Raw genomic sequence first — 121,613 nt, 5'->3', positions numbered from 1 at the left:
TGCCACAGGAATAACAGCTGAACAGAGCAATAAAGTTTTCAACACAGCCACTAGACCAGGAGGATACGTTCTCTCACAGCTTACTGTAATACACAGGAATAACCTTCCTCTTTTTATTGTTCAAGGATCTCAAGATTTCAAAATAAATCAGCAGGATCAAAAATCCGACCAGACAGGATGACAACTCCTTCATCTGTGTTCGACACCGAGAGAAACAGACACCAGAGGTACTGAGGCTTCACATCCAGCCCTCGTCCTGTCGTCTGAGTGCAGTAGCCAGGTTTGAACACTCTGAACACACTCAGCACAGGCTCAGCGAACACATCCTGGACATACACGGGTGGATTCTGTACAGGGATGGCACTTTTTCATATATATAGATATATAATTATGGTTCAAATCAAGTATAACAAGTGCAGGTCACCATGTTCGACAGGAACAAGCTGTGACCCGAATGTCACCAAACGTCTCTTTAAAGTTTTATCCTTCAAACACCGTGTAAAACAAACTGTACATCAACAGCAGCAGGACATGAGAGAAGAACGTCTGTTTCCACACAAGGATCAAAAATGCATCAATCAACATTCAATCAGTGCAGAAAACCTCTGTCAGATCAACCACAGCTGTAAAAGTGAATAAATAACACACAGGAACACAGGCTCAGTCGTTCCCAGGTGATGCTGGGTGAGTATAGACAGTTGAGTTACAGTGTTTACTAGTGGTTAGAAGAGAAGTACCATATTTCTACTGTTATGATATTAAGACATGTGTTGTGGTGTTAAGTCACAGAGTTTAAGGATCTTTAAAAGGACATTTTGGCAAATTAGCCCCATTGGCAAAATCCCTATAGTTTTAGGAGTAGGTTTGTTACCTTTAATTGTCGGTGCAAGCTATTTTTAGAACGGCGGAGCAGAGCCGCAAGCTGTTAAGAGCTACGCTACAGAGGCTAATGGGATTTCTTGGTTTCCCTCATCAAACTCATCAAATACACAATCCAACAACTCCAAAACGCTCTGGTGACAAGTTGTGACCTGCACATTCACCACGTTATGAGATAATAACGGAACGTTACGAGACAGAGTTGTTTTCAGGGCAAATGCAGAGACTACTTGCTGACAAACTTCCCCTGACGGGAACGCGCATCAGCGGTTTTGCATGAATTTACCTCGAAAACAACTCATTCTCGTAACGTTCTGTTATAATTTCATAGCGTGGTGAATGTGCAGGTCACAACTTGTCCACCAGAGCGTTTTGGAGTTGTTGGATTGTGTATTTGACGAGTTTGATGAGGGAAACCAAGAAATCCCATTAGCCTCCGTAGCATAGCTCTGAGCAGCTTGCGGCTCTGCTCTGCCGTTCTAAAAATAGCTTTCACCGACAATTAAAGGTAATGAACCTACTGCTAAGACTATAGCGATTATGGCAATGGGCCAATATGCCAAAATGTTGAACTATCCCTTTAAAAATTATAATTTCTATTGGTTTCCATTGATTCTGAGTCTCAGTCAGCAGACCCCCGAAACCTGCTTGTATGGTAGAACTGAGTTACATGACATCTGCAATACTCACATCAAAATAGTCATGACTAAAGTTGACTGATATCTCCACTCATATCTGATCCCAGAACAGTGTTCTGTCCACAGATATGACTATGTTATGTCAGCAACTGTTCACTCCTATGGGAGAAGTGACCCACACAGTCACTGAAACATACTGTATCTACTGATCTATTTCTCACAAGCCACAGATCTCCTGAACGTTCTGACATTGTCAAACAGTCGTGTGCACACCAAAGTGGTCTTCAACAGGTGTGTAGGAGCAGACGGCATCAAAAAAAGGAGGAAAAACACCTGCACACTGTCTATACTTGCAGCATGGACTTTCCTCAGGTAGAGGTGACCCCTCCTCTACCCGAGGACCGTTTTGTTTTTAACATTCTGACATTAAAATGATATTCTTCAGACAGATGAGGAGTACATTAACTTTGAGACCCACAAGATCTGTTCTCTCAGTGGGTTTTGGGTCTGGATTCACCGACTACACAGCGCTGCCTGCATCAGTTTACAACCTCAGGTCTTTAGAGGGACTTCAATATGTCACAAAAAGTTAAAACTCATATAAAAGTTTGTATTTCTTTGCTAGATATAAATCATCAGGTGAAAACAACCAGCAAAATCAGGTCTAAGTTCATTTAGGGATCATCATGGCAACAGCCACTTAGGAGACAGGAGGTGCAAACCATTTCTCTTTGATACTGTTTGTAATAATGCCACATCTTTTAGAGTGAAGTATCTCTGTTCACCCTCTGGTGGACAAACTATGGTAAAGCTCTTAAGGCCCAAAGCGTTATCGTTTCCTTTGGTGACCGTTCTTGTTATTTACTGGCTGATATGCAGGATACATCAGGTTTCAGGAGTCTGCTGGATGGTTCCTCCCCACAGAAACACAATGGAAACCAGTAAAGAAAGATTCAATTCCAGTTGAGTCCAAAACACAGAAGCAGAATCAATCAGTTACATGTGATTTGTAGTAAAAATTAAACAGGTTATTACTTCATCTGTACACAAACAATAATACTGGAGAATCAATGGCCGAGCTGACACTAACTAACTTTGGTCAGGAACAATCTGTGACTGAAGAATAAAAGAATATTAAACCTGTAGAGTTTTAGCACAGAGATTACTGAAGGTCATGAGTTCATTATCGTTTAGCAGTATCTTTTTTTCTTTGCCATGATGTTTGATTTCATCAGTGACTGACAGTTATCATGGTTTACAATGACAGGGAGACATTAGAAATAATATGACATCTATTAGTAAATATTTAACTTCATTTACATTTTTCTTTTTTGAGTTTCACTCTGATAATAATAGTCATTCTGCTTTATTACAGCTTGGATCTTATTTTCAGAGCTTTGACCACAGTGAACATGACATCACTACAGCAGTCAGACAATATCTAAACCTTCTCATTTAGAGGTCTGATGCACCTGAAGCGTGTGCACATCACTTTGTACTGAACAATCCCTACAGTGTCAAACTAGCTCATACAAGGTGTTCTCAGGTCCCAGATCAGTGTTTAGAGGTCCAAACAGCCATAATAAATAAAGAAGTGATCGTGGTGGAGGGATGAAAAAAAGGAGAAGGGAGGTAGAGAGCTAGAGAGAGGTATTCAAATGACAGCAGCTATCGAGTCACATCATTGGTCAGGCAGCTGAGTGTTGGAGTTTCCCCATTGGTTGTTGATCGTTCTAAGTGATTTGGACCAAACAGGTTCAGTTGGAGTGTTTTACAGCTGCAGCGTTGACAACTGAGCTCATTGTCACCAGATTTAGAGACGTGTAAGAACAGAACCACCACTTCCAATACACTGAGCCTCACCTCCATTACAGCAAATAACTGCTTTTATTTCATGTATCTTTATTACTAAAGGAGGCAGAGGAAGAACTGAACATGAGACACTGAGCAGAGACAGAGTCATCAGCAACAAGGCTTCATACTATGTTGTGAAAGTTCATTATGTCTACTGATTTAACTTCCAGTAGTTTTTCACTTCATACTAATGACTAGGACCAACTCTACATATCAAACAGAGGGAGTCAGATATTAATAAGGATGATACGAGTCTGTTATGCTCTGCAGGTGAAATAAATAAAGACTAAACTGTTGTGGATCCTTGTGGGTCACCTGGTGTTAGTCCTTCCAGTCCATCCTGTGGTCCTTTACTGCAGATAATCCACTCTCTCTTTCTATTTCTATGATAGCACATTACTGCACAGTAAATGCAGCTGAAAACAGTGAAAAAGGCCACCGCTCATCCATAGGCAAAATACTTTGAAGAGGTGCTGGAGCTGAACTGTGGAACTTAGAAAACAACAAAATAGCAACCGCACACTCAAAACACTACAGATATCAATTTAAGCTTTCGGTTATTGTGACCTTCTTCAGGCATGAAGGTCACAATGACTGAAGGCTTGTGTTACGGTCACTTTCGTAGTTGAGAAGGGGGGCTGCCATATTGTGTAATGTTTTGATTGGTTGCCTGGCTACCTGTCCGCTTAAGTCTGACGTGAGCGAGGGAGCAAGGGATGCGGGGAAGACGCCAGAGTGAGAACCGCGTGGGGACGCGGCTGCAGCCCCACTGAGTAGTCAAGAGAAATTGACGATGAGAAAGGACACGTATCACCTCAAGATTGAATTATTGTTTAGTTATTGTCTCGTCTAAACAAATGAACTGACCAAGCCACGACCGCGTGACGACGGACGGAGGTCGACGCACGCAGGACGCCGAGCTGGTGCCGGCCCGGTGCCACTGCAGCAGGACGCCGGTCAGCTAAGAGGGATCCGCCGGCCAAGCTACAGGTGATGACCGTGAGGCAATTGGTGAGTCCAAAACATTGCACTGTATGGCAGCGAATCCCATCAGACTCGAGGGTTTCATTAATAGAAATATGTGCACTTGTGTCCGCCCTGAAGCCTAGACTTGTTAGAGCCTTAATTGTGAATTTAACTTGCCAGGGTGGCGCATGGTCGCGACACTTGCAATAAATTGATATTTGCACAGTGTTTTGAGTGTGCGGTTGCTATTTTGTTTTTTGATTGAGACAACATCTCAATTATAAAATCAGCACTGGACCACAGGTGTTCCAGATGTGTACTAGGTGTTGACCTAGTCTTGGTTCAGCAGTTATTTAGACATTAGCTTCTTTCAGGAGAAGTGACACACTTATGATCCATGACCACATGAGAAGCTCTATGTTATAAACCCATGTGGTTTTTATAAAGATCAGCTCTGTGTGTGAAGGAAAGAACTGAAGAGCAGAATCATCTGTTGACCAGAGATGACAGGTAAATATCTTCAGGTGTGGCCGATGGGACACTTGGACAACATGTTGTATGAACTAGTTCTCCTGCAGCGTAACGTGACCCTGATGACTTCATGACCAGTGACCACAGTGGATCCCTTTATCTTCCCCTCAGTATTTCAACTCTATGATCTTTGACTTTGGTTCCCAAATCCTGGCTGTAGCCTGCCACTGATAAGAACCTGGACAAACTCTGAAAATAGAAAACAAGTTCTAATAAAGCAGAATTCCTTTGAATTCAACATCACATTTAGCTTTTAAAGCAGGTTACTGAACAGTACCAATGCTGATGGAGTCTTCCCTTCTCCCAAGGTCCTTGAGGAGGAGGACAGGAGAACTAGGTTTTAGGGTGGCCTCCCACCGACAGTATCTCTGAGGAGCCGCTTCCTTCAGCAGGTGGTCAATTTCCCTTTGTCGGCCAATTGAAAAAAATAAACTCTTTTACAAATAAATACAGTATTTACACGCAGGTCACACACGTTGATTGTTGAAAGCTCGGTACTTCGCTGTAAATTGCTTTAAATTCCGCTGGAGCGGCTGCCTGGGCCTCGGGGGGGGGACGACAGCTGGCTGCTCTCGGGGGTTTATTGATCGCTTTTCACCGCGTCCGCAGCCGTTTCCATGGTGTTTGACTTGTTTCTGTAGAAAATGGTGATTGTTGCTATTTGTAAACCTTTTGCTCTGTAATCAGCAAACACCTTCTACAGGAGAACTACCGGCTGAGGTAGCGGGGAGGAGGGGAAGGGGGGTGAACAGGTGAACTGGTGAACTGGTCCAGGGGGCTGCTTCCTCCATTTACCCACAATTCAACACCAGCTCCTGAAGCCGAAACTCGTGGCTCTGGATAGTTTTTGTACGACTGTAAGCTGTTCGTCACAGGGCTAAACGCGATGAGGAGTCCTCACCGTCCATTCTGATTCATAGTAAAGATAAAACCTTCTAACCGGGTCGTGTTTTCCATACTCCACACTCCTCCTCTGGCAGATCCACGATCAGTGTGTTCCTCAGTGAGATGTTGAGATGCAGAAAAACTAAACCTTTCACCCTTCACAGCGGAACAAATCTTCTTGGTCGTCTTTTCCTCCTCTCCGCGTGGAAACCCCTCGCTCCGTCCGAGGGCAATCTAACACTGGTGTGTGTGCGCTGCAGCTCGACATCCAGCCGGCAACACTGGAGGTCCACATCTGCACACTGATGAGTCGCTCCACCCGGGCAGAAAACCCAACATGGGCCAAAAGAACTATGTGCTTGCTCACATGTTTATAGCAGCGTAACAAATGACAGCGAACGAGGAAGCTTTAGAGAAAGAAACGAGGGGCCGTCTCGGCGGCGGCGGGGGCCTCTCCGGGGGGCAGGGGCCTCTCCGGGGGGTTTGTCACATGGAGTCACGGTGAAGAAGAGCGCAGGTGTGTTGGCAGGTGCAGCAGCTTCTTCACATGCGTCTTTCTTTTTAGATACCAATCAGCTGTAGTCAAGTTTATATGTCCCAAACTATTGGGTTTGGCACAATGATGCCCCCCCCCCTCCTCCCAGATCAAGTCCGCTCTCATTCAAAAGACATGAGGTTTGCTGGTATCTGTTGAAAGAACAGAGCGTTAGAAACAGGGTCTGATGTGCAGGCTGCTCTGGCTCTCTGTTATTTTATTTGTCCACTTGGGGGCAGAGCAATAAGCTGTAGAATCAACACTGATGTATTCTTATCTATTCAAATCTATTTACCAGGGCTGCCCCCAAATAGTCGACCAATCGTTAGTCGACCAAAAAGTCATTAGTCAACCAAAATTTAATTGGTTGATTGGTCGCTGGGAAAAAAAACCCAAAACATTTGGAGCCATGTCTTGTCAAAATTAAGTCAAAATCGATGTGACTGAACTGTATATGAAAGGGTATAGGGCTTTTCATTTGAAGGCCCAGATACAGGAAGTCGTTACACTCACTTGATCACTCCCCTTTTTTCTTTTATTTTTACACAGCAGGTCCCTGTGATATCACGGTTTTGAGCAGTACTTTCTCGCTAAATCTGGTCGATTATTCGACTAATCGCCCTAAATGACGACTCTTGGTCGACCAAGAAAATCTTTGGTCGAGGGCAGCTCTAATATTAACCATGAATGTGGTGACTTGATGAATATTCCCTCTCTTTTAGCTCTGTGTTTGGTCTCCTCCAGCTCCTCAGGGAAACATCTGGCTCTCCAGCTCCAGCTGCTAGCTGCTCTCTGTGTCTGTCTGCTGTTTGATTCTTGGCTGGTTGTGTAAAGATTCAAACTATAAAATCAAAACATTGAGATGAAAGACAATAAAATGCCACAGAGATGGGAGGGAAGTTACCCTGTCGCACTAATAACATTCATCATCTCCAGTGTTAATATGAAAACATTTATGCAGCTTTAAACATCTATCACAAGTTTCTACTGATGAAAGTAAAAGTTAAAGTATTTGATCTTACAGTCAAACAGGGTTTAATTCTGTCTACACTTTGATCTCTTGAGGAAAACCAGTTTAAACTGACCCCATGTTCCACACAGGTCAGTGTGTGTGTTGAACATACCTGAGGTCTGCTGCTCCTACAAGCCTCCTCCAGGTTCTTATGCCAGATGATAGCCGAAAACCTGGATCCAGTCTGGAACTTGTAAACATTGCCTGTGAAGAGAAACAGATTATATGTGATAATATGAAATGAAGAGGAGTGAAAAGAAAACAGCAGCAGCAGCAGCTCTGATGGTGGAGGAGTGAAGCTCACCTTTGTCTGGGTCGTTGAGCTGGAAGATGTTGGGCCTGGCCGGGTCGTCTGGCAGCACCACCATCCATCCAGTCACACACACCTTCTTACACGGGTTGGACTTGTACTGTGGCAGACGGAGGATTACAGAGGGTCACATAGGTGCACAATACGACAAAGGTACATATGGGATTTCTTCTCTTTTTTTTGATACAGCACAAGAACCACTGGATCCATCTTCACTCATCAGTTTATTTGGTGAATATCTAAACAATCTGTATGTTATTGTCAAGGCAGCTCATTCTATTCAGAAAGAATTTCCCTAGAGGAGGAAAAGGAAGCAGAGAATATGATTCCATAATATTTGTTTTGCCCCCCTCTGGCGACCACTGTGAAAGATGCAGGTCTGGTAGTGAGGTTGGTTGTTGGATTCCCAGTAACGGATTAAATGCAAAATTCTGCATCTAAAAAATACCATGATCAAAAACTGTTTATTTTTTCCATGTTTCCATGGAACATCAAAATTTGCCATGTTGCCGAGGCAACTGCCTTCAATGAAAACTCACAGGCTTCACAGTGAAGCTTTGTCTTGATCTCAGGGCTTTCCTGGGCAAATCTGAGCTGGATCTGATCATCAAACAGATGTAGCAGTAGGAGTAGATGTAAAAATGTGAAAAAGCAGTTCCAATACTGTCTTCACAGCTCTGGCCCCAGACATAATAATAATAAAGAGCAGTTTTAATTGTTGTATGATATAGCACTGAGTCTATATGACCATCAGATATAGAACTAATGAGTGACACATCACTGTATGCACAGATAAACCCTGAAACAAACAGGCTCCAGCCCTCGCACCACCATAGAAACACCATCTGATGAAAACTCTCAATCTTCACAATAAAACTCCATCATCTGACCAAAAGCCCTGTCCAAGACCCATATCATATATATCATATACTGTAGCACCACGGTCCTCTGCTGGAACACATCAATCAAAACCTGTTCAGTCTTGATTTGATCATTAAAGAAATACATTCAACATTCAGTGTATTTTATTTTGAAAAGACAAAGACACAGAGGCAATTTATCTGTTTTTATCTCCTCACGCCTCGACAACTGAAACAACCTCAACCAAAAATCTATTAATGGGCTCCAGACTGGTTTACCCTCTTTGCACTCAGGCCCAGTAGCTTTTAGAATTGATTTTAGGATCCTGGCGTTGACTGTTAAAGCCTCTCTTCATGCTTTATATCTGACCTCTTAACAGCTTATCAATCAGCTCCCACCCCGAGACCCTGAGGCAGAGGTGCTTACTGAACGCTATTGACAGCTATTTATCCTAATGGAGCCACTTTTTACTGTTGGGTGTTACTGATGTTCACTGATCTCTCCCCTGCTGCTGACTCTGCCTTGCACTAATACTGGGTCACTGTTTTATTTTGCTGCACTTTTGTAATGTGGTTTTAGAAAAGCTCTGATACTGTTATTGTTACTGCTGATGTAAACACTTTTATTTTGAAATGCCCGGCATCTCAAAAAATGCTAAAGGTAAGTAGCTACAGAGCTGATGTGGATGTGAAGTTTGTTGCCATCAGCAGCAGAAATCCTCTGTTCATATGACACAGCCTGAACAGTCGTATTTATGTTTCAAGCATCAAACTCACATGTTTCCTCTCTGAGGCCCTCAGAGCTTTGGCCCCATAGAAGGTCAGTGTTGAGCCAGACAGACAAATCCAAAACCTGGTCCACGACGCCAACTGCAAGACAGAGAAACATGGACGTGTTGAGAACATCCCCCTCCTTTCAGACAGGACCTCTCTAGCTTTAAAGGTTAGGCCTATAGCTACAACTTTTTCATCAAAATGATTCATTAAAAAAAAAAAAAAAAACATCCACAGAACGTCTAGAGGGGTGCAGAATAAAAGTGTTCATTTTACTTATTTTTTTTAAAAATAGTATATAAATAGTTGTTTTATAAATTTTGACGGGTCCAAAATATATAAATATTTACATCTGGTTACGTTGGCGACGTCAGCATGAAATGATCTCTGCGCCAACAGCATTACTAGTACATTGATGTCACGTGAGACGGAGCTCATGGGGGGGCAGATCCTGATAGCTCTGTGGAGAAATGGCATCATGCTAATGCTAATGCTAATGCTAACTAACAGTCAGTCGGTACCGTAACGTTTCCGGTGCAGGCGTGATGCTGTGGGTTTGTCAGGTTCGTCTGCAGGTGAGTTAGTGTGAAATTATTCAGATGTGTTTCCAGTCCGCTGTCAACACCGGAGCTGCTGCTCGTTAAATATGGTTAGCGTTAGCTTAGCTTTCAAAGACCAGAGGTGGACCCACCTTGGGCTTCCGTCCTTCCTTCAACAAGGTTTTCCTCCTCAGGGGTCCTTCAATGGTCACCCCCCCGGCCTCGCTGCACCCGTAGCAGGAGTTAGCAGCAGAGGAGCTGAGGGTGTCACAGGAACATTATGAGCCAATAAGACAAGTTGTCAGCATTCAGAGCTCACTCAGCACCGAGCTCACTGAGAGGGTCAACATGATGCTGCTACAGACTAGTTCCTGGATAACTCTGGCTAACTCTGACAGAGGAGAAACAACAACTAAACTCTCTGCTGACTGTGGTCTGACCCTCTGCTGCTGATGTCCTACTGATGATGTGACATTTGACTTCATGACTGTCTATAAAGGTTTTGAATATGACCAAAGTGTTTGACAGGGACAGCGTGCAAGACACCAACACTCACACTATGGATCCCAGCTTTGCTTATAGTGAGATGACTGAGACAAGACAAACATGAAGCTCAGCACAGTGACGGTCACAGACTGGAGCGCCTCATCCAACTCCACTGACTGCCACAACGTCAGGTTAATGCTCGTGGCTCTACATTATTCTCTATGTGATGTGTGTGTTTTCCTTGTGACAGATGTTTGACGATGCACGTGGTCCACTGTGAGGACCTGACACTGAGCTGTGCTGATGGAGGATAAACTAATAATGGATGTGTACACTTTCACATCATAACACAATCTTCTGTAAACTTTGTAAAAAAAAATATATATCACTCTAACTCGCTCTGTCTGTTGTTTTCATCAAACGCTTCCTCATGGTGAACTGTATTACTGGAACACTGTATTATATCATATTACATATTATGTATTATACCATAATACAGTGAGGATTTAGCTGTAAATTTTGGGAATAAAATCATCATATCTCAAGAGAAAGTCAGAATGTTAGAAGAAAAAGTTGTAATATTGTGGGAATAAAGAGCACAATCAGTGCGGCCTGTTGCCTCTCCATCAGTAAAACAGACTCAGATTCTTTACAGTCTTCTTTCATGATGATGATGACGATGCTGAAGAATCTCCTTAGTTATAGTTATAGTGTATTTGAACAGGAGGCTCCACGTTCCTCATCTTAAAGCTTCTGATCTTTCCCCTAAACCTAAAATTACTAAACTCTATTCTCATGATGACTTTTCTTCTTGAAATATTATGATTGTATTTTCAAAATTATGACTTTATTCTGTCATAGTTTTTACAATGTTGTAAATAATTTGTCACTAACTTTTCTCTCCAGGATCATTGTCGCTGTAAATTTGGATAATCTGAAGAGATAGTTCAACATTTTGGCAAACTGGCCCATTGCCATAATCCCTATAGTTTTAGCAGTAGGTTCGGTACCTTTAATTGTTGGTGCAAGCTATTTTTAGAACGGCAGAGCAGAGCTGCTCAGAGCTACGCTACGGAGGCAAATGGGATTTCTTGGTTTCCCTCATCAAACTCAATCCAACAACTCCAAAACTCTCTCGTGGACAAGTTGTAGCCTAGACATTCACCACGCTATGAGATAATAATCGAATGTTACGAGACAGAGTTGTTTTCGAGGCAAATTCATGCAAAACCGCTGATGCGCGTTCCCGTCGGGGGCAGTTTTTCGGCAAGCATTTGCCTCGAAAACAACTCTGCCAAAAATGTTGAACTATCCCTTGAACAACACTCCTTTGCACAGCCCACAGTCAGGTTTAGTCTATGAGGCAGAGGTAGAGGTGACCTCTGACCTCTAGCAGCATGCAGTGAGAGGATGAGGTGATGACACACATCATCTCCCCAGTAAAGATGAGTTCATCACTTAAACTGGTATTGACTCCGCCCACTCCACTGTACCTGTAAACATAGCTGCGGCTCCGGGGGGAGTTGCGAAGCGGGACCCTCCAGTTGGGGCCCAGTGTTGCATACATGCGGCCCCTGTTTGTCACACAGTGTCACAGTCAGTGTGAATGTGTGTGTCAACCAAACACAATTCAAACTATTTACATTCACAGTCATGTTCTGGTTTTTATCTGCCACTCTGATATACACTGTATGTAGATGGGAATTAATTTTGTATCTTGTTGCTTGGACAAACACAGATATACACTATGATCACTTGACATAGGATGTTAGCAACATTCATATACATTGATATCATATACACAATGAATATGCTACAAGCACAGATACGTACATACTTGGTGACAGAGAGGAGAAATTCAAATGAAAATTAAAGGATAAATCTGTTCATTCTCTATATTTTCTTATTTTAAAGTGATACGCTAACATTTTTTTTCAGTGTCCTGCCTCACTCCCGAGTCCATGACAGGCAGATACACCATCCTTTCGACTGCGTGCAGTAACAAGGGAGATAGAGCCGTATTGCCCGTAATTAGCTTAGCTCAAACGCTGGAAGTGTATAGGTAGTGTTAGCCTGCCTCGTACCTGAGCCGAAATCAGCAGTCAGAAACAGATTTCATTTTAGCCTAAATTCTGTAAATATATCACTTTATCAACATTTCAAACATTTTTAGGCGAGAAAGTAGCCGTTTAGATCAGCAGTGTGTCGTTAATTTGTCTGGTATAGCTGTTTACAAATTTGTTCGGACGAATTCGGCGCTACTCAAGCTAGCTGTTGTGACCAACGCACTTCCGGTTACTTTCACAAAATAAAACACCCGTTGCCCTTTACATACAGAAAACCATGAGGATAGAATTTGTGCTTTTACTTTGAAATAGGAAGCTAACCTACCCTCGATGTAGCTAGCTTGAACCAAAATAAACCGTCTTTGCTCGTCCTGTTACCGGCATTTGACCGCTCAAGATGCCTTACCGGAGAGTTTTGTCAGCTCTGAGACGAAGATCGGCCCGTCGGTTTCCGTTGAGAGTTGCTGAAGAGTTTCTCTGATGACTTTAGGTGGAGGCAGGCTAACACTACCGATAGCCTACACTTCCAGCGTTTGAGCTAAGCTAATTACGGGCGATACGGGCTCTCCCTCGTTACAGCACTCGTTATCTGCTTGTCATGGACTCGGGAGTGCGGCAAGACACGAAAAAAAAAATGTTGGCATATCCCTTGAACACATGTGAAGATACAATTCAGTCATAAAGCCTGATATTATCCTCAAAGGACTCCAGAGAGTGTATTAATATGCTGCAGTCCACAATAATCAGTAATGCTGATGAACTGAGATATCACATTGTTGATGTTGGTCTTGTAACAACTTTTTTGGAAAACTGTCAGAATATAAAGAACCTTCCAGTAGATTCACACTCACTTTATTGAGACTTAAGTTTATCAAAGTTACTGATATGAAGGGAGCAGTTCTTTCTGTCCTTCATTAAATAATTAAATAAGTACATTTTAGATATTAAAACCCTGAAAGATGAATGATGATTGGCTCTTACCTCTCCATTCCAGGTGACAGCTCCTCCCCAAAAGAGCTTTCACTGCTACCTGTTAGGGAAAATAAAATAACAATCTTCAGTTTCAGGTCTATATGAGAAAAACGGATTAAGCCCAAAGCCTTGGCCTGGTCAATGACTGTATTTACAGTAGGTAGTGTACATACCTAACGACAGGCCGTTGGACACAGACGTGCTGTGCGGGTCGTTTCTGACGGGACTCTGAGACTCTAAGAAACTGTCGTCCAGCAGGTGTCTGGCCTTCTCTATGGGGAAGGTGGCACTCCGGCTCTCTGACATGCCGTACTGACACATCATACTGTTGCGACGGGTCAGCCAGAAGGAAACAACACAAAGCTGGAGGTTAGACGTGGGACAGGACGTTATCTTGAAAAGCTCAGATTTATGTTTTTCTACCCGAGCCTAGTTTCTTCTCCAATCAGTTTTATTATCTTAGCTCGTAACACCTGAGATCTGGGACCACAGTGTGGACTGACACTCTGCTGCTCAGACAGGTTTTAAACTCTTTAATCACTACTATGCACTCTTAAACACATCAGGAGTGATGGCTACAAGAAATGTAGGAATACAATGAGCAGATCCTCCCTGAAAATATGGAACGCTGGAATGTAACAGTACATTTACTCAAGTGTTGTTTTTAGTACTATTCTGTCACCTGAAATCAGTTTAAATACACAACTGTATGGTGTTCGATCTTCTACAGCTGTGTCCTACATAGCTCATCTGTTTGATGCATAATTTTATCATTTTACTAACTTGTTAATACATCTTTAAAGGAGACATATTATGCCCCTTTTCCACAAATTATAATAGTTCCCAGGTGTTTAAAAGACATGTTTCATCAATGAGCGTCTGTTGTACTCACTTGTTTCCCAGGCTATGGCTCTTCCTGTGGTGGGATGGTGGAGGCGTGGGGATGTGAACCCCCACAGAGGCATCGGGGCAGGTTGGTCTTCGGTTGTACCTCATGGAGGCAGAGACCTCAGACAGGCCTGAAACACACAGAGCATGACATCACTGCTAGCTGCTGCAACACTGCTCACCAGCTTCAGCTCGTCTGAGTCGTGACATCACAGGTCACTGGAGGTCAGGGTAGAAGAATTAGTCGACACATTGTCAATGGCCCTCAGACTAATAATTATACCATTCAAACTATTTAAAGGGCCGGTGTGGAGGATTTAGTGGCATCTAGTGGTGAGGAGAGCCAACTGCTGCACACCCCTCCTCTCACCCCTCCCTTTCATCTGGTGACCTTCAGCTAATGCAGAAATGCAAAAGCTCCTCTCTGGAGCCAGTGATTGCCACATTTAGGTGCAGGCAGTGGTGGGAACACGTGCCCTTTTATTTCCAGCACATGCTTAATGGTATTTATGAAAACAAGAGTCATTTCCTCAAGGGTGGAACGCTACTAATCAAAACCCTTTTTTTGTACTTCTCACTTTTACCGTTTCAGATTGTTTTTCTTGTCTGACTGGTTTTCTCTTCCTCTCCAAACACCATTGTCCATACTGGAGAAGAGTGTGTGATGCTAATATCATCCTTGTGGAGAGCAGCAGTTCTTAACAGAGATCAGGCGACATACTGGAGACCCTCTTTTGGATCTGGCGAGTAGTGTATTATGTACTTACAACAGTAGTTTAAAGCAGAAGTAAGCGGAATATTTGTGTTAATATAAGTCTTAAATAGTTCTATCTTCCGACAGCAATCACTTGTATAGAGTGTTTGGTCCGAAACACGGGTCTGTCAGTCACTCTGCTCTGCTGTAAGCCGAGGAGAAAACTTTCCTTGTATCCTACAACCTTTATCCAATGAGGAGAGAGAACGGCATAAAGGGGCGGCCCTCTCTGTGTGTGCAGCCAAGGGATGCGCATGAATGTGGTGATGTAGGGACGAGGGCGGGGACTGCTAATTCAAGTGACTTAAAAACTAAAAACATTTATTTATTTTAATCTTTTCTACTTCATTTTAATTTTGCTTATTCATTTTCTCCCTTAGCTCAGACCACTACTTAATGATGTATGCTTATATGCATTGCTGATAAGTACAGAAAATTTAAAAAACAAAACAAAAGAAAACACACTTTTAGGCCATAAAAAAGGAATAATTCTGTTTATTTTAACTCTCTCTGACCAGCCGTGCCCTCTTCTCCTCTCATCCTGAACACTGTCATGTCATGTCAGGTCATACTGTATCCAGGTAATGCATTTGTCAGAGAGCCACCATCACACACACACATGACCTCAGTACATGTGCAAAAGCCAAGGGTGTGTGTGTTTCTCATTGCTCACGTGTCCTCATGGATAAATCCCCTGAATCTTAGCCTGAGGAAGAATCACCATGGCGACACTCAAACAGTTACTGTTTATAAAACAAGCTGACACCCCAGAGCTCTCCCAGCAATGAAGGCGTTCTTTTTCGGTTGATATTACAGCATTTTTTCTCCCCCACAATTTTTTGCAATTAAGTTATTTTATGTATTATATTTCACATGTACAGTGCCACTTTTTATTTATTTTGGATGGATGGATGGATGGATGGATGGATGGATGGATGGATGGATGGATGGATGGATGGATGGATGGATGGATGGATGGATGGATGGATGGATGGATGGATGGATGGACAACTTGTTTATCCCATAGGGGAAATTCAGGTGTTCAGGAGTTCATTTGTAATAATCATAATACTTATAATAAATCATAACACAATAATAATGAAATGAACTATTGAACCACTGCCTTTGGCTGAGGTTTTGTTGCAAGAAACACATTCAAATGATAAATGGGCTATACTTTATATGCTAAAATAATAATTATGTAAAATAATTCAAGATCTCCAGCTGTTGATAATGTTCTTCACTGCTGCAATTCACAGACAAAACTGGAGTTAACTGAGTTACACACTGGAGACCTGGGGATGTTTTTGTCCCTGTGGCTCTGCTCTCCTAAATTCCATCAAAACAGTAAATATTAAATCAGCCCTGCTTCAGAATGCTCTGTATCACATCCACTAGATGGAGCCAGTGAGGCGAAGACTGAGTCCCGACATGAAACCCACCATTAGACCAGAAACCAGTTCCTTCATCTGATACACTGAGCCCAACAGAGAGTGTGAATGTGTAATTGGTCGGTCCATATGTTCCTGCCACTGGTCTGACCACAGCTCTGGCAGGACGGCGTTGGCCTGGTGAGCTGGTGCCATGTTACCACCAGCATTAGAGGGAACCTTTGAGTCACTGTGTTCCTCCCACTGGGGCCTTTTAATTACACGTACTAGACCGGTCTGGACCCGGCAGGACGGTCTAACATGTTCAACATGCTCACAGTGGAACACACTGGGCCTGTATGAAGTGGTGTTGTGGTGCAGAGAGCTGGTGAGGCTCAGTCCCTGCAGAGGACACAGAGACAGCTGTGTGGGATTCTCCACTGATGAGCTGCAGTGGAATTTACTCAAACTGGAATCTTTTTTACCAACAGAAGGAATTTTTTAACTCGTCTAAAATTTTCTAAAATAATGCGGTGAAGTCGGAATGAGAGGAGTCCATGTGATGTGGCAGGATAATGTGATCCCTGAGGGACAGAGCGGCCTCACGGTGCCTTGATTGCTCTACTATTAGCTCGTAAAAGTGTCCACTTTGAGGCTCTGCACCAGGAGAAGTGCGTGCTCAGCGCAATGATCCGCACGGTGATGAACTCACCAAAACCATTTAGCAACAATAAGGGGGTCCAAGATCTACGTATTTCAGAATATCACAGTTTCTTCACCGTTCATCTGTTGCTCATTAGAATTAGTTTTGAGACGACTCAAAGAAAAACACAACTTTAAGGTGACAGGTTTTGTCCGAGCTCCCAGATCAGTTACTGTATGTGGCAAAAGAATAATAATAATGAGTAGATATGATGAATAACACTGCACTTCTCAACCTGTTCACATGGAGGAGCACATGTACAGGTGGTGCCTCAGTCCTCATGGACACAAGTTGCTGATGCTACTGAGGCATTAAAGGGATAGTTCAATATTTTGGCAAAATGGCCCATTGCCATATAGTTTTAGGAGTAGGTTCGTAATCAAATTCACAATCCAACAATCTCAGCGTGGTGAATGTGCAGGTCACAACTTGTCCACCAGAGCGTTTTGGAGTTGTTGAATTGTGTATTTGATGAGTGTGATGAGGGAAACCAAGAAATCCCATTAGCCTCCGTAGCGTAGCTCTGAGCAGCTTGCGGCTCTGCTCTGCCATTCTAAAAATAGCTTGCACCGACAATTAAAGGTAACGAACATACTCTTAACACTATAGGGATTCTGGCAATGGGCCAATTTGCAAAAATGTTGAACTATCCCTTTAAGCCTTAGTTTTTAGTTCAGATTTCTTTGTAGATCTGACTTTGTGATGCAGCCGTTTACATTATCTTATAAAATTTGGAGACTCCAGTGTGAACTTGTCATGGTCACACACACACACAGCACTCTGTGGAAGCAGGTGAACGTAGAAGTAGAGGATAAGTTAAAGACAGATACGATATGAACATGTGTGCCGTTTGCACAGCCTGTGTACTATGACAAATGTCAATTTACATAATATACACTTCTTATGTCACAATTTGACATAAAAGTCAGACTGAATTTCTGTATGGGTCACATCAGTGTTCAGACTGAGATCATGTTTCAAACAATCAGCTCTGTATCTGATTTAGAATCACATATGAAAGGGGGTCAAATCTGATTGGAAAAGATCAGATTGCATGTGATTTGAGCTGTTGTCACACTGTCAATAAACATCACATAGAGGGGGAAAATCTGATTCAGGCCACTTGGGCTGTATGAACTTAGCCTGAGTCTCCTGTTGGCCTGAGATCCCTGCAAAACCACAGCTCCATAGTTGTTGTATGTGGTAGTTACAAACTGCTTCGCTGGGCAGGACACAGTGACACAAAAGTGACAAAATAGATCTTCTTTTTTTGTTTGTTAGAATGAAATCATAATGCACCGTGTAGTTTGCCCATTTTCACAGTCTTCTCTCCGAGAGCTCGCTGGATGCCACCCTCTCAGTCACCACATCCAAACAATTACCGAATGGATTTTCATGCAAAGTGTGATCCAGTGCTCTCCACCACCTAAACATCACATATTGGAATTATTAAAAGTCACATGACAAGTAGATACGACACTCGGCGACACCTCACCAGCTGCTTTTTTTGCTTTCATGTGTATTTTTTTATTGGAAGTCTATTAAGTCTTTGATACTGTAGATGATTTCCATGCAGGCGATAATGAGGCTGACATGTGACATGTTGGGACGGCCGGGTCATCACGGGACAGCGGTGAGCTCATATAGACATGTCTAACAGAAACCACTGTTCTGCCGTTGATTGAGGTTAGCTCTTAGCTCATCTCTGTGGACATGCACACATGCTTAGTCAGCTCCTCGAAGTGCAGCTACGACATTACCCAACAGCTTGGATGAATTATCCACAACTTCTAGAAATAGATGATTTATGACAGACCCTCGGAACATCAGCTCCACTTGAGTGAGCCGATACTGTCATGGTTACACGTAAAAGTCACATCTGAGAGGGGGAGGGGGGGTCGGGGGGGTTGGGGGTTTCCCTCCTTGTTCGCGCACAAAACGGCTGCAAGTGCGCGAACTGGAAGTCACGTGCGGTTTCACCCCTCCCCTCCTGCACGTGTTGCCATCTCGCTGTAACACGGAGAGAGTGAGGAAACCAGCTTTTTCTGTTTGGCAGCGTGCGAGGTGCATGAGGCCTGTTTATGCAGGGCGAGCCAACGAGGCAGTGGCCAGAACAACCAGAACAGCCTTTTTTTTTTTTTTTTCTCCTTCCCTTGCCATGTTACATAACTGCAAATGATCATCTGACCAGCACGAGCAGGAGAGCACCGTCTGCAGGCCGTCAAACACGCCCAGGTGCTGCTGGTCTCATGTCACTCAGGTGGCCACACAGCACCGTCACCGTCACATCTACAGCTTCACTCGCCACTGCAGCTTCCTGTTCGGCCTCTAGAGTCTCACTGGTGAATTAGAGGCATCTGCAGGAGTTTAACCTTTAGTAAAGCTGGAGTTGCTCCAGTGCATGAGGCAACAAGCAGAGATCTGATGAACCATGACAACTTTGTGGCACTTTGCTTTAAAATCTCGGACTTTGACCTGTGTATGTGTGTTCGTTTACAGTTATAGGCAGCACGGCTAGTTAGGGGTCACGTGTCTTTACTGTGTGTCCTCACAGACACCCTCCCTCTATCTGGATTACTGTCTTTTTACTTGTCTCAACCAGAAATCTACTGATGGTCTCCAGACTGTACAGAGCTCTGCTGCCAGGCCTTTTTAAACCAGAACCAAGAGACGTAACCACATCCCTCCTGTTTCAGCCTCTCTGCACTGGCCAGTAGGTTTCCAAATGGATTTCAACATTTTATGGATGATGTTTAAAGCTCTACGCACTCTCTCCTGGCTATATCTCTGACTTCTGTGCACACCAGCAGAACCCGGAGATCCTCAGGTAAATAAGTACACCAGGCTGCAGCCTGCAGAACGGGACAGAGTCAACTGTTTACCTCCACACATTGGGATTTTATTGTTTGGGCATCAGCTGTGATTTGCAGCATGAAGAGCGTACTTCTAGCAGACATAGATGGAAGTCACCAAACCTGGATATACATGTTTATCATTGCACAGGAAGTTCAAAAAGTAACCTGAGAGCTTATTTTAAACTATGACTCTCAGATACATGACCTCTCAAATTTCCAGTTATGCATTCTGCAGCCTGGTACTCCTCCAGGTAAAAGCTGGTCTGTCTGTGCCACTGTGAGCTCCCCCTAGGGGTCTGGAGCTCTGTCTGTGGTCTCATCTGGATATGCAGCATTTTCTTTTGCTTTGCTTTGTGTGTTTTCGTTGTTGCATTGTTTCTGTATTTGCAGAGTGAGAGAGAGAGTTCACTGTTCACTGTTTGTTTTGGTTTTACCCAGATATTTTTTATTATCAGAACCTTTCTGTTGTATTTGTTTTGAATCAGCATCTTTTCTGAATTTGCAGCTGCTTCTCCTGATGGAAGAGCTTTCCTTATCACTGTAGTTTGTAACCTGGATTTTTTTTTTTAATGCTCTATGAATAAAGATAGTAGATAGTTTATTATTATCATTTCTGATTTGCAAAACATGCATGGAAACCTCTGCAGAGCAGTGAAGTTATTGTTGGTGTTTTTTGTTCTTTCCTGTGGGTGAACGCTGTCTGAGCACATTCATCTTTCATTTTATTAGTATTGAATCCTTTACAGTCGATTTGTTTACATTGCAGTGTTGTGCATTGTTATATTGGTTCGAGGGAGTTCTAATGTTATAAAACAGCACATTTTTAGACAGCAGTAAATATACAGAGCTGTATTTTTATAGCCCATTCTCATTCAGAGGATTTATCTGAACCGTCTGATTCGCCAGAGTTTTTGCTGTCAGGGCTCCACAGCTCTGCTACAACCTCCCTGTTGAACCTCACTACGTCCAGTATTAAATCAAAAGTTTGGTTTAAATCACTTCTTAACACATATTTCCCTCACCAGGCTTTTGAATTATCTCTTTTAAATGTCATATATTATATTTTAACATTATTATTTGTGTTTCTGTTTATCGTGGTTTATTGTAGTGTTTTATAGTAGTCTAGATTTGTTTTTGTATGCTTGTAATTTTTGCAACAGTTCTGACATTCTATAAACATATCATAATAAATTATTCCTGAGATTCGGTGAGTGCATTACTGATCTTTTTTTTAACAGTGTGTTTGTCACTCAGTATAAGACGGATCAGTTGGTTGTGTCAACACGGAGGTCCCGGCCAAGACACTGCTGGTTTCCTTTCCTCCTTCAGAATAAAAGCCCCCCTGTCCTGTGTTCACTCAGCCAGCTGTGATCCATGGATGATAGTGAAAGTAGTGAGCTCACGGCCTCAGTGGGAGTCCTGATTACTACAGATAGAGTGAATAAAATCAGCTCATATAAACAGTGGGTGGTGTGTATGGTTGCGCAGCTGGTTGTGGGGTTGTGTGTCTTGCGCACGTGTTTTTTCGTAGTGGACCCGCCGTGAGCCGATTTCATAAAATAGAAGCGAATCAGCTCAGGGAGACCAACATGTGACTGTTGTGCTTCTCAACGGACTGGCCTTTACTCTGACAGGAACCAGCTGAACCTGCGCTGAGACAGAAGCGTTCTGATTGGTGGAGCTCAGGCTCTGCTGCCAGACACAAGCACCGCTACTCTAGTCTGCATCTCTCTGCCTTGTGTTCATAAGGATTCGGTTTGTCTGCAGTTAGTGTGTAACCACACTCAGAGACAACCGAGTGTGTCCTGAAATAAAACTGCAGCGGCGTTTTTCCCACCGAGACAAAACAACTCATCTCCTGCCACATGTCACACATTCTGGTCATTTCATATGACCTTATTGGAGTGGAAAAAGTTTATAAGCAGAGGGCCTGCTGTGTCATAATGATGGGAAAAATAAGTCTTACATAAAGATCCTCTAATGATAATGAAAACTGAACATTCTTTTGTCACAGTGACAGAAACCAAACGTCCCCCTCGAGGCTGCAGGCCGTCTGCAGCCAAACTTCTCCATGTAACAGCTCAGACTCATGCTTCCTCCTACACCGGCGTCCTGTGCATTACAATTATTACAGAGACTGCAGCACGTAACACTCTTGGCACAGGGGGACGCTTTGAAATTAAAACCTTTCCTCCTCCGCTGCTCAATCCCCTCCGGTCGCTCCTGCGACAAGCACATAATGACTGCGTCGCTCTGTGAAAGAAGAAATAACACCAGGTCTTCTGAATCTGTAATTACACTAAATTGTGAGATAAGTGAGAGAAAGAGAGGGTTGCCGTAGTAACCGCTGTAAACAAATCCCAGCATGTGGCTGGCCCGGACCGTGAGACATGAGTCCATGGAAAAAGACGGCAGACATGTTGCTCCTGTTAGCTGCGTCGTTAACTCGCTCATGGGATGTTTTAGTCACTCCGGCTCTACGTGACTTTGAGCGAACAACTAGGACTACTGGACCAGAGAGATATGAGCTCACTCACCTCCAGATAAAAGTCATTACTGTAAAGACAAAGAACTGTGAAGCCACTGTGCCAAACCCTGAAGCTACTGATCTTTGTGTTTACAAAAGCTTACACATCAAACTCAAGCATGTTAATGAATGCATGTATAGGGGGTATGTGTTTATGTGTACATATTATTCATCTATTAGATGGCCAACACCTTTAAAGGTCCAGTGTGTAATATTTGTCAAGGTTTATTGGCAAAATCTGAATATACTACCAATTAATATATTTGTATAAGTATATAATTGCTATAAAATAAAATCTGTTTGGTTTTTGTAGCCTTATAATTATTCTTTTATATAGCAAGGGTCTTGCTTAGAGAGTGTCGCCAACTCGCCATCTTGCACCGCCATGTTTGTACGGAGTGGAAAATCCAGCCAACCAGAGAGCACGTTTCAAGAGTTTTACATTCATTAATACACAATAGAATTATTTAATTAGATAAATAATAGAATCAGAATGCTAGATGTCACTGTTTTCTCCTCATTTTACACACTGGACCTTTAACTCCATTGAGCTATCATATTGATATTCCATACTATGTATGACTATTTGTATCTATATACAGTAGGACATTTATATTTAACTATAACTATAATAATAAACGATAATAGTATGATGAGAATAATAACAGTATGTGATTATATAGGATGGATATGTATGACTGTGCATATGACTAGATCGTTTATAGAACCATAACTACCACTACAATTCTTCTAGAACTACAACAAATACATGATGATAATCTATACATGTTGGACTGTATTACATATGATTGTATGTGATTTGATCAATATTAGATAGCTATAAATGTGGTATGATATATTATTAGATAGATATAATACAGTATATCTATTATTATTATATAGCTATAACTAGAATTATGAATTAGGACTTAGTGTGTATGTATGTAACTGTGTTCATATATGTATACATGTATAGCGACTTCCTATGTTATTTTTCTTTTACTTTAATGTTAACTGTGAATTTAAAATGTGATGTGTTTGTCTTGCGGACACAAGGAAGAATAGTGGTCACTATTGTGGCATCTAATGGGGATCCATTTAACAAAAAACAATAAGAACACAGACTGTGATGTTATCAACTTATGCTGCTTTAGGTTCATGCAAAGTATGTACAGTACACAACCTGAGGAGGAGGGTTACACCAAACATTACTACACTGCTCAAAAAAATAAAGGGAACACTTAAACAACACATTGTAACTCCAAGTATATCACACCTATGTGAAATCAACCTGGGATGATAATTTTGATTTACATTGATCATTTTTATGTTATTTTGTTCTCAACACACTCTACTATATTGAATAACGATTTTAAACTGCAATATTTCATTAATTGAGATCTAAGATGTGTTGTTTAAGTGTTCCCTTTATTTTTTTGAGCAGTGTATTAATCTGCATTGGTTGTTTTTTGTTGAGTTGATTAAACATGCAGTCTGTGTAGTTTGTATCTTGTCTCCTCAACATGTGTCTCATCATGTGGATGAGAAGCAGATGCAGGTGCCGGCAGCTGTAATCCTGTACGCTGCGTGGACTTTTTTTGTTTGTTTGTTTGTTTGTTTGAAACAATTTTGTTGGATTTTTAATATTCTATTTTGAATTAAAAGCGATGAGAACACCAGATCGGATGTTGTTATATTCTCTAGCTGCGTCCACTCCCTGACGTCATGGTCTAGGTTCCAGAGGACATGCAGGAGATGAAGGAGTTTAGATCTTTGATGCTGAGTGTTTACACTGCTGATGTGGAGCGCTGATGAACACCGCCTCATCCAACTGGAACTGATGCTGAGGCTGGTCTGCATGAGTTTGATGTAACGCTCAGACACAGAGCGAAGTTCAAACGGACAGATCTACTGTTTCATTGTATTGTGTCCTGTGGCTTTTGGACTGTTTATTGTGGCGGCTTGGTTGGGTCTGGATGTTGTGTGTTGGCTGCTGTTGTCAAGATGATGCTAAATGAGGGGATTCTGTTGCTTCGTGTTGACTTTTACTGCACATTTCTCAGGGATATTTAATATAACAATATACTGCAGCCTCTTGTTTAGCTGACTGATGTTTTCTGGCCTGTTGGTTGGTCTCCATAAATCAGTCTCTCTCCCTCTCACTCGCTTGCTGGCTCTCTCGTTTGACGGACAGACAGATGTGTGTGTGAGAAACCTTAAGGCTAGAAGTGGAAACGTCTTGTGCAGATGATGAGATACAGTCCTGATGGCACCACTCTCCTCTGCTCACTGGAGCTTTTTGTTTTTACTTACTTAAATTTTTTTTTGTTTATTTGAATGGGACAGTGCACATTAATGGACATAACATGTAAATATGCTGGATTATAGCAAAATGCTAATTTCCATCCGTAGTCCCAATAACATAAAAACAGCAGTACACATTAGATATAATATAAAAGAGAGAGAGAGAAAAAAAAAAGTAACAACACAAAAAGGCAACTATAACAATGAAAAACATATTGACAAACACATTCCACAGGCAGGCGGATCATAAGAGTTTTGTTCTCGGAGATAAAGTGCATAAGTGCTGGGTTAAAGCAGAAGTAAGCAGAATGTTTGTGTTAATATAAGTCTTAAATAGTTATATCTTCCGACAGCAATCACTTATATAGAGTGTTTGGTCTGAAACACGGGTCTGTCAGTCACTCTGCTCTGCTGTAAGCCGAGGAGAAAACTTTCCTTGTATCCTACAAGTTTTATCCAATGAGGAGAGAGAACGGCATAAAGGGGCGGTCCTCTCTGTGTGTGCAGCCAAGGGATGCGCGTGAATGTGGTGACGTAGGGACGAGGGCGGGGACTGCTAACTCCATCGGCTGACAGGAAGTTAGCCAAAACCACCGGATCGCTTACTTCTGCTTTGCATAGGTACCAGGTTGTATTGCACGATGCCCATTACACCCAGTTGCACAAGCAGAAGTGTGTAGATATTGCACAACATGTAATACATAATTGCATTATGTAAGTACTACTAAAACCAAAATGGCATACACAAAAAAATATTGTGCACAATTAACTGAAAATAAAAACTCAAATGGTGCCCCAGCAGTTATTATATACAGGTTACAGGTGGTGGCATGTCTGGTTTGCTTGTAACCAGGCTTTTAGTTTTCCCTTGAACGTGGTAAGAGCGGTGCTCTCCCTGATTGTGACTGGGAGGTTATTCCAGGTTTGCCCACCTTTTACAGATAAAACATTTTGTGGTCCTTCTGTGTGTGATCTCAAGGTCACCTCTTGTGCCTGATCTGGTAGCCTTTTGTTTTGTCATCCTTGAGTGGGTACTTGTTATTGGAGCTACAGAAACTCTCAGTCCGTGGTTCACCACTTCTTCATGTCCTTATTGATACTTATGTGGATGGAAGCTTTGCTCTCACACAGGCGGACACAGAACACTCAGCTTTCTTTGATGTGGCTCTTCTTTATTACCCTGACCTATATCCAGCTCTTGGACCGGTCCTGCGCTATTACATCACCTCACCACCGCTCCAAAATCGCCCTCCAAATCCCAGCACAACACAAGAGAGGAAAATAAAGGAAGCGGACTGGCCCTCTGCAACATGTCCTAATGGAACTTTTCACTCAGCTCCCACTGCACCGGCCTGTCAGCACCGTTTACACAAGCAGGAGGAAACACATTTGTCTGCAGGCCTTAGACATGTTCGCTGCAGCCCCCTCACCTCCACAGGGACCTCAGAGAAAGTGAAGGGGGGTTGGGGGTGGAGGAGAAGCAGGAAGGGGCACTCTGTCCAATCAGCTGTCAGCACAGAGAGCTGCAGCGTCTCACCTCTGATGCTCTCTTTTCTCCAGCGTGTATCACCTCTCCTGTGGTGTCTCGGTGTGGTGACACGGTGCAGACTCAGCTCGCTGGTACATTCACATCATCTGCTGCTGCTGCTGCTGCAGCTCTGACTCATGCGTCATTGTTGTCTAAAACCCAATTACAACTCTCACTGCTATGAAGACAAGATGCAACTTTTCTGTGTGCAAAATCAGCAGCAGCAACGGGGAGAGCTTAGCAGTCACATCACATCCCTAGACTGTGGGTTTTAGCAGCACTGACAGCCAGAGTTAACAAAGGCTAATGGAGAGGCTAAATGACTAACTAATACTGTAGATCGACTAATAGGAAAAGGAGAAGCAGCTGGGAAAAGGAGATGGAAATTAAAGAGGGAATCCAGTCTTTTCAAATATTTTTTTCAAATTCTACAATCTAATAATTTTATTTATAGATAGTTGATCTTGTGTTGAAATTGTGTATTTAGTGAAGTTAGATAGTGTTATCTTCGCAATTTTTCTTTTTTTCCCCTTTGGCTAAATCTGTCATATTTGCAGAAATGTTTTTTTCTTTTTAATATGCTCTGTCCCTGTGAAATAAATAAGTAAATAGAATAAATAAATAATTGTTTTCTCCTTTTTTGTATTTTTGGGGCTTTTTTAGGCCTTTTATTGGTTGGACAGCGACAGACAGGAAAATGAGGAGACAGAGACATGCAGGGCCACTGGTGGAATCGAACCGGGGACGCTGCGGCAAGGACTACAGCCTGGAATGGGGCCCCTGCTCTAAACGCTAAACAACACCCCAATGTTCTTTATTTGTAAATTAAATTAACCATTTATCGATGGATAACTTGTGCATTATTTAGCATTTACTAAATTTAATGCCTTAAATTAATCATTTAATACTTTTTCTGTGACATCACTGATCCTCCACATGGGAGTCAGGTGTCACATCTAAACACACATACAGGCCACATCATGGAGGTGAAGAAGGTGCAAGTCTCCGCAAAACCAGCTGACAGTCAGTCTGCAGCAGTCTGCCTTGATGTTAGCAGCCAGATTAAAGAGGATGGTGGCTATGCTACATTTTTACCTTAATTAAAAAGCTCTGGAGTAATTGTGATAATTATCTACATGACTTGTGACTTGTTACAGTGAGAATGGAGGCTCTCTGTCTTATACCTGGTGTCTCATGGCTGAAAACCAATACAACCTTGCAACATCAGTGTAGTACCTGGCCACCGCCTCGGTGTCCCAGCTCTCGTCTCTGCACACCTTGACACAAACACGCTCCGTAACCCGTAATCTTTTGTTTATGGTAGTTAAAGCAGAAGTGAGTGATCCGGTCATTTTCGCTAATGCTGCGTTCCAGGCAGGCTTTTGAAATCGTAAATTACAGCTTCAAGTCACAACTTACGACTTTGTAGCGTTCCAGGCAACCCACTCGTGTTTTTCCGACCTGTTTTACCGGTGAAAGTCACTATAACGGCCACTCGTAACTTCCGACCGGTGAACTCGTACCAGATCGAACTGGTACCACTTCACGGTCGGAAAAATACGAGTTTCCTTGAACGCACCATAACAGTCCTCGTCGCTACGTCACCACATTCACGGCGTTCCTTGGCTGCACACACAGCCCTGCATGCCGTTCTCTCTCCTCATTGGATAAAAACTGTAGGATACGATAAATGTTTTCTCTTCGGCTCAGAGCAGAGCAGAGGGACTGAGAGACCCGTGTTTCAGTCCAAACACTCTATGTAAGTGATTGCTGTCGGAAGATATAACTATTTAAGACTTATATTAACACAAATATATCACTCACTTCTGCTTTAAGACTACACAAATATACAGCATATACGATGTTAAGACGTGTATAACGTTATCAACCGCTCCATGTATTCATTTTTGGTTGTAAACAAATGCACATGGCTGAGAGGAGGGTTAGCAAAACAGCGGAAAAGCGACCAGACTTGCATACAGTAGTTCCTCTTTAAAACCATTGAGGATTTATCCATGTCTTAATTCTAACAGTCTAATTCTGTGCAGTTGCAGTGTTCATTCTGTGAAGGCTCGATTCACCAGCTTCATGTGTTGTGAAGGTGATTTTCTACCATTAGAACCAAAATGTGACCCATTTAAAGTTGATCACATGTATTTGATGTTGTTATTCTGACAAATGCAGAGAAAAGCCAGTGACGCTGATACAATTTACACTGTGTGTGTGTGTGTGTGTGTGTGTGTGTGTGTGTGTGTGTGTGTGTGTGTGTGTGTGTGTGTGTGTGTGTGTGTGTGTGTGTGTGTGTGTGTCTTACCTGCCAGGTCTTCTTTAGAGGAGGCGATGCGAGGGGAACTGTTGCCGGGTTCAATCTTCAGAGACAACCTGCAACACAAACATTAGACACATTAGTCATTAGACACATGAGCCCAGCGCTGCTCTCTGATCAGCTCATAGTTACTACTGTGCAGTGTGCACACAGACACACTCGCTGCTGTTATAATGTTATATTAGGTGAGTTTAACTACAGAGTTAACTAACCAGAAAATGATGCAGTAAGTTTGAGTCTAAACTTTGTCTCTGAACCGATAAAAAAGGAAAAGGAAATTATAGGCCTTTTTACTCCAGCTGCAATTCATTTAACCAAAGATAATTAAAGAAAAATCTGAGCCAGTCGATGGTGAGTCTCTGAGCAGGGGCCATTAGCTGGATGTGTGAGATTCACAGCTCTGAGGTGTCGGACTCGGAGGGAACTGGAAGATAAAATTCACAGCTTCTCTAAACAGGAAGTGTTTCACTCTACACGTCATTTATACCTCCCTGAGGTTTATTTGCATATATTAAGGCTATTTGCTTCAGTGATTCTGTGTTTGGCTCCGAGCGCTGCCAGAATCCTAGCCTACACTCAGAACTGTCCCTGAACACATCCTGTATGAACATGGACAGAGCTGCAGACACAGGTCACTCAAAACACTTGTCTTACTTGTCATTTCATTCTTAATAATACACATTTACATGTATGATGTTTTAACTGGAATATTGAAAATCAAAGACTTGATTATTAGTATTGTCTTGGCAGCTATCAGCAGTTATAAAAAAAAATGTTTTAAAAAGTGCACGCACAAACTATGATACAAAGTTTTTATATGAGAGCTCCAACCAAGTGATTTGATTGGATGAGACTTCCCATCACTGCTCATATACATCCCAGTAGAGCAGCACTGGAACTTATAAATACATTTATCACTCCACTTTACAGGTGTTGATAAGTGTTACATTGACAGCTGTAGATGGTATCAATCTTTGCAAAAATGAAAGTGTTTCCTGATATGTGAGTAGGTGTGAGGCTGTTGCAAGGTGGTCTCTTGTTTCTCTGAGGATTGAGTTCAGGATTGTGTTAATATTTAAAGGGATAATTAAAGAATTTGGCAAATGCCTATTGCCATTATACCTATAGTTTTAGGAGTTGGTTCATTACCTTTAATTGTCGGTGCAGGTTGTTTTTAGAACGGCGGAGCAGAGACGCGAGCTGCTCAGCTAACGCAACGGAGGCTAATGGTATTTCTACGTTTCCCTCATCAAACTCATCAAATACACAATCCAAATCCAAAATGCTCTCTTGGACAAGTTGTGACCTGCACATTCACCACGCTATGATATAGTAACGTATAATTATGAAACATTTACAACACATGAAGCAAATACTCTGAAGCCGAGCAGCCGTGTCGGGAATGTATAGTTCCGATTACATATTTACCTCGAAAACAACTCCATCTCATAACGTTCCATTATTATTTCATAGCGTGGTGAATGTGCAAGTCCCAACTTGTCCATGAGAGCTTTTGGACTTGTTGGATTGTGTATTTGATGAGTTTGATGAGGGAAAGCCTTGAAATACCGTGCACCGTGCAGAGCCCCACCAATCTCAAAACAACTTGCACCGACAATTAAAAGTAAGCAATTAAAACTACCCCAAAGACTATAGGGATTATGGCAATAGGCGCATTTGCCAAAATGTTGATATATCCCTTTAAATATAAACACTGACTGTTGTACATCTAAATATAAATCAATATGTAATGATTCTCAATACATAAAAGCAAGTGAAAATGATCAGAGGTGGTGTGGTCTGTATTAAATGCTGATTTACTTTTAATACAGTCGTCCAGTGATCGGGGGTGGGCACCTGAGTCTGAACCTGGAGCAGTCTCTAACTGTCTGCACACGCTCAGTTTAGTCTGGCACTACTGTGAACAGTCCACCTAGAAGTTATTCCTTGGCAAATGGGCTTCTGCTCCTCATCACCACATTTGGAAAGTATTTCTTGAAACACTGACAGGGGGGGAACTGTGGGTAAAACAGCCATTAATTATTGAGCGTATGTTCGGTTGTGTTTATGAATGACTGTTTAAATGGCTGCGTTGGCGCCAAAGAAAAACACAGGGGGAGTGCCATGCAAAATTCAAACACAATCTGTCATGTGTAATGTCCACATTACATCATACAATCAGCCCGGTTTGATCTGTGCATCTGTTTTCTCTCTCGTCACTGCTGTCATTAGTAATGCTCTGTGACCATCTCACCATCTCAGCCTCAGGAACAGGCTGCACAGTTTCCAGCAGCGCTGCACGACACACATTTTATCCATTTACAGCTACACTGATTCATGTTGCAAACTTTCTCTGGCACTTTGCACTCTTACTGCCGTGCGTTAGTGAGTTATTCTTTCTGAGTTTACATGCATTATTATGTTGCATTTGCAATGTCAAAGACGTAGTGTTCATTTTGTTTATGGAAATTGAGCTGAAATATGTTTGTCAGCAACTATAATGAAACCAATAACTGTGACTAAATCTCTTCAGTGTTGTTGGTGAACAGGAGGTGAGGGTTAGCTCAGCCGGCCTCAGACAGTACGTCCCTCAGATAGATGGACGTAGCCTCCGCCCCTAACACCCAGATAATCCAAAAATGGTCAAAGAGGTGGGACACATGGAGCTGAGACTTAGATGGATGTCAGTTTGTGGCAAACATACACTCACCTACTTGTCACTTGAAGTGGACACACCCACAAATATACGTAACTTAACACCTATGTAAAAACTAACAGGTGAGATTTTTTTTAATTTTTTTAAGTAAAGCCTTATAAACATAATGTTACATAACACAGTCTGATATAATAATGGAATAAAATGTTCCATGTGTTCAAAAAACAGTCAGGCCAATCATATCTGTCTAAAACTAAGAAGGTTAGATTTGACTGACTGAGATGATGTCTCTGCCAAACTGCATTGACTAGTTAAAAATTGTATATGCAAGTTTGGGTTTCTCAATTAAATACTCATTATTGATCTTGACTAAAACTAGAGAAAAATGTAAATAATTAATAATAATCAACTTTATCCACATCCTTCATACAGGAACTGAGGCACCAAATGCTTTTCAACTATCTGCCAATACAACAGATTTATTTACCAATGACGAGAGTGAAAACTGAGGTCAAAATAAAAAAAGGCGAGGGTGATGTAATATGACTTTTGATCTCAGGACTGAATCTAAAAACAGCGAATCGCATTAACACCAGCTGCACTTTCACAAGCACATTAGACTTAGTTACCTAAGCAATGAGAACATTCATCACGTTATATCCCTGCACATGTTATACCTCAGCATATTATGAGCTATTAAGTAATCCTGAAGTGAAGTTTTCAATTGAAATTTAAAAGTCATCCCAAAACCGATGGAACAAACTATCAGAGCTGAGCCAAGTACACCCAAATCCAAATATTGATGGATTATTACTCCGTTTGCCTGAAACACTGAGTCTTATTTATTCTACCAAGACCTCAGGCACATATTTATAAAAACACATATGTATACTGAACTTAACTTGTTATCAGAAATCAAACACAGATGTATCAATACATGAACGACCCAATCTGACACCAAGACAAGGTTCCAATTCAAACCAACTGAATCTTCAGCGAGGAAAATGCTGAAGACGATGAAGATTACATGGTGTCGCCTTGACCATCTGTTATTCACACTGCAGGACAGTCCAGAGGTCCCCACAGGATTCTTTCCCTTTGAGCTGTAGCTGCTTCTGGAGTCCAGGCACCATTACGACTGAGGTGGACTAGAGTTTGTGCTGGAACTGCCAGTGTAGCGCATTACCACTGTTTTTGTTTTATTGTTCAGCTCGGAGAGGTCTGAGACATGTTTGGCTGCGGGAGCGTACTGATTTCTCCTGGCTCTACACTGCTCCCAGTGACGACTGGTGACTGCATAACCCACTTGTGGGCAATACAACAAGCTGTAAACACACAGCCGGCACAGAACAACACAAGCATTCATGTGCTTCTTGAAACTGATCCTGAAGTGAGCGCTGAGACAGAAGCAAATAGTAAAAGCTGAAAGATGCTGAAACTCATCAGTGACTTAGTTCTTGGAACTGCTGTTAATCCAGCTCACTTGTGGCGTTCCTCAAGGGTCTGTCCTTGGCCCATTTTTATTTTCCAATCCATATTCTCCCCCTGCGTCACATCATCCTTGAGCATAATACTCGTGTCATTTTGATTATTATGTACAGCAGTATATTCCACTGAAATCTCCCTTCATCAGCCTGTTTTACTACCTGCCCAGCTGATGTTCTTCAGTTACACAGATAAAGTCAGTTCTCAGCTCCAGATCTCATTCACTCCACAGCCTTGGCGGCTGATGTGAAGCATGCTGTTTTATTTGGCCCTGGCTGTGTTTTTATGGTCAAATGAAGAGTTGTTCAGTCATGGCTTATGTACCTTAGAAAGATCTGTCAGAGATCTGGTACCGCTCCTTCCTCATGTCTCAGCCAAAGGACACGGCAGCAAACCACACCTCAGAACTTGATGAAATTCAGACCGAGCTCGTGTCAGCCTTAGATAACAGGTAAAGTACACTAATTTTGCAGTGGAGAAAATAATATGATGAATTACAATTACAAATGAGCAGAGAGATTTATATAGACCATTAATCCAAAGAAAAATTAAGAACTGGGTTCAATTTCTTATTTGGACACATTCTGGTCAGGGCATTTCTAATAGAGCCAAACATTTCCTTTCCAAAAAAGACAAAAGTAAAAATAAAATTTGATAAAATAATGATTTTTGTCTTTTACTCTGGCCAACTAAAAGACTTCACAGACGGATTCCTTAACCCATTTATAATACACAGCTTAAATTCATTAACAAACAGCTACAAAGCCTCAAGGCATAAACTAAATAAAGTTAGATAAAGTCAAAAGGAAGTAGGAATGCGATCTGGGAACAATATGCGTCAGTGGGCTGTAATGCTCTGTGTAGCCAGTGTTCTTGGGTCAGACGTCTAATTTGGCCTAGCAGGGGCGGTTTAAAATATTACATTTAAACACACTTGAAGCCACACACACAATGAATCCAGAGCTATCAGATCTTTGCATATTGTTTCTGGAGCTGCCTCCACGTCTGCTGGTTTTGGATTTCAACAACACAAACACTTCAGGCACCTACAACGTCCTAGAGCAAGGAGCTGCCTACTGGGACTGATCATGAGCTGCCTGGCACAGAGTCAGCAGCGCTCTGCAATGTGAAATCTGAAATGTATCATATTTATCAGAGATGAAATTCCTCTTAATCAATGGCTGCACACTGATAGAAGCATCATTGCTTTTCCAGCTTTTTCCAGCTCATGTTCAGCCAGATCTGGGATACCTGGGAGCCACTGAGGCTCAAAGGATAAAGTCAGGGCCGATAGACGTGGCCTGGAAAAAGATGTGGACTTGTAGCATGGAATGATATTACAGTGCGTGTACTTTCTTTTCTTTTTAAAAATCTCGGTAGTTTCGTTTCATTTTATTTTGTTTGTGTGACTACAATTTGTCTTAGTTGATTACATTTTCTGCTTTCCACAAGAGGTTTAACCAAAATTAATTTTGGGGAAAAAGTCATGTCACAAATCAGTGTTTTTGACATTAAATAAGGTTTTAAAACACACTACAAAGCCAGAGGTGACCTTGCTTCACAGTCTGTCGCTTCTCTGTTCCAGAGTCTGACTGATGCTGTTGACTCTTTTAGACGAGTTTGGATGTTTTTACTTTTTTTATGATATTTATTTATATCGTGTAATCTTAATTGCCCTGTTATGCCACTATTTTGTTATAAAGCACTTTGTGTTTATTTCTGCTATAAAAATGAAGATTAACTTAAAAAGTCACACATGTTGTTGGGGCAGGGACCGGCATCTGGAGGGGGGGGGGGGGGGGGGGGGGGGGGGGGGTTCACGATGCCAGACTTGAAAAGTCATTGTGTCAGACTTGGGTTTAATGTGATCTCCAGACCACACTGTGGAGCTCAACTGTTCACAATCAATGGGATCAGTGTCTGTAGCAGCTCATTAGCATTTCAAACTAATCCAGATAAGAATACAAGTAAATGTTGCGTGAAAAATTTTCTGAAGTTTGTTCATTTTGTCTATTTGATGCTGTCGATTTAGGCTTGTTGTTTTCCATTGCATCATCTGTAAGAATGGAAACTGGTGGAGAGGATTAAATTTACGGCCTCTCTCTCTGCAGGGCCCTGCATCAGGCTGGATGCAGCCAGCTGACCCCGCGCTGACTCTGGATTTAACACATTATTGACTTACAGGGCCGACAAAAGGCTCCGAGGACGCCTACACACATGTCCTGCAGGAAAGCTCCTCTCACATTTCAGCTTCAAGTCGAAGGCTCAGGTCTGGAAAGTGTATTTCCTGTCTGGCTGACGTCAGCGTGTGTGCTCAGGTTAATGGCGACCTCTGAGAGGCTGTGGTCACCGTGCAGCTCCCCATGGGCTGTTTGTCTTTCTTCACTTGCACCAATTGGACCGCTGCAGTAAACATTTAGAAAGGTATTTTAGTGAGGCGAGTCCCTCAGCGTTAAACACAATTTATCATTGTTCTTCTCAAAAGTTCAATGTTTTAAAAATGGATGTAGAGAGTAAAAACTCTTGCCTATTTTTTTATGCGCACTGGGAAGAAGCATGTTGACGTCATATTCACATCATAGCAGCAACAACACATAAAACTTACTCCTTCAATTACAGTTGTCTATGTCTAGACCGAACATAATACATGCAAACATCAATATATTTCTAAGTATTGCAGCAGCTGCACGAGGAGAGAGTGACATGACGTTTCTTTTCCATAAACGAATCTGAGTTTAATTTATAATTAAGGGAATTCCAACGTTCCTGTCACCTGCAAACTATGTGCAGAGAGACGGAGCTGACAGGAGACACACTGCAGCCGGTGTGAACACACACACACGTGTGATTCTTTGCAGCAGCTGAGTGACGCACGCGTCGTCACGCTGCCACCACGTGTCCAGTGTGTTCCCAGCTTCAGGCGATGCATGTTGTCTGTGGAACTGACTCATGCTCTATTCTTTTCCTTTTACAAATAAACATGCAATAAATAAATACATCAATAAGAACTTTAAAGTTCTTCTTAATAAGTCCCAGTGGCAGCAGCAGAGCAGAGTCACTCAGTGAACCAACACACATCACCCAGCCAGCAGTGTACTGACCTCACCATGGGAGCTGAGTTTTTAGTTCATCTTGAGTCAGTCAGTATAAAACAAACCTTGATAAATTCCTTAATGATGATTTATCGTCCAAATGAAGAATTCCAATTCAACACATCATTCATCATTTTAACTTTAACTTTTGTTATTTTACTGTTTTTGTATCTGTTGTGCAGCACTTTGGTAACCTTGTTGTTTTTAAAATGTGCTATACAAATAAAGTGGATTGGATTGGATCATTTGAATACAGTCCCATCTCTCACTAGCCTGGCTCCGCCCACCTATGTGCTTCCACTCAATCTTCATTTCCCTTCAGCACTCCGCCTGGGATTGAAACGCTGTCCTAGGTTTTTCTCCTGCAGAGGAGAAAAGCTCCCTCTGTTCGCTGATTGATAACAGCCCAATCAGGGAACAGAGTGAGCGGCTGAGAACAGTGATGTGGAGGTTGTGTGCTAATGGCAGCGGAGATGGATGTTTGTGAAGACACTGCGGATGGTTGTTGTTTACAGCGTCCAGCAGCTTCACTGCCTTCTAGCACATGACATAGAGGCCTGCACGGGCCTAGAGTCTGGGCCTGAGTCCGACCCTGGCACTAGGGGGTGGAGCCCAGGCCTGGCCCATCAGGATTTCAGAATTCTAAGGCCTGAATCCGAATCAAGCCCAACTTTTTTTTTCTTTTCTTAAACCTCCCCTCCTACAACACCTACCAGGCTGTGTTGCAGACATTAGAACAGTTTAATTGGACGTTTCAGCGTGGTATTAAGCTATATTCATTACATTTTGATTGCTTAATGTTGTAAATTGATTATTTTGTTTTTTGAAATGAGTGAGCGCAATGCAGCTGCAAGAGTGCGCTAAATAGAGAGTGGCGTGTTGTGTTCAAGTGTCGCCGTTTAAATTGGTTTAAGTTTAAAGAAAACCACATCTTTCTAATTGGCAGGTTAAAAACAAAAAAAGTCAAAGCCCGTGTCCGAGATAGTGAGTGATGTAGTAATTGGCCTGAACCCGGCCCTCGGGCTGTCGGGCTCTCGCAGGGCTCTAGCAGGACATGTCACGACCAAACGAAAAGCGATTGGGTAAAGGCAGATCCAATAGTTTTAAACTTCAACAGAGTATCCACCTACAGTACCAGGAGGTAAACGTTTCTCAATGGAGAGTGGCCTAATCTAACACTGTAGTCTGGCTAAACTGAACCTATGAAATAAACAAACCAAATTCAACCAGATCACTGAAATCCTGTCCCACCCTGTGTCAGTCAAGTGTCAGTGGCCCTGGCAGAGAAGCAGGTCTGCTCCTGGGAGAGAGTCTGAGATGCTGCCTGGTGCCTGAGAAAGTCATCAGTGCCTGCTGGATGAATGAACTCCCTATGGAGAAAGATAAAATCCACTGCCTGTCGTTTTACATCCTGCTTCCTGTGCATTGACCCCCATCAATTTCACGCCCACTTCCATGTTTCCATGTGCCAGAGGAAAAGCTTGTGTCACGACCAGAGAGAACGTCTTGGTATTCTGGTCATTGGAGAGCCAAAAGAAAAAACTGTGAGGAGGGAAGGGAAGACCTCGTGTCAACCAATACCCCCACTGCAACAGTCACTCAGACAAAACTTACTTGAAGTTGTCGTCCTCCACAAACTTCTGGAGTTCCTCGATGTAGCGAACTGACAGCAGATACTTCTGGACATGAGGCAGAGTCACAAGATGATCTGAAGAAAGACAGGTTCAACAAAGGTGTGTTAGATTAAAAACAACTCATGTACAGAGAAATTAAACCAAACAAAGACATATGTTTGAAGATGCTGACTCACTGTTTCTCCAGAAAGTGTAAATACATTCCTATCTCTATCTCATATTTAACACATATCACAGTATAACACTGTCTCATAGGAGGGGCTGTACATCTAAACGCAATGTAGTGGAAATCACAATATCAGAATAGCTGCACTATCCAAATAACTGGAGCTGCATTTTTTTTTTGATGAAGATAAAATCTGTCTCAACACTGTTGTGCATTGTCAGCACCATGTTGTGTTGTGTTGCAACAGAGACGCCCTGGACAACAAATCATATTGTTGTAAGATGTAAAGGGACATGTTTGTTTGTTACAAGACCAACAAAAATAATTATCAAGGTTATATAGATATATTTGTCCTGGTGTACACATATGTTTATATACATACATGTATGTACACATGATTTTATCTTGCACAGGACCCCACTCACAGACTGGTCAAAGCTCTTAAAGCTCTCCACCTTCTGGTAAGTGTAAGAACCTGCTCCCTGGTGTCGCTCTCCTTGTGTGTCTACAGTTCCTGTGAAGAACTACAGCCAGGTGCCACCAGGGAGATTGTGGTGGCTTCCTTGCCTCCACCATGATAGCCTGTCGATCTGTGTAGTGTAGAAGCCTGTTGGTCCTGACGGGTGGTTTTAAACAACATTATGTGCTCTAGTCCTCTCCCACAGAGTGCTGTGTGAGTACTGGGTGTTTGGACCCAGTAAGGCAGGATCTACTGGAGGTAGCACCTCAGATTTCGCCCTGAGCTCCTGCTGCACATTTTTTCTCCTGCATCCGTCCTCCAAGTTGTTAATTTTCTCAGTCTAGCTCTAGCTGCCTGGCATCTTTGATGTGGACCTCCCCAGGTCAGTCACGTGACCTTGTTAACATAAGGTCTCAATGAAAGGAAGAAGGATGGTATCACTTAAAGTGAAACATCTAGCCTGGTAGCCGGTCATATAAACAAACCTTAACCTATGACATCAGCAGTCTGGTGGTTTCACGGAGGTTTGGCCTTATTTTGAAATAAAAATAAATAAATGGATGATGTAGATGTCCCTTCTTTCTTACCGTAGTTACATGACACCTGCAGGTCAGAGATGACCCTCAGAAGGTTGTTCATCTGATTGGTCCGTTGCTCCGTCTCTATGATACTGTCTGATGCAGGATAGGCCGAGTCGATGTAGATCATGTCCAACAGGTAGATCCCTGGATGAGACGAGACAAGACAAGCAAATCGTTGAGTGGAACTTGCTTTGACACTTTGCTTTGACTTGCTGAGTTCCTGACCTCCACGTAGACAAACGAGCAGCCAGACAGACGGAGCTGCACACCCAACAATGAGATATTTATGTTTTGCTAAGCAGTGACACCATTTTCCACATCATTCTGTAAAATCTCCAATATTACCATTTCAACCAGGAATGTGTCCAGTTGTTTAACAAACAAATCTTCCTCCAGCTCAGCGCAGCTAATAAGTGATTATGCTGTTGTGGCTAATATTTCACCCTATGGCCAATTCCCAAACTAAATACGTTCTCAGCGTTGCTCCAGGAACCGGATTGTTTGGGGCCATCACTAGAGGCCATCTTTTCCACTGCAAACCAAACTAATTACATCTATTATGGTTTGTGTCATAGAGTAGGGAGCCCCACCACATGAATTCAATAGAATGAGAAGGCTATGACATAATAAGCTCTCACCAATACATTAATTAAACCAATCTGGGGTCTCACGGCTCAGCGGTTGAAGGCAAGTACCCAAGCTACTGTAAATTAGGGTGGCCTCCAGTCCAGTCCGGAGGGTGCTGTTAATCCAGCTGTTTGGGATCTGTCAAAATGTTACTTGCTGTTAGAGCATGTAGCCCCGTTGTAGAGTTAATGTCTTATTAAGGTTATTGGACCAAGCTCAATCAGCCACAACAAAAACAAAGCAGCCTCCACAAAGTCAAGCAAAGTGACTTCAGATGGTTTGGTTCTCTTTGAAGAAGAGACCTACAGTATCATCCATTGTTTCATCACTACACAGCCTGCAGCAGGTCAATGACGGTACACAGTGTTCTAACGAACGTCCCGCTTCATTAGCTGTGAATAAAACTCAGCGGATACCTGGAGAAATCTCAGATTGTCTCAAGTGAGTTTAATCAGGACAGCTCAAAGGCTTATGTATGGTTTATTATTAAATATATGATAGACCACCACGCCCACTTACAGGAACAAATGTGCAGTAAAGGTTGGGAGCAATCAGACGTTCTAAGGAATCCATTAGTCTTTCCAGTTTTTTGCTATTTTTCCCATTTCTTGGAAGGAGGGATGAATCAGTTCTTAATGTGAAAATAAATTGACTCAAGAGATAAAAAATAAAAATCCTTGGATGGAAAACCCTTGCTGTCTGATATCTGTTAAATGTGTGACTGGCTGCTTCATTTTTATTCTCCTGAACTGTTCACAGTGTTATGGGAAAGTATTATTATGGTGGACCAGATGAAAGTGTTTCCCACATTTTATATCTATACCAACACAATGCTGCCAGTTTTCTTTTAGAACTGACGAATCGTCTCTGGGATGTTTGGCCACATGTTGGCCACATGTTGCCCACATCACTTTGCGGTCGCACTAAAAAGCTGATGGCATCTTTCCTCCAATGCAACAAACAAGCATGAAACCAGAACAGAAGTAGAGCCGCTAATTCAGGTTTCCTCGTGACTTTACTGAAAGAAAGTTGTATAACAATGGCTGAGTTTTCATGGTGGTCAGGAAAACCCACTTCAGTGCAAGTCGCTGAGGAAAACACACAGCAGATCCATGCATACAACGCATACAGGTTTATTCCTAAACTATCAAATAAATAGACTGAACATGATGTCGTTTGTATTCTTAGATCCTTATCCTTGGAATAAACTTTACTTACTGAGTAAACATTTCATTAATTCAGTGAGGAGCAGTGCAGGGGGTGTAATTTGAGGCCTGTAAATGGATTTAAGTTACAGTGTGTTGTGGCTGTAATTACCCACAGTGTCTGTGTGAAGTGGCTGCTCCTGCTGTCACTGTCTATAGAGTACACAAATTAAAGTGGATCTCTGAGCTTTTCTGCAGCAGGTCGTTTGTTCTCCTTCACCAGCTCAGTGTGGAATCCTTTGTGTGTTTATATGTGAAAATGAAGGAAGTTACATTTATTTTTAATCAGATTATACAGGCTTATTCGGGAAACAATATGGTGACAGAATGAAATCCACCAGAGAGCATGGCCCAGATACAGCTAATGCTGTTGTAAGTTCAGTTACAGGTAGAGCTATTCTCTCTTTAGTGTTTACATTTGGACAAACTGTTCCCATTAAAGAAAAGAGGCACACATTGAATCTTGGGATAGGTTGGGCCATGAAGCCCTTTTTCTGCCCAAAGAAAGAGGGACACATTTAAAGGAGCCTTTGAAAGGCCCAGACTAGTCATGTCTCTACTAGTCATGCTGAGAGATCAGTCTTCCATGCAGCCTCTGATGAACACAGTGTCTGAACTGGGACACAGCTGTTGAGAGGTTGCACCTCATCATGTCCACATCAGAAACAATATCAGAATCAGATTCTTTAATGGCCAAGTATGAGCACACACACACATACAAGGAATCGGACCCAGTTACTCTTTGTTCTTACAAAAACACGTACAGAACCAGGACCACAACAACTGAACAATAAGTTAAAGAGGAACTATGTAAGTCTGGTCGCTTTTCTGCTATTATGCTAATTGCTAACCCTCCTCCTGGCCATGTGCATTTGTTTACAACGAAGCCGGAGAGAAATCAATCAATAGAGCGGTACACAATGTTATATATCAGATACCATGTTACGACGTGTATATTTGTGTGGTCTTATCTGTCATAAACAAGAGATTACGGGTTACGGGGGCATTTGTGACGCGGTGCTGCAGAGACCATAGCTGGAACACCGGGTCAGAGGCTCTGATCTTGCACAGTTGTTTTTGAGCCAAGAGATGCAACAAGGCAGAGAACCTCCATTCTCCCTTGTAACAAGTTTATTAAACCATCACAATTACTCCAAAACTTTTAAATTAAATTATATAATTAAATTGTAGCATAGTTAAGCTACAAATGCTGCATAGTTCCTCTTTAAAGAATACAGAAATAGAAAAATAAAGTGACCAGTGGCCGGACCGTACAATAGTAAGTAGTACAAATTAGGGATGTCCCGATCCGATCAAGTGATCGGAAATCGGGGTCGATCACGTGGTTTCAGACTCGATCGGAATCGGACGTTACATCCCGATCAGGAATCGGATATATTACATATCTACATGTCAGGGTTTTCCTATCTGTCTAAAGCGAAGACGGGCCGCAAGGGGGGGCGTATTATTGTGAGATTGTGATATTGTTACATCCCTAGTAGAGCACAAAGAGCAGAAAAATAGTGGGATGATACAGTTGATCTACATTAAAAACTTGACTGCATTGCCAAAGTATCGGATCGGGACTCGGTATCGGCAGATACTCAAAATCAAATGACTCGGACTCGGACTCGGGGGCAAAAAAATGTGATCGGGACATCCCTAGTACAAATAGATAATGAGGTAGTGCAAAGAAATAAATAAGTGTATGAATACGAGTATGTTGTACAAATTATATACACATGGTATGTTTTACATATATTATATACAGCAGAATTTGTATTGACAATATGTACATTGTGATGAGACTGTGATGTGAGGTAAGGTACAACCTGTAGTGTCTCTACCCTCCGACTGCTTTGCTCGACTAAAGTGGAAATCCAGTGCAGCTGAGCTTCATTAGCAGACTGATTAGCAGACATGAAGAGCTTCCATCTTTCTGTCTTTTTTTGTAAAGATTGTAAATATAAATCTACTGTGATTTATGTCGCAGTGAAAAGCAGCAGCTGACTGAACACTAGCTCCATGTCTTCAGGAATGTCTCTCTGGTTTAGGTCTCATCGTGACCTCGTTGTTTAGTCCTGTTCATTTCACAGACGCGTACGGTATCTCCAGACTGATCCGTGTGTTTTGTCTGAGGTGTCTGCTTGAACGTTGATCGGTGAGCTGCAGCCTTGTGCTCCTGTTGATCATAAAACCAGTGGATTCTCACACTGTCTGTTTTCCTGTGGGAATCTCCTCCAACTGTGTGCATGCACTTTCATCAATAGGGAACAGATGTGGAAGCACCGCAGAACCACATCCGTGGTTTGTCTCCAGCTCATGGAACAAGCTACACTCTCGGCAGCTGGAGCTCCACCGCTGCCATGGGATGTACAGTGGTACATACACGTGTACACGTACAGGGCAGGCTCATCTAACATGTACCCATGCCTTTAATGTGTATAGGGCTTCTGTAACTGGAGGTTAGTTTTACTGAACATTGAACAGGAAGTAAGATGACAGAGTCTGCATGGGGCTGAGGTTACAGTCAAACAGTAATTACTTACAGTAAGGTCCCGTCACACTCCTGTACACCTTGTGTAGTGGTTAACCACCATGCTGAAGCATCAAAGCTTCACTCTGCAGAACGACCCTATTCTTCTTGTACTTCATATGCAAACATGCACCAACTGCACATTGACCTTGCTACTGACTTATGGAGGCCTGCTGTTGGTTGTTGAGCTCACTAGTCATCAAACCACAATGTAAAAACACAATATGTATTAGGTGTAAATATGATGAAACTGACCTTTGCAGCTGGATTACCAGCTGGTAATATGGTTACATACATACACCAATGTCACTTTTTATCTAATGTTGCCCTTAGAGACCAGTAACATCAGCATTAACATAACATCATCTAATAGGGATGCACTGGTCCAATATTAAAGGAGACATATTATGCCCCTTTTCCACTATTCGTGGCGGACATAATGAAACACTGCATGTCTCCAAAACTTATCAGCCAGGTTTCCAGGATGTGAAGTAGCCTACTCATTTTCTTTTCTTTTTTTTAAGTATATTTTTTTTGGCTTTTTTGGCTTTATTTGATAGCACAGTGAGATAGACAGGAAAGGGGGAGGCAGAGAGAGGGGGAGTGACATGCAGGACAGGTCTGCCCGACGCGGGATTCGAACTGGGGACACCTGCGTTGAGGACTGTAGCCTTTACATGGGGCGGCCGCTTTAACCACTGCACCACGCACCGCCCCAAGTAGCCTACTCATTTCAATGTAACAATTGCCGATGAGAACCAGTGTCAAAAAGGAAAAAAGAAAAAAAAATCGATCACGGACTTCATGATCGATTTCCATGGCAACGATCAAAGCTTCGAAGCTTCAATTTTTTTGTGTCAGCCCTAGCTAATACTCTAGGCCCAGAAATCGGCTTTGGGACTGAAAAAGCCAAATTGATGCATCCTTAGTTTCTCATCAAACCAATATCCAAAGACAGAGTTTGGTGGGGTTATGAGGTAGCGTGGGATTGTGTGGGAGTTGTTGTCTGCAACAAGCGAATCCAAAAAGACACTGACCGGCACTGGATAAAAGATTCCTACTTAAGTATTTAATAGTGGCAGATCTCTGGTACATCAGAGTGTTTCTCCACTTAAACTGCTGGGAGCTGAAAGCTCAGTCTGCAGATTGTTTTGTCTGACTCCAGCCTTTGGTTGTTGTCTTTGCCATCTTTGCGTCAGTCAGTCCAGTGAGGATTCACTCATTGTTCAAGGTTTGTTTTTTTTTTTACTGGGAAAACTCTCCTCCTATTAAGATTGATCCAGGTGATTAAAAAAATGGGAGAAACATTTAAAATCATCCTGGGGGGAAAAAGTTAGCTGCTGTTCAACATCAGTGTCTCTCAGATGAAGTTCGGCAGACGCAGGACTGGGCTGCCATTTTTCTTTTTGACAGGATGTAGCGCGTCAGTATGGACGTCATTCTTCTCTAATGAGAGACACTTCTTTTAGCAATTTTCCCTAATTAGCCTAGAAGACGCTGCTCTTCGACATCCATGCTTTTTCCTTTACAAACAACGGTTGGCTGGGATTCAGGGAGTGATAGTCAGGGAGCAGGAGGCTCTTTGTTTACTGGAAACCTTCAGTGGACAAGTCTGCAGTGTGGTGGAGATATGATGTGGAAAATAGAGGCGGACGAAGCATTTTATGGGGCTTTGGAAAAGACACGAGGGCACAGGTGGACACGCTGGGGAATGTGGTTTCATAAAAGTTACAGCACTAATAAAGTGAGGAGCACACACACCTGTGGGACTGGGCCAGTGTGGAGGCATTGTGAAATACAAAATATATTGATTTTATATTGTTAACACATTTAGTTGGAGGAGATTTACAACTCTCATCAGTGTTTCTGCAGATTTCACCAACTCAAATTTAAGACTTTTGAGACCGTTTTAAGACCGTTATGGATGAAATTTAAGACCTTTATCATGACAAGCATAACACGTACAAAAGAAATGCAGAGTCACAAAATTACTTTCAAAGTAAATTGGCTGCAAAATATATGTCACACGTTGGGCTCGTTTGTAGTTGTAAATACATTCAATAAAGCACAATGAAGTGTCGTGGGAGTATTTTACTGAGCATTTGAGGTAACGTTACATGAGCATAAGAAAATTAAGACCTGTCTAAAATTATTTAGGACTTGAACACAATACTTCAGAATTTGATGTACTGCCTTGAGGTCAACAGCTCAGGGTACAAAAAAGCAGACTGAACAGGTATAAGAACTAATTTATCTCATCCGCCACTAAGGCACTAAATGGCAACATGTAGCACTTTATTTATAATCTATTTAAAACTGTGGGTTCATTCATTTGACTGGTGTTACTATATTTTTGTACTGAAGCATTTTGTACTGAAGCATATTTAATATTTAAGAACTGTTGGTTTTATCTGACTGGTTTTCTTATTTTTCTATGAAAGCACCGTGCATGTAGCACTAACTTATTGGTGCTGCTGGTTTCATTTGACTGGTTTTGCATGTGTATTGTGTGGAAGTACTGTGTATGAATGTTATTGTATGTGTCTTGTATGTATTGTGTTTACTGTGCTGTGCAATGCAGTGGCTTGGAGCCCAAGACAAATTTTCCTATTGGACAAAAAAGTACAATTCAATCCAACTTCAACCAATTTAAGACTTTTTAAAGCCTAACATTTTGATTTTCAAATTTTAGACTTTTTTTTTAGGCTTTAGGCATATTAAAAAAAACAACAAAAAAAATCAAACCCTGAGATCAAATCTGTTGCCATATGCAGTTGTACACACACACACACACACACACACACAATTGTGAAATTGTAACACACGGCAGTACGACACGTCTCAAAGCCCTGCGAGTGGGTCAGAGGTCAGAGGTCATGGGCCTGCTGCACCAGGACACAAACCCACAGCAGTTTACCTGTCCACTGGGGGGGCTCAGCTGTCATTTTCCATACATGTGTTTGGTTGTGCGATGTTGCGTGTTTACTGTGCTGATGGTGTGTTACGCGGGCTGAGTGTGTGTGGTCTGACCATCTGCTCCCACGGGGGCCGGAGAGAGCAGTGACCGCTGAAACGGGACGAGGGACAGAGCCTCTTCTACCGGAGCCCAGAAGGGGTCGGAGCTGGGGGGGGGGGGGGGGGGGGCACAGCCTCCCACAGCTCAGCAGCGCAGACAACCAGACTGAGGCAGAGCTCATCAGTGTTTGTAGTGGCTCCGTTTCCTCTTATCTATTCATCTAATCTGTGTGTGATGCTCCCTCCGGGGTCAGGAGGAGTTTCTGCTGCAGATTTATCTCTTCAGCTCGGCTCAGGGTGGAGACCACAACACACGCTCGGAGCTGCAGTCGCTACAGCTCGGCCCCTCTGCTTCAGACTTTATCCCTGGATTAAGCCCTGACAGATACACACTTCAAACAAATCAGCCCCCACACACTCAGGTCCTGCTGTTAACACATTACCACATGTGTCTGTTCTCAGCTGATTAGAACAGATCGTCGGCTGTCGATGGTCAATGTGTTTGTTAGAGTTCATTGTTAATGTCAAATCATTCTAGTCAATAAAGTGATGATTGAAAACGGGTGAAAAAAAGAAGCACATATGGGTCAGTATTCACCATTTGTTCACATTAAAGAACTTTTTCTGTGCGTGTTCCTCTTGTGTTCACATACTGGGCTATATACTGTGTCCTGACTCCTGAGTCCATCACTCTTTTCCAGTGCCAGCTTGCTGAATGTGATTTCACAAGGTCTGCATTCTGTACAATGTTGTATTATACAAGATGAACAAAGAAAACTTCTGGCCCATACGTTTCCATGTCCAGGCAGAACCCAGATGTTACGCTCCAGTGTTTGCTGACAGCCAGGGGGATTTCCTGCATGTGCCAGAATTGGTCCAGATGTGGACGGAGCATCTGACAATCACGGGGCCAGATTGGGGCAGAGTAACCAGGTGTACAGTGGACCAGAGGAAAACAAGCATGTGGTGCAAATACGAGCCTGATTTATTTTGACATCTGGGTTCCAGCAGAGACATACAAGACTAGAAGAAGAATTTCATAAAGAATACTGATTGTGTATCTTGCCAATTGGATGTTTGGACTTATGGGATGAGTGTTTTGGGTAGGGATACATAAATTAGATATTACGATCGGATATCTGCCCAGATATTGACTAAATAGCTAGATCAGATATCGGATAATGGGGCTGATACATGACGCCAATCTATCCACTTCAATTCTATGTTTGTGACGTGTGCTACATCATGTGTCGTCGGCAGCACACACAGCATGTCGGTACAACAAACACAGAACAACAATGTTTTACAAAGTTACAAAGTCAAGCTAGGTTAAGTCAAGCCTGAGGCCTTCACTGTCTTCCACATGACAATGTGTACAGTTTATTCATTCAACAGTGGTATTGGATTGGTATTGGGTATCCCTAGTTTAGGAACCATTTAGTTTTAGGGTACGAGGTATTAAAGGGGACATATTATGGAAATATCACTTATTGAAGGCTCTTATATCTGGGTGTTTGTCTTGCCTTCTGTCCCCCACAATGTGAGAATTGACAAAAAAATCTGTAATGTGCAGGCTGTTCCCTCAGTTGTCTCCCAGTGATGCAAGTAGGATTCGAATTTGCATAATACCTGGGACCGGTAGAAGAGGTGGGGCGGGGCAAGCAGTGGTTCATTTGCATTTAAAGGGACAGGCACTGAAACCAGCCGTTCTGAACAGGGCTGTTTTGAGAGGATGAAAAGAGCTGTGATGTTTGATCCTCGGGGGATTTTGACTAAAGCATGTCACAGACATGTCTTTAAGACACCTGGGAACTATTTTAATTTGTGGTAAGGGGGCAGAATATGTCTCCTTTAAGATTAAGACTGGGTACGTTTTCGTTGTTTTTACTTTGGATATTTTATTCTGATTTGTGTGAAAATACATCAAATGTTTGTAAAAATGTACCTCACTTAAAGAGAGCTTTTGGTTATAAAAGAGTCCATATTCGATAAATACAGTATATCGTTTTGTCTTTATAGTTATTTTGATATTATTATTTAGTAGTCGACTCGCCCAGCATTTCCTAGTTTTGGTTTCCCGGACACTGCCGGGCGGGTCATGGGAATAACGCAGCCGGATCGCAAGTTGGCATCGTTTATGGTCGGAACTACGACGGTATCTGATCGACTTCCAACCTCCGACTTTTGTTCTTGATCAATGAAAACATTCTTGGCAAATGTTTTTGCTTTTGTCCGTCTTGCACCGGTCCAAGAATTTCACCGTGCGCGCGGAGGCTCATGGGAAATGTAGTGTGAAAACACTTTGCTTTCCGAAGTCCCTTTTAACATGGGCACAGAATGATTCAGTCAGATTAATGCAGATAGATCACATTCAGTTTTGAATTGACCTTTACATTTCATTTCCTGCCGTTGCTGCCAGCTCCATATTTCTTTGGCTGACCCAGTTTGAGGACATTCATTCACAACAATGTCCCGAGACAGTGTAAAAAGCTAAACGACACCTCACCAACTTTATGTGGAAACTTATGATTTCATCATCAAACATTTGACGAACTCAGACTGAAGCAGCGGGGAGAGTCTTCGTCACTAATGATCACACACTGGGTTTTACAAGATGTGTGCAGACTGTGTCGGTGCCAACGCCGAGAAAGTGTAAAAGCTCCACTGATGAGGGTTGGATGGAAAACAGTTGTGGAAAAGCTGGGCAGCACCTCAGGCACAGTTTAAGTAGGATTTATAATAAAGAGAGAGGCTGAACCGTGACCACAGTGTTCATCATAACATCGCTGGACGGACTGCATCTGTGATCTCAAGATGTTCAGATGTGTTGATGACTGACTGGAAATAAGTTTATCAAACACTGATGAGTCCACATCCAGAGGAAGAGGGTGCGATGCTTCAAACTGCTCCTCTCCTCTGCAGCCTGAAAAGCCCTCCAGCTACATTCTTCTCCATGCTACACCCAAATCCCTCAGAGATATACTGGCTGTCCATGATATCAGCTGTGTTGGCAGCTCCTGGCTAAATATTACGTCTGCATAACACAACACCAACTGCGTAACAAATATTTGCCGATTGTGTCATCCTGACAGACGGAGCGTGGGGTGTAATGTGTTTCAGCTGTGCTCCGTCTCCCTGCCTCTCAGAGACTGGACACGAGGCATCCAACCAGTTCAACTGACCAGTCAGACCAGTGCAGGCAGGACTGGACGACCAACACCACGGATCCACCTAAAGATGTGGAGAGAACGAGCAAACTGTCCCATCTGAGCTGAGCTGGGATCAGTGCATGTTTGTGATTCATCTTAAATATATACAGTATATATTTGCATGCATATGTGTTTATTTACAAGGGTCCTAATGGAAATCTGCCTCCATGTCAAAGGGATAGTTCACCCAAAATTCAAATTTCACTCATTATCTACTCACCCTCATGTGGACTAAGGGCTGGGAGAAGTTTCAGAGTCCTCCGTTACTTCTCTGAGTTACGGGGGGTCCACGCAGCAGTATTTGTCCATATAATGGTTGTGAATGGATACCAACTTTCTTCGTCCAAAAAGACATACCAAAAAACATCCAAATACCTCCATACTGCTCGTCTGTAATGTCCTTCTTGTATTGAAGCCCCGACATGAGAAATTGTTCAGAAAAAAATTAAATAAGTCTATATTTTAAGCTTGTTTGTAGCGGAAGCTCCGAGTGTCTCGGTTCACTGCTCTTCCTGTGTCAGTGCAAATCGCGCGAGATTTCTCATGTTGGGGCTTCAATACAAGAGGGACATTACAGACCAGCAGTATGGAGGTATTTGGATGTTTTTTGGTATGTCTTTTTGGACGAAGAAAGTTGGTATCCATTCACAACCATTATATGGACAAATACTGCTGCGCGGACCCCCCCGTAACTCAGAGAAGGGACGGAGGACTCTGAAAATTCTCACAGCTCTTAGTTGACATGAGGGTGAGTAGATAATGAGTGAAATTTGAATTTTGGGTGAACTATCCCTTTAACACAGGTAAATCTGCTAATAAAAGCCGACTGACCCCTTTTAAACTGCCAGATGAGTTTTTGTGTATTGTTTGTGGTACACTAACTTCATCAATACTGCTCATTTATGTGGTATTTTAATCAGTATTATTATATCAGTTCTTTGTTATTTTGTGAGAGGGAAATAAAGTCAGAAGGTAATTAACACAGGATATGTTCTCATATGTATTTAATTATCATTAACACTCCCAGCTGAATCTTCCATCCCAGTGTAGCTGTAATGTCTGAGCTCTGGAGGAATTAAAGGTTGACCCGGACCACACTACAAATGAAGGGGTATAACAAATTCCCACATAAAAACGATTGTTGTTGTTGCAATAAATAAGGATTTAAAAATCACAATAAATATTTTGTTTCATTCAATCTTGTGTCCATATAATCCGACCCAGTTCTTCAGCAGATGATCCAGCAGCAGAGAATTAGTCGAACTTTTTTTCTTTCTGTTGAAAGAAAAATTGACACCTGACCTCTTGTCAGGTGTCAATACATTATGATGCATATGATGACATATCACGGGACAGTGGTGCTGTGTCATTTTGTAGGGTGATGTTTCTACCTCTACACCTGTCACTGACATGGTGGAGGAAGGTGAAGGGGAATGAAGGAGAGATGGGTCCACCTGCTGTTATTTTGAATCTGATGTAGAGGATCTGTATCCTGTATCAGAATGTGTTTTCATTAAATTTCATTCAATTTAATTAATGGTTCCTGCTCCAGTCCAATGATTTTGCTGCAAACTGATGCTGAGGTTGAGGATGAAGATGTTATTCATCATCATCAAATGGTCTGGTTCACACTGAGATTAGAAAACCTGCTACTGGCTTCTTTGCAAATGTTCAGTACATCGCTTCAATTCGACTACTTAACAGCTAGTTATGTCACAATTTCATTTTATTACAATGCTTATTTATTTTTGTGCTGTGTGAGCAGTGTGTGTGGCCAACCAAATATAGAGCCGAGGCTGAGCGATCAGTTTAACTCGTGCACATTTGAAGAGGAAAATCTTCCACGGGGCTCCGATGTAAAAAAAAAAAAAAAAAAAGAAGAAAACACAGTATCTTTACTCCACAGTCGTGCAGTGTCCTGTTACAGCAGTTTCTCCTGCATTGTGTTTTCTCAACTGATGCAAAAAAAGTGGAAAAAAAACTATTTTTCTTAAAGTGACAGTAACCGTATACAGTATCACTGTGCATCACCTATCATCCATCCATGATCACTTCTTTTAACATGACAGTGCATGAACTATCAAACAGACTGTTACACTTATCAGCTGAACCGAACACACTGTGTGTATCCTGCCTCCCACAGCAGGTGAGAGCCAGTGCTTTGGTACTGATGGGGGAGATCACCATGTTAAACTGTGTTTTTTAAACTCACACATACAGAAAGTCATACTGTACTGTGGCTTTAATGTTCTTCCTTGAACTCTGTGCCTGATTGTTTCCGTAGTCCTCCTCTTCCTGTGTCTATTGTGTAAAGTTCCCCGTCTGTGTTTTGTGTCATTTTCACCATGGTAACCCTTCATGCTTTTTTACACCTGAACTAAAGTGAAGTGAAACCTGGGTAAATGAAACAGGCTGTCTGTCAACCGGGTCGGTTCACATGGGACCTGATACCATCAGCTATAGCATGACTGAAATAACACAAGTCACTTTAGATTTATCTGACTACAATGGAAAATGTACCGATACACACACTCGCACAATTTGTGTAGTGTGTCCGAAGGCACTTTTTTTATCCATTGACATTTAAATATGAATGTTTTCCACTTGTCAGTCAAAGAGTGAGCTCAGTGCTGTGATTGGTTCATCAGGAGCATCACTTCCTGTATAAGACAGACTTCTTTTCTTCCAGCAGAAGATGAAGGGATGAAGAACTATGTGATGTCTGAGAGAGATGCTTCACAGCCCGCTGCCTCTTCCTGACCGCTCGCTGCCTGGCTCCGCTGTAGATCATTACCAGGCCCATCGGAGCAGCAGGCTGCGAGCATGAACAGAGAGGACAGAGAATGGAAAGCGGTCACAGGCCGGGACACGTCCTCCCTTGTAAAGCACAGGAAGGGAACAGACACGGGACTGCATGACGCACGACAGCCGCTACATGAAGTCTGGAGAATTCCTCTTTGTTGAAATGCACATACAGGAAGAGTTGACAACAAAGAGGAGGAGGAGGGATGGAAAAGAAAAAGGAATCTGGTTTAATGCTGCATGTTTCAGCTTCACATCAAGCATCAGAATGTTTCCTTTAGGAATTTTACTTAGCGATTCCAAAACACAGATCTGCCATCGTCTGATAAAAACGCAGCTTATTTGCAGCTACAACAGTAAACCATTGGAACATTTGTCCGCCGAGGATTTTTAAAGTCCCAATCAACACAAGCGCCTCCTCCCAGAGTCGAGTTTCACCGAAGATTTGAGCGGCTCCCCATCATTCTCACCCCACCGAGCCCTCGCAGGGATAAAGGTCCATCGTCATCGTCTGCGAGCGTCTTGTGCGATTAGAAACAAAAACAATGAGTCACTGAATATTTGTGTTTGTTAAATCCAGTGTTTGTCAGGTGTTATATAACCAGTAAATTACTATGACAACATAACAAACTGTATCCAACGTCTCTTCCACCTCTGCTTCTGGCAGGCCTGTCTGTGAACCAGGCCTTTGGACAAATATCGAGGTGGGACGTGCGGTTAATAACGCAGGTCAAGCCGGGGGGGGCGTCCAGAATCACAGATCTGACCGAGGCCAAGTCCGGCCATCATTGTTCACACTGAAATTAGCCGATAAACAACACTTAAGCACCATGCATGTCATCGGAGTCATAAAAAGAACAGGGAGTCCTGCACCAGCTGGTCTGGCCCCCACAGAGCACCGATCTCCGCTTCATGGAAGCCACTCTGGGGTCACATGAGGAGACCCAGGCATCGACTGAGATATTAAATCCATACAAGAGGTGAGGCAGGTTCTCCAAGTGTAAAGTAAAGCACCTGAAGAACTGTGCAGGCGTGCTGAGGAGAGCTGGAGCTGGATTAAAGGCAGAGGAAGGTGGCAGTAAACACTGGAGGGTTTAGTGTTTTCATCTTTACTGCGCTTTGGCAGGAGTTCACCGAGACATAAAAACAAAGAAAGCCAGCAACGTCGTCCACCCTTACAAACAGCAGAAGCAAAAGCCAATGTGGTGATCTGTCCACAGTTCATTACATTGGCTTCCTGTGACTCAAAGGATAGACTTCTCAAATCTGACTGTTGGTCTACAAGGCCCTAAACGGTCTTGGAAACAAAATATATTCTAGAATCTAGATTTATTAAATCCATATGAAGCATCCAGATCCCTCAGGTCGTCTGGGACAGGTCTACTGTGTTCCCACAACCAGAACTAAACAAAGTGAAGCACATTCAGTTATTATGCTCCTCATCTGTGGAACAGTCTGCCTGCACAAACTGTTGACTCATTTCAATCAGAGATGAAACATTGTTATTTTCTACAGCTTTTAACTAAATTCATATATAGTTATATAATATAGTAGTAGTTTAATCATTCTAATTAGAATTATTGTCTTTTACTGTCTTATTTTTTTCTTTTCCTTTTAAATGTTTTTTTCTGTTTTTGATTTTAATGCATTTTAGGGATGTCACGAGTATAGATTTTCATGGTTCAATTATTGTCAGAGAAATAATCACGCTATCACGATTATCACGATTATTATGCATTTATTAATTTCACAACACCATGAATGTGTAAAATCAAATACACTACTCACAAAAAGTTAGGGATATTTGACAAGAATCTCCCTATAAAAAGTTCATGCTACAGTGATATTCTATCATGAGAGCCTTTTAAGTGGAAGGATGCAATGGTCATTTCGGTGGTGGCTATAGCACAACAAAAATCTCAATGTCTCAATAACTTGATCAATTTGATCAAAGTGTTGTCTTGGTCTCATGATGTCAAAATGTGATCATTGTGGAGAGGAGAGGGAGACGGTGCTTGTGATTTTTGTGGTTAATCACCTTGTTAGAGAACAGCATGTTATTCAATAAGAACAATTGGACATGTGCATTCAAAAGTTTAGAGAAGGTTAAATTAAGTTCACCTGTAAAGGTTACAGTGCATTTTAGGTGCATTCTGAAATTTAATCCAAATGCCAAACATCCCTAACTTTTTGTGAGTAGTGTATATTCAATATAAAATTACATTATTATTTACATAAAATATTTTAAGTACCTATTAACATAGGACCAATTATTAATCCCCCATGGAAAATATTCAAGTCATAAATGGTCATCTACAACAAATGTTAAAGTTTATTTTTATTACACATGACATGCTAACATTTAAACTCCTACCAATTCAGTGTTACATTAGGTAAACTGACCAGTATCTGTGCATTGACCTTTACTTAGTGTTTTTTGGAAAGTGACGGTATTTAGGAATCTTAACGATAAATTAATTGTGGCGTTAAATACGGCAATTAATTGTGAAAACAAGTAATCGTGACATCCCTAATGCATTTCTATGCCGCTGTAAAGCACTTTGCCTGGCGTATGAATTGTGCTTTACAAATAAACTTGCCTTGCCTCACCCTGTCGTACACAGTCACCAGCCTGCCTCCATCATTTGAAGTTCCCAGTCAACATCATTGATCAGAGTTCAATTTTCAGTGCAAACTTAGTAGAGCTAACCAGCCGAGCGTTGCTGTGAGACAACACACACACACACACACACTTGACACACAGGAGCCTGGTTACCATTTACCATCAGCTCGGTTCAGCGACTTCAGCGTAAAGAGCAAAAACATGTTCTGAAACATTGTTACCATCACACACAAGGTGACTGCCAAGTCTGAAAACAACTGCTACATATTTGACAGTGCTGTTTACACAAAGGCTAAACACACAGTTCCCGTTGATTCAGGGCCCCGAGGGCCAACCAGAACATCTTCTACAAGTTTTTTATCCTCTGCGCCACAGACACTGAACAGTGACTGTAGCTGGGAACTGTTGTAATTCTCTGGTAGTTACCTGCTGTGGCTTAGAGCAACACGGTGCAGAGCCCACCACACCAGTCACAATGGAAGGGATCAGCAGGATTACTATAATTATAATTAGTTAAAAATATACTAACGGGGTCTTGGCTCTCTGAGTCTTTTAGCACCTTTAAAGCCATTGTGTTGGTTTTACAACCTGCAGCTTTAATAGCTACAACAGGCAGCTGGTTTCAGCAAAGAGATCCAAAGTGCACAGCCTGCTCAGCAACGGCAGGCTGAAGAAGTCACTGTCTTATGAACACAGTGGAGGATTTAGCAGTGAATGAGCAAGACGTTTCTCTCAAAAGTTGGTGGAGATGAAAGGGGGTCGATTTGTCTGACTGATTGTCAGAAACCCAACTCAGAATGATGTTGTTGAATGCCATTGCACAATAAAGCAATGACATTAATCATAAAAAACTTTTATGTTGTCTGTTTTCAACTTTGTGTGTGCAAACCTAATTACCTATATGTGGATAATATAGTTTTAGTCATTTAGTAAGAAAGACTAGAAGAAAGGGAGCTTCATTTTTGTTGACATTCACCATGGAAGGGTTTTAATATTAATTTTCTCGCGTTTCAGAGAGGAGAGGGAGAGCGTGCTAACGATGAAGGGCTGTTTTCTTGAGAAGAACAGCTAATATATGCCCCCCAAAAAAGGTGCAAACTATGTAACCGCCTAACCCTGACATGAAAGATATCAAAACTATGAAGGAACACATATGGAATTATGTAGTTAACACAAAAGTGTTAATTAAATCAAAAGTATTATCTGTCATTTGGCCTAAACCCAACTGAGATGGTTTAGGATGAGTAGGACCACAGGCAAAACAGGCAACAATAGCTCAGCACCTCTGGGAACTATAGAACTATATACTGTATATACATACTATATATAAATATATACAACTAATTCTGCTTTGTTTACCACCATTTTGTTTCCTACATAGGTCCTTATGTGTTCCTTCATAGTTGGAAGGTGTGAATACCAGCTGGAGCCAGTATTTTTTAGAAAAAAAAAAAGATATATATATATATATAATTATATATTATTATATTATTCACATTATTACTCAGCGTTGTGTGTCTTTTACTTTACTCTGAAAGAAGCACAAGACAAAGTTGTACTGGAGTGGAGTCAAAACAAAACAATTTGAGTTATATTTCTAAAGCTTCCTCACTTCAATGTTAAAGCTTAAGGCTTTAACATGAAAGATACCAAAACCATGAAGCCTAAGGCTTTAACACAGGACTATAAACAACTGGTATTTATTTTGACTTGTGGACATTAGCAATGCACCTTGTTGTCCACTCTGAGCTTAGCCTGAGATTTCAGCTCCACCTCCATGACTTCATGCCTCCACACATGCCACTGCACCCTGTCAGTGCTGCTCTGAGTTACAATGAAGAAATATTGTTTCAAAACACTCTGAACATTCACTTAAGAGAGCTTATGATTATGATTTCATATTGTTATAAACACATAATAAAACACAAAGTCACTACAGCAATAACGCGAGCAGCTGTGAGGGTGAAATTATCTCATTAGCTCCTCTATGCAAACACAGGTTCTGGCAGCTCATAGAGCGCTGCAGTCTAAGTGCTTCAGTGTGCTGCCGAAACCAGAGGGACAACAAACTGTAAAAACGTGGGATACGCATCCCTCTGTCCAAGAAAAGACCCGGATCCACATGCTCCTAACCTGTGACCCTCCAGCAGCACATGCAGCTGCTGGTCAGCTTTCCCGGACTCGTCCACAGAGGGGGAGCAGTGGAAAAAAAAAAAAAAAAAAAAAAAAAAATCATTGTGGGGCTGAGAGATGCAGGGGAGGTGGGGGCTGCAGGGGACAAGGGCTTAGGTGGGGGGACAGGGAGCCTCTGCCGTTTGTGGAAGGGGAGGGGGAAAAGGGGAGTTGCCGCGGCTCACGGCTTAATTACCTTGAGCAACAGTGAGTATCTCATTTGTGATGGCAGGAGGACAGAGGGAGGCTGAGTCTCTGGGAGGAGGAGAAACGCACTCTGTCACTCAGCTCAGGGATCACTTCACAAAGGTGGAGGAGTGCGGCGCTGCAGATGAGTGAGGTTTGCTCCCTGTGCCTCGCCGCCGGACACTCAGAAAAACCAGAGACATCATTTTTCCTCATGGTCTTAACGGGGAGTTGATTCTGACAGTCAGTAAAAAAAATATATGAGAAAGTTCCACTGACACAATAAAAGGAGCAGAGGACATGTGGAATGAGTCTGAGTGGTGAGGACCTGGAGTCAAACCTGCCACAGGGGCAAGGGAAATAAGGACAGAGACAACAGGAGGTGAGTTGTATGAAGTATTTTATATTTCAGCTTTGAGTTAAACCTTTTATTGTCATGTGGAATCTGTCTACATCACAGACTTGATATCGCTGCACAGCTCGACTTTGTTTTGACTGATGTATTGATGTGCTGCAGGGCTCTAAACGTGTAAAAGTTTCTGTTTGACTGGTTGTTTTATTGCAAAGAGTTGGTTGTGACACTGGTGTGAACCAGCGCAGCTGAAAACATTCACTGGTTTGGGTTTCAGGACTCATATTTTTCTCATTTTAAAACATGACAAGTTTGTTCTGTTTGTTTTTATGTGCCTGTGGTTCATTAATAATGAAGCCAATAAATGGAAAAGGAAAATCCACCCACTCTTTTCCTTTGAGACATGATTTCATATTAAAGGCTCAGCACTGGTCCTGTTGTCATTGATACTAGTTGCAAAGCAGCTAAAAAATAAATTAGGTACATTTGATTCTGCTTTACTGGTGAAAAGGTTCTAGCAACAAACACACACACATATTTTTACACATGGTTGCTGATTAAGTTGGAATAATTTTGTTTTCAGACACATTCCTCTTTTTATTCCTATTATAAAGGTTGAATGTTGTTGATTTTTATCAAGAATAAATCACATAGAATCATTTCATGAGAAGAGGTAAAAAAATATATTTTATTCCAACTTTATGTGCAACAGTGTTTATATATATTGGCTGCTGAACATGCCAGGTGCTTCCCTCTGGAGCTGGAGGAGACCAAACACAGAGCTAAAAGAGACGGAGCGCTGGACTCTGATTGGTCAGGAGACACAGGCATTGTTCTAAGTTGATGCTGATTTTTCTCTGCTGAATGTGTAAACAGCAAAGTGTGTTTCACTTTATTCTGCTGCCATATGTTTCCATGCATATTAACTCATTGAGTGCCAGACCTTTTATAAAATGGTCAGTGCCATGTGCCAGCGTTTTGGGGCATTTTGAGTAATATGTCAAGACCCAGAGAATATTTTGTACTATGACTCTGAAAACACCAAACAGCTCAAAAGAAAGAGGAGACTCTCTATTTAACTAGGGAAAAAACCATTTGTTTGTACCTTGTTCCATTCTTGATATATCTTAAGTTGAATAGAGCCTGGTTGCACCAAAAAGACCACTTTTTTTCTAGAAAGCTGAGAAAAATGCATTTTTGTGAAAGAGAGTCTCTCAAGAAAAATAGTGATTTATCCGTTTTAATTTTGGCTTCAAAAACATGTAAGACATCTGAAAATTTCATTTCACATGTTTTTTCACCCCCCCCCCCCCCCCCCCCACACACACACACACACACACACACACAAAAAAAAGACAAAACAACAACAACTAAAATACAACACTCGTGTGGCAGTTGCTGCCCCCTCAGCCTCTCCTACGCCCCCCTCCCCCTCCCCTCTCCTGCTTCTCCTGCTTCTCCTCCTGCTGCATCGTCTCTGAAGGAGGGAGGGAGACGTCGTGGCGTCTTCAGCCTCTTTGCTGGACGCGGCCGCGGCAGCGACGCACCGCGCTGATCTCTCGGTTCGTCGTCACGTCGGTTTACAGCAACTGGTGAAACTCCGCGATCCGCTTTCGCTTCGGCATTTTGGTGCTGATCATCTAGATGAGTTTACCTTTCCTGCCTCCTCTGATCACTTCATGCTGGAGCTATGCTAATAGCATCCGTAGCTAAGCTTTCCTCCAGCTCCACGTTACACTTCCAGGCTCTGCCCGTCGTTTTTCTCTAGAAATAGAAACTTTTTCCGACTTTGTTATCTCTGTACCGATCGCGCTCGTCTTCTCCTCCTTCTTCTTCTTCTTCTTCTTCTTCTTCTCTGATCTACAGTCTTCTTCGTTCTACACATCCCAGAAACCCCAAAATTACTCACAGTGTGCGCGAGAGCGTCCCCATTTACCAGCCGCAGAAAAGTGCATTTGACGTCTATGGACGTCAATGGCACTCAAGCGTTGGATTTTGATTGACGTCCATAGACGTCAATGGCACTCAATGAGTTAAGCATTAGGGATTGCTCAGCAAACGTTAAAACATACGTCAAGTTACGTCTTGATTTGCATATTCATTTTTTCATTCCACCTGATATCATCACTTAGTTGAATCTCAGTCTTGCCTTGTGTTGATTATTTAACTGATTGTGCATCTGTGATGAAGTAGCTTTTCTGTCTCTCATAGAGCCAAGCCTGATGTATTGATCTGAAGGTGGTGACTGGTGATGTGGTTTAGATCAACACAATCCAGTCTCTGCGATGCATTTTTCAGTTTTTCAGTCCATGCTCTACCTCTTACAGACATTCAGTCCAGACTCTGAGAGAGACACTCTTAACAACAACAATGTGGATCTGCTGGAAACTTCAGAAAGTTTTATTTCTAACAGGTGAACACTTGCTGCAAGTCGAAGTTGAGTAGATCAGATCCACGTCAGAGTCACCTGAAAGCCTCCACAGAGGAGATGAGCTCAGGTGGTCAATGCAGCAAATATGCTTCAGTTTGATTACTTTTGCTTTTTATTATAACTTCTTAAATATTTTAAATCCTGCATTGATTACATGCAGGACTGTTGCAAACCCTCTTCATTGTCTAAGCAGTTGTTGGCGAACTACTGTGTTTCTTGAAGATCAGTGGAGCTGTGTTAAACCCCTGGCAGCACTGTGTATGACGTTGTCCATGAGAGCATTCATGAGACAAACAAAAGGGCCAAATCACAGCTCTGCAAGAGGTCAACGACACCGCAGGGAACAAAGCCCCTGGGATATGTAGTGTAAAGAGTAACACCAGCAAATATCTGCTCCCTAAATCATTCCTTGACACGATGACATGACTGATTGGCTCATTTCTCCAATAATAAATAAAGTAAATGGTGCAACTGTGTGCAGAATTCAATTTATCATGTTGTCATTTCAACACACTGCAATTTAAAGAGATAGTTCAACATTTTTGCAAAGTGGCCCATTGCGTCTTAGCAGTAGGTTCGTTACCTACTTAAATTGTCGGTGCAAGCTAATTTTAGAATGGCGGAGCAGAGCCGCGAGCTGCTTAGAGCTACGCTACGGAGGCTAATGGGATTTCTTGGTTTCCCTCATCAAACTCATCAAATACACAATCCAACAACTCCAAAACGCTCTGGTGGACAAGTTGTGACCTGCACATTCACCACGCTATGAGATAATAACGGAACATTACGAGACTGCAGATGCAGAGACTGTTTGCCAAAAAACTGTGCCAAACGTGCATCAGCGGTTTTGCATCAATTTACCTCGGAAACAACTCAGTTTCTTAACGTTACTTTATTATCTCATAGTGTGGTAAATGTGCAGATCACAACTTGTCCCCCAGAGTGTTTTGGAGTTGTTGGATTGTGTATTTGATGAGTTTGATGAGGGAAACCAAGAAATCCCATTAGCCTCCGTAGTGTAGCTCTGAGCAGCTCACGGCTCTGCTCCGCCGTTCTAAAATTAGCTTGCACCAACAATTAAAGGTAACAAACCTACTCCTAACACTATAGGGATTATGGCAATGGACCAATTTGCCAAAATGTTGAACTATACCTTTAAAGACTGAATTCACCTTTTCATGTTGAGATTTCAGCTCGAGACTACATAGAAATCTGCAATTATCTCAGTTTAATGTAAGCTGTTGTTTCATTAGGTTCATTAGTCAGCTCGCACTTCAACTAAATCTTCTGAATGAAGAGAACCAGGAGCCCCCCCACCCCCCCCCCACCCCCCCCCCACCCCCCCCCACCCCATGCTGTCCACAGGCCTGGCATGCCTTTGAATGCAGACGCTGACGTACATTCGTGGCGCAGACAAGCCTCAGCCACCGGCAACTGCTCCTGCTGTGTGCGCATTGTGTGTGGCTGAGGGCGAGTGTGTGCCAGAAAGTGACACAGTGACACAGACAGAGAGAGAGAGGAGCAGGAGACGAGGTGGTGGGGGGACAAAGCACGCGTGACTAATTGATTTATCACCTCGGTGGCGGCTGAATGATCCTGACGTCTATGACAGAGGCCGGCGTTTGTTCTCTGTGTGGTCGCGTAACGTGTCCGCTGACACCTTTCAGGAGTTGGCCTGACAGATGGCGACCTGTGTGCTGCTGCTGCGGTGGACCGGCTTTTTATGGGACGGTGCTGCATTTCTCTGTGACCAAAGACCTGACAGGCACACAGACACACACACTGCAGCTGCAGACAGGACACTGTCATCCCTGCAGAGACGAGCAGTCTCCGGTTTAAAGGCTTGTTGGCTACTTAAACGTCTAGCCATGTAATGACCACTGATAAACACACAGACACACACAAATGTATAATGGTAAACATGTGTTTGCGCGCGCACACATACCACTGCACTGATTCACTTCGCACGACAACATTTGAGAATAAAACAAAATACATTTTTGTGCTGGAAATACATGTTGGAAAAACATCTCCTAAAAAATGAAATGATCCTCAAATATTTTTATGAACTAAAAGCAGCAGAGATTAAAAAAAAGACCAGTGACCAGTCCGCAGGTCAACCAGTGACCTGAGCCTTTAACAAGTCTTGGGATGAAGGTCAGCAAGTTAAAGACGTGGCTCTCTGTCAGAAAACAGCGGATAGCTCTCTTTAGATTGAGATGGAGTTTCTGTCCTAAGTGAGAGTGTTTCAGTATTTCAGGTTCTTATTGACAAGTGAAGTCAGGATGCAGTGAGAGATCGTTGCAGCATCAGGAATAAAGTGGTTGCTGTTCCAGAGTGTGAAGAGGGAACTCAGTGTGAAGGCAAAGCACTCGATTTCCCGGTGGTTCCGACGCTCACCTCTGGTCATGAGCTCTGGGTAGAGGCCAAGACAATGGGGCTGCTGATACAAGTGGCTGAGATGAGTTTCTCCTGCAGCCTCGCAGAGAGGGTGAGCAGGTGAGAGGGAGCTCGGAGTGACCTTCCGTTGGAAGTCTTCCAACAAGGCTGTCCAGCTGGTCGGAGGCCTCGGGGCTGGACCCAGAACACACTGGAGGAATTACGTGTCTAATCTGGTCTAGGAATATATCCGGATGCCGCGGGAAGAACTGGAAAGTCTTTAAGAATCCATTAAATACTGGATTTTTACAAGGGAAGCTTCAGTGATTTTACACAAAGATCTAATGGCTCCTCTTGGGTTTTTCTACTGTGGAGAAGAAGCAATTTGAGAGGAAATAAGCCTGATGAGGTCAGGGATGTTTTCTCTGCCTGTGTGACATAGAGGCTGGATTACACTCTGACAGGGTGGTTTACCACCGAGGCCGCAGGGCCTGATTAAACGTGCGAGCAAGTTGAATTATGAAAGTGCCATGCTGGCTACAACTGAAACAACATATCTATAGTATTCAAGGGATTATACCATGGTCAGGGTGAATACTCGGTTCTGATTGGCTGCAGGGCGTCCGTTAAAAAGGGTTACAGGACACCTATTAAAGACGTTCTGGTTAAATTGGCTGATGACAGTTCTAAATTATTGCGCTAGTTGGTAACCATGGCAACAGGGACTCAGAGGACAACAAGTTTTCTTCAGTGCATCATCCTCTGACCACCAGAGTCTGTAACACACAAACTGTAAGACGTGGCTTTTTGAAATAACACTTTGTAGCCATCACCTTCCTTCCCTTCACTGATCAACTATCAGGCTGCAGCAGAGTCACTGTAGCTCTACACTGTGGCCACAGCTGCTGGTCTCTGTTTTCTTGCCTGCGGTATAGATATTAAATAGTCCACTGAGCTGTGGCTTGTGAAAAACATGATTTTAACACATTAAAGTATAAATAATGGATTTAATATTATTTTCTTTGGTAAATGACCATGGTATAAGCGGGATAATGCCCAATGAGGTGTCCAATAGGAATTAATGTTGGGGTGTGAACCAGTTGCTTCTGTGAAATTCATTACTTCCAGAAAACTGGACACCTCGCACATACAGTATTCTAGAATTAAAAAGTCTGGTGACATTTTTCAATAAAGATAATGCAGCAGTTTGATGAAGACTTAAAGGTCCAGTGTGTAATAATTAACAAGGCTTATTGGCAAAATCTGAATATACTACCCATGAATACATTTGTGTACAATTTGTTTGGTTTTCGTAGCCTTATAATTATTCTTTTACATAAACATATAGCAAGGGTCTTGCTTTAGAGAGTGTCGCCATCTTGCGCTGCCATGTTTGTACGGCAGCCTGTAGGGAAAATCCAGCCAGCCAGAGAGCACGATTGGAGGGCTTAGAGCAAGCGAGTGAGCGTTGCAAACTAGAATCAGAACGCTGGATATCACGGTTTTACCCCCATTTTACACACTGGACCTTTAATGAACAAATAAAAAATGGTAATCACATTAAATAGTAAGCAGGACATCTAGGGCTCTTTCTTGGACAATGAAGTGATGAAGACCATCTTTCTTAACCACCACAACAACTCATCAATCTGCTGATCATTTTTTAAATAACTGTATCATTGAAGTGATGCCTTCAGTGTCTTGTTTCGTTTTGGCTCAGGTCCTAGATTCATTTTAACATGGATCTTACCAGAGGACGGGGAACTGAGGTGATTAATCAGTTATTACAGTACATCTTAATCACTTTTCTGCTGTTTGATTAATCACTTGATGGTTTCAGTTCTGGTTCACTTACGGCTCAAAATTTACGACTGACCACAAATCTGTTTGTGTTAACACGTCATCAAACGGCTGAGTAAACAGAACCATATGCATCAACATTCAGTGAGAGCTGTAGACATGGAAAGAACGTATCATCTCAATGTTTCATGGTTAATTTGTCGACCGTGGTTAGAATCAGTCAGAGAATATAAAGTCCGTCAATAACTTAATAACCATAACCCGAGGAAGAAATGATGAAGGCAGAATAACAACTGAATCGAAAAATTATGGCCACATGTTGAACTCACGGCTCGCTCGTGTGAGTCATGAATTTGACTTACGATCTTTCAACATGAGAAAAACCTAATTTAGACATTTACAGACCCCCACTGTATGCTGGGAAAATGGATAAAGTTCAGACTGAACTGGCCCGGGCTGAGGCAGGAGTTGGCAGAGCGCGTTATGATGTAGAAACAACCATCTCCAACAACAGATAGATAACACTTGTATTGTCAGGGGAGATTCTCCTTTTGTGTTTTGTGTTATTCAACATTCCGATGCCGTGATGCAGTTTTTATCCCGAGACCAAGAGAAACATCAAAACACAGCGTGCCACTACACAAACTCTGGGGCCAAGTCCGGAGAACCAGCGCTCTTACTCATATATTTTAGAAGAGAGGAGAAATGTGTTGTGTGTTGTATGGAATCAAGTCACGTCCACTCCCATTCATGCATCTCATGGTGTGGTTCTCATCTGTGGCTCGAAGATATGAGGCAATCCGACTTGGCATGTATCAATGTGGCGTGCAGACAAGAAAACACCAGAGCCAAGTGGTGGTCCGAAGTTGCTCGACAGCTCATCATCGTTTTTACGAGGGATGCCTTGATTGATCGGCTGACAGGTGAAGGGTGAGGGCTTGTAGCAACAGAATAGATCATATTGCATGTAGTTGTTGGATTCGCCGAGGGAGGAGGATTACAGTAAAAACTATGAAATAGACAGGAAATATTTGTGCCTTATATTAATAATGTGAGAGAGTGAATACCGTACATTCTCAAATAAAAGATGAGTCTCAAATAGACGCAAGTCCACTGTACCGGCTGGGTCTGGCTACAGATTTTGAGCAAATAAAAGCCGGTCTCAATTAGAAGCTGGACCTATTTCTATTTGTACATTCTTGTGAATGTACAAATGTGAGCGCTTAATTCATGCGTAGAGTTAGACGGCATCGCTTAAATCGCTCTTTTCCCTTGGTGCCATTGTTACCGACATCTGTTAAAACTTGTCAATATGGACAATTTGCCACATTTCAGTCGTTCAGTTCAGTGCAAAGAAACAAACCGGTCCTTTCTGAAGACTAGCCCATCTTTCAAAAGTCCGAATAGCATTCCGTTCATTTAAAGAGGAACTATGCAAGTTCTTCCTCTGTTTGGCTAACCCTCCACATGGCCATGTGAATTTGTTCAAAGCCGGCGACAAATCAATACATGGAGCGATGGATAAGGTTATATAACATATACAATGTTACGACGTGTAGTCTTAACTGTCATAAATAAAAGATTGGTGGTTCCGGAGCGTATTTGTGTCACGGTGCCCAGAGACGAGAGCTGGGACACCGGGGCGGATGTTGCGAGGTTGGTTTTCAGCCATGAGCAAGGTGGAAGACAGAGAGCCTCCATTCTCACTCGTAACAAGTCACAAGTCATGTAGTTAACTTTCACAATTACTCTGGAGCTTTTTAACTAAGGTAAAAATGTAGCATAGCCACAGGAATAATCCTGCTTAGTTCCTCTTTAAAATTAGGCAAAAAAAAAGGAAGACCGAAGCACAACCCTACCCGAGTCATTGGTATATATTTTCGGCCCGAACCATCACATTAGTTGGACCTGACCAGTTGAGAACTCTTATGGGCACGATTAAACTTGATGCTACTGAAACTAAACTGTGAACGATGCTCCGGCTCTTTCCTTGGGTCAGTCGGTTTGAAGTGGCACCAAAGGCAAGAGAACAAGTGTTGTTAAATTCACTTCGGAAGTAATATTCTTACTCTTTAAACAATCTATTTGATAATACTTTCCAAGATTTGTGCAAAATGGATTAAAGCCCGTCGAGGCAGCTGAAGCAAATAAAAGTCTGGGTTTTTATAGGAGAATTTACGGTATTAGCTGATTCTCTCTTCCTTCTCTGTTCCAGGTATCATGCTGGTTCGGGTGCAGCAGGACTGGGCTATGATTCTCCCTGTGGTGGTTTTGCGGGTTCTCCTGTTGCTCTCTGGACCGGAGTCCTCTCTCCAGGGAGACACCCAGGAAATCGGGAACAGCGATGAGATCCAGGAGGGAGAGTTCATCTTTGAACCCAAGCGGCAGAAACGCGCCACGGTGGACTACAGCAGCGCCCAACAGACGGACAAATGCTCTTACACCTTCATTGTGCCTCAGCAGAAAAACACCGGGGCCATCTGTGTCAACAAGATGGAGCCCGAGGCCTTGCTGGAGAACCGGGTCAACAAGCAGGAGCTGGAGCTGCTCAACACCGAGCTGCAGAAGCAGCGGCTGCAGATCGAAGCTCTGCAGCAGCTGGTGGAGGTGGACGGAGGCGTGATCAACGAAGTCAAGCTGCTGCGCAAGGAGAGCCGCAACATGAACTCCCGGGTCACACAGCTCTACATGCAGCTGCTGCACGAGATCATCCGCAAACGGGACAACGCTCTGGAGGCGTCGCAGCTGGAGACCCGCGTGCTCAACCACACCAACGAGATGGGGAGGCTGACGGCGCGCTACCGCGACCTGGAGCACAAGTACCAGCATCTGTCGGCCATCGCCGGCAACCAGAGCGCTCTGCTGGTGCAGCTGGAGGAGCAGTGTAAGCGGGGAGGAGGAGGAGGAGGAGGAGGAGGAGGAGGAGGAGGTGGAGGAGGTGGTGGAGGAGGAGTGGGAGTGGGAGGGGGGTACTCGTACGGCGTGGTGCAGGAGAGCAGCCGGTTCGTCCGCCCGCAGGCTCAGCCTCGCACCGTCCCTCAGCCTCGCACCGCCCCTCAGCCTCCCCTGCAGAGACCGGCGCTGTCTGCCGGGGGCTACAGGCCCTACCACCCGCCCACCTACACCCACCGCCATCCCAGCATCCCCATGACCAACGAGATACAAAATGACCAGAACGCCAAAGCGCTTCCGCCTCCGGTTCCCACCATGACGAGTGACACGTACAGCTTCACAAATACGCCCTCAGGTGAGCAGCTGCCTGCACTGACATCTACACATCTACACTCAGGTCTGTCCTCTCCGGGCTTTTGCCACATAATGTCCAATTCCGCACAAAGTTAAAGGGACAACGAGGAGTTTCTATTTGGTTATAAAAAAAGGCTCACGTTAATGTGGATGAATCTACGCTACCCACACTTGTTAATGGGCCCATTTTCGATAAATATATTGTTTTGTCTCTATCGTTATTTTGTTATTATTAGTGGTGGTGGAAATGCTGGTCGAGCCGACCAGTGTTTCCTTACTTTCGGTTTCGTGGCGAGTTATGAGAATAACGCCGCCGAATCGCCGTTTATGGTCGGAACTACGACGGTATGTGATCGTCTTCGAACCTCTGACTTTAATTCTTGATGAATGAAAACATGAGTCTGTCTTGCGCCGGTCAAAGAATTTCACGGTGCGTGCGGAGGCTCATAAATGTAGTGTGAAAACGCTTTGCTTTTCCAAAACTCCTCGTTGTCCCTTTAAGGGAAATACTCCTTTTTTTTAAAGTATATTTTTTGGGCTTTTTGCCTTTAATGGGCTTTATGCGCAGCTCCACTACTTCCTGAAATAAGCCAGCTCCTTTATTTCCTGTCTTACATTATTGGACCAATTGATTAATCCAGGTGTGCCAGACCATTGTTGTGAGGTCAGACACACCTGGATTAATCATTTGGTCCAATAATGTAAGACAGGAAATAAAGGAGCTGGCTTATTTCAGGAAGTAGTGGAGCTGCGCATAAAGCCCATTGAGAGGAGGTAACATTTCATAGTAAGTACACAATATTAAAGCAGATATCAGCTTCACGGCCGTTTCGGCTAATGCTGCGTTCAAGGCAGGCTTTTGAAACCGTAAGTTACAGCTTCAAGTCACAACTACGACTTGGTAGCGTTCCAGGTAACCCGTAGCTCGTGTTTTTACCATCCTGTTGTCTGTGAAAGTTCCCTATAACGGCCACTCGTAACTTCCGACCCGTGAACTCGTACCAGATCGAACTGGTATGACTTCACAGGAAGGAAAAACACAAAGTACGAGTTTCTTTGAACGCACCATGAGTTAGCAGCCCCCGCCCTTGTCAGGCATCAATTGGTCCTCGTGCTACGTCACCACATTCACGCGCATCCCTTGGCTGCACACACAGCCCTTCATGCCGTTCTCTCTCCTCATTGGATAACACTTGTATCCCACAAGGAAAATTTTCTCCTCGGGTTACAGCAGAGCAGAGTGACGGAGAGACTCGTGTTTAGGCTGAAATACTTCATGTAAGTGATTGCTGACGGAAAATAGGACTATTTAGGACTTATATTAACAAAAACATTCCACTGATATCTGCTTTAAGCATTAGTTAAAGCAGAAGTAAGTGATATATTTGTGTTAATATAAGTCTTAAATAGTTATATCTTCCGACAGCAATCACTTACATAGAGTGTTTGGTCTGAAACACGGGTCTGTCAGTCACTCTGCTCTGCTCTGAGCCGAGGAGAAAACTTTTCTCGTATCCTACAGTTTTTATCCAATGTGGAGAGAGAACGGCATGCAGGGCTGTGTGTGCAGCCAAGGGACGCCGTGAATGTGGTGACGTAGGGACGAGGACTGTTATGGTGCCTTCAAGGCAACTCGTAACTCGTGTTTTTCCGACCTGTGAAGTCATACCAGTTCGATCTGGTACGAGTTCACCGGTCGGAAGTTACGAGTGGCCGTTATAGTGACTTTCACAGGTAAAACAGGTCGGAAAAACACGAGTGGGTTGCCTGGAACGCTACAAAGTCGTAAGTTGTGACTTGAAGCTGTAATTTACGATTTCAAAAGCCTGCCTGGAACGCAGCATTAGCCAAAACGACCGGATCGCTTACTTCTGCTTTAAGCTTTAAATACTGAATTCATCATTTATAACACATGAATACTCATTAGTATGTAGTTTATAAACAGTTAAAAATGTTTTACTGATCATTGATAAGCACTAACTGTATTTATAAACTACATACTAATGAGTACTCATGTGTTATAAATGAAGAATTCAGTATTTATTAATGCTTAACTAATGCTTAATAGTAGTGTACTAGTGAGGATAGTTGCGATGGGGGAGCAGAGAGAGGGGGAACAAAATGCAGCAAAGAGCCAACGATTCAGGATTCGACGAGGGCCGACTGCAACTGTAGCCGCTGCGTATGGGGAAATCCCCCGGAAATCTTTCCTTTAAAACAGTGTTTGACAACTCATGTCCAACAGGCAAAACCGCTCCACCAGCAATAAAGTCCACCCCTTAGTTATTTAAAAACATCTTAATATTAAATCTACCCCATGTGAAGTTGCTTATCATACTTTAACACATGCTGAGCAGTGTTTCCCCCAGAAAATGTGTTAGTTAAGGTGGTGTCTGTCCTGTTGGCGGGGGGGGGGGGGGTCAGTGCGCCGTATTAAGTTATTAAGTTTCGCTTTCACCATGCGCGCTGCTGTTATGCATGTGCGCTTCTCTGTGGTGTGTAGAGCAGGGGTCTTCAACGTTTTCCAGACCAAGGACCCCCAAACTGATGGAGAGATGGAGCGGGGACCCCCTACTTATATAGAGTATATTGTATAAAATTGTGTTTTATATTTAACTGGTCCTGTAGTGCCATACAGGGCCGTTGTATAGGGGAGAAAGGTGATGATCATTATAGGGGCCCAGCGCCCAGTAGGGCCCACAAAAACCCCAGTAGTCTAATCTTTGTATGCCTGAATTATTCTGCATAAGACCCTGACTGATACTCATAGTAATGCTGCATTAGCATCAAAACAAAGTAGGCTAAATAAGAAATGATAATAGATACGTGAAAGTGGAAAAGTCAGGGGGCAGGGGCCCACTTTAGTATACTTTCAGGGGGCCCAGGATTCCTAGCAACGGCCCTGGTGCCATATGCCAAAAGTACCATGTTATGAACTATAAATCACGTTTTTTTTAGGAGTTTGGCTGGTCATGGGACTTTTCGAAGGGACTTACATAAAAAACATATGCCATGCCATCTATGATCACAACAGGTCACAACTACGCTCGTGGTAACTGAACGCTGCTACTAGGCTACACCAATTAAAGAATTACTAAACCATAAAAAGACAGAGAAAACAAAGCAGTGTTTCCCCTACTTTGTTTTTTTCTCTGGCTTTTTATGCATTTATTTTGAAAGGGCAGCTGGAGAGAGACGGGGACGCGGAGAGAAAGTGAGAGGGGGGATTGACACGCAGCGATGGGACTGTCGGAGGGTCGCTGCAGCGGCCGTGCTCTACCAAGACATACGACGCTCGCGACTCACCCCCAGTCGTCAGCGCCGCGGTCACCGGGGCTGATTCTGAGAACTTTTACACCGGGCGCGCCGTGTCATGTCTCGGTTCCACGGAGCGTTTCAGTGACGGCCTGACGCTGCTGCATTGTTGCTGCGCTATGAGCAGACGTGGCGGCGCGCGTTAATGTCACCGTCGTGTGTGTGTGCTGTGAATATCGCTACATTTTTATTTTTTTAAGACGTTAGTTTAGGCGGCAGCTCTTTGTTGTTAAGGCGGCCGCCTTAACAAGAAAGCGCTGCGGGAAACCCTGCTGAGTTTGAGCGACAGACCAGGCTGTACTGTACTCAGTCACAGTTCCTGGTGCTGAAATAGTGACTCCCTCCTCTCTTTGCTCAGGGTTTCTTACATTTAGTTATTCCTCTGCCTGCTTTAGTGATTATGATGCCTGTAATGAGAGCAGTGCCCGAGAAGGGTCAAGCCTCAATTGTATTGTATTAGAAGCACTACACCTCTGAGCGTTAACTGCAACTCGGCACACATAAGCCACATTTCCACTGCAGAAGTTCCTGGTAAAAGGAGGGGGTAGGAACTTCTACAGGAACCTTCCTCTCACTCGGCCCTCTGGGTGGCCGTGTCTCCACTGCAGACAGGAACCCACCGGGCTCTGATGACGACGTGCAACAGTTTTGATCATTGCGTGGTCGTTCTTAAAAAAAAAAAAAAGCCGTCTCGATAGTCACGTAATCCCACGATCGCCTATTTACCACTCTCTTTTTTTTCTTTTTTCTTTTTACCAGGCCTACTGCTACTCTCGTCTTTTACTGAGTTATTCTCTCTTTTTTCCGGCCGTTTTTTCGTTTTTAGTAACGCTGGGTTATAAAAATGCATCTTATTTTGGGGCTTTCTCTTAGCGTCACATGATCCTGCTTTGAGTCTGACCAATCAGCACAGAGTAAAATCTCAAGCCCCACCAGGACTTCTTCAGGGCCGATCTGAGTACCTACCCCCAGGCAGGGACTCCGTTCGGCCCTGTAAAAGTTCCTGTAAGCGGCCCTGTGGGGGAGGTTCCTGCAGTGGAGACACGCACCAACGGGGCCGGCCCCGTAAAATTACCCCCAAGTTCCTGCAGTGGAAACGCGCCTATACTGTAGTGGTAGAAGGACTGTCAGTCAGTCAGTCAGCCAGTCAGTCAGTCAGTCAGTCAGCCAGTCAGTCAGTCAGTCAGTCAGTCAGTCAGTCAGTCAGTCAGTCAGCCCTACTGTTGCAGTCCAGGCTTAGATTAAACATGAATAACGCTGCTTGTTCCAGACACCTCAAGGCAGCACAGAGTCAAGTTCCAGTAGAGCGATGTGGGAGGTGGATAACGTGTATAATCTACATACAGTGGACAAAAACAATAATCCATAGGGCAAATGGAGGTTAATAACTCCAGAGAGAACTTGAAACTGAAAAGTTAATAAGCTCTACAACATGAACAGCAGCTTCACAGAAACACACAGCCCACTTTTCATGTGAGGCAGCTGCAGGTTTAGAGAGTGGAAACATGATGAAGGCTCCTGCATCACTTGGGTTATGGGTTAGAATTAGTTTCTTCTGATTTTACTGATAGTTGTTCTTTTAAACACACGTGACCGAGGTCAGTCAAACCTGTGATCAACAGGTGATCTGACCACCAGTGGTTAAACGTGAACGCACTGAACACACAGGCCAGCCCACGTTCAGAGGTCCACATTCTTTTACACGCACGCGCACACACGTCTACTGATCGTCTGAGAACAACACCACATGTTGATTTGCATATAATTGTGGAGAAGTCAGATCTCCAAGTTCACAACTGGTCACTGGAGACGCATTTCAAAACCAGGTGTGAACGGACATTCTTCGAGCTGACCACTTGTAATCAGATCACTGAAGACGCATGTTAATGCCAGGTCTTATGATCATCTTGTGATGGTTGTGGAAAAAAGTGCACGTGGCAGACCGACTACTTTACTGAGGGAAAAAAAGGCCATGCAAGGAGGAGAGAGATGGAAACAAGGCATACAGGAAAATATGACAGCCCTGGTCAGACGCTTCTGGTTCAACTGGACATTGAATATTTTTAAATTTAAGAGCATCACTTAATTTGGAAAAACACATCCAGACTTCAGTCCCGTTCTCACTTTCTTCATATTTTCTAAATGCTGCAGTCTGAAGTTAAAACCATTTCAACTACAGTACATCATTTGACTGTTGTGGACTCGTCACTATAGAAGCAGTATTACTGTAAGCTTGTTTACCTGTGGCTGGCCAATCAGAAGAGGCTCTGAGCCTCTGTGTTTTATAAATTAATCTAACAGATTAATTGAGAAAAGTGATGAATAAATGAAAATAACCATTATAACATCAAGGATGGAACATTTTGGAATAAAAGTGGTATTTGCAGGGAGGGGAGGAAATAGGCAGTACTGTTTGTTTAACCAACTGAAAATTATTATGTTGTTGTCAAGGTCAAAATTAAACGGCCTGATATTTTAACAGACTCTGGTGATTTATCAAAGTTTTAATGTCAGTACATGTAGGCCTTTTTAAATTTATTCCAATTATTTACTTCAGTGAGTATTTATCAGTGACAACATATCAACCCCCACCCTTTAAAGAATATTGTGTCTTTTCTGAATGTTACTTTGGATCATCATTGGAGCAGAGTTATCAAAGAGCTCTTAGATCTTAGAACCATTCAAGAAACTGGGCTTAGCATTAAGTTGTCCAATCATTAATCATGGTAATTAGTCCATATCTGGGTGTAGGCCCAGCATTTTGAGGTTGACCCATAGTGTAGGGAGAGCCACAAATAGCAAAACATGTACCTCATCGTCATGTATTGGTTCATACCTCAATTTTGATTAAACAGATGTTCAAATTCAATAATAGCATGTCGGTGAAAATGAACTAAAGCTGTTTGGATCAGCCTGCAGAGCACAGCTGTGTTAGTCCGTTTTTCCTTCTGTCCTGCAGGTCCGTTCAAAGACTGTCTGGAGGCTCTGGAGGCAGGATACACCTCCAGCGGCATGTTCCTCCTGAAGCCAGACAACGGTAACCGACTCATGCAGGGCTGGTGCGACCAGAGACACGACCCAGGTGGCTGGACCGTCATCCAGAGACGCCAGGACGGCTCCGTCAACTTCTTTAGGAACTGGGAGACGTACAAGGTAATACTGAAGAGCTAAGCTGTTCTCTGTGTCACAATCCGTTGCATTAAATAGATTTTTTTTCAGTCTTTTAATACCTAACATATGCACTTAGACTAAAATGCTCCAGTTATATGATCGGCCATCTTCATTATGCTACTTGACGGTGTGATTACAGCTGATTAGCTGTAATTCTACTGTATAATTATAGTTAGTAAGTGATCGGAAAAGTAGCTACTAAAGCACTCCTGGGACGAAATAAAGTTATAACAGGTGCAGTGGTAACTGTATAGAAAAATAATATAGTGCAAGGAATATTCTGTGTGCTAATAAAACACTGCCCCCAACTCAAATATGAGCCTGTGAGATTCAACTGTTACATAATCAGTAACATTTTATAATAAGTACACATTAAATACCGAATTCATCATTTATAACACACAAATACTCATTAGTATGTAGTTTATAAACACAGTTAAAAAAGTTTTACTCATTGATAAGCACTAACTGTATTTATAAACTACATACTTGTGAGTATTCATGAGTTATAAATAAATAATTCAGTATTTATTAATGCTTAACTAAAGCTTAATACTGTGTACTTATAAAGTGTTACCCATAGATCTGTTTATTAAAATATCAATGGTCATTGAAGATGTCTAATCTCACTTTGGCTCATTATTATTGAGTCACTTCAGAGTTACAGATAAATTAAAGAAGAAACTAAGAACGTGTCACCTCACACATTCCTTGTGCACACATGGTTTTCCACATTTGACTGACTGTGCTAAAGTAAACTGATGACTGAACTTTTTACCCCAGTTTCACAACCAGTGAAACAAACTTCGCTTTTATCTTTCCTCTCTTTCCTCTCTGTCTAATTTGGCACGGACAGTGTTTTTTATACACCACTAATTGATTGAGGAAGACACTTCATCTATTCATGGCTAATTGTAGAAAGGCTGCCTTGGCACATGTGCCCAATTTCTCAATGAATGACTGGAGGTCACAGCATATGATTCACATCCTTTTAATAGTCATCACACCATTAGTGAGGCCTTGTGCTCTGTGGCTTGGAGCACTGTCATCCTGTTCCTCCTCTCTTTTTTTCCAGTTTTCCCTGTAATTTGTCACCATCTGTAGCTCAGACTGGGACTGTTGATGACACTGACGATTCTAAAGACCTAGTTTGTTAGATTTACTGAAGACCACTTTTGTAGATGTAATAAGTAGGCCAACAGCCCATTAATACCAGTCATAGCATATCAGCAGCAGCTGCAGTCCTTGAGTGATGAATTCAGCCACACAACTGCTTCAAGAACTTCACGTTCAGTGGATGTACTGGGCATTAGTTGAAGAGAATATCCTTTGTTGCATCTACCTGCTGTACAGCTGTACTGATTCTAACATGAGTTGATCATGAGCAAAATGCCCCTAAAAAATTCACACTACACTCCATTTACAATATTAATTTTCTCCTTCTCCTAAAAACACAATATGAAAGACAGACTTTTCAGTTGTATAAATTGTAGGGGTATGATATTATTGATGATGTGGATACAGGACATTAGGAGAATGATCCCACTGATCGCAGCTGTTTTTAAACAGTGATTTTAGAGCTTCCTCTGTCTTCTGCAGCTCACAGTGCCCCTGACTCCTCCCTCTCAGCTGCTGCCTCGGTTTGCGGTGCTGGAGTAAATGAGTTGTGCTGCTGCTTTTGGTCGCAACAGACTTTACAGTAGACCTGTGTGTGTCTGAGGAGAACTGTTGTGTTACTGCAGTGCGAACTATGGAACCTCAGGAAGAGGTGGTGGCTCTGTCTGTACTGCAATTACCCAAGTCAAAGAGAAATTAGATTTTCTTTTTAAAGGGATAGTTCAACATTTTAGCAAATGGGCCCATTGCCATAATCGCTATAGTCATAGCAGTAGGTTCGTTACCTTTAATTGTCGGTGTAAGCTATTTTTAGAACGACGGAGCGGAGCGGCAGGCTGCTCAGGGCTATGCTATGGAGGCTAAAGGAATTTCTTGGTTTCCCTCATCAAACTCATCAAATACACAACCCAACAACTCAAAAACGCTGTTGTGGACAAGTTGTGAGCTGCACATTCACCACGCTATGAGATAATAACGGAGCTGTTTTAGAGGTAAATTCATGCAAAACCGCTGATGGGCGTTGCGTTCAGGGACAGTTTTTCAGCAAGCAGACTCTGTATTTACCTCGAAAGCGGCTCTGTTTCGTAACGTTCCATTATTATCTCATAGCGTGGTGAATGTGCAGGTCACAACTTTGGCGTTTTGGCGTTTTGGGATTATGTATCTGATGAGTTTGATGAGGGAAACCAAGAAATCCCATTAGCCTCCATAGCGTAGCTCTGAGCAGCCTGCTGCTCCGCTGCTCCGCTCCACCGTTCTAAAAATAGCTTACACCGACAAATAAAGGTAACGAACCTACTGCTATGACTATAGCGATTATGGCAATGGGCCAATTTGCCAAAATGTTGAACTATCCCTTTAACATCTTCCTGAAGTAAATGCGAGATGTGAAATCAATTTGTCTTCCATTCAAATTCTCAGTGCTTTACAGTAGGTACCTTGCAGGTTGTCTTGGATAGTGGCAGTCACTTCCAGTCTAGCCATAACCTCTAATCTCTTGTTTATGACAGACTACACTAATATACACATTGTAACATGAATATGATGTATAATGTTATCCACCGCTCCATGGATTGCTTTGTTGATGGCTTTGTTATAAACAAATGCACATGGCCAGGAGGAGGGTTAACAAAACAACCAGACTTGCATACTGTAGTTCCCCTCAAATTTGAAAATGGGATCTGTACAAACTTTGAAAACTGCCATTATTATATAAATAAAGACCTTACACAGTCACACCTGTGATAAAACCATCAAAACATCATTTTGCTCCTACAGCTGAAATGTGTCTTTAACAAAACAAACTGTTTCTCCAGCTCATTGTGTAACATGTAAGTAATCCTAAGAAAACCCAACAGAATCAAATCTGTGAGATCACATCAACAGAGCTGAAATCACTTCCAATGACCTAAACATGCTCTCAGAGCTGCAGCCAGCGCAGTGATGCGATCGCTTCATCGCCAAGCCATTTCCCTGTTACTACTGGCGGAACCCATCGTTACGTAAAATCAGATTCAAAGTTTTGTGTTCTGTGGCCTCAAGGGGGGACTTCCCAAACTGGACACTCGACTCAATACCTTAAACTCAACAACAAACTTCTAAGTTGTCCCCCAACCCAATCATTGCCCAACCCTCAATGACTCAACACGGCACTTTAAGCCAATTACACGCTCGCATTTGGCAGGGACGAGGACTCCCCGCAGATTGAACCCATGTGTTAAATAATTGAAGCCAGGGACTCGGACGCACAGTGAGGTCTGAGGGAGAGGATGTAAAACACGTCCTGCCATTATGCCACTGCTCTTGGCTTATCATTCTGACATCATACCAGTGTTTCACAGATGCTTGGAAAACATGGGTGGATTGTTGCTGCGGTCCTCTGGGAGAGCAAACAGCCTCTTTCTTGTAAATCATAAAATACAAGAACGGCAGTGGCATTTCCGATTAACTCATGATTTGGGAAGAGTGCGGCTGAATTATTCCTGACTTGGGTCTCTCCTTTTACAGCAAGGCTTTGGAAACATCGATGGTGAATACTGGTTAGGCCTCGAAAACATCTACTGGCTGACGAACCAGGGCACCTACAAGCTGCTGGTGACTCTGGAGGACTGGACCGGACGAAAGACATTCGCCGAGTATGCTAGCTTCCGTGTTGAGTCGGAGGCCGAGTCCTACAAGCTGCGGGTGGGCCACTACCATGGCAACGCTGGAGACTCTCTCACCTGGCATAACAACAAGCAGTTTACCACACTGGACAAAGACAATGATGTCTATACAGGTGGGTAGAAATATAATGAAAGAGAAAGAGACTTCCTTCTTGCAAATATCTTGGCAACTAATTCAATGATTTTTATCGTATTGTACATTTAATTTCAAATAGGTCAAATACGTCAGTCTACCCTGATTAATCCACATCGATAATGTGAAAACATGTCTTATGAAACTAAAAGGGATAGTTCATCATTTTGGCAAATTCGCCTATTGCCATAATCCCTCTAGTCATAGCAGTAGGTTCATTACCTTTAAAGGGACAACGAGGAGTTTCTATTTGGTTATAAAAAAGTCTCACGTTAATGTGGATGAATCTACGCTACCCACACTTGTTAATGGCTCCATTTTCGATAAATGTATAATTTTGTCTCTATCGTTATTTTGTTATCATTAGTGGTGGCGGAAATGCTGGTCGAGCCGACCAGCTTTCTTTACTTTCGATTTCGTGGCGAGTCATGAGAATAACGCAGCCGAATCGCCGTTTATGGTCGGAACTACGACGGTATCTGATCGTCTTTGAACCTCTGACTTTAATTCTTGATGAATGAAAACATGAGTCTGTCTTGCGCCGGTCAAAGAATTTCATGGTGCGCGTGGAGGCTCATAAATGTAGTGTGAAAACGCTTCGCTTTTCCAAAACCCCTCGTTATCCCTTTAATTATTGGTGCATGTTGTTTTAGGCGAGCTGCTCAGCGAACACAATTGAGCTATTGGTAACTTGTATCATCAGAACAGACATGTCCTGTGATTTTCAGCCTCCTTTCATATTTAATAGAGGGAGAACAATACCTGACCGGTAATAATATTCTCAGTTGTCTAAATAAGAGCCACTGAGTAATTGTATACTTCATAATGAGATTAGTCAATTAATCGTTTCAATAATCGATAGATTAATTGACCATTTAAAGCAGAAGTAAGCGATCCGGTCGTTTTGGCTAACTTCCTGTCAGCCGATGGAGTTAGCAGTCCCCGCCCTCGTCCCTACGTCACCACATTCATGCGCATCCCTTGGCTGCACACACAGAGAGGACCGCCCCTTTATGCCGTTCTCTCTCCTCATTGGATAAAGGTTGTAGGATACAAGGAAAGTTTTCTCCTCGGCTTACAGCAGAGCAGAGTGACTGACAGACCCGTGTTTCAGACCAAACACTCTATGTAATGATTGCTGTCAGAAGATATAACTATTTAAGACTTATATTAACACAAACATTCCACTTACTTCTGCTTTAAATAGTCTTTAGTTGCAGCCCTACTATCCACACACAAGTCAAAAACAGCATATACTGTACATCTGTGACAAATGTGTCATACCAGTTCAAGTTGGTCTGATGTGAGTCCTTGTGTCTCCAGGTAACTGTGCCCACTACCAGAAGGGAGGCTGGTGGTACAACGCCTGCGCTCACTCCAACCTGAACGGCGTGTGGTATCGCGGCGGACATTACCGCAGCCGCTACCAAGACGGGGTGTACTGGGCCGAGTTCAGGGGCGGAGCTTACTCTCTGAAGAAAGTGATCATGATGATACGACCCAGTGCAAACACCTTCCACTAACGCTCCAATCGGAGCCAGGACTGAACAGACAGTTTTCTTCCAAAGGGATTTCACTTGATTGCTGTATCACAACTTCCTACTTTGCTTCTCATTCATAACGTTGCTTCAGACTGCTCGTACTGTTTTTTTTATTTTATTTTATTCCTCTTCCAGGTATAGAGTTTACTTATCTAGTTTAGGCTCATAACTCAACATTACATACAAATCAACACCTGTGCTCTTGTCGGGCTTTTGTTGATTTGTTGAAAGACAAAACAAAACAAAACTTGCAACTTTAATTATCTGTAAAATAGTGATATAAAACCATCTGCTGGCAATAAACTGCTACGTCAGATTATTATTGGTGCTTCTATGAAATATCTAGAATGTATGTATGGAATTCCATAGGAAATAAATCTGGTTATTTATTTTGATATTATTTTCTAGAAGATTTCAGCAAATCGGTCTCATTTATCCAGTGATTGCCTTTTAATTTCTGGATTTCACAGTTGTTAATAAAACCATGAATTCACACCGAACGTGAGTAAAGTTTTACAGATTATCTTTGTTTTTACTAAATACACCATGAATGATTCTTGAACTCAACTGTGTCTGGATTGTAATGTGTCTATAATAACTAATGTGTGTTGTTGATGAGATATGAAGTAGCAGAATTAGACCATTGTATCGTCAATGATTCTAGTACCAACTTTACATTTAACAGTGTTTATGCTCTCAGAGGTTTCCACAGTGTGTGATCACCAACTGTACCTGGCTATCCACACTGCAGCCAGAGCACAGAAGTACAGGGCAGCAGAAGTTAAAGCATGTAGCCTCACCCTGACCATCCACAGTGGGTAAACCAGCTGTAGAGGTGGTGGTGGGTGGGTGGGTTTTCTAACTTAGGAAAGAGTTAGTCGTTTCCCCCTGCTTCCAGTCTTCATGCTATGTTAGGCTAACTACATCCTGACACCAGTTCTGAACTTGAGCTGTTCATTAAAGTACGGTGGCCCTGAAGGCCAAATCACAATGACATTTGGCGTGGTGCAGTGGTTAAAGCGGCCGTCCAATGTAGATGTTGGCTGCAGTCCTCAACGCAGGCATCCCCGGTTCGAATCCCGCGTCGGACAGACCTTTCCTGCATGTCATTCCCCCTCTCCCCCTTCCTGTCTATCTATGTGCTATCAATTAAAAGGCAAAAACGCCTAAAAATATACTTTAAAAAAGAAAAGAAAACACAACATTTCACAAAACACAGGTGCCGGTTTTTGTGTTTTGTGAAATGTCGTTGTTTTCTGGTTTGCCATTGTGATTTGGCCTTCAGGGCCACCGTATTGAAGTCTTGAAATCATTTTCTGTGGCTCCAGCACAGAAGCAGAAACCGAACAGTTCAGTGTCGTTCCCTTTACACACCAAAGGTTTTAGTCACTGTATTAGTGTTACAGATACAGTACAGTATGTACCAGGTACTCTGTGTATATATATGCTCTTTCATTAAGATTATTTTTTACAGTCTGTTATCGATCTTATAATAAAACCATGTACAGCCCTGCCTGTGTCTTCGGAGATCTCATTCCCATCAGCTCCACTCTGGACCACGATCACAGACGTAACTCACAGAGATGCGAGTCGATGTTATGACATCACATGAGCTCAGACAAACAATCAAGGTGGAACTGTATCGCTGTGTTTGTCTCACTGTCACTAGCTCATGCATTGTATTGACTGGATAGATATTTTTTCCTAAAGTGTCTCATTATATTTGTGAAATCTCTCCGAGAACATTTGATTGTTTTATCAGTTCCAGGCCCCAGCCTAAACTCTAGGGTTGAATGTTACCAACAGTCGGTTAGATCAGCTAAATACGTCAATGATAACAATCTGCTTTGTTTTTTTACCTCATTTTAAACATTAGGAGATACACAGTGTGGTCAGACAGGTCATCACAGCTGCATCCCACTTCAGAGGCTGCATCTGAACACAGGCTGGATCACAGCGGTGAGATTAGACTGTCCTATTTCAAAGGCTCCTTCAAATGCAGCCGAGGCAACAAAGGATCCTTTGTATCCGAACCAATCCCAAGACTCAGTGCGTGGCAATAATGAAAATAATATGGCAGCAAACGCCAACAGGGCGAGGATTACATGTTAAAAGCGGTGTTAGGTTTCAGCTTAGCTCAACAGCAAACGGTAGTGATAAAAGGGCTAAACCTCAACAACTTGTGAAAAAAATGTTAGTTTTTGTTGAGGTTTTTACACTACAAAGACTAATCTGGCTGGAAATCAGGCTTTTGTTGCGTCTACTTTCTCCTGGCCAGGTCATGTCCGACTCTGGTTTCTGAGGATCGAGACAAGTTTCCATAGAGCTGCCTGTGAGCCCTGTGAGAAAATAAAGTTGCTTAAAAATGAGTGAGTTATGTTATTATAAATGTGATATTTGCATTTACTCATCTATCAGATGCTTAATACGCAAGTGAAGAAGATGGGGTGAAGAAGTACAGTGAAAGAATACTGTAAAAGCTTGTTAGTCATGTGAAGGTGAAGTCTTCAACAGATTCTGAAGATAAACAGTGACGTCCTCCTTTGATACTTTGGTGACTTGTTCCACCATCAGGGAACCACACAGAGGAACGATCTGGACTGAGACTGTCCTGTGTACAGTAGGGATGTGCACGGTTACCCGAGTACCCGGGTACCTGAGTAGGCAATCTGCTATCCGGTTATGAATGTATTATCCGGTTAACCAAGGATTAAAAAAACGGCACGTTAGAGCGCAGTCTAGTGTCGGATCAAACTACATTATCATGCCATGGTTCGGCTTTTTGTAGTGTTAAACAGTTTCAGATCAAGCAACATGATTTTTTGGATCGAGCCTTGGACTTTCAAACCTTTTACAATAATCTGTGGTAGTTCCCTCGGCGTAAGCTGTCAGGAGGGAGACGACAGGTGTCATCAAGTCTGTTAGAAAATAGGCTTTCAGTTCACAAACATTCTGAAACCTTCCCAGTTAATTCCTGAAACGATGCGAGGCAGAGAGGACCGAAGGCACCAACATGTAGTGTGGACTAATAAAAGCACCGCTAATGATTTCAAAAAAAGAAAAAAAAGTTTTCTCCTCCGAGGCAGCCGCAGCATAGATGCGCTGCGCTCAGCGCTCAGAGCGCATGCAGCGCCTTTATTCCCCGGCATAAAGATGCACATCTGCCCCATATGTGCATCTTAAACTCCAGTCTCTACTCTTATTATCCACCTGATATTTAGTCTGACGACGCTGTGTGTCAGTAATGTGACTGTCTGACGGACAGAGCGCATTTATGCACCGGCTGCGCTCTGTCCGTCAGACATGACGTCATTTTATTTTTTATTACAGTATTCGGTTACCCGGTTACGACAAGGTTAGGATACTCGGTTAGAAAATTATTCGAAATGCCCATCCCTAGTGTACAGTACAAGGATGGTGATGACAGACCAGAGTCACTGGAGGAACACAGCGCCTGAGAAGAAGCATGAGGTTGGATAATGGAGTTCAAGTAGATGGGTGGAGAACCTGAAGTCTCGCTGAAGGCAACATCAAAGAGTAGAAGTTGAGTCAGGTGACCATGGGTGGACAGTGCAGGTCGATGAGTAGCAGAGCGACATGCAACCTTTCAGGCAAACTGAGCCCCAGAGACAGGCTGTTGCATTCTGGGTTTCACTGGGGCAGCTCACCAGAAGACCACTGCAGTACATGAGATGAGAGCCAACCAGGACCAGGGTGGAGCTCTGAGTCAGATGGTCCAACAGATGCAACATGGTAAGACAATTTGAATATTTCATCATACAGGCTTTACGATCCAATACCATGATCAACAACATGGAGCATGCAGCTCAACACTTCAACTTGATCAAGCTGAAACCTGAAGGAGGTCATCATCGATCTGTAGAAGAACAACTGCAACATCGTGTAGAAAAGTGCAAATCTTTCCAACTGCACTCCACCTGTGCTTTGAGACCGTGTTCTGTTTGACGGCTTTGTGCTTTGATAAAAAACGTACAAAATTTCTGCAAGGATTGAAAAATAATAAAAAAGCGCAGCATCCGTACTGGGACACACTGAAGCAGACCGTGAAGTTCAAGTAGTACTCACCGAGATAAGGAATACAAGGCACCATCTTCAGGGAGCGGATGTATTCTCTCATGCGGGTGTAGTTCTCCTCCTTGGACGTCAGATAGTTCAGCTTCTCAAACGTGGCCTTGTCCTTGCGACTGATCAGCTGCAACACAGAAGAAGAACCATATGTTTGGACTGCGGCCTTTTTACCTGAATGGGAATTATGGCAACCTCGCAGATGTTGCATCGATCAAACCTCTACCCCGAGCCAAACTGCAGAGTGATAAGTTCCAACACTCACTACAACACTGTTAAAAATCAGAGACCGTTGAACCAAGAGCCTTATTCACTGAGGATTATACTCAACAATAATTCCTCAACAGACACATCCTCCGTGGTTTTTCCTCTGGTCTGCTGTGCTCTGCGGCAGCCAGCTCATTAGGCACAGCTCATGTACAGTGAGCTTGGGGAGGCTTGGTGTGCATCATGCTGAGTGGTTAGGACAAATTTGGAAAAGGCCCGTTGTTATTTGTTGCCAATATGTGACCCAATACTTTTGCTCCGGCATACAGTGAGTGACTTGGAGAGGGTTTTTTTGTGTTGTTGGTTTCATCAAAATGCAAAAAAAAAAATGACAAGATGCCTGTGGGTTGATCAGAAGTGTGTTCCCGCAATCTGAAGCTACTAAAACAAATGTCACAACAAATAAAATCTTATAATAAGTTTTAATAAGAAAGGAAAGCAGCATGAACTTTAACTGTCAGTCAGTAGGGCTGGGTTGAAAAGAATTGATAGACTGATATGATTGGAAACCTTTATTTGAATAATATCTTGGATCTTTGACTGGATCGTTTTAATGTGACCCTTTGGAGTCTTCTGTGGACATGTGAGGTCGACACCTCATTAGTTTTGTAAACATCTTTCTTGCACAACAAGATCTGCTCAAATGAGAAACACATGGCAGACGCAGTTCCACCAACTGACAGGTCTTAAGGTAGCACGACTGGATTTAAAGGATATTTCAACATTTTGGCAAATTCACCTATTGCCATAATCCCTATAGTTTTAGGAGTAGGTTTATTACGTTTAATTGTCGGTGCAAGCTCTTTTGAGATTGGCGGGGCAGAGACGTGAGCTGCTCAGCTAACGCAACAGAGGCTCATGGTATTTCCAAATTTCCCTCATCGAACTAAATACACAATCCAACAACTCCAAAATTGACCTGCACATTCACCACACTATGATATAATAACATATCATTTTGTAACATTACGACACATGAAGCAAATACTCTGAACTACTTGCAGATTTGAAGTCACTCTGCAGAGCAGCCGTGTCTGAAATGTAGTTCCGGCTACACATTTGCATCGAAAACAACTCTGTCTCTGTCTCTGTCTTGTTCCGTTATTATCTCATAGCGTGGTGAATGTGCAGGTCACAACTCGTCCACGAGAGCGTTTTGGAGTTGCTGGATTGTGTATTTGCGAAAATGCCGCGCACCGTGCAGAGCACATGTTTCTGTCCGACCGATCTAAAAACAGCTTGCACCGACAATTAAAGGTAATGAACCTACTCCTAAGACTATAGGGATTATAGCGATAGGCGAATTTGCCAAAATGTTGAAATATCCCTTTAAAGACAAGAGCAAAAGCAAAAACAGGATGCGCAGGAAGAAGTGGTGTTTATCTGTTGCCAGGGAACAACACACGTCTGGCACACATGTTTTTTAATGTGCATCTAAACTGTTGGTCTCTAGAATCTAAAATCACTGCCTTGTGATGGTAATATGTCTCATATGTGCCTTTAGGCCATTCACACTAGTCCTAGATCAGATTCCTGTTCACCCAGAGTCATTTAAGATATTACAGTAACTATTTCTGTGAAATGTTGTCATAATTGCTGAGTGATGTATCAAATTATACTTATTTGAGTGTTTAATTGTTATTAAAGCATTTAAGGACAACGAGGAGTTTTGGAAAAGCGAAGTGTTTTCACACTACATTTATGAGCCTCCGTGTGCACCGTGAAATCCTTTGACCGGCGCAAGACAGACTCTTGTTTTCATTCATCAATAATTAAAGTCAGAGGTTCAAAGACGATCACATACCGTCGTAGTTCCGACCATAAAAGGCGATTTGGCGGCGTTATTCTCATGACTCGCCATGAAACCGAAAGTAAGGAAACGCTGTTCGGCTCGCCCAGCATCTCCGCCACCACTAATAATAACAAAATAACGATAGAGACAAAACGATATATTTATCGAAAATGGGCCCATTAACAAGTGTGGGTAACGTAGATTTATCCACATTAATATGAGACTTTTTTATTGTCGCGGAATTTTTCGTTCTGCCGATGGAGAAACTCCTCGTTGTCCCTTTAAGAGGTGAAATTTACAACTTTAGTTCAATGATAATCTCATTCATATCAAAGAAAAACTGCTGCTTTGTTTTTTAAAGATACAGTATATTAACGGCTTTTAATGCCTTTATTATAATGGGACAGTATGAGACATGGGAGAGAGACTCAGATTTGAGCCCAGGCTGCTGCAGTAAGGACTATGCCTCCATGGGCTGAGCCACCAGAGTGCTCCAGAGTTAGAATCCATAATGAATTCAATCAGGATGCATCAGAACCTTGTGAATCAGAAGTAAAATGAATGGGTTTGGGTAATCAAACCCATTCACAGCCCTATTCACCAGGAGGCGGAGCTCGGCCTCTGACCTGGTCAGTGGCAACAGTGATTCAGTTCACTTTGAAAACTTTGCTTTGTACTGAACTCCTCTAACAGCAGACAGTGGAGCTGATAGAATGACACTGGATTGATTAGCTGAGTTCAGAAAAGAAAAGCAAGAAGAGTCCCCTGTAGAGAGGACGTCCTGGTCCTGCTGCCTTGTCTCCCTCAGTCTCCCATTCACCATCATGTCCTTCAGGCTAAAACCTGCCTCTGCTAACTACATAGCCTGATTAGTCGCATATGTTACACACACAAACAGTCATTAGCCTTAGCTCAGTGAGTCACAACCACAACATTATAATCAGCGCTGAAACAACAGGTCGGTGAATTAATGGATAATGGTTTAATCAGCAACTCATTTTAAGCTAAAATGTCAAACGGCGTTTTGTATTTGCTTCCGAGAAGGAAAGATTTTCTGCCGTTTTTTTGTCTCGTCAAATCATAAACTATTATTTTGAGGCTCTGGAGAGTTTGAAAGACACAACTAACAATTCATAGACGTCATACTGGACTGTGAGAGATTTGTTTGATCCAGAAAACCCCTGGCAGAATAAACTGAGATTGATGATGGTTACAGTCTCTGTTGGAACAAACCTGTTACATCTTTAATGGATTTCACATCGATAATCAAAGCCGAACAATATTAAGAGTCCTGAAACAATTTAGCGATTGGATCGAGCTGCTGAAAAGTGAGGAAAATGACACATTTAAGTGTTTCCTCAGTTGACGCTGCGTTCACCTCTGCACCGAGAACATGTGTAACGTCCCTGAACAATAACGTCCTCTCTGAGCTGCTCATAAAGGCCCATCAACAGAAGCCCTGCTGTTCACATACAGAGTGTTTCTCCATGTGTCTTGGCCCTAATGCATCCACTCTTCACGGTCTCACGTCCAGCACAATCAAGTCAGAATTCATGTTCAGACATTAAAGAGCCAGGCCCGGTCCGTCTGAGCTTTAACGGCCTGGAGGAGATTCAGCTGTCTCGAGTGGAACCAATCACTCCAACACCGCGTTTGGACAAAAGGCGGCGGGCGGCCACACGTTAGTGCTCATAAACGCGGAGAGACTGGTGCGTTTGTGGTGGCGAAAATCACTTCTTTTTTTTGACGACGGAGGTGCTCCATGTGTTGTCTCCATTTTCTGTGAAGGGTGGTCGATGACCGCGGAGTAAAAAGGTCCACCAACATCTGAGACTCATAAAGCTCAGGATCTGTCCAGCAAGACGTCGTAATAAACTCAACCGTGAAATCCATCATTTTTAATATTATATAACATGATACACAACACATTTGTCTGGCTGGCTGGAAAGTTTGACACAAGAAGTGATTCACAGAACAAATAATTTAATATTTGGTTGCGAGTCTGTGTTTAAAAGGTCACGTTTCACTTTTCGCTGACTTTTTCTCGCCACTGTTGAAAACACTGCACCGACAATTCACTTGTGTGTCAGGTAGAGCAGGTGGGAGCGGTCGGCAATTTCCCCAACGCTGTTTTTATGCCTCTGTGTCATGTGACCTGTCATGTGATATCTCCTACACCTACAAAGAACTTCAACTTTGGCACAAACATTCACTTGTATTTCAAGGTTGAACTGATTAAATTTTGGAGGTCAACGGTCACCATGACCTCACCAAAGAGATGTTTGGCCATAACTCACAAATTTAAACGGTAATTATGACACAATCGACTCAACTGTCAAACAAGACACCAACGGGCCAATAGGAGCAGAGGACGCTCCTCTGAACACCCTCATACGACATGAAGTGAAGCCTGGAAGTTTGACAAACCACATTTAATGGACTCTGAGAGCGTGAGGAAAATGTTGATTCCTCTTCCAGCTGTGTCAGTGTTCAGTGATGATTCACCATGAACTTAATGTGCACATGAGGTCTGTCGGTAAACAACTTGGTTCAATTTTATTTGCTGCGTTTGGCTGGTTTGCCTTGCAGAACAGTTCATCTCTGTACATAGTTTAATAAAGTATAAAAGTCTGTGAGTCCCTCCGATTCCTGATGGACTTTAATGAACTACATTTCCCAGAGTCAGGGTATGTGTTTTCACAGGCTCCGGACTGTCATTTATGTTATGTAGTAATCATGTTACATTAATGGTTCTGACTCCCCAGGGGGAAATAAAGCGAGACTGTAGAAAATGTGAGAATGTAAATGTAAAAAAGTATGGTTCTTCATGATTGGCTGCTTGGAGCTGACTCCCACTCGTTTTAAAAAAGGAGCGAGTAATGACACTTTATTGTTTTTGCTTGAAGCAGTGTATGAGACTAATGTCTTACCGCCCAGGTTTTGCTGAGTCTGAAGATGGGAGCGCTCTGCAGAGCAGACACCACCGACACCAGGGAGTGGAGGTTGTTCAACTCCAGCAGTTTCTGGGAACAGACACAGAGATGTTGTAAATAAGATGCTGAGTACAATCAAAACCTGTGGTACAAAATAGCACAATTATTGTTGGAAACAACAGGTGAGGTGTCCCATGGATTAGAGGTTAACACGTCTACCATGAACCCAGAAACCCTTGTTGCGTCTCTCTCTGGGTTTGGATAGTATCACAGTTTTAAAGTATAAGAAGGTAAATAGAAATCTTTAAGGTATAACATGTGTTGTTTTCTATTAAACTGAACAGAGACTGTGTTTAGACAGATTCTATGATTCGTTTCCTCCTCCACGGTTGTCCGAAAACCAAGAAACACACATCAGGTGGTCACGCTGTAGCGCTGGGTGACATGTTTCTTTTCACCATGAACACACGACTACACAATGTTTTGACACCATCTCTGCTATCCTACGATCTGTAAAGCAATAAATCCAGCTGAAATCCCAGCTTAGTCTTTGGCCTAAAGCGATGTGTTTGGTGATGTTGTCACTCAGGCAACGTCACGGCGATGAAGTCACCGTTTCAAACTTGTTATGTTATCCGACAAGAGAAATACAACCAGACAATCTGAAAACCCTAGTCCGTGTCTGGACCAGCTGTGGGCAAATGCAGATTTTGTGATGTCGTTTTACGAAGCTTACATCATCTTCTGCTATGACTTTAGCTGGATTTATGGCAAAATGATCGCTCAGAGGGAAAGTTAAAAGAGACACATCTTTCTTTCAATTACAGGGTATTTTTCCAAGCATTTTGTCTTTATTACAGTCATAGAGAGAGGGGGGGGGGGGGGGGGGGGGGGTATGTAGAATTGATTACAGCCATTTGTACAAAGTCTTGTTACTAATGACTCTCTCTCCTATTCGGTCTAATGTTCAGTTCTTCCTCAGCCTCCTTTAGTAATAATGAATCATGGAATGAAAGTAGTTTATTTGCTGTAATCGAAGTGAGGCTCAATGTACTGGAAGTGCTCCTCCTCTTCTCAGCAGCTCCTGATCCTGATCCAGGAAACCAGAGCAGCCCAGTAGACTGAGGCTCCACACTCTGCTGATCAGTGGTGGAAATATGTATTAAAATATGGGGGAGGCCTCAGTGGGTCACCTGATAGAGTGTGTGCCACATGGACTTAAAGGGATACTTCACCCAAAATCGATACTTCACCAATTTTCTACTCACCGTCATGCCAGGGAAGGGTTTGGAGAACTCAAAACGCTTTTGGAGTTCCAGGGGCGGTCCGGCTGGCAACGGATTTTCATATAATGGCAGTGGATAGAACTCACTTTTGAATCGTCCAAAACACACACTATGAAACATCCAAATACCTCCATACTGCTCGTCCGTACTGACCCAAGTGTCCTGAAGCTGTGACACGAAAAAGTTGTTCAGAAAAATTAATTTGATCTGTTTTTATCCTTGTTGTAGCAGTAGCTCGCAGTGGCTCTGTTGATGTTTGTGCGCATGTGCAAGATTTGCTGTGAGATGTTCATTTGTCGGTGTAAACCATTGGATGTATGATGTAAACACAGAAGAATATCCACCGCCATTATATGAAAATCCGTTGCCAGTCGGACCCCCCCTGGAACTCCAAAAGCGTTTTGATGACTTTGAAAGTTCTCCAAACCCTTCCTTGGTATGACGGAGAGTAGAAAATTGGTGAATTATCGATTTTGGGTGAAGTATCCCTTTAACCCTAAACATAGCAGCCATGGGTTGAGTGCAACCTGCCTCCGTCTCCCTGACTTTCCTGTATCTCACTGTGCCGTCTGAATACATTAAATATATACGAGCACAGGGAGTGAAAGAGAAGCTAACAGAGCGACTCCCAGTTTGTGTCTGATGTCATTTGCAATCCATAACTGCAGAGTAGTTCTATATGAGCACACACTCTGGGTCTGAACAGTTACATCAGATACATAAAGCTTCACTTTCAGGAGTCTGTATCTTTGCCAAGAACGTTATGTGATGCGTGCATGTTTCCTTTCCAGCCCACACGCCCAGGGAAAAAAAACTCCCTCCTGCTACTGTTCCCTGATAGGATCACAAGAGGGGGGAACAGCATCGTGTCCCTGCCATCAGCTGCGTCTGCTTTCTCCATCACTTCTCCTGCAGTGTCATAAAGTACCTGATGGAAGCTGCTGGATTCTTCACACACGCACGAGGCGACTCAGTGTTCAAACTGTTTTACAAGTAACTGACCGTGACCCACAAACTGCAGATCTACAGTAAAACACTGACCGTTGAGCAACTGGCTTTATCTACTGAACACACATCTATGTCTGATGGGTTAGGCAGAGGGTTAGGGTCACACACACAATGAGCTAGTTCAGCTGCAGCAATAAAAGAGATTAATATGAGGGTTTGTCCGTTTCAGCTCACATCCACATTAACATTATTTCATCAATTGTTGAAATGAAAACTGGATCCAGAAAACCATTATAGACTGTAGATTATTTATTGAGCGTGTTCAACAAACTAATATTATAATCAGTGTTTAAAGTGCAAATTCACAGCTTCTTCCATCTTAATTTAAATAATCTATGAAAATGTAATTTCTGATCTAAAGCAGGTCAATTCATTCATTTTGTTCTCTCATATAGTTATTTATTGACTGACTTTAACTTGGTAGCAGATAAATATCTCTCATATTGGTACAAAGAATTGTCTCTATTTAAAAATATGAACTCACCTTTGCGATTTTAACGAAATGGCCCAGTATCTCTGCACGAATCTTCAGCGTATGGGCCGTTAAGATTTCCCTCACCAGCCAGAAGCTCACCTGAAACAGCACATACACACAGTAAAAAGACACATGAATCTAGATGCAGTGATCGCTCTGCTAGTTTAGCCCTGAGCTGAGCTCGAATCAGGTTCTGACTTGTGAGACTTGTTGGTGGCAGAGTAAAAAAACAGGACGTTCATGAGTAAAGCAGAAAAGGCAGAGTTCTCCTGACATCTACATCCTGCTGTGTGTCACAGTGGACCTGAGGATAATATTATGAATTCACGTAATTTAAAACAAAATAGACGTAATTAAAGCGATAGTTCACCGAAAATTCAAATTTCACTCATTATCTACTCACCCTCATGTCGACTAAGAGCTGTGAGAATTTTCAGAGTCCTCCGTGCCTTCTCTGAGTTATGGGGGGGTCCGTGCAGCAGTATTTGTCCATATAATGGTTGTCAATGGATACCAACTTTCTTCGTCCAAAAAGACACACCAAAAAACATCCAAATACCTCCATACTGCTCGTCTGTAATGTCCCTCTTGTATTGAAGCCCCGACATGAGAAATTGTTCCGCCGGTCAGTGCAAATCTCACAGGAAGAGTAGTGAACCGAGACACTGGGAGCTTCCGCTACAAACAAGTTTAAAATATAGACTTATTAAATTTTTTTTGGAACAATTTCTCATGTCGGGGCTTCAATACAAGAGGGACATTACAGATGAGCAGTATGGACGTATTTGGATGTTTTTTGGTGTGTCTTTTTGGACGAAGAAAGTTGGTATCCATTGACAACCATTGTATGGACAAAAACTGCTGCACGGACCCCCCCCCCCCCGTAACTCAGAGAAGGAACGGAGGAAATTCTCACAGCTCTTAGTCGACATGAGGGTGAGTAGATAATGAGTGAAATTTGAATTTTGGGTGAACTATCCCTTTAACATTCAGAGCTCTGCTCCGCTGTTCTAAAAACAGCTTGCACCGATAATTAAAGGTAACGAACCTACTCCTAAAACTATAGGGATTATGACAATGGGCCAATTTGCCAAAATGTTGAACTATGCCTTTAATGTAATGTGATACCTAACACATTCTCTCCGCTCTTGCAGTAAATTCAGGACACAGATATTAAACATTTTCCAATGTTTTGAAACAGTGTGGGAACCAGATACACTGATCCACTGTGCTTCTGCAAATAAATAAGAAAAGTCTGGTCAGGTTTTCCAGGGGAACAGGACCCAACTGCAGACACGGCATCGAAACTAATAAGGTGCAACAAAAAATAATTCGCCTAACTCACGGAAAAATCAAAAAGGCAGGAACACAGAACAAAGAGCACATGCACAACATACACGATCAACAAGGTAAAAAAAAAAATACAAGAGGAAGAAACGAGACGCAGGTCGAGCAATAACACACAGGTGAGACACACAGGAAGAGGAGAAGATAAGGAACTTCAAAATAAAACAGGGAATGAAAGACACAGACTATCACGGACTGTCTTGTTTTAAATGTTTACTGCAACTAAGCAGGGCCGTTGTATAGGGGAGAAAGGTGATGACAATTCTAGGGGCCCAGCGCCCAGTAGGGCCCACAGAAAACCCCAGTAGTCTAATCTTTGTATAACTGATTTATTCTGCACAAGACCCTGACTAATACTCATAGTAATGCTGCATTAGCATCAAAACAAAGTAGGCTAAATAAAAAATGATAATACACACGTAGTCTAAGAAAAAAAAAGTGGAAAAGTCAGGGGCCCACTTTAGTATTCTTTCAGGGGGCCCAGAATTCCTAGCAACGGCCCTGTGAATTCTAAGCAAATGGAAGCTGAGCTCTGGACACAGATGTATGATTGGTAGCTTGATAGAGACAAGAGTTAATGTGGGTGTTTGTTTCCACCTCTGGAGACAGATGTTAAGTGGGGGTGATGATGAACAGCTGCTAATGCTAACAACATCACTGTAACAGTAGTTACTGTAGTAACAGCAGTACAGTAAACTTGCATTAATTCATATTTTTTTGATCATCTGGAGAGACACAAGCTACAAACCCTCCATCAACACATAGACACAGTAGAAAGTTGTTGCGGTGACTGTGTTTGGCACACACACACATCACAGTGGAGGAGTGGGATATGTATCCACCTGCTGGCAGGAAGTCTAACACTCATCTTTTAGCTGCGTGTTGAACAGCTCTGAAGCCCAACACCATGTCTCTTTGGTGTTAGATTAAATGATGAAACACTGTTGATGAAATACGCTGCTGTAAAAAAAAAGAAACACGTGACACACACCTGGTTGAATCTCCGTGTGAACGCCACCACGTTCGGAGCCAAACTGTGTTTCTCTTTCCCGTTCCATCCGCAGCTGGCCAGCTCCTGCCAATCAGAGGAGGACATGAACAGACAGATGTGAGGGAAGTGTAACAGCGGTGTGAAGAGTGTGACGGCTGAGAACACAGGTTAACAGAGGATGAGACAATAACACCTCTCTGGACTGGAGCTTCAATTTAGAATGTGGTTGTGAATAACAAGAGCAGTTGACTGTCTGTGTGGGCGGGAGGCAGGAGATTCTGGTGATGAGCCACCAGAGAGAACAAAGCCTCAGTCTCATGGATGAAAGGAAAACAAGCTGATATAAAGCAACCACAAATTGTAGGTTATAACAGTCAGTACTTCAATTCAATTCAGTACAAATTAATTTATCCTAGAGGCAATTGCAATTCAGTTTGCAGCTGCCCAATCCATATCACATTCAGTCCATATCACATTCATTCCAGCATCATGTACATTTCAGTTTCACAACTCCCAAGGGTAACACTTTATAATAAGTACACACTAATAAATACTGAATTCATCATTTATAACACATGAATACTCATTAGTGTACTGTAGTTTATAAATTAAAAATGTTTTACTCATCACTGATAAGCACTAAATGTATAACTACATTACAAATTTTACAGATTTATTTATTTTTGTATTTTTATATAGATCTATTTAATACTGCTTATTTATTTCTGTGTTGTCCGGAGGCCCGTAGCAACGACATTTTGTTGCCGTTAAATCACTTTCGTGTTTTTAAGTGCAATGACAAATAAAGAAAGTCGAAGTCTGAGTCTGAGTCTCATACTAATAAGTATCCATGCATTATAAATGAATTCAGTATTTGTTAATGCTTAACTAATGCTTAATAGTGTATATTTATTAAGTGTTACCCTTCCAGGTATGCATTATGTTAAATATCAAGCCCCAGAACAGCACAGCATGCATGGTCATAATAGAAATAGTACTACAATTAATAAATCATTAATTAGTTTAATTAGGGGAACAGTATAAAGAGAATATAGATTTAGAAAAAGAAAAGAAAATCTAAAGATATAATGTATATTGTTCTAAATATGACAGTCTAATTAATAATGCATAAGAGGAAAGAGGAACAACTAGTCCAACTCTCTAAAGTCTTACATTATTCTGACATGCTCATGCTGAAATGCTGCAGTGAAGCAGATGCAGTGTTTACCACTTTCACTGTCTTAGATTAGGGTGTTAACATTTGTTATCATCACTAGAATCTGAATATATTAAACATCAATTATTTCCCTCACACTCAACATAGCACTCAACACAGCATCTATCTATCTATCTTTCTTTCTATCTATCCATCTATTCGAATGACCAACTTTCCTCTTTAGACTTTTTGTTCGTGATGTTTTCCTCCAGCTGGCTAGTTTAAAGAGAGCTGGCTCTCTGTACACTGTGTACACAATTACAATAGTGTACCTACCTACAGCCTTAAACATTCAACATTCATTATTCAGAATATGGAAAAGAATACTAACACAGAGTTCATTTCATTTCATGACTCATTAATGACTCATTTCTAGACTACCGGTAAGTTTATTTGTTCTTGCAAAGTTGCATTACTGTTAGTCAGTTTTCTTAAATTTAGACTTTGATTATGTTCTGGCCACCATCTGGCTTTGGAAAATCTTAGGCAAAACTTGTTGTCTGATTGAAGCGTTGCCATTCATAATCATGGAGCTATAGCATGGCTAAAAAGGGAAGGAAACAGTTGCCATGGGAGTGGATCTGGTCTTAATGTGGTCTTGTGTGATACTGGTTTTCTCCCAGAGAGATAAACTAGTCTTGGCTGAATAAAAACAGCAGTTCATTCACCAATGGAAAATACTTTTCCCTTTTACTTTTGTCCAAATCTAAGTTACGATAATTATTTCATTCTTCCGCAGACTGCATCCAGTGTTTGACGACCTTGAGTTAAGGCCATTAACAAGGACAGGAAAACCCCCAGAAATCCAGATTCCATTTCAAACAAGATTACTTCCATTTGGACCAGTACCAGATTACAATCAGGTTCCCAGCAGGATGTGTGATTAAAAGTGACATTGCGACTGGCAGACTGTTTGGAGATTAAAGTTACAATTTCAAGGTGTTTTGATGGCGGTTGTGTAGAAACCATCAGCCTTCGTGAAGCATCTGCATTTGTTATCCAATATCCACGCTGAATCAGCAGAGCTGCTCTTCTCGTTAGTCACTGTACTTCATGATTAATTCAGGCGCCACTATTCTGCTGTGGGGTTTCCCTGCAGGTGTTCTACAGCGGAGGCGTCTGTCTCACCTGAGATCAACACTGCCTCCACTTCTCTCAGTCTTATATAAGATGTTATACAGTTTATTAAAAGGGATACTTCACCCAAAATCGATAATTCACCAATTTTCTGCTCACCGTCATGCCAAGGAAGGGTTTGGAGAACTTTCGGCAGCGGGTAGAGTTCACTTATTAATCATCCAAAACACACACTATGAAACATCCAAATACCTCCATACTGCTCGTCTGTACTGACCCAAGTGTCCTGAAGCTGCCACATGAAAAAGTTGTTCGGAAAAAAATAATTTGATCTCTGTTTTTAGCCTTGTTGTAGTAGTAGCTCCCAATGGCAAGATGTTTGTTCGTCGTTGTAAACCATTGGTTGTAACTTGTATGATGTAAGCACGGATCTCGCAGCAAATCTCGACGAGCAGTATGGAGGTATCTGGATGTTTTATAGTGTGTGTTTTGGATGATTCAAAAATGAGCACAATCCACCGCCATTATATGAAAATCCGTTGCAAGCCGGACCCCCCCTGGAACTCCAAAAGCGTTTCGATGACTCTGAAAGTTCTCCAAACCCTTCCCTGGCATGACGGTGAGTAGAAAATTGGTGAATTATCGATTGTGGGTGAAGTATCCCTTTAAGCACGAGGAGAAATGATCCGTCATGATGAGAAAAATAATAATTTATTTTATAAATAATTTCCATGTGTGTCTTGGTTAAAGCAGAAGTAAGTGATATATTTGTGTTAATATAAGTCTTAAATAGTTATATCTTCCGACAGCAATCACTTACATAGAGTGTTTGGACCGAAACACGGGTCTCTCAGTCACTCTGCTCTGAGCCCAGGAGAAAACTTTTCTCGTATCCTACAGTTTTTATCCAATGAGGAGAGAGAACAGCATGCAGGGCTGTGTGTGCAGCCAAGGGATGCGCCTGAATGTGGTGACGTAGGGACGAGGACTGTTATGGTGCGTTCAAGGCAACTCGTAACTTGTGTTTTTCCGACCTGTGAAGTCATACCAGTTCAATCTGGTACGAGTTCACGGGTCGGAAGTTACGAGTGGCCGTTATAGTGACTTTCACAGGTAAAACAGGTCGGAAAAACACGAGTGGGTTGCCTGGAACGCTACAAAGTCGTAAGTTGTGACATGAAGCTGTAATTTACGGTTTCAAAAGCCTGCCTGGAACGCAGCATTAGCCAAAACGACCGGATCGCTTACTTCTGCTTTAACCACTTATGATTCGATGTTACCTCCTCACTTCATATGCAAATAAACAGGCAAGTGTTGTTTTATCCAATTCACAGACGGGTGTGTTGTCAGTGTGCTTGTACTGATGTGTATGTGTGAGACAGAGAGGGACAGAAAGTGACCTTCAAATATTTTGAGTTCATAATAAATCTGTTTTGAGACTAATGAGACAGTGTCAGAGGACGTCAGTAGTGTAGTTGGTCCTTCAATGTGATCAGGCCACATTTGTGTTCACACTGCTAAGACAATGTGGACACATGAGGTCAGGTGACAGTGATCTAGGTGATCAGAGTGTCCTGAATGTGTGACATCAACACCGGTCTGAACAGTGCCACTGATACAGTATAATACTGAATTTCCTCCATAAAGCTCAGTGCACAGCCCCGCCCACTCTCCCTCTACGTCCACTCCATCGGTGTCTATGTGCAACTCCAGGCCTCTCAAAGGAATTTTAAATTCCTTTGAGATACTATGACCTGGACAAATGAGAATATGCACAGGCTTAACTCCTGGCCTGTTTTTTCCAAAAGGAAGGGAAACCTCGTCTTTGGTATTTTAACAACAGTCTGTTTTCATAAAACTGCCGGTGACACCTCACATGTGGCTTTGACTTACGGCTGAACATTTAGTTCATTTCATGGAAATAACCAAGATATATATCACGCAACGTCTCTGAGCCTTAAGATGCAGAGATATGACTCCTGGCTCCAGCCCCAGATGTGAGCTTGCATGAACATCTGTATACAGGATTACTATCTGCAGCTTGTAAACATTAATTTGATAAATTTGAATATAACCAGACTCCTTAAATTTAATGATTACGAGTCATTTAGATCTATTAAATCACCTACTGCAATACATAAATAACACAGCTATTCACTACATAATGTTACTGTGGAGTTTGATGACAGATACAAACTAGTTGGTGTGTTTTACTTCTATTGCTGTCAGTCTTCATGTCAGCTGATGGACCTCAACAATGTCATCATCCATCAGGTCAACCCTAATGCGGATAGTTGTAATATTAATAATAACAAAATAATTTTGTTGTATAAAGGGCTTTTGTCATTGGGTAGTTTGCACTGGGCTGGGATGCACACTCACAGACAGAACCATTCTTAAAAACACAATGAGATATATTCCATTTATGGCCCTGCTGCTGTGATTATAGATGTTTGGAAAAATTAAAGAACGTGGGACACCACGTTGGCCTGAACTGAGCTCTACACCATGTGCTTGTGAGGATGTCGTCTTTATTTAATTTCCAATTATCAGTCTCTAATGTCTCCACCATGTCCGCAGACAGTCTGTGTTGAGCCCTACGTGGCGTGAGGGAAATTTCCTTGACTAACTGAGGGTAAAGTGGAGGTCGGACCACTACAACCAGTCTGGGTTCAGCTCAGAGGCAACAGCTGTGAAGATCATCACGGCTGCAGGACAAATATTGGAAACAGAAAGGGCACTGGGATCATAATGTGAGTGTGTGTGTGTGTGTAGGTACTTACAGGTTTCGACACACACTTTAAACATAAGTACTGAGAGATTACAAGCAGCCCTCCAGTAGTGGTTGGAAGGGTTAACAACACTGCAGCTTGAATTTCCTAATAAGAGGCCAAGCACCTGACGACATGACTCTCTTACCTCTGGCTGTATGGCTCTGAAGACTGGAGCATCCATCAGGGTGATTTGGCTCTGGAACAACGAGACAGATATTCAACAAGTCAACAAAGACGGATTATGACTGAAGTAACATCAAAGTGATGAGATCATATGAGCTTCAGTAGGATTTCTTGGAGAAACATCTTCCCATTTGTTAGGCTGTCGTTGTCCTGCTTCAAACCTGGTCCAGCTCTTTGAGAGACATCAGATCAGTGATATGATTGGCTGAGACTGTATCTATAAATTAACACAGGCTCTGATCTACGTATATTACAGTTCAGTCAGCTCTCAACTATTTGAGCTTTGGGAACTAAAATAAATAACTGTGATGAATAAATAATCACATCTAAACATCTAAAACAGAGAAAGCGAGAAACGTCTTTTTGGGCCACAGCAGAGAACAGGTGAGTACAGTGGAAAACAATGGAGAACAGTATGGACACTGAACAGTATATCACAGTGCACTGAGGTTTTTCACTGGCTGTGGTCGCCTCACACATCACTGTCAGCTCTATGCCGAGTCTGGTTGGCCATCTCTGAGCACTTGGAGAGAAACTCACTGGTTGCTTATGATCTATAAGGCTCTCCTCGGTTTGGCTCCTTCTTATTGATGTTCACTCCTCCAAGGAGCAGAAAACCGGTATGCCTTATGGTCCAGAGATATTTACTGCTTGAATATTCCACGAGCTCGGACTGAACTGGGGAAAAAAGCGCTCAGTTTTGCCGCCACATCTACATGGAACAATCTTCAGGCCGAACCGAAAATGTCTGAACTCGTATCTTTTAATGTTTTCCGTTGTTTCTTAAAGCAGATATCAGTGGAATGTTTTTGTTAATATAAGTCCTAAATAGTCCTATTTTCCGTCAGCAATCACTTACATGAAGTATTTCAGCCTAAACACGAGTCTCTCCGTCACTCTGCTCTGCTGTAACCCGAGGAGAAAATTTTCCTTGTGGGATACAAGTGTTATCCAATGAGGAGAGAGAACGGCATGAAGGGCTGTGTGTGCAGCCAAGGGATGCGCGTGAATGTGGTGACGTAGCACGAGGACCAATTGATGCCTGACAAGGGCGGGGGCTGCTAACTCATGGTGCGTTCAAAGAAACTCGTACTTTGTGTTTTTCCTTCCTGTGAAGTCATACCAGTTCGATCTGGTACGAGTTCACGGGTCGGAAGTTACGAGTGGCCGTTATAGGGAACTTTCACAGACAACAGGATGGTAAAAACACGAGCTACGGGTTACCTGGAACGCTACCAAGTCGTAGTTGTGACTTGAAGCTGTAACTTACGGTTTCAAAAGCCTGCCTTGAACGCAGCATTAGCCGAAACGGCCGTGAAGCTGATATCTGCTTTAAAGGACCGACAGCAAAAATCAACTGAACGGTTCCTTTGCTTTTAACCATTTCTGCCACCACGATTCCCTTGCTCCTTGCACTTTGTTTTAACTTATATTTAATTGTGGCCTATTGATTGAAATGTATTATGGATATTTGCTGATGACGTGTGCTGCTGCCTTCCTGACCAGGTCGCCCTTGAAAATTAGATCATGATCTAAACGGGTTTTACCTGGTTAAATAAAGGTTTAAAAAAAAGAGGTGAGAACAGGTGATTACAGTGGAAAACAGGTTAGAACAGGTGAGAACAGTTGAGAACAGTGGAGAACAGGTAAGAACAGTGGAGAACAGATGAGTACAGTGGAGAACAGTGGAGAACAGTTGAGAACAGCTGAGAACAGTGGAGAACAGCTGAGAACAGTGGAGAACAGTTGAGAACAGGTGAGAACAGGTGAGAACAGTTGAGAACAGCTGAGAACAGTGGAGAACAGTGGAGAACAGTTGAGAACAGTTGAGAACAGGTGAGAACAGGTGAGAACAGTTGAGAACAGTGGAGAACAGATGAGAACAGTGGAGAACAGTTGAGTACAGTGGAGAACAGTTGAGAACAGTGGAGAACAGGTGAGGACAGTTGAGAACAGTGGAGAACAGGTGCCTGCTGGAAACATTTCCTCGTCCCTGTATCCAAAACACTGCGCAGCAGAGGCTTCAAATTCCTGGTGTTTTTCCTAACAACTAATGTTACACTGTTGACTGTCCTCTGTGTTCTGTGCTCCAACACAGTAGCCACCAGTGTCTACATCACACATTTAAACAGAAACAAATAATTGATTTCTGGGAAGGGAAAACTGCTGTTCTCTCTGGGAGTACAACTTTAACCTGATACCTCATCATTGATGAATGATGAGGTATCAGATTGGGTCATAGTTTTGTGTCCTCGCCAACACCTGATCCTGTATTTCAGGAGCATCTCAGATTCTTGTATCAGCACTGGGACGACTGTAGTTCAAGAGTGGAGTGAGAGCCAGAAGCCTCTCTGCAGTAAACCTAAACTTCCTGCTTGTGGACGCTGGACCATCAGCTCTGTTTTTTTGCTGCAGCTGTGTGGTGAATGAGCCAAAACCAGAAGAGCAGCTGTTAATATCTCTGAGCTCCCAGCACCAAGGCACTTCATCACCGTGCCAACCCGCAGCGCCTCCTGAAAGTGAGGAACAGCTTTGGCGTAGTGCATCTGGATCTCTGAGCTGAGCTCTGATCCATCACTGAGGTGTACTCACAGCAAACTCCTCGGGGGTCACCTTCAGCACATCGAAGACAACCGCATCGTAGCTCTTGGCGTAGTCCACGCAGGGTCCATCCAGAGAGTCAGAGCTGCTGCTGGCCTGAAACACAAACACACACACAAACAAGTGTCATGGCGACAGCTCCATACCTGTGTCACCTGCTGTCATGGGACAAGAGCAGAACGACTGTCGTGGACTGTCTTGGACTAGTTGACCTCATTGTATCAAATATATTATTCATTCTGCATCAGAATAACAAAATATCTTTTTACCCTCACACTGCCAAGGCCTTACTGATGCAACAACGGTGGTGGACTGTTGGACAGACAGTCCCTCAGTACATACTTAAAGGGATAGTTCAACATTTTGGCAAATTGGCCCACTGCCATAATCCCTATTGTTTTAGGAGTAGGTTTGTTACCTTTAATTGTCGGTGCAAGCTGTTTTTAGAATGGCGGAGCAGAGCCGTGAGCTGCTCAAAGCTACGCTACGGAGGCTAATGGGATTTCTTGGTTTCCCTCATCAAACTCATCAAATACACAATCCAACAACTCCAAAACGCTCTGGTGGACAAGTTGTGACCTGCACATTCACCACGCTATGAGATAATAACGGAACATTACGAGACGGAGTTGTTTTAGAGGCAAATGCAGAGACTGCTACTATTACTAACACTATTTCCTGGTTTAAAACTATTTTCTTTCTTGGTCTCTACAGCTAATTTTCTCCCTTATGACAACTGTTTACATCTTATTAAGGCTTTAAGGTATGTAGAATGACAGGTCAGGTGGGCACCATCATAGTTTGCAATCTGTGGAGTGTCACCTCAGAATATGCAGTCACAGAGCATGAGGAAGATTCTGCTTTACAGGTGAGTGAGTGAAATTTTACTACGGTATTATAATGTACAGTGGCTTGCAAAAGTATTCATACAACTTTTCCACATTTTGTCACGTTCCAACCACAAACTCAAATGTATTTTATTGGGATTTTGTGTGATAGACCAACATAAAGTAGAGCATAATTGTGAAGTGGAAGGAATTGACAGATGGTGTTCAAGATTTTTTACAAATACAAATCTGAAAAGTGTGGCGTGCAGATGTATTCAGCCCACCTGAGGCAAAACTGTGTTGAACCACCTGCAAGTCTTTTGGGGTAGGCCTATGTCTCTACCAGCTTGGCACATTTACAGCTGAAGTCTTTTGGGGACATTTCTGCCCATTCTTCTTTGCAGAATAGCTCCAGTTGAGTCAGATTGGATGGAGAGCGTCTGTGACCAGCAGTTTTCAAGTTTTGCCACAGATTCTCAGTAGGATTCAGGTCTGGACTTTGACTGTGCCGTTCTAACAATTTGATCTGCTTTGATGTAACTAGTCCATTGTAGCTCTGGCTGTGTGTTTAGGGTGGTTGTCCTGCTGGAAGCTGAACTTCCGTCCCAGTCTCAAGTCTTTTTCTGCCTCTAACAGCTTTTCCTCCAGGATTGTCCTGTACCTATTTAGCTCCATCCATCTTCCATCAACTCTGAGCAGCTTCCCTGTCCCTGTTGAAGAAAAGCCTCCCCACAGCCTGATGCTGCCACCACCATTACACGGTGGAGATGGTGTGTTACACATAGCATTTTACATGGAGGCCAAAAAGTTCAATTTTGGTCTTTGATTTGTAAAAAATCTAAGAACACCACATACCATCCACTTCACAATTATGCACCAATTATGGACTACTTTGTGTTGGTCTATCACATAAAATCCCAATAAAATACATTTCAGTTTGCGGTTGTAACGTGACAGAATGTGGAAAACTTCAAGGGGTATGCATACTTTTGCAAAGCACTGTATATATTAGCTTTAATAAACAGCTGTCAGTGTCCGCAGCACCTGGATTGTTATATTAACTTGATGAACCAGCTGATTTGCCAGCAAATGAGATATCCTCAGTTTGCATTAAAGCCATAAGACTGGAGGAGTCATCACTCATACAGTGTGAGCCAAAACGTGAAGATGTGAATGTGACCAGCATTTTCATTATGGATTCATCCATCAGTTCACACTTATAGAAAATAGAAAAGACCTTCATAATGTGATTCTCTGGATTATTATACTGAATCAGTGCTTTCACCAAGTAAAACCAGATGCTTTATTCCGGGCATATTACCCATTTCAAATTATGATAATACAGTTTAAGTATTCTGATGTTCCCCCGAGCCTGTTTATTTAGCCTGATCTGTATGTGGACGTTTTATCCTTCCCAGTTACTGAGGCTCAGCTCTGACATTCTAATCAACAAATGGAAAGTTTTTTTTATTTTTTTTATTTTAATATTGCTTGGAAAAATGAGAACAATGGACGGGGAAGACGACACGTGAACAAGTCATCAGGTCTTTTCTAGATGTTTTGGAAACAGATGATGCGCAAGTGGAAAATCTGCTGCTTTCCTACCCTAACAACCACTGTCCAACCACAGGTCGGATGACCATAATATGAATATTATTGGATAGGCCTTAAATATCTCCATCAGCAGACATGGTCATCAGGTCAAAATGCATCAGAGACCAACTCCAGGTCATAAACTGTTTCAAAACAGACTGAGTCAAACTGATGAGGTCTCTGTCTCATCGCTCTCCCTGTCATTTACATTGAAACTCCATTCATTCATTCATGTATCACTAATTACATCATAATCAACTGTTACAGTTTTTACCTGAAAGGAGATTAATATCAAATTAAAGCAGAAGTGAGTGATCCGGTCGTTTTCGCTAATGCTGCGTTCCAGGCCGGCTTTTGAAATCGTAAATTACAGCTTCAAGTCACAACTTACGACTTTGTAGCGTTCCAGGCAACCCACTCGTGTTTTTCCGACCTGTTTTACCGGTGAAAGTCACTATAACGGCCACTCGTAACTTCCGACCGGTGAACTCGTACCAGATCGAACTGGTACCACTTCACGGTCGGAAAAATACGAGTTTTCTTGAACGCACCATAACAGTCCTCGTCGCTACGTCACCACATTCACGGCGTTCCTTGGCTGCACACACAGCCCTGCATGCCGTTCTCTCTCCTCATTGGATAAAAACTGTAGGATACGATAAATGTTTTCTCTTCGGCTCAGAGCAGAGCAGAGGGACTGAGAGACCCGTGTTTCAGTCCAAACACTCTATGTAAGTGATTGCTGTCGGAAGATATAACTATTTAAGACTTATATTAACACAAATATATCACTCACTTCTGCTTTAACTATGTCTAGAGATAATTCAATTACTTAATATTAATGTAGTTTATATACAAGAGTTTTGTTTTCTTCAACTAAACACCTTGAATTATCAAGAATTACAAATCTAATTCTTGTTCTATATAAACTGTTTGAATCAAGTGTGATTCTAATGTATGTGTATTTTTGTCCAATATCTGACAAAAGAGGGAAAAAACTAATATCTTGATATAACATTATTCCAATTATTTGTTAAATAATAACTGCAGGATTTTGATTGGCTGGCCACACATTCATCCCACCCTTCCCATTCAATCACTGTTCATCACAAAGGATGACATTACAAGCATTTGAAATAAAAAAAAACGATAATAAATAAAAAGCAGGAAGCAAGATTCATAATAAGAAATAATAATTATAAAATTTCTCTATCTATTTATGAATTAACACTCCTTATTCTTACAGCTTCCCCTGTGTTGGGGACAGACTCACATGGACCTCTGGACTTTAGCAACTCTTCTGATAGCAGATACAAACGATAAACAGGAAACACTCTGTGTTGTCATGGACACAGTGAGTTAAACTGTGACCTCAACTTGAGCCCAGTGTTTTTTGTTTTTTTACCCTAACATGTTTGTTCACATTTTGTAGAATAACATGTAATGAGATCGACTTCCTGTTTGTTATGAAGCATCTATGAATTGATAACTATCATTGATCACTGACTGGAGAAGCTTCAAAACCTCTGGTGTACACAATCATCATATTCGTCAGATTCAGCCTTCGCACATAATATATACCTACACTGATGATAAATTACATATAAATAAACATATCAAATCAGTTTTACTGGGTGTCAGGATGGAGCTTCCTCTTACCTCTGAGGTGACCGAGTTGATGCTGGTGCCATCCGAGAGCCCGTTCCTGCGATACATGCTCACAGAGGGACTGGTGGGACGCACAGGTCAGAGCCTTTAGCTGAGGGGCACACATAACCTCTCATCCATACCTGAGGACAGAGGACACAGTCTTCAACCTCTCAAACACATTACATGTCCAATTTCTTCACTTTGAAGTCATAAAAACATTTTTTTTGTGTTGAACATGTATGGTGATAGTAAATGGTTCATGATTTGTACAAGTTCCAAGGTGGTTCTGGGAAATGGAGTTCATGGGAATGGCCCAGAGAGGTGGACACCCTGAAAAAACTATGCAACTGGCTATGGCTGTTGGTGAATGGCTGCCTGTTTTCAGGGTTATCTACTGCAGGAGCTTGGCTAAGGGTGGTGCCTGCATTGCTATGACATCACAAAGTCACAAAAGTCCTGACAGCTGATTTTCTGAATACAAACTGTGAGTATTTCTCTGTGAACTGACACTTGGTGGCACTTCTACAGTATTTATACAGTATAGAACCTAGACCTCCTTATGAAATGAAAGAAGACAGGAACATTTACTGTATCAACTATATGGACCTTTAAACTGCCGTTTTGAAGTAAAGAGGTAGTACTGTGGACAGACCCTTCACCCCTGGGCCAACCCTGCAGTTTTACACAGAAAACAGACTCAGTATCAGCAGCAGTATCAGCCTGGCTTCTTGACAAGATAATATGTTCAGAACTATGAGGCCTAGATATGAAAACTGTTATGTAGCATGAGTCAGTGTTTAGTGGTGAGGATCCACAGAGAAAGACATTGACAGAATGAGAAGAGGAGGCAACGTGTCTGTTTGTTTATCATGATGGAAATCTGCACACATGGTGCACAAGGAGTCACATATGCAAGCAGAACCAGAGGAGTCAGACATGATAAGAGCAGTGTCACAACCACACAGTCACACATGCATCTGGAAACCCCGCTCCCTCGCTCGCGTACAGCAGAGTTTGTGTCATTTACTGACTCACATCAGTGGCTCACAATGCTGCAGCTCCTCGTGCTCGGAATTGATTTGTGTCCATTGGTTTTTTTTTTCTTCGTCTATGCCCTCGACCGTTACAGCAGGAGGTCTCGAAGCAGGACTCCACTGACTTTACACATACATGATCAGTTAGCCACAGTGTGTACCATCAGCCAGCCTGTAAAAAACAGCTGTCTCATGTTTTCTGTATCCTTCAACAGAAGCTGTCAGTTCAGCATGTTTGAATTATTCCGCATCAGCAGATATTATGGTTATTACTGTCGTGTCCTGCTTTGTCTCGACATGTTACACTACCAGTGTTGGGCATGTTCCTCTTAAAAGGTCATTACTAACTATGTACTTTCATCAAAATTGTATAATGTTACTGATGTAAATATTGTGCTATTTGTCTTAATGTAATTTGCTACCTTTATTATAGGTCTCATTGCCATGCTCCAACTGGCAGGGGGACTGCCAACGGAAATTAGCTTATTGGCTATAATTGGGTGTATTTACATTTTATCTTTTTAAAATGTTCATTAATGTACACCGTCCCTCTCGAACAAATGAAGGAAAAAGAAAAGAAAGAAAAAGTAACTTAGTTAGTAACTGAATTATGGTACATTATAAAAGTAAATAATTACCAGGAAAAGTAGCTATTGCGTTACTTTCTTATAAAATGCTCAAATATGTCAAATTACTTGGACTCAACCCCCCCCCCCCCCCACCTCATTTACCTTATCGGGAACTAACCAAGTGAGTTGGTTAGATAAAGATAAACAGCTTGTTTCCTACGAGTTGATGGACTGAAAAAAAAGTGTATATAACTTACACTTTAACGGGTGTATTATTTTGTGACGGGACTTCTTGAGTCAAGTAAAAGCAAGTAATGGCAAGTATTATTGTCAGTAATGGTAACAGCGTTATAACGGGAGAAACAGTAATTTTTTTGAAAAAAGTAGCACCGTCCTAACGCTTATTTTATAAGGCCGTTATTCCCATCACTGTTCACTACACGCTGTACTGCAACAACCATTAGCTCAGCATAAAGAACACACATGAGGTAGTTGCTGAAATTATAATGACGTATATGTGGCCCCCTCTGGCCCTCCATCTGTCACGCCCCTGTCAGACGAAGACAGACATTCTGGTGGGGCACCGAAATTAGCTTCACCCCTCACTGTCCGTCACTCTGCCCGGTTAGAGCAGCAGTGTAATGGAGGAGAGCAGAGACCACACCTCTGTTCCTCTGTCTACTTCACTTTCACCATCAACAACACAGGGGTGGCCTCATCTTTTTATTATTATTATTTTTTAATCTACCTTCTATTTTTTCCATTTTCTTTTTTTCCTAACACAATGTAATGAAGGGCAATGAAGGAAGTGGGACAAGTGATCGATTTATTCATGATTTGTGGAAAAAGGGGTGGCATTCAATAAGCACAGCTTTTTCTCACTCCTTGCTTTGTGTTTTTGTTTCCAATTTTTGTTCTTTAACTTGTTTATGTTATTTAGAGACGGAGGAACAAATTGAAACTGTGCCTTATTTTTTTACATGTTCAAAATACATATTTAAAAAAATCTGATGTTTATTATTATGTCTATAGAGCCAATCTGTGACAGCAGGAACCCGTACATCCAGCACCCTGACACCAAGACCCAATGTCTCTGTCTCTGTCTCTGTCTAGTTCCCTCGGGCAGCACCAGACTGGACCTCGAGGAGATTTATTTGAAAGGTAATCAGAGCAGTATGACAAAAAACATCTGTTTGCTAAATGTTTGTAAGTAAGCAAGCAGAGAGAGACTCCACACAGAGAGAGAGACCACAGGCTCGTGGATCAAACCCAGAACTTTCTTGCTGTGAGGCAGTATAGTGCTAACCACATATCACAGTGCCAACCAGGTTTGCAGCAAAAGAGGGTAAATTGCTGTTATTAATGGAATTAAAGGACTGGCTGTGTATCAGCTGCAAGTAAAAGTTGGAGCTCAGCTCAGAGCGCAAGACGTCTGTAGCTGGATAATATAAGCACATTAGATCAGTGACACTATGTGAGGCAGCTTGTGGGAAACACAACATTAAATGCAGCATACCATTTAGTGAAGAACTTAATAAGTGTATTACTGTGCATCAGCACTCTGGGAGGTATGCTGAATGAAGCTGAATTACATTTATCACCAAGAAAAATGAATCAATTTAGCATGGACACCCACAGTGCTAACAGAACTCATGAGAAAAACCTCATCTCTTGAACACTAACACACAAACATGAGGCCACTAGAGGGCAGCACACACCAACATTACACCTGAGCCACTGCATTGACCCTCCACTGAGTCCAGGTCCACATAGAGCCATTCTGCTCAGGCTGCGTTCACACTGAAAGTGACAAAAACACACTCTGAACAATCAAGTTTTTGAGAGACTCATTGTCCCATAATGCAATGCACAAAGCTTCTCACAGCCAAAAATAAGTGCAAATAAGCGACGGCTGTTGGAAAAACAGCAAATGGAAAAAGCTATTCAACATGTGATGAGGGGATCATTTGCTCTGGGGATCTGATGAAAACTGATGTTATTCAACTACATCATTTTGGATCATCATCATTTGATTTATTCACTTATTATTTCTATTCTAACACAAAAAATGAAATTTCACACGGTGAAACTGGAACTGGAAAGACTCTCTGATGAAAATCAAGTGTTTCACCTTGTCAGCGTCCATATGATGAATTTATAAAAAACATATGATGCGTGAAATACTCATCAACACTATGACTGAGTGTTTCCATCTTGAACTGCAGGGAAGCAAAGATTCTCATGAGAAAGACACAGAGTTTAATGCAGTGTTTTACAACCTTGGGGTCGGGACCCCACGTGGGGTCGCCTGGAATTCAAATGGGGTTACCTGAAATGTCTAGTAGTTCATATAAAAAAAACATTCTGATAAAAATGTTTTTTTAACTAATTCTTTTTCTTTTTAAAATTATGATTAAAAACACCACAGAAAATCTTAAACAACTATATTCGATACTTTCACTTTCTCGAAAATATAAATCGAGTTCAAATGAAGTGCAGCATATCTGAGCTTGCACATCTTGATTGAGGGTCACTAGAAATTTGTGATGTCAAAATGGGGTCATGAGCCAAAAAAGGTTGTGAACCACTGGTTTAATGTGTCAAAGATCTAATGAACCAATCCTGCCAACTAGTGGGACCAGGGGGCGGGGCTAATTAAGCCTGAACAACTCTGTGTCTAACACACAACAGTGCTCATTACACTGACTCTGGTTCTGGTCTCAGACTCCTCCTCCGGGTCTGGGTCAGACTGAGGCTCAAGCAAGAAGCTGAGTCTCTCAGATGTTTCCTCCTCTGACCATCTTCACGGAGACAGCAGGTGGTGGGTGGGGCTTACGGCCTGATCCACATTTCTCAATCAGAAAGTAAAAGCAGATGAGCAAAACAAGACATGAAGATTTTGAAACACGTCTGAGATGACTTTAAAACATCCTGCTCCTGTCTGTCCAACAGCTGTTGAGGAAAAGACTTTTGGAAGATCAGTAAAGTGTTTACATTCATTCTGCTGGGAGGGTTTGCTGAGATTTCACTGCTCCCAGGAGGAGAGTCCTGGGCTCTCATACAGGTGGAACATGATGTGCAACCACATTAGACCTCTTTACAAGCATGAACTAACCCCTTTGGGTTCAAGGGATAGTTCAACATTTCGGCAAAATTTGCCATGATCCCTATAGTCATAGCAGTAGGTTCGTTACCTTTAATTGTTGGTGCAAGATATTTTTAGAACGGCAGAGCAGAGCCGTGAGCTGCTCAGAGCTACTCTACGGAGGCTCATGGAATTTCTTGATTTCCCTCATCAAACTCATCAAATACACAATCCAACAACTCCAAAACGTTCTGGTGGACAAGTTGTGACCTGTACATTCACCATGCTATGAGATAATAACAGAACGTTACGGGACAGAGTAACGTTCCCTCGTCAGACGTTAAGATCGCTTTGATTTTGATCGATTTTATGTCCGCGAATATTCGATTATCAAAATATGATAATCGGGACAGCCCTAGAAATTTCATAGCGTGGTAAATGTGCAGGTCACAACTTCTCCACGAGAGCGTTTTGGAGTTGTTGGATTTGTGTATTTGATGAGTTTGATGAGGGAAACCAAGGAAATTTGATGAGGGAAACCAAAATTGATGAGGGAAACCAAGGAAACTAAAGGTAACGAACATACTGCTATGTCTGCTATAGCTATTTGCCAATTTGCCAATTTGCCAAAATGTTGAACAATCCCTTTAAGCTGGGCCACAAAAATAGTCAGTGAAATAGTCACTAGAAACAGACTGAAAACACGTGTTAGACTCATAACATTAGGCTGCTAACAAACCACAATGCGACACTGTAAAATACAGCAGTTAGGCTATTCATTCATCATCATTCATTTTTAATAGAATGTCTGATGTTTTGAAAATGCCATAGTTTTTCCTTCAAATATATGACAACACATTACCAGACCAACAATGTGCCCTTTCATTCAGCAGCTACACTTAAAGAAAAATTCTGAGTGAGCCTTTGCTGGAAACTACTCTCCCACAATGCACTGCAGGAAGAGAATGCAAAAACAAATGGAAGATTTACTCACATTCACAATCACATTTAAAAAGATTATTCTCATCTTTTCAACTGAATGCTATCAATATCAATATATAGTAACGTACTGTTTATGGCATTGGGACACATTACCTCTGTACAGTGTTGCTGACTTGGCCTCCCACTGAGTTAATACACATCATTCTGAAATATCCTACTCCACATGATCTGCTTTCCACAAGCAGATTAAAATCTAGGTCAACAGCACCAAAACATGATAAATGATATGATGATATCTTATAATGTCATATCATATGATGAGTGATATCATATGCTCACAGTATTGTATTTTTTTGTTATTGCTGCTGTCTCAGTTCATAAATGTTGGGATGTTTCCTACTAGTGAGAAAAGAATATATAAAGGATAAAGGACAGTCATAACTGCAACCAGATGGCCTGCAATACAACTGTGAAACTATATTACTATTTAAATATAATAACAGAAATTGGGACAATGTGGGTTATAATATACTACTTCATTGTATTTGAATTGGCAGGTACTATATATCGTAATCATTGTTTTAAAGCTCCAATTACTTCACAATATTACATTTTATTATTGCATTTTTAGTTTCAGGTGTGAGCGATGCTTTCACAGAATTAAGTTTTACTCGTCACATGCCAAGGTCCAATGTACCGAGAGCGACGCAGTAAAAGAAGTGAAAGACTCTGCCCCTGTGTATTATTGGATGTGGCCCCAAGCTGCACAGAGATGCCAAACTGGGTGTGAGTCATTCAGAAACAGTGTCTCAGTTTACAGTTCACTACAGAGCTGTCACAAACGAAAAGCAAAGCGTAGCTGTAACAGTGAGCCGGGTCCAGCCTCTGTCTGACTCTGTGTGTATGGAACAACGTTTGAAACCACCATGTGTGAACACGCACACATACTGTACACACACACGCTGTCACAACAAACAGGAAGAGAAACATGCGTCTACATCGCTGCACCATCAGGTCAAGTCAGATAACACAAGAGTCAGTACAGCACCGCACTAAAGAGTGTCAATAACCTAATGAGCTATAAAACCATTATGAAGCGGTGAGCTGTGATCGGCCCATCACAGGGAGGATAACAGGGTTAAATATTTCAGCCTCTTACTCCTCTGACACACAGTCAACAGGGACTGAGTGGAGGACTGACAGTCAGCTCAGCTCCAGGTATTTGGAGTTTCTAGTCAGCACAGCTAGTCAGATACGACCATCAGCTGAGCTCTGTTGGACATAAAATACAACAGAGGCTAAAGTACTAGGGGGTGTAAGAAAATATCGGGATATTTCATTTCGCAATACTGTATCGATATTCAATTAACATGCAAACATTCACGGTGGTGGTTCACTTTTGTGAGCTGCTCAGAGCTACGAGCGTTTTGGAGTTGTTGGATTGTGTATTCGATGAGTTTGATGTGGGAAACCAAGAAATCCCATGAGCCTCCGTAGCGTAGCTCTGAACAGCTTGCGGCTCTGCTCCGCCATTCTAAAAACAGCTTGCACCGACAATTAAAGGTAACGAACCTACTGCTATGACTATAGGGATTATGGGCCAATATGTCAAGATGTTGAACTATCCCTTTAAAACTCAGTAATTCAGCCATCGACTCCTCTGCTTCAACTGAACAATAAGATCTCTGAGATCACAGGTCTGTGGCTCATCACATGTTCAAGTGTCAGCAAATTTAACGCAGTCAAAAAAGGGGGGAAAAAATCACAATATGTCGCCTTGCTAATCGTATCGTAATATACCTTATTGTATCACCAGATTCTTGCCAATACACACTCCTATAAGTACGGTGGCCCTGAGAGTTCAATACACTGCATCCTAGGAGCATGAGCAACAATAGAAAACATCATCAATTTCATCAATTGGACAAAATATACATTTTAAATGGGTCAATGACATGATGCAACCCAATGTCAATTGGTGTAACGAGTATTTTTTCATAAAGATCTGACCATACAAATAAATCTGGACTCAAATGTGGAAAAAAAATACAATTCATTTTTGCAATGCAACACAGTTTCTTTTTTACATAATTTGTCATAAAATGTAGAAAAAAGACAGTGTTTTTAGAATAGGCCCTGCTCAGTATTGCCAAAATGCATTAAAATTTGAATATAGAAATACAGCAAAAAAAAAAAAGAATTCAATTCAGGCTAATGTTTTTAGAAGTACGTTTAAATCCACTGTAGGTGGATAAAATATCTAATATTTATCATTCTTTTGTGGTTACACCATTTGACATTTTCAGGGGCATCCAGTCTTGTTTTTCTTTGTTAAAAAAGGTTCAAAGTCAAATTACATAAAATCAACATAATTACAAAATGTACATTCGAACAAATCTGATGCATGCCAGTACAACACTTCTTAAAGATATTTCTGAATTGCTCATCTTATTTGTCATGGAACCAAATACAAGTTAGCACAAGTGTTTCCAGGGGACACAAAAAAAAGGACGGATGTGACTCGGTGCACTTGTTCTGTGTTTTGAGTTTTGAAGTTATAAAGTCTTTAACTCAGCCACTGGGATGCCACTACACTGCAGTTAACAAGTCATACCCATACCCCTTTGCCAATTTACACTCAACCAAACAAACCGACATGATGCCTCCTCAGTGTGTGATGTATAATGTGGGGCCAGAAGTGTGAAGTGTGACATAGTATCAGTACAGTCCCTCGACACTCACTCACACACACACTCACACACAGATGTCAGTGTGGCTCTGCCTCAGCTGCAGTCATCAAGGCAGAACAACAACTTGAACTACGTCAGTGGATCTCTGGGTTTTAAAGTGAAACTGCTTCATTCAGCATTTCCTCTGGTTTTAACCTGCCGGTCTGTTATCAGAGAAACCATCACAACAAAGGTCGGCCGTGATCTCCCAGTTCTTCCCTCTTCTTTCCCTGCTCTCCACTTGTACTGATTCCATTCAAGCAAACTGTTTGTCTATGATCCCTTTTTAATGAGAAATGTTATATAAATTGATTGTGCGTGTATAATTTCAAGCACAAATTTGGTTGCATTTTCTGATGGAAGAACATCACACATTGTTAAGTTAGTTCACTGACCATCGGATTGCAGAAAATCCAACATTTCTCTCAGTGTCTATGATAAATCTGGGTGATTATAACATGTTTTTTGAGCCCTCCCACAGATCTAGTTTTCAGAGGTTAAATGTGAAACATCTTTACTCAGTGTTTAAGCTGGTATTAATGAGCTGGTGTGTGTGTTGTTGAGAGCAGGACGACTGTGGATAATTCAGCTTCAGATTTAAAAAATAAAAAACCTAAACCACTGACACTATAGGAACTGAAACAGTTTAGAGTTACAGTAATGGTGGTGGTGATGACGACAACTCCCATGATCCCTCACGATCATGACACCACCCAACACTGTCTTTTGTTATTGTTTTGATTGTTATTGTTTTGAGGCAACACAAGCTGCACAAGTTGCAGACTGTGCATTTCACTGGAGAGCTGGGTAATATTTTAAAAAGCTATGAGTCAGGTTTAGACAAAATGGTCATTTTCATTTTTACTGCATAATTTGTAAAGAAAAAAAGAGAGAGAGAAAAGGAAAAACTGTGCTCTTTTATAGCTGGAAAACAAATCTTTAAAGACGTCATGTCTCTGTAGAACCACAGTTTTTCATTTACTTTCATCGGAAAGAAAACAACTGCAGTACCTGCAGTTTGGTTATTGCACTTGGCCAATTTCAATACTAATATTTCAATTAAATGGTCAAGGTTTTTTCTTTTTAATCTGGGTCTGGACATTTCTCTAAAGACATTTTTCCTATTTCTAATATTCAATAGAGAAGAAGACAAACTGTTAACGTGTTTGTTTGATCAAAAATAAACAAACAAACACCAGATCCATCATAATGAAGAGGACAGCAGCAGTGGAGATGAATGGACAGTGAGGTGGTGTTGTTCTCAGATCAGCTGTAATCACACACACTCAGTCACGGGTGTGATCAGTTAGGAGCTGATAGCTGATATAAAAAAAGACCCTGTATGTCAACATGTTGCAGCTTTCACAGGGGCCGTGTAGTGACGGTGGGTGGGTCATCCTCTGCTTAAGGCCCAATAAAATCTGGCGCCGGCCCTGCTCATACATGTATTGACACCTGAGACTCACGTCCACTGTCGCAGAGAGACACACACATAGCCTACACACACACACGTACACACACACACACACGTACACATCTGCGCCTGAACGACGAAGCGTAAACACATCAGCCGTGTCCGTGATTCACGGAGCATCTGTCCGGTAACACACACGGCGTCACATCACGACAGCAGCTCCGTGTGACACGGCGGTTATCGCAGCCTGCTGAAGCCCAGCGCCGGGCCTGCTGCTGCGGCTGCAGTGAGAGCGGGCTGACGCTGTGTGGTGTGGAGCCAACCTACCTCTCCTCTCCTCTCCTCTCCTCCGCTGCCTCTGCTGCTGCTGCTGCTGCTGCTGCTGCTGCTCTCTGGATACAAACGAAAGTCTGCGGCCACATTAAATCCAGTCCAGCCGCGGTGGGTGAGGGTGATTAAGCCCGGACGGTGTTTTCCCAGCAGCGTCCTGGGGGGGCTACTCTCCCTTTGAGTCGAACATGAAGCCAAGGTCGTAACGTCTGGTCCGCGGGGTCCACACACCGCGCGGGATACATTAGACGAAATCATACAATCATGGCAGTGACGCGCCAGGCTACCTCGAGCCGTGGAAAGAAATGAAAATGCATAAATAGCGACAGCAGGAAGTGACAGGTAGGCGCACTTGTCGTGACAGCCAGGTGTAGCGCCTAATCATCCGCTCCGGCTCCGCAGAGGGCTCCCGCCTCCCATGGCAACCGGCCAATCAGAGCGCAGCGCCCTTCAGACGCAGGTGCATCTGAGATGCCTTCAGGGCGGCTGGTACACTGCAGCTTCGACCGCCACAACAAACATCTGATATGAGTCAAACAGCACAATATTGATTAAGATGAATCTCCGTCGTGCATTTAATCCTTCAGTTTCAATTAGGACTAGGAGGCAGAAACACACACATTTCTAGATAATCCTTCTGAATGTCAATTAAAACAATATGCCCTGGCCTAGTGACTAAAATAATTTAGTGGCAAGCATAAATCATTTAGAAAGCATTCATAAAGTCTTCATTACAAATAAGATTAATGATATTATTGTCTAGTTGTAGCCTACTCTGCACATAAGAAAGAAAGAAAGAAAGAAAGAAAGAAAGAAAGAAAGAAAGAAAGAAAGAAAGAAAATCACTACTACTACAAGGCCAGTGAAGTGAAAGTGGAAGGGAGTGTTTCTGTTATTGTACTTAGAAGCTACATCAAAACTATACAGTTAATAAAGACATACACAAAGTCAAACACGAGTCTTACCATGTTAACTCACTCAGAATAAATTCACTCAGTCAGTAGAAATACAAAACATAACAATGTATTTGTGACTCAATAACAAAGTATATTTTCTTCTTCAGTATTACACCATTGTTCAACACAAATACATTGGGTCAGAGAAAGAAGTGACATCTAGTGGTGAACAGCGGACCAAAGCATGTGTGTTTAAATATGGGCTCTGATTAGATCACGTACATTTAGATTAGCAGTCTTAACATGGATAATCCACTATAAAAAGAAAGTGATAGTATTGCCTTTTATGTTCCTTCGATTCAAGTGACACTCACTCCTAATAAACGATGTGGAGAAACAGGATGGATCCAGACTTCAGCAGGATCTCCTTACATGTTGCCTATGAGTAATTCCCCTGGCCTGCAGGTCCCATGTGCTGTTTCATGTGTGCGCCTCCTGGTGGCTTCTGAGAGCGTCCACAGTGAGTGTGTGTGTTGGAGAGGTCACAGGCTGCCCTGGGAGGACATTGTGAAGGACATTCATTGTGTTTGTGCAGCTCACAATCTGCAGCCTTTCATATCTGCAAATCAACAATTTCTATGATACAAACTGATCTGAAGCAAGAGATGAGAACAGATTTATGAACAGAGATATGCACTACAGAGGAAAGAAATGTATGATTTTGTAAGTGGATTATATTTGTCTGAGGAAATGTAAGAGGTTTTCTGAATGAACAGGCCTAGAGTGGTACTTGGTGTAATTTTGGATCCATTATCCAGGTCTTATAATATATTCATGGGGTATATCTCCACCCTGAAGGGAGCAGCTCAGTGTTTGAGAACCAAGAATCACTGGCAAATGTAGTTTTCCTTTTGCCAAACTCTTGTATCAAAATATCTGAAGGTGCTGACAGCCGCTGATTGATAATCTGACTTGTGTATTAATTATATGGACAGACACTTTCTCTCTTTTGCTGCACAATTTTTAATTTAAAGGGGACATATTATGGAAAGATCACTTTTTGAAGGCTCTTTAACTTATATATATACCTTTATATCTGGGTGTTTGTCTTGCCTTCCAGCCCCCAAAATGTGAGAATTGAAAAAATAAAAAAAATCTGTTATGTGCAGGCCCCCTAGGTTGAAATCCATGTGGTTTTATGAGCTGTTCCCTCAGTTGTCTTCCAGTGATGTAACCAGTTTTTGAATTTGCATAACCCCACCCCTACCTGGTAGCAGTAGAAGGGGCAGGGCGGGGCAAACAGTGGTTCATTTGCATTTAAAGGGACAGGCACTGAAACCAGCCGTTCTGAACAGGGCTGTTTAGAGAGTAAAGAGCTGTGATGTTTGATCCTTGGGGGATTTTGACCAAAGCATTTCACAGACATGTCTTTAAAGGTGTACAGAAAAGAAAACTGAATTTGAGCCCACTCTGGATAATAAAATTAATGTGATAACTCATCTTTCAGACGATGTAGGCCAAACTTTGTGCAAAATTCTATTTTTGAGTAAATCCGGGATGAAAGTGTGTATTTTTTTTTTCGCATTGGATAATGCAGGCGCATGGATTATACCAGTGACGTGCGGTGAGGTTTGTAGTTGGGGAGGCACTGACTTTGAAAGTCAGATTTACAATCGTAATTCTAAGGCACTGACTTTGAAAGTCAGATTTACAATAGTAGGCTAATTCTAATAAAATAGCATGAATTCGGGTGAAAGGGTTTTCATCCCGCCAATGCAAGTCCACAAATGTAACAAAAATCAGCAGCTTCCTAATAATCCCACAACAAATCCACCTGCTGACTCCGCTCCGCTATCACACAACATCTTTCAGAACTACAGGTGTGGACAGCGGCGAGGAGGGAGAGACGCATAGGCTATCGCTTGCATGTTAAACTGCTCAAACGGGCGATCATGGGCTTTAAGAGATCTTGTACATAAACAACAACTTCCAGAAAATAGAAATAGACTGGTTCTCTTTAGCAGTGTTCGAATTGCACAGTGATTTTCGGGGGAGCCCTGTTGTGCGCGAGCCGCGAGCGACAGCGTCAAGCCGGACAGGAAGTCAAACAAAAAAACCCTGAGAGAATCCGGTCAATTTTCAAAATAAAAACAATTTTCAAAATAAAACACCGAGATTGACAAATACGAAGGATCAGTATCCGTGCCTTTGTAGCATAGGCAAACAGAAATAAATATAAACAGTAGCATAAACACAGTGCTTTTCTCCCTCCGCGCCGCTGTCCACCCCAGTGGTTCTGAAAGACGTTGTGTGATAGCGGAGCGGAGAGTCCGCAGCTGGACATCACAGAACCACATACACAGACTCGAGTGGTGTGGTGTTCTTACCTTTACTTGTAAATGAAGTCCATTCGCCTTTCCTTCTGGACAAAGATCTTTGTGACCTCGTTGTAAAAGTCCTCCTTATCTTGTTTGAGTTTTACAAGTCTCTCTGTCTCAATTTAGCATATTGGACTGATTGTTTGTTTGTTAGCAACAGTAACTCGGGTATTTATATTGAACTTCAGGCTCACTATCGCCCCCAGCGGCGAGGCACCGACACTGCCTGCCTCAAGGCAGGCTTTTTCCTTGTGTATTTTTCTCCGATCAAAAGACTCAAACTAAACTTAAATATTACATATATACGTGAAATACATTACCAAACACTATAACAATGAAGATGTATAATAAAAATGTTTTCAAAGCAGGATATTGGAAACATACAGAGAAATGGCAACCAGCACGCGCCAAGTGCACGAGCACAAGCCACTTAGTGAGGGATTGAGCTGTATGGGGTGAGGCACGTCGCTGCGCTGCCGCACCTCTCGTCTCTTAACTGTATTTGAACAGGAAATACAGGATTTCGGCGATTTTGACCACAGAAATGATCAAAACTGGTCGGAACCGCAATGAACATGCATTAAAATCATAGGCCAGTGGAAAAATATTAATACTTATTTTATTTTATTATTTTATTTATTTTTTTCTTCTCATGATGGCAGGTGAGGCTCTGCCTCTCCTGCCTCCCCTGACTGCACGTCCTTGGATTATACGTCAGCCTGTACACGATTCACCAGCCACGGATATTGGATCCGTCATCCGTCATTCAAACGTCTGAGACACGCACACACACACGGAGCTCGGGCTCGCCCCAAGCTTTGAATATCCCGCCCGCTCGATAACGACCAATCAAATTCGTTTTCCTCACTCGGGTAAACTCGTGTTGCAGCTCGTGACAACTCGGCGCGACGGGCGCGACAAACAGGACGAACGGCCATTTCTGTACACCTTTAAGACACCAGGTGACTATTTTAATTTGTGGAAAGGGGGCAGAATATGTCTCCTTTAAAGCAGAACTATGCAGGATTTCGGCTGTAATTATTGTGGCTCAGAGTCACTGTGATGGTTGAGTGACCTATTATGAGGTGAATGGGGTCTAGGCCAATGCGCTCACCCCCCCCACTGGCTGAAAACCGCACTTGCAAGATCAGTCCTCCGTCTCGGTGTCCCAAATCTCATCAATGGATAGAACTATCGCGAGAAACTGCCTTACGGCAGTACGAGATAAGAACGCAGATGACGTCATGCATGTCATGAATCGTGATTGGTTTGAGTTCGGAAAGTCGGAGGAAACCATGGAAACATGAAATGTTTAGAAGTTTGGCTTGTGGCTAACACGGAGCTAATGCTAACACGGACACACACACACACACCATGGATCTTTTATAAGATAATGTAATACATCATGACACACACACACCTTCGCGTTTTGGAACCTGTCTGTGTCTTTGTGTCTTTGTCTGTGTGTGGCCGTATTAGCGTTAGCTCCGTATTAGCGTTAGCGCCGTGTTAGCGTTAGCGCCGTGTTAGCGTTAGCTCCGTGTTAGCATTAGCTCCGTGTTAGCAGGGCTTAGCAAACACTATCTCCTCTTCCTGAGTGATAGTATTGAGTAAGAGCCACACATTTGTTACACTGTGTCATTTTGAATTTGAATACCAAAAACCTTAATCTGTGAACAGCAAAGGCGAATCAGTCCATCTTTGAGTCCAGGGGAAAATCTGAAGAAATTCTCATGTTTATGAGAACGGGACAGACAGAGCTGAAAACATCAGACCTCCAGCCCCGATATAATCTACCAGTATGCAGCAGGCTGTCGCTTACTGCATTATTTCCTTTTAAAGCAACATACATCAAAGCATAAGATGTTCTTTGGAGGATGGAAATGTATTGTGCCATTAGTACCTCTCTTCTCAAACAGCAGAGTGTGTTCGCTCTGTTCAGGCTTTGAAATTAGACTGGAGCTTTTAGGATTTTATCCAAATCCAGTGTGAAATCTGCCTATTTGTCATGAATCCTATGATTCTATTCATGTGTGTTTTTGAAAATTACTAAAATAAATGATGAATTATTAACACACTGGAATTAAAGTAAATCAATGATCTTATTTTGGGAAGTAAGCTGAGGGACGGGAGAGGGAAACGCGATCTGAGGGTGGAATATACTTTGATATGAGGCCTGTTTTGAACAGAGCAAACAAACTCTCAGCAGATTCAACAATTTATGTCTGTTTCAAACACATAGAATAACCCAGAGTTGTCTTTATGGATTGGACAACGAAAAGAAAAAGAAAGAAAAACAGAGATAAAGCAGGAAACCCTTTCACAACACAAACAACAGCTCTGTGATCCAGACTTAACATCACATTTACATCAATTCATTTAAATAGGGTTAGGGTTAAATCTTGTCATGAGAGTAGAGCTTATCAGAGGAAAGTAAAAATGTGAGAGCTAAACAAAGACCACACAACAGGAAAGGAGTGCAAATTGTAGTTTAATTAGTAGTGGCACAACACAGAAACTGTACCCTCATAATTCCTCCTCCATTAAGACTTATCACTGAGTCAAATACTGAGTGTCCTGTCCAATTGTCTCTAGCTGTAAAAAGTAGCTCCAGCTGAATAAACACAACATAATTACAAACAGTTCATTTCTTAGCTCTCGTCAGTCGTTAAATTAGAAATAAAACCAGGCACATTGCATAGAAGTATCAACACTCATAACAACAACATGAGTGACACGTCCATTGGCAGCTTTATACTCTACAACACACTCACACAGTATAGAACACCTCATGGCTCCATAGACAGTGTTTGCAGGTCAGTTACAGTGAAAACTACTGTACAGGTCTGCACATGTAACAAATCAGGGTGGGGTTTAACTGCAGAGAAACTCAGTTCTTGTGTGAAGCACATATGTGATCATTTCATCTGGAATTACTGGGCAACTTGATGGTCCGTTTTATTTCAGGA

At 42.3% G+C, this 121,613-nt stretch overlaps 2 protein-coding genes across 2 annotated transcripts; one reads left to right on the top strand and one right to left on the bottom strand.

Annotated features, from left to right (window-relative positions):
* Window positions 1–5,620: 5,620 nt before the first annotated feature.
* On the bottom strand, window positions 5,621–105,409 carry LOC310994914 (ras-specific guanine nucleotide-releasing factor RalGPS1). The gene is made up of 19 exons (XM_083983819.1): window positions 105,277–105,409; window positions 101,189–101,293; window positions 98,559–98,609; window positions 93,347–93,430; window positions 91,018–91,107; window positions 88,237–88,329; window positions 83,248–83,374; window positions 38,643–38,780; window positions 37,410–37,503; window positions 28,551–28,618; window positions 14,200–14,326; window positions 13,481–13,632; window positions 13,317–13,365; window positions 11,763–11,843; window positions 9,936–10,041; window positions 9,248–9,340; window positions 7,605–7,710; window positions 7,413–7,504; window positions 5,621–6,440 (listed from the first exon to the last, which is right to left on the bottom strand). The coding sequence occupies exons 1-19, from the start codon at window positions 105,331–105,333 to the stop codon at window positions 6,411–6,413; spliced, it is 1,743 nt and encodes a 580-aa protein (XP_083839945.1). The 5' UTR covers window positions 105,334–105,409; the 3' UTR covers window positions 5,621–6,410.
* On the top strand, window positions 57,061–80,664 carry LOC310994348 (angiopoietin-related protein 2-like). Its single transcript, XM_083982999.1, has 6 exons — window positions 57,061–57,393; window positions 66,189–67,220; window positions 73,494–73,687; window positions 77,330–77,600; window positions 78,944–80,163; window positions 80,355–80,664. Exons 2-5 carry the CDS (start codon window positions 66,194–66,196, stop codon window positions 79,141–79,143), a joined length of 1,692 nt encoding a protein of 563 aa, XP_083839125.1. The 5' UTR covers window positions 57,061–57,393; window positions 66,189–66,193; the 3' UTR covers window positions 79,144–80,163; window positions 80,355–80,664.
* Window positions 105,410–121,613: the final 16,204 nt, after the last annotated feature.

This window comes from Trachurus trachurus (assembly GCF_905171665.1).
Source record: "Trachurus trachurus genome assembly, chromosome: 12".
Classification (NCBI taxonomy): Eukaryota; Metazoa; Chordata; class Actinopteri; order Carangiformes; family Carangidae; genus Trachurus; species Trachurus trachurus.
This window is presented reverse-complemented; position numbering and strand designations above follow the sequence as displayed.

Bases quoted from the DNA above. Each gene is read 5' to 3' on its own strand.
- LOC310994348 (XM_083982999.1), top strand. From the start codon at position 66,194: ATGCTGGTTCGGGTGCAGCAGGACTGGGCTATGATTCTCCCTGTGGTG. The intron at 67,221-73,493 runs GTGAGCAGCTGC...TCTGTCCTGCAG, and splicing joins CTTCACAAATACGCCCTCAG to GTCCGTTCAAAGACTGTCTG. The intron at 73,688-77,329 runs GTAATACTGAAG...CTCCTTTTACAG, and splicing joins GGAACTGGGAGACGTACAAG to CAAGGCTTTGGAAACATCGA.
- LOC310994914 (XM_083983819.1), bottom strand. From the start codon at position 105,333: ATGTATCGCAGGAACGGGCTCTCGGATGGCACCAGCATCAACTCGGTC. The intron at 88,330-91,017 runs GTGAGTTCATAT...GTCTGTTCCCAG, and splicing joins ATTTCGTTAAAATCGCAAAG to AAACTGCTGGAGTTGAACAA. The intron at 28,619-37,409 runs GTAAGTTTTGTC...TTTGTGTTGCAG, and splicing joins GTGGAGGACGACAACTTCAA to GTTGTCTCTGAAGATTGAAC.